At 37.8% G+C, this 142,492-nt stretch overlaps 13 protein-coding genes and 1 long non-coding RNA gene across 26 annotated transcripts in view; 7 read left to right on the top strand and 7 right to left on the bottom strand.

Moving 5' to 3' along the window:
• Nucleotides 1–587: 587 nt before the first annotated feature.
• LOC128867423 (uncharacterized) lies at nt 588–8,004 on the bottom strand. Its single transcript, XM_054108617.1, has 3 exons — nt 7,871–8,004; nt 969–1,139; nt 588–891 (listed from the first exon to the last, which is right to left on the bottom strand). The coding sequence occupies exons 1-3, from the start codon at nt 7,898–7,900 to the stop codon at nt 739–741; spliced, it is 354 nt and encodes a 117-aa protein (XP_053964592.1). The 5' UTR covers nt 7,901–8,004; the 3' UTR covers nt 588–738.
• An 11,428-nt stretch (nt 8,005–19,432) lies between these two features.
• On the top strand, nt 19,433–32,613 carry LOC128868850 (uncharacterized). Of its 2 annotated transcripts, XM_054111393.1 has the most exons (3): nt 19,433–19,630; nt 24,835–24,917; nt 32,304–32,613. In XM_054111393.1, exons 1-3 carry the CDS (start codon nt 19,601–19,603, stop codon nt 32,419–32,421), a joined length of 231 nt encoding a protein of 76 aa, XP_053967368.1. In that variant the 5' UTR covers nt 19,433–19,600; the 3' UTR covers nt 32,422–32,613. The 2 variants fall into 2 exon arrangements, 1 of the variants encoding a protein (XP_053967368.1); XR_008455166.1 differs by lacking the exons at nt 19,433–19,630; nt 24,835–24,917 and adding an exon at nt 27,488–30,737 and having other exon boundaries at nt 32,304–32,389.
• A 416-nt stretch (nt 32,614–33,029) lies between these two features.
• LOC128868854 (U6 snRNA-associated Sm-like protein LSm6) lies at nt 33,030–33,616 on the top strand. The gene is made up of 2 exons (XM_054111400.1): nt 33,030–33,252; nt 33,344–33,616. Exons 1-2 carry the CDS (start codon nt 33,162–33,164, stop codon nt 33,490–33,492), a joined length of 240 nt encoding a protein of 79 aa, XP_053967375.1. The 5' UTR covers nt 33,030–33,161; the 3' UTR covers nt 33,493–33,616.
• Nucleotides 33,550–34,454, bottom strand: LOC128868853 (uncharacterized). Its single transcript, XM_054111398.1, has 2 exons — nt 34,124–34,454; nt 33,550–34,052 (listed from the first exon to the last, which is right to left on the bottom strand). The coding sequence occupies exons 1-2, from the start codon at nt 34,163–34,165 to the stop codon at nt 33,639–33,641; spliced, it is 456 nt and encodes a 151-aa protein (XP_053967373.1). The 5' UTR covers nt 34,166–34,454; the 3' UTR covers nt 33,550–33,638.
• Nucleotides 34,455–38,238: 3,784 nt separating this feature from the next.
• Nucleotides 38,239–40,952, top strand: LOC128868851 ((Lyso)-N-acylphosphatidylethanolamine lipase). 4 transcript variants are annotated; one of them, XM_054111394.1, is made up of 2 exons: nt 38,239–38,993; nt 39,543–40,952. In XM_054111394.1, the coding sequence occupies exons 1-2, from the start codon at nt 38,913–38,915 to the stop codon at nt 40,731–40,733; spliced, it is 1,272 nt and encodes a 423-aa protein (XP_053967369.1). In that variant the 5' UTR covers nt 38,239–38,912; the 3' UTR covers nt 40,734–40,952. The 4 variants fall into 4 exon arrangements, with proteins under 4 accessions (XP_053967369.1, XP_053967370.1, XP_053967372.1 ...); XM_054111395.1 differs by lacking the exon at nt 38,239–38,993 and adding an exon at nt 39,000–39,186; XM_054111397.1 differs by lacking the exon at nt 38,239–38,993 and adding an exon at nt 39,074–39,090.
• A 6,685-nt stretch (nt 40,953–47,637) lies between these two features.
• Nucleotides 47,638–49,312, bottom strand: LOC128867456 (lysosomal aspartic protease). Of its 3 annotated transcripts, none has more exons than XM_054108659.1 (2): nt 49,213–49,312; nt 47,638–49,004 (listed from the first exon to the last, which is right to left on the bottom strand). In XM_054108659.1, the coding sequence occupies exon 2, from the start codon at nt 48,989–48,991 to the stop codon at nt 47,831–47,833; it is 1,161 nt and encodes a 386-aa protein (XP_053964634.1). In that variant the 5' UTR covers nt 48,992–49,004; nt 49,213–49,312; the 3' UTR covers nt 47,638–47,830. The 3 variants fall into 3 exon arrangements, with proteins under 3 accessions (XP_053964634.1, XP_053964633.1, XP_053964635.1); XM_054108658.1 differs by lacking the exon at nt 49,213–49,312 and adding an exon at nt 49,111–49,206; XM_054108660.1 differs by lacking the exon at nt 49,213–49,312 and adding an exon at nt 49,169–49,188.
• Nucleotides 49,313–51,050: 1,738 nt separating this feature from the next.
• LOC128866932 (uncharacterized) lies at nt 51,051–52,332 on the top strand. Its single transcript, XR_008454971.1, has 5 exons — nt 51,051–51,180; nt 51,364–51,476; nt 51,651–51,706; nt 51,899–52,087; nt 52,261–52,332. It is a non-coding gene; the product is annotated as an uncharacterized LOC128866932 (long non-coding RNA).
• Nucleotides 52,333–53,805: 1,473 nt separating this feature from the next.
• LOC128868432 (small RNA 2'-O-methyltransferase) lies at nt 53,806–85,393 on the top strand. The gene is made up of 4 exons (XM_054110517.1): nt 53,806–54,321; nt 54,396–54,473; nt 84,304–84,473; nt 84,550–85,393. The coding sequence occupies exons 1-4, from the start codon at nt 54,166–54,168 to the stop codon at nt 85,367–85,369; spliced, it is 1,224 nt and encodes a 407-aa protein (XP_053966492.1). The 5' UTR covers nt 53,806–54,165; the 3' UTR covers nt 85,370–85,393.
• On the bottom strand, nt 58,460–64,443 carry LOC128868430 (uncharacterized). Of its 4 annotated transcripts, none has more exons than XM_054110510.1 (6): nt 64,337–64,443; nt 62,187–63,023; nt 61,570–61,725; nt 60,832–61,505; nt 59,427–60,773; nt 58,460–59,363 (listed from the first exon to the last, which is right to left on the bottom strand). In XM_054110510.1, the coding sequence occupies exons 2-6, from the start codon at nt 62,560–62,562 to the stop codon at nt 58,764–58,766; spliced, it is 3,153 nt and encodes a 1,050-aa protein (XP_053966485.1). In that variant the 5' UTR covers nt 62,563–63,023; nt 64,337–64,443; the 3' UTR covers nt 58,460–58,763. The 4 variants fall into 4 exon arrangements, with proteins under 4 accessions (XP_053966485.1, XP_053966487.1, XP_053966486.1 ...); XM_054110512.1 differs by having other exon boundaries at nt 62,187–63,020; nt 64,337–64,432; XM_054110511.1 differs by lacking the exon at nt 64,337–64,443 and adding an exon at nt 63,919–64,080.
• Nucleotides 68,829–74,010, bottom strand: LOC128868431 (uncharacterized). Of its 2 annotated transcripts, none has more exons than XM_054110515.1 (2): nt 73,690–74,010; nt 68,829–71,692 (listed from the first exon to the last, which is right to left on the bottom strand). In XM_054110515.1, the coding sequence occupies exons 1-2, from the start codon at nt 73,913–73,915 to the stop codon at nt 69,060–69,062; spliced, it is 2,859 nt and encodes a 952-aa protein (XP_053966490.1). In that variant the 5' UTR covers nt 73,916–74,010; the 3' UTR covers nt 68,829–69,059. The 2 variants fall into 2 exon arrangements, with proteins under 2 accessions (XP_053966490.1, XP_053966491.1); XM_054110516.1 differs by lacking the exon at nt 73,690–74,010 and adding an exon at nt 72,043–72,420.
• Nucleotides 85,394–88,512: 3,119 nt separating the features above from the next.
• On the top strand, nt 88,513–98,467 carry LOC128866641 (dynein axonemal light chain 4). Its single transcript, XM_054107536.1, has 4 exons — nt 88,513–88,726; nt 88,837–88,953; nt 89,096–89,179; nt 97,971–98,467. Exons 2-4 carry the CDS (start codon nt 88,882–88,884, stop codon nt 98,133–98,135), a joined length of 321 nt encoding a protein of 106 aa, XP_053963511.1. The 5' UTR covers nt 88,513–88,726; nt 88,837–88,881; the 3' UTR covers nt 98,136–98,467.
• A 7,150-nt stretch (nt 98,468–105,617) lies between these two features.
• Nucleotides 105,618–119,050, bottom strand: LOC128868795 (pre-mRNA-processing-splicing factor 8). Its single transcript, XM_054111309.1, has 16 exons — nt 118,899–119,050; nt 118,045–118,724; nt 117,531–117,959; nt 117,323–117,448; nt 116,527–116,946; nt 116,228–116,445; nt 115,300–115,526; nt 114,391–115,215; nt 114,133–114,325; nt 113,245–113,818; nt 113,028–113,178; nt 112,796–112,972; nt 111,473–111,764; nt 109,796–111,411; nt 106,607–107,338; nt 105,618–106,521 (listed from the first exon to the last, which is right to left on the bottom strand). The coding sequence occupies exons 2-16, from the start codon at nt 118,683–118,685 to the stop codon at nt 105,925–105,927; spliced, it is 7,218 nt and encodes a 2,405-aa protein (XP_053967284.1). The 5' UTR covers nt 118,686–118,724; nt 118,899–119,050; the 3' UTR covers nt 105,618–105,924.
• Nucleotides 119,051–120,972: 1,922 nt separating this feature from the next.
• On the top strand, nt 120,973–135,504 carry LOC128865937 (golgin subfamily A member 4). Of its 2 annotated transcripts, none has more exons than XM_054106369.1 (8): nt 120,973–121,202; nt 121,485–121,581; nt 121,652–121,830; nt 121,913–122,116; nt 125,977–130,107; nt 130,179–130,250; nt 134,872–134,994; nt 135,063–135,504. In XM_054106369.1, exons 1-8 carry the CDS (start codon nt 121,131–121,133, stop codon nt 135,078–135,080), a joined length of 4,896 nt encoding a protein of 1,631 aa, XP_053962344.1. In that variant the 5' UTR covers nt 120,973–121,130; the 3' UTR covers nt 135,081–135,504. The 2 variants fall into 2 exon arrangements, with proteins under 2 accessions (XP_053962344.1, XP_053962343.1); XM_054106368.1 differs by having other exon boundaries at nt 121,637–121,830.
• Nucleotides 135,505–140,581: 5,077 nt separating this feature from the next.
• LOC128866634 (little elongation complex subunit 1) overlaps nt 140,582–142,492 on the bottom strand; it is a 5,553-nt gene continuing 3,642 nt past the window's right edge. For both annotated transcript variants that reach the window (XM_054107517.1, XM_054107518.1), the window contains exon 3: nt 140,582–142,492. This exon is cut by the window's right edge and continues 1,684 nt beyond it. In XM_054107517.1, the coding sequence (XP_053963492.1) occupies nt 140,803–142,492 (1,690 nt within the window). In that variant the 3' untranslated portion in view covers nt 140,582–140,802.

The following is a 142,492-nucleotide window of genomic DNA, read 5'->3' as shown; positions in this document are numbered from 1 at the left end:
GCGCACCCAACCCCCCTTCGCAGGCAAATGAGTACAATAAAAGCATGAATATGCACATATACCCCAATATATGTATGCATGTATGTATGTGCATAGCTGTGTATATGGTGACTTGTGTGTGAGAGTATGTGCCTACAAGAGAACAATCAGTCAACCAAAAGAAGAGCAACGCAAATAATGTAACTACGCGTCGAGTGGTTCTGTAGCACAGCAGAAGCTAGCAACCAACAACAAGCACAGCAAGAACAACAGCACAAACAGTTGACAGCAAAGTGGGCTTTACAATGCGCTAATAACGTTTATTAAATGCGTACGAGATTTTAATCATCTCCGCCGCAGCATACCGCACCTCCCCCCGTGCCGCACTAGAAAACACTTACACATTTTGCTATTTATCCACCGCCAATGACAAATTATGCAAATCCTTGTGAAGCGCATTATATGTAATGCCAACAAAAAGTACAACAGAAAATTAATCGCTGCAAATTAAAATGATGACAATGTCCCATATACCATAGCGCCCGGCACTCCTCCTCCCCCACATGCCATGTCTTCATATACATATGTACAAATATTCCATTCGCATTCAGACGCACTCAAGTGTCTTTTCAACCCATCTGAATGATTTACTGACTTCTTCACTTTTTATTTGCCTTAATGATTAATGTTAAATGAGTTGGTATTTAATATTAAAATTTGATATTACAATAAAAGTAGCTTCACTGCCACACGACGACCTTACGTTTGCGGTTCTGGTGGAAAGTTTATGTTATGTTCACCATTCAGACGCCCAACATCGCGCGCTTGCTGCTCTGCACGTCGTTCCTCTTCTTGGCCGTCAAGACCCAGGCCAATGCGCTCGATTAATTTGGCGGCTCGATAACCGTAGGTCTGCAAACAGAAAATTCAACATATAAATTGGTAGAATCAATTTTTTTTTTTGATAATTTTTGTTAAATATTTCCAACCTCATAGAAGAGTGCGCGTCGCTTCTGACTAATTTCCGGATCGAAGTCCCAATCGGTGCGCACGTGCGTTATCGGTTCGCCAGCCACATTATTCTGCAGCGTCTCCGTAATTAGGCGCACAATGAAGGCTTCACTGTGCGATAAGGCATTTAGAAAAATGGTCACGGCAAGCTAAGGTAGAAAATAAATAGAAGTGAAATTTTGATATCAGGCTTTGGTTTAATAAAATAAATATAATAATTCCAAAGTCTGACAATTTTACTCGACACTATACGAATCTCTAGAACTTCTTTTAAATACTCATTTCCCGGGATGTAGCGCTCATGACAGTGATGATAGGTGGGATCCGGCGGAGCCGATATGACCCACAACATCTTGTCGATGTAATAAATAGTTATGAAAGAGAAGGTTGCATGGGCAATCAAATTATTTTCACCTTTGAAATCTCCATACCCTGATGGGATCTTTCCTAAGATGTTACAGGAAACTGTCGATAGTATTCTACCATGGCTAATGGAAATTTTCAAAGCGTGTCTAAACTTAGGTTATATTCCAAATAGCTGGAAACTGTGTTAGAGCCGTCTTCATACCAAAGGCAGGCAGAAGAGGACATGAATCAGCGAAGGACTTTAGGCCAATCAGTCTTTCGTCCTTTCTTTTGAAAACTTTTGAACGGCTTTTAGATATGCACATTAGAAGTTCACTAGAGAGCTCTAGTACATCAACTGCACAATACGTTTTTTTTTTGTCGCGACAACTAGCAAGTGCAGTACTCAGACATTAATTAAGTCCATTGTACTACACTTAGATTCCCTTTAAATTTTCTTTAAATCTACCCGATCTCCGAAGAAATCTGAGTAGATCTTGTGGTGCCAAGGAGCCAAGGTGGTCACTTCTTAACACATCAGTGCCAAAGACCTCGACCTCAACACGCTTACCTCAAAGACAAATCTACGGAGACAGCGCTTCACGAGGTAAACTGAACAATAGAGGGATCCCTAGTAAACAAACAGTATATGGATGATTGTCATAATTTTTTTTAAATATGGTTTAGAATTTTTTTTCAGCATACTGAAGGGTAACTCTCGAAGAATACATGTTGGTGTTTTTATTTTTAAAAATGTTATTATATTTATTATTGTTGATTTCGCCCCTCCCCCGAAACGCCGTTTTTTAGAAGAGGCTTGCGGTGATCACGGTAGCGCATGAGCAGCTCAACTGAAATCAAAAAAATTGAATGATTATTGTAGAAAAATGTTTTTTAATGAATCCGAACGGTTTATTTACCCAAAAAAAAATTTTCTCGATATGAAAACCGCTTTGCTCCAAAAAAACGGTTTTTGAGGGGTTGAAAAATTAAAAAAATATCAATTCCAGCTATGCAAATATTTATGAAAAGTGAACCATTCAGATTCACGAAGTTGTGAGTGGATAATGCGACCATTAATGCCACCGCGTGACGAATCTGACTCTACCTGCTAAAATGGATGTAGAATCGAAAATACTGGGAATATCCTTCCGAAAAGTTGACAGTATATTCTTAAAGGCCTCTACTTTCGAAATATCGGAAAAACAAAAAAAAATGATTTTTTGTAATTTCTACACCACCGGGTCCTCTTAACAGAGGTGGGGTAAAAGCGGTAGCCTACGCTGATGATGTGATGCTAATGGCATCAGAACTGTGTCCAGATACGATCAGTGGGATCATTCAAAGGGCATTAGGCCACAGGCTGTGGCCTACGTTTAAGCCGGCGTAAAACCGAACTTATGCTTTTTACCACCAGATATAAGGTACCCTACCAAATAGTAACGGACAAACTCGCTCACTTTCGCCCAGTGCAAATACTTGGACTCCAAAACTGGACTACTTAGAAAAACTGGAAATTAAACGTCGAAGAACGGGTAAGGAAAGAATAAATTGCTTTATATGCCTGTAAACGTATGCTTGGAAGAAGATGGGGTGTTCAACCTAAGCATACATTTTGGTTGTACGATCTTATTGTATGGTTCGGTAGTCTGGTGGAAAGCTCTAAGGAGAGATTACAACACCAAATTACTCGGCAGAATACAAAGATCAACCAGTGCAATAACGGCCGGTGCAATCAGATTATGCCCTAGGGAGGTTCTCAACGCACTGACATATATTATTCCGGTAGATCTACATATTAAGAAGGCGGCAACCATGAGTGCATTTAGGTTAAATCAACCTAAAATTGAAAAATCTCTAATGCCTGCAGTGTCTTCCAGGCAAAAGTACTGACAATTGGGGAAGCTTTTAGGTTACTACTCGCAGATTTCTCTTTTAAGGGCAATATCGCTATTCTTTCGGATAGCCAAGCTGCAATCCAGGCACTGAATTCAGCTACAACCGTCTATGGTGGTGGAACAAAGTAGGAATAGCCTCACCACCTTGAATGTATATAGAGCGTTTTTCAGTAAGAGCGCTTCAACTTTTGAATAAAACACAAACGGTTTGACTTTTTTAACAAATTTTTTTTTTTATTATCGAGTTTGAATATATACATTTAAGTATGAAATTCGATTTCTTTTGCATGACCACCGCGTGCACGTTTTACGAAGTCCAATCGTTGAACCCAATTTTCGACCACTCTTTTGCATAAATCGGCCGAAATTCCAGCAATTTCGCGTTTAATATTGGCTCTGAGCTCACAAATCGTCGCCGCCTTGTTACTGTAGACCAATGACTTCACATAACCCCAAAGAAAATAGTCTAGAGGCGTCAAATCACACGAGCGCGGCGGCCATTCGACCGGTCCAGTTCTGGAAATAATGCGCTCATTGAACTTACTCTTCAACAAATCAATTGTAGCGTGTGCTGTGTGGCTTGTGGCCCCGTCCTGTTGAAAGCACATGTCGTCTAAGTCCATACCATTCAATTGCGGCCAAAAATAATCGTTTATCATGTCGCGGTATTGATTTCCATTCACAGTAACGTGGCGATCGTTCTCGTCAACGAAAAAATATTGGCCAATTACACCGCCGGCATATAAACCGCACCAAACAGTCACTCTTTGTGGGTGCATTGGTTTTTCGGCAATCTCTCTTGGATTATCTTTCACCCAAATGCGGAAATTCTGCTTATTGACGAATCCACTGAGGTGAAAATGTGCGTCCTCACTGAAGATGAAGTGCGCGATATGCATTTTGATTTGAACGCCCGTTTTCATAATAAGCCTGAATAACTTTAACGCGTTGCTCAAGTGTGTAGCGTTCCATGATGAAATGTATACTAATGAAGTTTACAAATGACAAGCGAACAATAAAAAATATTGCGTCGTTCGCCCTCCCTATCGGAAAAAAGTTGAAGCGCACCTATTGAAAAACGCCTTATATATATAATTGGCGCGTACATCCTTTTTGGGTGTTTGGCCGAGGACCTACAGTTTCAGATATTTTTACGAGGAGCTTTTTCATGGCAGAATTACACTCAGAGGTTCACACTAATGGGTTCATAAAATGATTCTCAATCACTTTCATTGAATGAGATTAGGAGCCTGGGTACTTCACGAACTCAGCGAAAAAAACACAAAGAAAGTCGCCTTCAAATTGCGCCTCAGCATATCGCCCGCCATCGAGTGGGTGGCTCCAAGAGATACGTCAAAGCCGAGAGTCGCCGCCGGATCTTCCCTCAAAGAAGATCATGATATGTGTTTGATGGGACTGGGAGGACATGGTGCATTGGGAAATGGTCGAAAAGGATGCCACGGTCAACAAGGAGCTCTACATTACCCTACTACACCGCGTCAATGAGCCCATTCAATTGAAAATACCTGATCGGCATAGTCAGACCATACAATTTCACCACAACGCCAGGCCCCATCTTGCACAAGTCGTCAAAGCCGCTCTCCAAGAGCTCGAATGGGCGATTCTTCAGCATCCACAGTATTCTCCGGATCTTGCACCGACCAATTATCATCTTTTCGCTCCCTGTCAAATCATTTGAAGGGCGTGACTTTCGATAGCAAAGAGACCCTTAAAAACTGGCTCAACAACTTCTTCGACACCAGATCAGGTGATATTTGGTGGAGCGGCATCAACAAATTGCTCGAGAGGTGGGAAGAAGTTGTAAACAGCAACGGCGAATATATATTGATTCACTTATTGATATAAGTATTGTTTTTTGTTTAAATAAAAGTCTTCGGTTTTTAGTTACCTGACCACACATACATACATGCATACATATGTGGTAATCTGTCATTAAAGTTTCCAAGCACTCGCTCAACCCGTTTTGAGAAAAAATCATTTAAAAGTTCAAACTCAACTTCACACTTAATAAAACTTGTTCGGAGTGATATTTTACTACTGTAACTTTTCAACTTTTTCTTGATGCATTGCGGCCTGAATTTTGTATGGGTGCGGGTGAAATTCACCAAGCTGAGTTTGCGAAAGGTCGAATTATTATGGATGGCAAGGAATTGACTGCCTCGAGTTCTTTTGCATACTCCTGCACTCCTAGCCTGCGATGCTGTTCTCAGCCGATTTGGCGTTGCTTTGGCATGCGGGAGTTGGCTGGTTGTTTAGCAAATCAATCGACTCGATTTCGGGCACAAACTTTGGAGAGTTGACTTTGAAGTGATGTTGCGTCCTACTGAGAGGAAAGAGTTACGCAACATTTTGAGTAACGAACATTGATTTTATTAGTAAAGTTTTTTGATTCACCCCTGGTCCGCAATTGTGCAGCTAACTGTATAAACAACAGATTTGACAGACACTGCCAAGACGTTCCCATTACAGTCGGTTTTTCGTATCCCGAACGACCCGAATTTATATCCGGTCAAGAACTGTCTCTTCAGCAGCATTCCCCGTTCATGTATGGGGAATGTTTATGCTGCTACAACAACAACAACAACACTGCCAAGGTAACATGACCCCCACAGTCTGTTAACATCGAACCGTCCCTTTTGGATGCGCCTTTATGTATATGTGAGAGATTTGATAAAAGCGAGGTGAGGGCGTATGAGTAATTTTATGTAAAAAATCGAGAAACCATATTTTTTGGCTCAACTTATTTGGCTCAAGCGATTTTTGGGGAGAAATGTTGATGGAAAAAATTAATATATGCATTCAACTTTTAAGAAAATGGATGCTAAAGCAGCAGTTATTAATGGTTAATCTACCAGGTGGCACAAAATTAATCATCCAATTTTGTTTTTGAATATTTTTTTTCAATAAATGCAAAGTGTTGGAAATTATTATTTGGGCCGTTACGCACTCCACTGCTTGTCTATTTGTATACTGCAGCAGTCTAGTTCACAAGTGTCAAATATGATTGACATACGACGCCATTTGAAAAAGTATAAATACTCCGATAGCGTGATTAATTTTGCGCCACCTTGTATGTGCTCGCTTCTTTTTTATATTTTATTTAAATATTTTCTTTTTAAAAAGAATCAGCGTTACAAAGTGTATGTACTACTGTGGGCAAAAGGTAAGGTGAATTTGGTTGTAAAATGAAAAATCTTTATTTATTCTTGTAAATCAATTTCATCCCCTTCAAAATAATTCCCGCTCGATGAAATACACTTATGCCAACGATTTTTCCAATCCCCGAAACGTGCCAAATAGTCCATTTCCGGTGTAGCCATCAGCACCTTCTTCGATTCAGCTTTTATCTCCTCAATCGACTCGAAACGCGTTCCCCGGAGTGGTCTCTTGAGTTTTGGGGATAGCCAGAAATCACACGGAGCCAAATAAGGCGAATACGGTGGCTGCGGAACGATATGCGTGGAATTTTTGGCGAAATGGTCACGAAGAACGAGTGCAGTGTGAGACGGTGCATTATCGTGATGCAAACACCAGCAGTTGTTGGCCCATAGTTCGGGTCTTTTTAGACGAATTGCTTCACGTAAACGACGCATAACGCTCAAATAATATTCCTCATTAACAGTTTGGCCAGGTGGAAGGAATTCATAGTGCACCACACCACGAAAATCGAAAAAAACTGTCATCATGACCTTTACTTTTGAACGACTTTGACGTGCTCTTTTCGGTCTGGCCTCGCCTTTAGCACGATATTCGCTTGATTGGTTGGTTGTTTCAGGGTCGTAAGCATAAATCCAAGTCTCATGTCCCCTAATGATGCATTTGAGCTTGTCCTGATAGTCTGAAAGCATTGTTTCACACACATCAACGCGACGACTTTTTTCCAAGAAATTGAGAGTTTTCGGTACCAAACGAGATTTGACTTTTCGTAGGTCCAAATGGTCTTTCAAAATGGTTTTCACAGATCCTTCTGATATTCCGATCATATCAGTAAGGTCTTTAACAGTCAACCGACGATTTTTGAGCACTAATTCCTTCACTTTATTGACGTGTTGGTCATCTGTTGACGTCGATGGTCGTCCGGAGCGCTCCAAGTCATCAACACGTTCTCGACCCTCTTTGAAGTCTTTGTACCACTTATAAACATTTTTCTGCGACATGTTCGAATCACCAAATGCCTTCTGCAACATGCTAAACGTTTCCGCAGCCGAAATTTCATTCAGCAAACAAAATTTTATGGCACTTCTCTGCTCAATCAAATCAGACATTGTAAAAATGGAAAAATGCACTCTTGGTCGTTTGGTAAACACAAGCGTAAATATATTACTGATAATGACATTCACATGAAAGTTGGCCCAGATGTTATTAACAGTGCTGCCAACACTAGAGCGAAATTTTATTCCCGCGAAGTTTGACAAATAAATTCACCTTACTTTTTGCCCACAGTAGTATATTATTTACCCATCCGTGATGTTCACCATAAATTCATTTATTTAGTTTATTCATTTATATTTATTTTCTCGTAAGTTTATATCAAAATATTCACTATTCCATTCACTATACTCGTATTTATTGGCTCTATGTATGTATGTGCGTATGTCGTAATCGGCAAAACTTACTAGTACAATTTTGATATGTTTTGATAACATTTTCACACAATATATCTTCACATATATTTTTTATAGGAAATTCAAACTCGAAATCCAAGCACTAATCGTTGTTTGAGCTCGTTAAACTGCATGCCCCACCAACACCAATCACCAACTAATATGTAAGCGAAACTGATTGCGGCAACTATTTAACAAACTTCAATTTCAGGAAATATTATATTTACACACACATACTTGTATGTATGTATGCGTGTATGTGTGTATGAAAGTAGATATGAATTGATAATAAGAAACAACATTGTAGACTATTTGTGCGAAAATCAAAAATTGAGCGAAAATGAGAAGATTAAGCACAAATAAGCAGAAAACGAAGTTTGGTGAGAAACACACATAACGCTTTTTATACCCAGCAGACAAGTGTGACGGTGTTTTTAGACTGAAAAAAGTTTGATAAAGAGTTTTGTACGTATATTTAAAAAAGGTTGAAAAAAGTGTGCATCGAGCTTGTTTGAATTGGAAGAAGTACATAACGCACGTTCAATAACACTGTGCAACATAATGAAAAAAAAATTTTTTTATTATTTTGTATGTGAATTAAAAAAAGGTTCGAAAAAATGTTCATCGAGCTTGTTTGAATTGGAAGAAGTACATAACGCACGTTCAATAACACTGTGCAACATAATGAAAAAAAAAATTTTTCATTACCTGGATTCTCATAGAAATTTTCTGATAGATTATGGAAAATAAGAAAACAAGTATTTTACTAAATATTTTTAACAGTAATTTTTTATTATTTTTTTTTTTTTTTGATTTTATGCCAACTCAAAGTTCACAGTTTCCCGTTTTATAAGAATTTCTGAGATGATAAGGTAAAAACCATAGCTGAAATCATCAAAATCTATTATAGTAGCAGTGAAGTGCCATTTTGATAACTTTTATAGTATAATATCTTAAAAATATTGTGTTAAAATTTGAAGTTAATCCGACAAAGACTTTTCAAGTTATTCAACAATTAACAAAGGGCGCTCGGTCGTTCCGAAACGTTCGTATGCTGAAAAAATGTATGCTTTACTTATGAAAGTGGCAGATAAGCGCGGTAACGATGACAGTCGAGAAGGTAGAATACTAGCAAATCGATATTTTGGAAGCTGCTATGAGGGCTGAAGAACTATTATGTGGGCCAGGAATAGATGACACAGGGTAAGTAATTAAATAATTCGTATAACTCTACATAAATCGATAGCAAAACTTTAAATGCGTTTTTCTCAAAACTATGGTTTTTGAACTGGTGATCACTGTTTGAAACCGATTAGTAGATTTCAATAAAATTTATACTGCTTTTGAAAAACATAAAAAACTCGTGACTGACCGAAAGATTTTTTTTTTTAATTTCGATTTTTTTTTTTTAATTTCGATTTTTTTTCAAAAATTTCAATTTTTTTGTTTAAAAAATTTCGGTTTTCTTGTTTCAAATATTTCGATTTTTTTTTCAAAAATTTTGAATTTTTTGTTTCAAATATTTCGATTTTTTTTCAAAAATTTTAATTTTTTATTTTTTCAAAAATGTCGATTTTTTTTTTTAAATTGTCGATTGTTTTCCCGAGAATCTGAAAAATATTTCCTGAGGCCGCCATATTATTAATTTTGAAAAAACAGCTTCGATCAGGCGCAAGATTATCTATTAATAAAACTAATTTCTCTTGCCCGATTGCTTTGACATGAATCTCCAAGGACTTGTGATGATCACCGCAAGCGACTTCTGGAGAAACGAGCTCCACACAAACAGCGATAACTTTTACAATTATTATTTTTTTGAAATTTTACTCAAGTCAAGTCGAAGCATGGTGTACTAATTTGAGCTATGGAACGTTAAAATTCGCTTAGTATTCTTGGTTTTATAATCAAAACTGTAAAAACTTTGCTATTCCTGTGGATAACTTGCTAATATATATGTTCCTGGGCAGCTTACTCCAAAGCGGTCTCGTTTTAAAGGACTGCAACGTCTAAACTACAACGAATTTAAACATAAAAATTTGCGAGTACAAATATTTTTGAAAGTATAAACTATCATAACATGAAAATAAATTAGTTTGAGGGTAAAAAATCCATTACTTTCGCGTAAAATTTTTGCGCGGTTTAAAACTGTGTTATGATCGATCTTTAGCCTGGGCGATGGCCCGTCAACTAACATAGCAGTCAACTTTGATCATTTCTATGACTTTATCGACATTATCGTCATTTTTTTTAGCTTCAAAAATGCCTGAACGGAATCGCCGAAATCAAAATTGCACGTAATTATTTCACAGCTGTTACAGTATCGGCACCATAAATACCATTCATAATTTCAGCAGCCTGGCTTGCATTTTCGTTTTTATCAAAGAAAAACTGTAAAACGTACCGAATTCGAATTTTCCCTTTGTTGACTTGAATTGTTAACACCCTGTAACTCACAACTCAATTGAACAAACAAAAAACGGGAAACGAATTTTTTTAGTGTGAAATGTCACCTTGACAACGCGCATAAACTTAAAATTGTTTGATCAATACTTTACGAGATATCGATCCCTACAGCAGTCTACCCAGAAAATGATGGATATATTTTTCACAAACTAATATATGTTATAGAGCCTCTTCCTTAATAGAACAATTATAACTTTTCCATTACCATAATTATAATTTTCTTATAATTTTAATAACAGTCACAACTTTAGTAGGTTATTTAATACCTATATTATTTTTTGATTCATTTACAAATCGGAATTTATTACATGAACTTTCTTCTATTATGTTCTTCTTCGTAAATTCTTGTTTTAACAGCAAATTTCAAAATTAATTATTTTATGATTTCTTTATATTTATTTTTATTAATCTGTTTCACGAAATATTAAAAGAGTATATTAGAAGAGGGTTTTGCCTTTTTCTTTTATGTTTATCATCAGTCGTTTTCCTTTGGAAACTTCAACTGCATTTTTGTATTATTTTTTCACCATATAACTGCATCAGCATTATGCCTTTGAGAAGCCTTTCGTCTTACTCATCACTAGCATTGCATAGATTTTCTAGAAACAAATTAAGATAGAAATGTATCATATTTCTTTATTTAAGTCAATGGTGACAACCCTACTGACTAGATTTACAGGGTAAAATAACATATTTCGAATAATTTCAATACAGCTTTATCAACTGTCTTGGTTTTTTTGTTTTGTAATATAAAGAATTACCTCAAAATTTAAATTTTTGGAGATTTTATCATAAACTAAAATAACCGGCTGATGAGATTATCCTTAGTCGTTCAGAATACGAATACTCAATATTGCAAAATTGCCGCAAAAAGATATATTTGCCTTTGTTATTTATAAAGACACGGCGTCTTAATGATATTTAAAAAAAATTATCTAATTAAGTAAGCCACGGGATCCACGTTGGTTGGATCCATAGAAGGTTGTTGCCTTTTAAAATTAAATTGCACCAACGTAAAATAAATCCAAATTTCAACAGAAAAATATTTTTTTTTTTTCTAGGCAGGAGTAATAAAATATTAATCTTCCAGGTGTAAATATTTTTTTGACAATACCGTAGAAAAAAAAGAATATTTCATAAAAATACAAACTATTTTTAAAACAAAAATGTAAACCTCCGTATGAAAATATTATAAGCTGAATGGTTTTTTAATAATAAAGTGAATTTACTCTGAACAAAAAAATTTAAACTAAAATAAAATTTCTTATGCTAATTAATCTAAATATTTTTTGCAATAGTTTACTAGCTTCAATTTTATATATTTCTATTTTTACCTTCCAAATTGACGCGACCTTTCGATTTTATTATAATTAGCGGTTAAATCAAATGAAAATGATTTGATCAAATTTTAAAATGATAAGATTTCACTTACATTTTTCCAAAAATTAATTATTTTCAAATATTTCTCTACATTTTTAAACGTGTGGTATTAAAACAGTAGTTTTTATCTAAAGCGCTAGTAGCAATGAAGAGTAAGAGTAAGTAATTAGTAATGTGAGAGTAAGCAGTTAGTCTAAATCAACCTACTGAGGTTTCGTATACTTACCTACCTACTTACTTACTGCTGTCCCAATCTACTCGTGAAGCATAGGGCCTAAAAGCTGGTGTGCTATAAGGTGTGCTAAAACCAAATCACTTGTCCAATTCTAGTATAATAGATATTTTAGATCCATACACTGGGTACAAAACTGCTCAATGAGTCGCGCCTATTGTCCACCCCGAATATATGCGAGTATCATAAAACGCACCTGCAGCACCTGTTACACATACACATAGCCGGCTCTCAATGCGACGGATCATCTCTTGGCTAAATGCTCAACGGCAATTGTTGTTTTACTGTTTATTGTTTTATTGTTGATTTATGCGATTTCTTACAACACTAATGCGCTCTCGATCAACGATCGACTCTTTCGATATAGAAAGTATTGGTGAGCACATAGTACAAGAGGAAAGTACCATTGACGAGTTACTTAATGTTGACATACGCATGTGTATATGAATGCATGTATGTGTGTGTGTGTATGCATGGACTGAAGTTAATTTTGAGAAGGAAATTATAAGTGATGCCGCGCTTCTTCTTACCTCTTATATTTTGATTTGGACTACACAGTTAATTGCTTAAATTTTTGGATTTCTGTAAGATTTTAGTCACTAAAATCAACGTACTTCTGTTACGCATATTATTATCTACTGTATTTTATGCCTATTTTTTCAAGATCAACATTGCGAGTTAACAAAGAAAAAATCAAAAAATAAGCCGTACACGCATACTTTTCACACGTTTGCATGTAAGTATCAAAGGTTGAGGCCTGTTTATGTACAACGTGCGACCTCGCATTGCACCAATTTACACGAGTCTAGTGTTAGCCAGAAGTGATTTTATTGCAGAGCTCTTTTCAAACTAATAAAAAATAATTTTTTTTTTTTATTAATTCAGAGAAGTATGTACATCGTATGTATGCGTACATTTGCAACTAACGTTTAAAATATGAAGTAGCGATTTTGCGTTTTGCTTTGACAGCTAAAGTAAGTAAGTAAGACGCGTAAGACGCGCAAGTTAGCGTTGTCTCAACAATTTAATTTATGGTTAGATATTTAAAAAAATGCATCTCCTTTTGCTTGAACAAATTTAGGAAAAAAGCGGTGATATTTGCTTCGATCGAAGATTGAAAATTGAATACCGAATAATCAACCGAAACTGTGATGTCAATTGGGCGCCTAAAAGCAGCGATTTGACTCAATTAGACAATTGTTTGTGTGGGCGCCATTAAAGATGAATGTTGCGTCAATCAGTCAACGAATATTCAAGAGTTAAAACATACATAAATCGAAGTTGTCATTGGTGCTAAAATATGACCAAATGAAGCTAAGGTGTGGAACAACATCAAGACGCACACCACAAATAGGAGGAGGAGCTCGGCCAAACACCTAACAGAAGTGTACGCGCCAATTATTTATTTATTTTTTTTTAAGCTAAGGTCTATTTTATCCGTTTCTTGTTAAAATCTATTTTCTATGTAAAGACATTTTCGTTTAATGAATATCGATGGGGAAGAGCTTTTCATATTCAAGTGCTCAAGGAAATTTTTAATTTAAAGAAGTATTATTTTGGATCAGCCTCTACGCATTCCTGCATCTTTTCTAAATGGACTACCTGCTTCGTATACGTGAAGTTGTCGCATATTTTTATTTTTTATTTTAATTTGCATCAATTTTACATTATAGATTGAGTCAACATTTTAGTAACCAGGGAATATACACCAATGGAACTTGTGGATTCTGTACGTGGGGAAATTGAAACCGCCAAAGATGTGCTGTGATTGTGCCAAGTACTGAAGCATAAGCGCGACAAACACCTGGATAAACATACAAGGTTTGATTGAAAAGCAATGGGCCTTATTTTTTTAAGCAGTTTTATTAAACCTTTTGGCTTATACAACTAATATTCTTTAAAATAGGAACCTTTAGCGTCAATACACCGCTGGTAGCGGTCCTTCCACTGCAGGAAACATTTTTTAAACTCATCCGCCGGCATCGCGTTCAATTCGGTTGACACAGTTTTTTGGATCGCCTCTCAGGAGTCGAAACGCCTCCCCTTCAGCTTTCTTTTTAAGCGCGGGAACAAGAAGAAGTCCGGAGGGAACAGGTCTGGGCTGTAGGGAGGGTAGGGAAGCACCGGATCCCCCATCTTGGCCAATGCAGAGGTGCAGAGGAAGGCGGTGTGCGCCGGCGCATTGTCGTGATGAAGGGTCCAATTGTTGACGAGGTCGGGCCGAACCCGGGCGACGCGGTATTTCAGCCGAAGGAGCACTTCTTTGTAAAATGCACGACTAGCACGGTCAATGTTCAAAAATTCACAAACCCCTTTCACATCTTCTTCTGTTTGCGTCGTCGAAGGCCTTCCAGATCGCTGTTCGCCTTCGACGTCCTCCCGGCCTTCCTTGAACGACTTGTGCCACCGTTTTACCTGAGCACTGAACAGAGATTGGTCCCCGTAAGCCTCCTTGAGTAGCCCAATGGTTTCAGTACTTGTTTTGTTTAGCTTTACGCAAAATTTGATCGAGTAACGTTGCTCCAACGATCGCTGCATTTTCGCCACTGCAAAATCCTAACACACTTTTAAAACAGCTTTCACGCGCGAAGCGATGTTGACTGCACCGCTGTTGCCAGCGAACTGGGACCGGTTTCTAGTGGAAGGGAAAGGTCCAACGATCATTTTCCCCCACCAGCCGATTCGGTTGATCGCTTGGCAGACGCTCCGCGCGGGAAGGCTCATTACTTTTCAATCAAACCCTGTATTTACCCTCACGAATACTCAAATTTATAGAGGAAGTTGGGCTCAGAGAAACGAGAGAGAGTGCCATGAGCTGGGCACAATAGATATTTCAGTTCGCAGTGCAAAATCCCCTCATAATAATAATATCTAATGTTAGCGGTCTGTAAAGCCGAATGTATTGGCGTATCGCACGTCAATCGATCGTCGAGAGCTGGTAGATTTGTTCAAATTTCGAAGACATGAATCATATAAAAAATTATAAAAATGGTCATTAGATGTCGCTTTCAATACTTTTCAAGCAATACAAGCATAAAAAAATGTATATTTTCTATTTACAAGAAAATAAAAGATTTAGTAAAACTAATTTTATAATAAAAAAGATTTTTTTAAATGTAAAAGAAAATTTTTTTTAAATTTAAATAGTAGGAAGATTTTTTTTTAATTTTATAATAAAACAAAAAAAATTGTTTAATGCAAACAATTTTTTTTTAATTTAAATAGTAGGAAGATTTTTTTCTAATTTTATTATAAAACAATTTTTTTTTTTTTTTGCTAGAAAAAAATCCTTTAAGCCATGCATGCATGCACATACCAGTCGCAAGTCACATCAAAAATTACACCAGAAGCAAAAATCATCAGCGTCACACTTGCTTGTGTAGAGCGCTATTTGCAACAGCAAATTAGTAATCGTCTTTTTTTTTAAATTGTCCACAAAGGAGAGTTTCTTTGCTGTCACGCAAACTTTAAAATATCACAAAAGCAAACAAAAACACATTTCATTACATCTGGTCACTTTGTATTGTCGATTGCATAATTTACCTTTGCGGATTCATGTAATATATTTACTTATACTATGTATGCATACAAGTATAATATATACTTGATTTTCGTGCTGTCTCTGCCCCTCAAATATGTTGTTCGCATTTTATTTTGCGGCTTATTTTATGCTTGTGTCTCAAGCTTTATAGTTTCTTCTTGGCCTGAATGCTCTTTCGCCAAAAATGGGCTTTCGCGTGAACGCTTGATCTCCGATACACTAACACACTTGATACTCTCTCGCTCACTTGCAAACAAATGCCACCAACAAACAAATGCCATTATTTTTTAGTATTACATTCAACTATGTTTTGCTTCCATTGTCTTATGACCTCGACTTGATTTAACAGCATGCATACGCTTCTCCTGGATGCTTTACAATCTGTACTTACCTAATACTCATACACTTACGAATATATTCGTACTTTGGAAATAAGAGAGAGCATCATTTTCACTTTCATTTAGCTTTAGCTCATGCGCTTGAGCACAAACTGTTAGAGAATTGTTGCTGCAGTTTCACTTGAGAGTTACACTTGCTTATACTAATAAATGATCGCGGAATAACTGTGCATGTGTACGAGTGTAAAATAGCAGCGATCTAACATGCATATGTAAAAATTGCAAGCCCTGATTTTTTCGAAAATTTTGGATAAAAATGTGGAAATTTTGATAAATATTTGGTGAATATTTACAAACTTTATGCCCTGCGATTTGACATAATCGGACTTCTTTCTCTAGAGCTATGTGAAAAATGTAGTACAAGGTGGCACAAAATTATTCATTTTTCAATCAATTTTGTTTTTAATAACTTTTTAATAATGCAATAAAAAAATTATTTTGAGTGACGGAAATCTTTATTTTAACCTTAACGCGCTCCAATGTTTGTTTGTATGCTGTAGCAGTCTAGTTCGCAAGTGTCAAATATGATTGACGTACGACGCCATTTGCTAAAATTATAAATCTTTCAATAGGGTAATTAATTTTGCGCCACCTTGTATATGCCAGTAAGCCCGACTGGTATACTTAGAAAATTCATCATCCTACTATTTAGCTTCTGACTTTTATCGCCATGCAACCAACAATGGCTCTATGATCCTTCGGTCATCAAAGTAACATGGATGTGAGATATCATAAAATTGGAAATGAGCTACGCTTATATTGAATTCAATGTCAAAAGGTCTAGCTAGACATCTGAAGTCAATGAGTGACACTTACTCTGCACGACTAAAGCTGCAATTTAGGAACCAGCATTAACAGCCTGGAACTAAAGGGTGTTTTTTTAGAGGTTAGGTTTTCAAGATGAAATAAAACGTATATAATTTAATGTTATGGCCAAGAATTTAGCTTTATTATAAAGATAAGGGTTTGCCATTATGTTTTAAAAATGATTTCGGGCAAGTGGCCGCCGCTGGCTCGAATAAATTCCAGCCGAGAGGCCCAATTTTCGACCACTTTTTGCAGCAATTGGGGCCATATGTCAGCAATAACGCGCCGAATATTCTCTTCCAAGACGTCAATCGTCTCGGGCTTATCTGCGTAGACAAGCGACTTCACATAGCCCCACAAGAGATAGTCCAGCGGTGTTATATCGCACGATCTTGGAGGCCACGCCACAGGTCCACGGCGCGAGATAATGCGCTCACCAAAAGTTTCCTTCAATAAATCGATTGTTGCGTTGGCTGTATGGCATGTAGCGCCGTCTTGTTGGAACCAAAGGTCGTCCACATCAGCATCGTCCAATTCAGGCACGAAAAAGTCATTAATCATGGCTCTATAGCGCTCTCCATTGACTGTAACATTATGGCCGGCTTCATTTTTAAAGAAATATGGACCAATGATTCCCTCTGCCCCTAGAGCACACCAAACAGTGACTTTTTGAGGATGTAACGGCATCTCAGCAATGGCTTGTGGATTATGTTCATTCCAAATGGGACAATTTTGCTTATTGACATACCCATTCAACCAAAAGTGAGCTTCATCGCTGAACAAAATTTTCTTCGATGCGTCGCGCGAACCGAACCATTATTTTCGTAATAAATTTACACGATTTGCAAACGTTGTTCAGGTGTAAGTCTATTCATTATGAAATGGCAAACCAAACTGAGCATAAATCAAGTGACAGCTGTCAAAAAGACCATCTACGAAAAAAGTAGTGCCAACTTGAAAACCTAACCTCTAAAAAAAAACTCCCTTTATAACGTAGAATCTCTCCCGTCCTAACGTATGGCGCAGAAGCGTGGACGATGACAACATCCGATGAAGCGACGCTTGGAGTGTTTGAGAGAAAGATTCTGCGCAAGATTTTTGGACCTTTGCACGTTGGCAACGGCGAATATCACAGGCGATGGAACGATGAGCTGTATGAGCTTTACGACGACATAGACATAGCGCAGCGAATAACGATCCAGCGACTACGCTACCTGGGTCATGTCGTCCGAATGGAGACAAACGCCCCTGCCCTGAAAGTATTGGATGCGGTACCAGCTGGTGGTAGCAGAGGAAGTGGAAGGCCTCCTTTGCGTTGGAAAAATCAGGTAGAGAGGGACTTGGTGTGAACAACTGACGACGGTTAGCACGAGAAAGAAAAGACTGTGTCGCTTTGTTAAACTCGGTCAAAATCACGTAAGCAGTTATCGCGCCAATTAAGAAGAAGAAGAAGACGGCATACAACATTGTAAGCCGAACTGCTCCTCCAATTAGTGAATTGCACCTCGATTTTGTGTACAAACCAAGAGGTCTACCGGCTTATGCGGCCTCCTACCGATACGTGGATGATTTTTATGAAAACATTTTTCTAGGAATAAGTGCAGCTATAAGCTTGAGATTGCCTGCCTGGGTGAAATTAGTTTAGTTTTTAGATTCTGTTAGTGCTCTGTAATCTCTGATTTTGGTCCGCTGATGAATTTGAGCATTTTGAGGATTGATGATTTTGTTTCATATCACCAATGGATCCAAAGCCACACCACCTAGGTGAGTGAGTCTCCATCTTGCAAGATACCGATTGGTACCGATTATTTTTCTTTCATTTTTAACGCCTTCAATTTTCACGTCGCTAGACCAGAAAGGTGCCTTAAGGGGGTTACATAGGTTTCGTCGGGTAAAAAAGGCCTATTTTCAATGTTTTTTTCTTCTATGTAAAAAATTATTTATTTAATTCAAACCTTTTTCTGTCTTATATATACATAAGACTATAAACCCGTGCTTCAACGAAGGAAATTTGCTTGACATTTTTTTTTTTTTAAATAGTTGTAATTGAAAAAAATCCTTCGTCCCAGCACGAGTGAATTGTATCTCGAACATCTGTGTAAAATTTCATCAAGATCGGTTGAGTAGTTTTCGAGAACATTTGACAACCGACTTTGAAAACATGGTTCCGAGAAAAACGCGTTTAAAGTTTTGAGTGACAATAAAAGTGGCTTGGAGGGCACACCTTCCAAAGACTGTATCTCCGAATTTGTTATTCGGATCGACCTGAAAATTTAGGATAATATTCCTGAAATGTTGTAGAAATTAATAAGCAAAAAAAAATCGATTTTTTGAACCCACGAAACCCATGTAACCCCTTAAGCAACTCTTGTTGAGAATCCGCAAAATTTAAAATTTTGTAATGCTGCTCAACCGATTTGTGGATGAGAGGGTGAGCGGTTCGTGGTATTTTTCGACATCATCATGGTTCTCACGCACACTTATACATACCTTTATTGCACTACTTATGCACAAAAAAACAAAAAGATGGGAAGTAAAACTTTCAAGTGCACTGATCGCTTCAAATCACACACACACACACACCTACATGCATACAAGTAAGTAGCTTTCAAAGAGTTATTAAGTGAATCGCGCTCTCACCTTAACCTTCTCTTCATTTGCAACGCATTTTCTGTGCAACTCTTTCCCAACCATATGAGCATGCAACTTTCAACCAGTTAACTTCTTGGCTCATACTACTAACCAACATAACAACAGCGACAAATTTAGTCACAAACGTAGCGTGCAGGAAGACACTTCCAACCAAGGAGGCAAGTTGTAGCCGCGACAACAGCTAAAGTGTGGAAAGAACGGACTTATACCAAATAAGGCGGAAGTACCGCACGATTTGCAAAATTGTTAACTAAAGGAAATTTTCAAAAATGGCGAAATTGGCAGCTATTTTGTTGCATGTAAGTGTTAAATGTGGCAATTAGCCATAAAACCAACTCAAACGTCAGCATGTGAACTCACGCAAGCAATACAATATTTATATACGTGCTTATGTATGTATGTGTGCATGTGTGTAAGTAGTGTTTACAAGTGCATAGCTTTATTGGGTTAAGTGTGGATGGAGAAGCGTTATGTAGGTCAGCGAGTAGCAGCGCTATTGCACATCCTCAGCTACGCATGCGTGTGCGTGTGTGCGTTGCCGAATTGCCGGTGTGTGTGTGGCCTAATGTTTATTTCAATTAACAAATCTTCCAAAAATCTCGCGCCTTTTACTTTGAGCGAAGTGTGTGTTTTCCTTTTTGACATAATTTCTACTTGCATACAAACAGCCAAACATCCAAATTGAAATGCCAATGCCAACCGTTGCCAGCAACAACACGCAAGCACGACAATAATATTAACTACTAAGCAAACCATAGTTCGCCGGGAAACGTGCGGTGGCTCAGTTGCCAATTGTCGCTTTCGAAAACTTTTTTTGTTTGGGGCGTTGCTTTGCAATGTGTTTGGAATTCCAATTGTTGCTAGAAAAAAAGTCATCACGAATCTTTGTATGTATTTCTCCGATTTCATGAAGCAACTCATAGGGGCCCGAGAAACACAAACTTTAAGTGCCAAATCACACTATTTAAATGACAGAAAAGACAACTGAGCTTGCAGGTGGTTGACAGTTTTTTAGGCCAACTTAAAGTAGATATGAAATTGTTTGTAACTAAGTACAGTGGCGAACATAAATTTCCGGACATTTACAGAATTAATTTTTTTTTTGATATTTTTTGGAATTTAATGTATGCTCTTCATAGTTTCTTTTTGCGCGCCGTGATGTCTTGTAATTTAAAGAAGTAGGTTTATGAAATATTGTAATACCTTCTGCTCAAATATGAACGAGACGTTATCAATAAAACGGTCCGCGGATGACATATGGCAAAAATAAATTTTTGGTTTTTTGATAGGACTGTTATAAGCTTACATTGCAAATTTCAACGTGATATGTCACATAGTTTGTTTTCTGTGCTACTGTAAACAAGTCAAGCTCGAGTGTGTTCTTCGAATTCTCTTTTATGACTTCAATTGTCGCAAAATGTTTTCCACGTAGCGGCAACTTGAGCTTGGGAAACAGGAAAAAGTCACATGGAGCCATATCAGGCGAATACGGTGCTTGCGGAACGATATTAACATTATTTTTGTTCAAATAATCGCGAACAAGATGTGATGTGTGAGCTGGTGCATTATCGTGATGCAAGAACCATGGCTTGTTGTCCCAGAATTCCTTCCTTTTAAGACGAATGTTCTCGCGCAAACGCTTTAAAACGTCTAAATAATATTCAGCGTTAACCGATCGGCCTTGCGGAAGGAACTCCGAGTGCACCACACCTTCGTAATCGAAAAAAAACAGTCAGCATAACCTTAATTTTTGAGCGACTTTGGCGTGGTTTTTTGGGTTGATGTACGGCCCTCTTTGAACGATTTGTACCACTGGAAAACACGTGCACGCGATAGAGCAGAGTCCCCATAGGTTGTCTGCAACATTTTTAAGGCGTCTGAAGCCGAAATTTTGTTGGAATAACAAAATTTCAAACAAATTCTTTGTTCAACTTGAATTTCCATCGTTAAATTCGAAGAACACACTCGAGCTTGACTTGTTTACAGTAGCACAGAAAACAAATGATGTGACATATCACGCTGAAATTTGCCATGTAAGCTTATAACAGTCCTACCATCCAACAAAAAATTTAATTTTGCCATATGTCATCCGCGGACCGTTTTATTGATAACGTCTCGTTCATATTTGAGTAGAAGGTATCACTATCATATTGGCTTGTTCGGAAAGTAATTGCCGAGTTTACATATAGATGGAGTTGATAATTGTTTTGAACAGCTCGTGACTATTTATTTTAATTTTTTCTTTTGACAGTTATTAGCTGTCACTTTTAGCTTGCTTTAGAAAAAAAAGTGCGCGTAATTTTGTTTATATTTGTTTGTTTTTTGTTTTAATATGGAGTCCACAAAAGTGTATTTTCATCATATTTTACTTCATTATTTCCATAAAGAAGGTTGCTAATAAGTTGCGTGATTTGTATGGTGATGAAGCCTTAAAAGAAACATAGTGTCGAAATTGGTTTTTCAAATTCCGTTTGAAGATTTTTCACTTAAAGATGAACCACGTTCAGGTTGGCCAAGTGATGTCGCTGAAGAAGTTATCAAGGCTTTAATCGAATTGGATCGTCATGTAACTTTGCGTGAGATTGATGATGAAAAATGGATTGTTTACAATAACGTCAATCGAAAACGATCATCACCACCAAAAGAAGATTATACTGTCAGTTTGATGGGACTGGAAGGGTGTGGTATATTTTTAATTGCTTCAGAGGAACCAAACGATTAATTCGGATGTCTACTGCCAACAATTGGACAAATTGAATACAGCCATCAACGAGAAGCGACCAGAGTTGATCAATCGTAAAGGTGTTATATTTCATCAGAACAACGCTAGACCGCATACATCTTTGGTCACTCGCCAAAAACTGAGATAGCTTGGCTGAGAACCTTTGATGCATCCACTATATAGCCCTGGCCGTGCACTGTCAGAGTACCCTTTGTTTCGGTCTTTGCAGAACTCCTTAAATGGTAAAACTTTCGGCAATGGCGAGGCTATAAAATCACACTTGGTTCAGATTTTTGCAAATAAAGGCCAGAAGTTCTATGAGCGCGGAATAATGAATTTGCCGGAAAGATGGCAAAAGGTTATCGATGAAAATGGAAAATATTAATTGATTAAAGTTCATTCTAAGTTTTAATGAAAATGTATTTACTTTCTTTTAAAAAATCGGCAAATTCTTTCCGGACAACCCAATAGCTTGGGGAAATGATTAGCTGTTATAAACAACATTAACATAAAAAAAAGCGCGCTATCTCACTACTTGTCTGAATTTTTATATCCACCACTGTACATACATATGATACATTGGTGCACTTGAGTGTGTACGTGTAGCAATGGCCAAAGATGATGGAATACAAGTTATGGCCATTCAAAGCAAAATTATGAGATTAAATTTGGCTATTACGTCACGGGGGTTTTGTCATAAAAATTTCTCTTATTGTTGTTGTTGTAGCAGCATAAACGTTCCCCATACATGGGCGAAGTATGCTGCTGGAGTGACATTCTTTCGCCGCATATAAATCCGGGTCGTTCCGGTCACGTAGAGCCGACTGTCATGGAAACGAAAAATTTCTCTTCGAATCAGTCGTTGTTCAGACTATCCATGAGCAACGACTGCGTTGATTTTTTTGCTTCAGCAACACAATCTCAGTTTTAGCCAACTTCTGTAAGTCGCTCTCATAACCTCTGTTACGTCGTTTGACGTATTTGATGATAGATTTTTTCAAATTCACTGAAAGCCGAGTAACGGTTTGATGTTGGTCACACCTTCTCATTCTGTGCATCGTGGAAATGGTAACATTTTTATTTTAAGCCTTGAAATTAACCTCATGGCTACACTTTTTCCAGATTAGGTTAGAAAGGATCTGTTAAAACAGATATGTCAGTTAGAGACTGCGAATTTTCACTATTGCAATATATCTGTCTTACCGAATTTTTCGGCATCACTATTGTTGTTGTTGTTGTACCAGCTTACTAAAACCGGTCAGTGCAATGCCGGTCGTCTTCGTCTAGCTAACGTCTTCGTCTAACGGTAGGCCCAGGAAACTTGCTGTTTCGACAGGTTGACTCTAGAGGGAGAGTGGTGTTAGGCGAGTAGGTTTGATGGGGCATATGAAAAGTTTGTTAGTGTCGTGCCGGGTGCCTTCACGTGTTGGACATGTAGGATAAGTAGAAGTTTGCAGGTGTCTGCAGGTGTGAAACCTACGGGGCTCCTTTACTGGAAGCATCTGTGTTTCGTTATGTAGGTGTTGTAGGGAGAACATCATCAGGCATCCCGTGGCTTTGTTCACTGCGAATCACTAGTTCCAGGCGAGCAGACAGGGCAGCATAATTTAGAATCGGCCGGCTAATTGCTTTAAATGTCGCCAGATATATTTCTTTGTTTTTGCCCCAAGTACTCCCGGCTAGCGATTTAGAAAAAAACTTTTTCTTAATTTTGGTATTTCAGCGAGATTTGAACCTACGTTCTCGCTGAATTCCGCATGGTAGTCATGCACTAATCCATTCGGCTACTATCGAAATTAACTCTCAAAATTTTGGGGTTGTTTTTTGTCGCTATTGGTTTGTCATCGACTTTAACCTTAAGCTGTAATTTTACCTCCTTTGTCCGGGTGGTAAAAAGGCTTGCCCTGGATTTAGTGGGGGAAAGTTGTAAATTCCTCGCAGTGAAAAAGCGAGAAAGACTGATGAGGTAATCGTTTGCTTTGCCGCACAGGCCATCGATATCATCGCCCGATGGCATTATCGAACTATCGTAAGCACAGCAGACCAAAGAGACCCCTTGAAAAGCAAAGGACACGCCCATCACTTTCTTAAGATCAGCTGTCATATCGTAGTTTGATAACTCAATTCTCATTTTACTGCCTTATGGGCGATTGCAGCGATCTGCTTTGCTTGATCCCATTTTGAAAATGAAATGTTAAGACTTAAATGTTAAGTTGCTCACGCATGGGGTACAGATGTAGATGTGGGGTAACAGTGAGTTAAGTTTAAAGTTAAAAATTTCCCAAAATCGCTCTCTGTGTGTGCAGCTGCAGAGTACAGCTACTCATATTTACGAATATGTATGAAAGTGCCGTAACCGAATGGGTTGGTGCGTGAATACCATTCGGAATTCAGAGAAAAGGTAGGTTGCCTAAGCTCCATTAACTACCGCACACCGCATTTCGAATCGTCTTCACTTTCTTACACTTTATAGCACTCTGTATAGTGATATTCGATGTTTAAGCTTAATAAATTTCAGCTTTTAATATTTATATCAAATGCCAACATGCATACATCCATGCGTCTGTTATACCATGCATGCACATTCACACACATACATACTTATATTAAATAATTGTGTAGCTTTTGCAATTGCTGCAGTTAAAATCGTTAAATAAGCGAATCTTATCTATAAAAACTTTACAAATTAGTTATAAGCAGCCATAAAAATATTTTTATGGACAATTAAATTTTGTAATCACTTGTTATTTAATTTTTGTATATTTTATTTCTATTTCTCAGTTGTTGCTGTTCATTGCGTGTGCGTGGAAATTCGGATACGCTACAGTACAGCCACGGGCACCCAATTTCCAATATTTCGAGAGGTAGGTTGAATTATAAAATTTGGGGAAATCCCCATTTGTTCTCCCGCCCCTTTTAAAAAAAGGGGTATAAGGGGGGGTAGAGGGGGTATTCTACTATCCAAAAGTGAAAACCTCACTGGCCGGAGGCTTATAGTTTTTAAGTTATTTGAGTTTAAAAATTGTAAAATTGACCAAGAATCCTCCTATTTTGGTTACTACAACCAGCCGAAGTGCTGCCAGACATCGTATAAATAAACAATTTTAGAAGATAATAAATGACTAGAAATACAAAATTTTACAAATTATTTCTATATGATATACGTCTATTCATATATATATATATATATATGATATATATATTTTTAATTCCACATTTTCACTATATTATGAATATATGATATATATATATACATATATATATTTAAAAAAAAAGAAAAAAAAGCGCCGCAGGCGAAAATCGCGCGATTTTTAATTCCAAATTTTCACTATATTATACATATATATATTTAAAAAAAAAGAAAAAAAAGCGCCGCAGGCGAAAATTTGGAATAAAAAATCGCGCGATTTTTAATTCCAAATTTTCCCTATATTATGAATATATGATATATATATATACATATATATATTTAAAAAAAAGAAAAAAAAGCGCCGCAGGCGAAAATTTGGAATAAAAAATCGCGCGATTTTTAATTCCAAATTTTCCCTATATTATGAATATATTTAAAAAAAAAGAAAAAAAAGCGCCGCAGGCGAAAATTTGGAATAAAAAATCGCGCGATTTTTAATTCAAAATTTTCCCTATATTATACATATATATATTTAAAAAAAAAAGAAAAAAAAGCGCCGCAGGCGAAAATTTGGAATAAAAAATCGCGCGATTTTTAATTCCAAATTTTCCCTATATTATGAATATATTATATATGTGGCGAACCCACAAATTATTAATTTTGTTATGGCAACGCCGTACTACTGGCATGAGCTATGGCAACGCCGTGCTACTGGCTGAAACCGCCATTTTGACTTACTTCTTTTTCAATGTACTTTTTCTAATTGGATCGAGCGCGTGTTAATAAAACGTAAATTTAATATTCTTAAAATAAAACACAGCAAAATCTAAATTGGTGACCCCGAACGTTTTAAAAAAGCTATCGTACACATTTTTGTACATTATATTGAATTTTCGCCGTTTACTTGGAATTGCTGCCGCTCGTTTGCAAGTGCGCACATCGAAAATCCACATAACCACACTTTTCGTGGGACTTCGTGGAATATTTGCACACCATGTCTCTGAACGACAGCATGGCAATTAGCAATAGCGGCGCGGATGCTGCGCACAACGAAAATTATACCACAGCACCAAGAAACCCTCATGGTAATAGCGGTCCGGATGCTGTGCATACCGAGAATTACAGCACAGTACCACGAATTCCACTGCCGCAAATGAGTGAAGAGAACATTGAGGCCTACTTTTACGCCTTAGAATTCTGGTTTCAAGCTTCGCTCATATATTCAGACTCCAGAAAATTCCATATCGTTTTAGCAAACCTTTCGCCGCCTAAACTACTTGAGCTTAGGTCGATCATCGAGACAGCGCCGGCAACCGGAAAATATCGGTACATTAAGCAGAAGGTAACGGATCATTTCACTGATAGTCAGCAACGGCGCCTGCAGAAGGTGCTCAAAGACATGCCGCTTGGCGACCGTAAACCAAGCGAACTTTTCAGCGAGATGAAGCGCGTTGCTGGCACCACGCTCAACGACAGCCTATTGCACGACTTGTGGGTAACGCGTCTTCCACCGTATGTGCAAGCAGCTGTGATAGTAGCAAAAGTGCCCCTCGACGAAAAGGCTAAAATTGCTGATTCCATCGTGGAATCCATTGATTGGCAAAACGGTCATGTGGATGTTGTGTCTACACACAACGAAATTTCTAACCTCAAAAGCGAGATCGCAGAATTAACTCGAAACATGCAAAAGTATTTAACCTTGAAGGACCGTCCTCTTCGATCAAGGTCACCTTCTCGAGCAAGGAGCGTACGGCGCGACAACCAACATGCCACTTCGGGACTTTATTGTTGGTATCATCGGACATTTACCGACAAAGCAACGAAGTGTCGCAAGCCATGTGCGTTTTCCCAAAAACAATCATCTCAATAATGCTGCTCAGCTGCAGCGATTTCAGGTACCAGCAAACAACCTGAGATCGTTAAAAATTACCGGCTTCGTATCTTTGACTCTTCGTCGAAAATTAATTTTCTTATTGATACGGGCGCTGATGTGTCAGTAATACCGTCACATACGAGGGCAGCTAGAGCTAATTCAACCGGGTTAAAATTGTTTGCCGCGAATGGTTCACCTATTAGAGTGTATGGTGAAGTCATTTTAAAATTAAATTTAAATTTACGCCGCGAATTCGTTTGGAATTTTTTGATTGCCGACGTTTCTCATGCTATCATCGGCGCTGATTTTTTAAGTAATTTTGGAATTTTGGTCGACCTCAAGCGGAAATGCTTACGAGATAGTAAAACCGAATTAAAATCTGTTTGCGCAATTCATACGACACCTTCGGTGAGTGTAAAGACTGTCAACGCGGAATCAAATTTCGCTGACATTCTGCAAGAATTTGTTGATATCACCCGTCCACTACCAATGGGTACAACGACGAATTCCAATGTAGTTCATCGAATTATAACGCAAGGTCAGCCTGTCTTTTCGCGCCCACGACGACTTTCGCCCGAAAAATTAGCAGCTGCCCGCGCTGAATTCGACTCACTTTTGAAATTAGGAATCTGCCGGCCATCAAGCAGCAGTTGGGCGAGTCCGCTACATATGGTGCGCAAAGCTGACGGATCGTGGAGACCCTGCGGGGATTATCGCTCGCTCAATGCGCAAACCGTGCCGGATCGTTACCCACTCCCGTTTCTGCAGGATTTCGCAAATGTCTTGGCAGGTAACACAATTTTTTCGAAAATTGATTTGCAGAAGGCGTTCCATCAAGTCCCTGTACATCCCGACGACGTCTGTAAAACGGCCATCACTACGCCCTTCGGGCTATACGAATTCACAAAGATGACTTTCGGTCTACGAAATGCAGCCCAGACGTTTCAACGCATAATAAACGAAGTTTTTCGTGGTCTTGATTTTGTTTTTACGTACCTCGACGACGTATGTGTTGCATCGAAATCATTCGAAGAGCATCGAAAACCTCTTCAGCAGGTATTTAAACGATTGCGAGATCATAATTTAACTATCAACGCAGCGAAATCCGAGCTTGGGGTTACGAAACTTGAGTTTTTGGGACACTCTATTACCAAGGATGGCATTCGACCCCTAGAAAGTCGCGTAGAAGCCCTTCGTAACTTTAAACGACCCACCGTCGCAAAGGAGTTGAAGCGGTTTCTAGCAATGCTAAACTTCTATCGAAGGTTCCTGCCGCATGCAATGGAAACTCAAAGGTTTCTCTTCGACATGATAGGCGCAAACAAGCGCAACGATTCTACTCCTCTATCCTGGTCCGACGAAACTTCAAGTTATTTTGAAGCCTGCAAGGAACAGCTGGCGAAGTGTGCAATGCTGGCACACCCCGTATCCAATGCGGAATTATCTTTATGGGTCGACGCCTCAAATTTCGCCGCGGGTGCCGTGCTGAATCAAGTGGTGGATGGTGATATTCAGCCGCTGGGTTTTTTCTCGAGGAGATTCACGAAGGCTGAGACGCGATACAGCACATACGACCGTGAGCTGACAGCTTTGTACATGTCACTACGCCATTTTCGCTACATGGTAGAAGGCAGAATGTGCCACATCTACACCGACCACAAGCCGTTGGTGTACGCATTTCATCAGCGTCTGGATAAGGCATCGGACCGGCAAGTAAGACAGCTCGACTTCATTTCACAAATAACGACAGATATTCGTCACGTTGAGGGTGAAAATAACGCCGCCGCTGATTTGATGTCGCGAATCAATTCGATCGACTACTCACCAATTGACTATAACCGTCTAGCTGAAGACCAGATTACGGATGATGAGCTTCTGTCCCTGCTGTCAGGTAATAAGACTCATTCTCTTAAACTAACGAAATTTGCTGTCCCTTCTAGTTTGCGGAAAGTATACTGCGATTCGTCCACCAACAAAATACGTCCATTCATCACAAGCAAGTTCAGATCAAACGTTTTACATGCTATACACGATTTGGCACATCCAGGCATAAGAGCTACTGCACGTCTTATGTCTGAACGTTTCGTGTGGCCTTCCATCCAGCGCGACAGCAGACAATTTGCCAGAAATTGCATTCAGTGTCAACGATCGAAGGTTATTCGTCACAACAGAGCAGCACTACAACGCATTACAACACCAACACAACGTTTTTCACATTTGCACATCGATATTGTTGGACCCTTTCCTCTATCCAATGGCAATCGTTATTGCCTTACGATAATCGACAGATTCACGAGGTGGCCAGAAGCCATTCCCATGCCTGACATCTCAGCATCGACGGTGACAAAAGCCTTGCTAAACGTATGGATCTCGCGCTTTGGTATTCCTGTGAATATAACATCTGACTTGGGTAGACAGTTTGAAAGCGCTCTTTTTCAAGAACTTCTAAAACGCCTGGGAGTTAACCACCTGCGAACAACGCCGTACCATCCTCAAGCAAACGGTATGGTTGAGAGATGGCACCGTACTCTGAAATCAGCGATTTTATGCCATAATCATGAGAGATGGACGGCGTACCTGCCCTTAATCTTACTAGGACTACGATCAGTTTTCAAGGATGACATAGAGGCTACCCCTGCCGAGCTTGTTTACGGAACGACACTTCGGCTACCTTCGGAATTTTGGGTAGACAGCAAACCTTCGAATAACGAACACGAGATGCTGTCTGAGCTTCGCCTAGTCATGCAGAATTTGAAACCTGTTGACTCCGCATGGCACTCCACACCCAAAGTCTTCATCCATCCATCACTGAAGTCCTGCGAGCAAGTCTTTATCAGAGATGATTCAATTCGACCATCACTTTCATCGCCGTACAAGGGCCCCTATAAAGTCCTACGTCGAACGCCGAAATATTATACAATTCAAATAGGAAGCAAACACGTCAAAACTACCATCGATCGTCTTAAGCCTGCTTTTGTTGCTGCGATGCTTCTAAGGGGGGAGTAATGTGGCGAACCCACAAATTATTAATTTTGTTATGGCAACGCCGTACTACTGGCATGAGCTATGGCAACGCCGTGCTACTGGCTGAAACCGCCATTTTGACTTACTTCTTTTTCAATGTACTTTTTCTTATTGGATCGAGCGCGTGTTAATAAAACGTAAATTTAATATTCTTAAAATAAAACACAGCAAAATCTAAATATATATTCTTTTTTATATATTAAATATCTATATATAAAAAAGAATAATTAAAACATTTTGCGTAAAACTTTTTTCTGCGTAGGCGGCCTACGGCCGCACTTCAAAAAAATAACCCTTAATAGTGCAACACCGTCTCCGCTGCACATAGGAGTTTTACGTGAAGCGGAACTGTATTTCGAAAATCATATCGATATTGTATTTATATATATTTATGAACTCAATATATACACCTTAGAGGTTGTAAACCCCCATTCCTTCATTATTCTAACAGAAAAGAGTGTGTGGAAATTATGTTCCTATGTTGCTTCGTTTTCAATGGCATTCTATTATTTTTTTTATTTTTTGCTTCTGGCAGCACTCCATTCAGCCATGCTTTTCAGTTATTGTAAATTTAGCTGGCATATTTGGAGTTAGCAACTTAAAAATGCAATATAAATGGTTAATTTGTGGTATAAATAAATAAAAAGAGTTAAAAACGTATGTGTATGTTAATATAGTTTCAATATTTATTAAAATAAATATGATAAATGCACTTATTCTATCAAAATTTGGTGAAGATAAAAGACAAACTTTATCAACAAATAACTTAAAAACTATTATTAACAGAATAGTGTTGGTGCTAGTTTTAGCAAAATAAGCACGAAGTGAACATCTCCTGTGAATTTCATTGAAAAATTCGTAATATTTCTCTCAAAAGAAGTGATGGGAGAACACATGGGGTCGGAGCCTAAAATTTTTATACCGGAGCACTCTACTGCTTCGAATTATATAACAGTTATTTGCAATAACAAACGAAACCGTTATAGACATCAAAAAGTACCCTTCTCATTTAATTGAGATGCGCTGAATATCTCAACCTCATCGTGAGTTTCACACGGAAAAAAATTCGTCCGATTTTTTTTTCAATGGTCGGTTTTGTTACCATTTTTCAGTAATTCATAGCTGCAGCCATCAGAGCTATTTACAGGGTTACCAAGAAATCTCAAATATAAAGGAAAACAAATTGCTGCTATACTTGAATCTCACGAAATGGATCTGGATCAAAAAAAGAGATACCACACGAGAACAGTGGTAGTAAAACGGCGCATATAGCTGATTAGGATTATTTCAATAGAAACACTTCAACAACAACAACAATAACCAAGGACCAGTGTTTTCAAAAATGCACAAATTTAAATCTAAAGGGTTTAAATCAGATGATCTTGCATGTCGTAGTACAAATTATGTTTCGGATGGTGGCAAGAAGGCTTGAAGATCGCTTAGAACTCCTGAGTGGTACGTCTATTGCTCTCGATGGTTCGGGAAAATCTCTATACAAAGTTGGCAAAGGAAATTTTTTTCCTCGAATTCAAGCCAAATAACATCACAAAACTTCAGCCAACTAAGATAAAAATATCCAATTAAAAAATTAGCTTAAGAAACCCGTTAGATTGCGGATCCATATGAATTTTTTGCATACTTTGTTCCATACTATTTTTTTTTTTTTTTTTGTTTTCCTTGTTCACTCCGGTCGGGAGCATCGGTCATCGACAAGATTCTTCCATCGTACACGGTTCTGGGCTGTTGTTTCTGCGTCATCCCATGTGATATCGGCATCTGCTAGCTCGCGCAACATCGACCTTCTCCAAGTAATCTTTGGCCGACCGCCACCTTTGCTCGCTTGTGGGGGTTCCAGTCCAGTAGCATTCTCGTGATTCTATCTGTTGATTTTCTAAGCGTGTGACCTATCCATCGCCACTTTCTGCGTTTGATTTGCCACAGATGGGTTCTTCATTCGTTGATCTCCACAGCGCGTCGTTGCTGATGGTGTTCGGCCAGAATATTCTACATATGATGAGGAGACATTTGTTGACGAAAGATTGTAGCCCTATAGGATCTGGTTAGAAACCAGCCATGTTTCGTTTCCGCATAGCAATACTGACTTCGCACGCGAGCTAAATATTCGCAGTTTAATATTTTACATTAAATATTTTACATTATTATTTTTACAACCTACATTTTTTCCACTTTAAAAATTAACTCAATATGTCTTGAATTTTTCAGACCCAAGTACCGTTACCCTTACTATGATGAGAATGGTCGCGGAAAGCTGCTCTATGGCTACGGTGGCCCGGATTTGTATCAATACAAAACATATACCCCACTGGAGGGTATACATTAGAAAATTCTCCTTATGGCAGTAAACCCCATACAGGCGTATACGTACAGACATACCTAAAAATGTTAGTACTTAAAAATATTCTAATTTATTTTAAATGTCTTATTAAGTTAATTCCATTTTCATTTAATCGAAATTTTTATCATACCTACTAAAGTAAATACATAAATGTTAATAAAGGAATAGTAAAAGGATCCAAATTTTTCACCTCCTCTAATGTTTTCTTCCTTGACATAATGTGTCAAAGTTTCAGGCCAATCAGAGCAGAATTGAAGGAGTTACAGACATTTTTCCGAGGAGATTTCACAGTTTTGTTGTTTCCCAACCGGATGAGCTAGACGAAGACGACCAGTGATTACACTACACTGACAATGCAAAGTTACTGCTGCAACAACAACGACGGTGGCCTCCCTACAGTTACACTATAATTATCCTTATCTCTTCAAATCCTCACAATTCAAATAAATCATAAATTCGTACCATTGAAAATTTAAAAAATCTAATTAAAAATATAAATTTACTGCATCATCGTGAGCACTCCCAAAGCAAAAGGCTTCTGGCAACGCTACCAAACTAAATTCACCACTGTTGTAACTTGGCCACACTTAATGTTACTACCCACCACCTTTCATGTCGAAAAACGATAGAAAGATTAGTGGCAGCCGGTGAATTTGATAATTATTGTAAACGCAACTTGTAAACAAGAAAGCAAATTTTGCAATATTAAAAATACATAATTAAAAATGTCACGCAAAGAGGCACTATCACAGTTCATAAATCAAATACATGGACGGCCAGTGGTGGTTAAACTAAATAGTGGCGTAGATTATCGTGGTAAGTAGCGGTTATGTGCCTTCCCATTGCTCTACTAGCATTATTTGCGACCAAAAACCAATATGATTTCCAATTTAATTACATTTTTTAGGTGTTCTGGCGTGTCTGGATGGTTACATGAATATCGCACTCGATCAAACCGAAGAGTATGTCAATGGTCAGCTGAAAAACAAATACGGTGATGCATTCATACGTGGTAACAATGTGCTTTATATATCCACACAGAAACGGCGTATATGAGGCTAAATTAAAAAACAACAACATTTTTGCAAAATGGCCAGTAAAATTAGTTTTGCACTTTGATAATACTTAGTTTAACATAAATAATTTAATTAATATTAAATAACAACATTTGCTTTTAGTATTTATGGCGCTTTAAATTCCATTTATCGCGTTGGATAGTATATGGTGCCGAAGTCCTTTGGGATTGCACCTTGTTGCCTCAACTGTTGCAGTGAGTATCCTTTGCCCAGCATATCTACTAAGTTTGCGCCGCGTTTTCCATAGCGACGTTCGAAATATGGGCGCCATGCACTTCCAAAATGCGGATTAAAGGGTATTTCGCTCTTTTGTGTAAATGGTGAGGTACCAAAAAATAAATGTTCTACATAGTCGAGTACTGCCTTCTTCTTTTGGAAGTGTTCAAAGAAGAGGTTCGCCTGTGGTGCAAGTTTTGGGTTCTGCGATGGTAAATTGCGGAAATACTCATAATTGGCTAAATCCAAGTTCTGTAGATCGATGACATCAATAATGTCATGAAGTAAGGCCTGTGCGCTTTGTTGTTGCAGGAGTAAGAAGCACTAAATTAAAAAAGATTATTGAAATAACTTCATTCCTATGTAAACTTTATTAATTATTAGTTTGCTTATACCGTTGCAAGTATGACAAAACCAATGTGTACTATTTTTTGCATATTGCTTGTGTGTTAAACTGCTTCTTGTTGAGTATCGAATTAAACTGACTTTAATAAAAAGCAATCAATTGCGCGTAACCCTTACATTTCAGGCCGCGGTGTGTCTTGTTTCAAAATATTGATTGCAAAATTTGTTACGCGGTCACTACATTGCGCGTGCAAGCACACTTGTCCACATTATTTGCAGTATACATACATACATACATATATTGGCCGGTCATACTATTGTAATTAATTAGTATTCTATGCACAATATGAATGACGTTCAATGGTGTGGTAAGCAAAAACAGTAAAACTTAGTTATGATTACTGTTTATGTTATTACATGGTATGCCAATTTTTTGTTGATTGTTGTAACAGCAAGTTGAATTTGGAGATAACAGAGTATGAAAACGAGTACGGCTCCGCTGAGAACTCATTTAGAAGCAACCCTACATCATAGCATAAAGTGATCCGATCTTACTGATTTTTTAGAAATAACTGAGTATACAGTTCTGCGCAAAATTTTAGCTGAATAGCTTTAAAAATGAGAGTGATCCACATCAAAATGTAAAATAAAGACAATGCCCCCCGTCATACAATTTAAGTGACCTCAATTGAGTAAGTTCACCTTTTAAAACCTTTGCCCAAATTTTGAATTTGCATTAGCGTTGTTTGTCATCCTATGCACATATTTTTGTGTATGTGTATGCATATTTCATTTTCGTTTAATTTGGTTTTGTATTGTATAATAATAATAATAACTGTTTTAAGAAAGTTTAATTGAAAAAACGTACTAAAGGGTGCGTACGGTATTTAAGAACAACTCGAGATGCTAAAACTAATTAACTTTTATTTTGAACAAAATTTAATGAAACTTCACGAATTAACTTGTTCTGTATCTATAAAATCATTCTGAACCTTATGAACAAATGAACGGGCGCACTTAAGAAAATTAAAGCTTTATAAATCTTTGTGATTTGCTCATATAGCGACGATAAGTGCATGTCTCTTCATTTTTTAAGTTAAGTTGTAGTCCTCCATGTCTTATCTGAAAAGGAGCAAAACGAGAAATAACGGTTTCGGGATGCTCCATATATACATGTACTTGTTTGCACCCAGTATATAAAGTAAGAAATAGTAGCAGATTGTGTGTAATCACGCAATCACCCAAACGATTGGCAATAAATAGCACACCACCATCTATCATATTCAAGCCTAATGGTGCTCATACTCACCAAAGTAAAGGTACACTCGTATCAGCTGACACGATGAAAATAATGAGAGCCCCATGTACGATTTTCAATAGTGGCTACGCCAATAAGCAAAATTGCCGTTTTTGGGCTGAGGAGCAACCCGAAGCCATTCAAGAACAGCAATTACATCCATGGAAAACTATCGTTTGGTGCGGCCTATAGGCTGAAAGAATCATCGGCCCATATTCAATGTAACAGTGAATGGCGAACGCTCTCGCGCTATGATGAACGACTTTTTGATGCTGGAAATTGAAGCCCGTAGTCTCCACAACATTTGGTTCCAAGAAGACGACGCAACTTGCCATACAGCCCGTGAAACAATGAATTTACTGCGTCGTCGTTTCGGTGCGCAATTTATCTCTCGTCTCGGACCAGCGGATTGGCCACCAAGATCGTGTGATATCACACCTTTGAGCTTTTATTTGTGGGGGTAAGTAAAGTTTAAATGCTTTGTGGATAAACCGGCGTCGATTGAAGAATTGGGCGCCAACATTACTACAGCTATTCACGAGATAGCGACCACAGTCCTCCAGTGAGTCATTCAAAATTCGTGTTTTCGGATGGCCAAATTGTGGCGTAGTTGCGGCCAATATTTGAAAGTGATTATCTTTAAAAAATAAATATCATGAATGGTATAAATGTGGATATAAGTGAAGAATACTTTCCGTTCTTCTGGGAAAAACCAACAGTAAGGTTCGATACAGTTTTTTATGCCTATTGCAAAGGAATTTGAAAATGGAGTAGATATCGCAGAACAATGCCGAATTTTACGAATTTTCAAAACGTTTTAACTACATAAATCCATGACCGTTGACAAAACTAAGTATATTATTGGAAGAATAATCTAAATACATTGATGATATTAACGTTTTGAAAATACTAAAAATATATGCAATATATCCTCCATTTTTAATTTTTAATCAGCATAAAGATCTATCGAACCTTAATTTTAGTTTTTTAACGAAACGGTACGCATTTACTTGTTCCGTGGTCTGGTCTGGTATTCGGCCAAGGTCTGTTACTCCAATTCATTTCAATCCTCAAACATTCGTTGGGAGGATTACAACAACAAATTCACCAGTGAGGGAGTCCCGTTAGCCTAGAGGTCGATTTAGGCTATTTTGAGGAATTTTTTTACAGTAAAAAAATTAAAAACGACATTTAACTTTTTTAGGTTTTTTATTTAACTTCTTTTACATACAAAAATTAAAAAAAAAATAATAATTTAAAAAACGGCGCTGAAATTCACCCTTCCGAAAAATTGCACCTGGACCGCGTGGTCCATTTTGGCTCGGACAACAAAAAAACCAAAAAAATTATTAATCCGTATGACTGTAGCTATGTACCGCTACCAGTTTAAAAAAAAAGATTGATAAAATGGCGCGGTTTTGAATTTGAGTCTCCAAAAATCGGGTATTTCTTAGTTTTTTAATCCAAAAAATACGAAATAATAATATAAAAACAAAAAGCCTATCATTCCTGTCGCACTATAGTAGTAGCTGAAACAAAACCAAATAATATTAGTACTAGAACTATAAAACTTACATAGCAGCTACTCACCGACTTAAAGCTGTGTTAGCCAAAACTAAGATTTAACTATTCAACTTGGTATGCGTAGAAACTTAGAGATTGTTACTCAGTACGTCATCATGATTGCAGCAGCCATATAAGTTTTTCATCGTACAGGTTTACATCGTAAAATGTTTTGTTTTGCTTGTTTAATTTGTTTTTACATTTGAAAGTTCCAGTAAAACACTTCTTTGAATAAAATTGAAAGTAGAACTCCAGCTCTAAATTGCAACTCTGCTCACAATACATTTGCTTATACCGCGCAGTCAACTGTATAGCACAGTTTTGTACCGCATCGGTAGTACCACTTGTGTTTGGGTGCTCTAATATACTGGTATTTAATGCCGGATATCGTGCCTGGTTATACTGCCTAGCTACGTTCACATACCAACGCGTTAAAAAGCTTAAATTTAAGCGTTTCGTAAATTAAATGAGAAAATCCACAAACTAGCAAGAAATTCCAGTGAAAATTTTCAATTACTTGGGATTTGTGCTCGCACTTCACCATACACGATGGATTTTCTCCGAACTGCAAGAAATCGCTAGAAGTTGTACTCTGTTTGTATCCAGATTTAGTGACTGTTATAAGAATAAACTTAAATTTGTAAATTAATAAAATGGATCTGGAGGAAATTCTCTCCGAAGACGTACGCCAACGCCATATTATTTTCGATTTAAGCCCAGACGATTATAAAAATATGAAAAAAAACGACTTTGGCTGGTGGGAGGCGATTTAAGTTCTTGGCTGCATGTCAAATAAAATCTTTCCTCTCTCTAGACATATTTATTAGACGTACCCGAGGTTATTCAATAAGAAAGTGGCCGTAGACCAACTAATTTAATTTTTTTCAATTTTATGTGTTCTCTAAATTGGCAAACTTAGTTAACCTTTGCGTTTGTTGCTGTCTAAAGAATCCATGCAAATACAAAATACACGACACTAATAAATTTGACTATACGACTTTAGCATTCTAGAGAATTTAGGCAATAAAAAGTATCATCAAATTATAGAATGGAGTTGGTATATTTAATAAATGCATATATATTATATACAAATGTTCTTAACTGCTTATTTTATGAAAATATTTACAAAAGTTTCTTTACAAAAATTCAAATTAACTAACTCTTAGTCGCCGTAGTGTACAACATTAACGTCGTGTCGCTTGGTTTTGTTGCTTTCGATGTGTTCAGACCAATATGCGTCATTAGTTTTTATTGTAAGCAATGACAAAAACATGATTAGAACGAAAACAGAAGTAAAAACACAAAGTGTAATAGGTATCCGTATAAATACCAACCATTTCACAAGATAGCTTCAAATAATTTGCTGGTTATTGGTTTAAAAAGCTGAATATATGAATACAAATTTTACTCTTAAATGCCTGTTAGAAGTGCAGTATTTATATACAATAACATAAAAAATAAAGTTCTCATTTAGTTTCTAATGCGCCCATTATAACATTCACAAGTGCCGACAAAAATTATTCGTGGTGGAATCAATTACGCTGGACATTATTTTTATTGCACCATCAAGTTCAAAGTCATTATTGCATATTCTATAATTTCGTTAGCAAGTCACTATTGAGTTATTGGACGCGAAACAAGGCAGTAGGTAGTGAAGTTACGCCAATAAAGCATCAAAATTTCTTAAAATTCCAAGTCAATAAAATTTGTTTAGTCAATTTGTGTTGGCTGAACATACACATAAATACGTTTTTCTACTCTTAATTCTGGGACAGCAATTAAGATTTTGTGCATTTTTTTCTAACACACTCGAGAAGCAATTAGAGTGTGCCGAGGTATTCCCCATGCGCTTCACGCCCTTCACCTCATACATACAAATAGTAAAATAAAAATAAAACAGGAAACGTAAATTAATTGATGTCAGCTGCATTTCTTTTAAAAATTTGCGAAAGGGAGAATTGAAAAAAGAACGATTGAAAATGTCATTGGCTACGTCAATTTTGCATCAGTCGCAGAGCGACAGCGATTATACTTTGGGCCAAAAAGCAATGGACATAGAGGTGAGTGGGGATAGTTGATAGGCAAGTGGGAGGCTTGATACCAGCTGGACATGTGTATTTTTAAAGGAAGTGTTTCAAATTAAAAAAAGTGCAATAAGTAAGGGCATAGTACAAAACTCGAGCAAATACATTGTTAGCTCATTTGCGTTAAAGTGAATCAATTTGCGTATTTGTTTTAAGTGGAGAGGATTGTGTAAGTGCGAATGTGACGTTAAGAACTATTATTGCTATGCAAATTCGAGTATATCGGAAGCTTACTTCAATAAAAACTACGCATTCCCTAATGTATATGCTGAAATAGTTACATAGGACAAGGTGTTATGATTGTTTAAGAGTTTAAAATAACTGCTCCTCTAACTATTATCCTCTGATTTACTCTATATTGTATATTGCGTTCGTTAACGAAATTTAATTTATCATGACGTTCTGACGTGATATAAAAATAGTTTCAACACCTTTGCCTAGGTACTTATTTTCGGCATTCGTATCTATCAATTTATTTTTTAATTAATATTCGGCAAATCTTTTTAAATTATCGATTTCTTTTAGGAACGCAAGTCAGAGAGCTTCTGGCTTTGGAAATGGGTGTTTAATTGGACCTCTAGTTCTCCCATCATGCTACGTGCAGTTGAAAAGAAAATTTTGTCTTTCCTAAAAACGCCATATCGCGGCTTCTTTGTGGACATCGGGCCGGCAATCGGCGAAGCGGATAAAATATGGACTGTCAGCCTAAATACAGATTCAAAAGAAGTGCCTTTGGTTATGCTACACGGATTGGGTGCTGGAGTAGCTTTGTGGGTTATGAATTTGGATGCGCTTGCTAAAGATCGTCCTGTTTACGCTATGGATGTGTTGGGCTTTGGCCGTAGTTCACGTCCAAACTTCTCCAACGATGCTCTCGTTTGTGAAAAACAATTTGTCAAGTCTGTGGAAGAGTGGCGACGAGAAATGAATATAAACAGCATGATCTTATTGGGCCATTCGATGGGCGGGTTTGTCGCCTCCAGTTATGCTTTGTCTTATCCCGATAGAGTTAATCATCTCATATTAGCCGATCCATGGGGTTTTCCGGAAAAGCCAGCCGATGGAACCAATACCCGCCAACTACCACTTTGGGTACGTGCCATAGCGTACGCACTAACACCACTGAATCCACTATGGGCATTACGTGCTGCTGGACCGCTTGGTCAGTGGGTTGTGGAAAAAACGCGACCGGATATAATGCGTAAATTTTCTGCTGCTGTTGAAGAGGACAACAACCTATTGCCACATTATATACATCAATGCAATGCACAAACACCAAGTGGTGAGTCGGCTTTTCACACGATGATGACGTCGTTCGGATGGGCAAAACATCCGATGGTACATCGCGCGAAAGATGTGCGTGAAGGTATTCCCATAACTTTCATATATGGTTCGCGTTCGTGGATTGATTCGTCTTCGGGGGAAAAGATTAAAGCCCAGAGGCCGGATTCGAGGGTAGATATTAAAATGGTGAGCGGTGCGGGACATCATGTGTATGCAGATAAACCAGACGTTTTTAATAGATACGTTAACGAAGCCTGCAAAATATTTAGCAAAGACTCTGATCTACGAGATTCAACAGAATCCGATGAAGAACAGAAGAGTACATCAGCACATGTTGAAGCGCGCCAACAGCAGGAACTAAATTCGGAGAATACGGTGCCCGGGAACCAACAACAAACAGACGAAGTGGTGACAAACATTAAACCGCAATAGTACTCTAATTAATTGACAATTAGTCACACGGCACACACTTTATACCTGCAGTCAGTTTAATTTTTAACCTATCTGTTTTAGTCAATAAATAGAACATAGTATTAGCCCAAATATTTTAACGAAATGTTTAATGTGCTCAGCAGGAAACTTTTACTGCTGTTCTACGTAACAATAATATTTTGACCAAGAATAAAAAGTATTCATTGGAGGCAATGTAAAGCAACTGGTGTTTATTTTGTTAAGAAAAGAAAACAACAAAAGAAGGTAAAAAATATAAATAACCTTCAAATTTTTTAGTATAATGTCATTGTCAACCAAGTCATATTTATGTAGATATGCTATCAGCGTCAAAAGAAAGGGTACACCACGTATTGATAAGTTACGGCTATTTATTTTGTAGGCTCAATTATTATTATTATTTTTTTTTGTTTGTATAAAAATATAGTTCATACAACAACAAAAACCATATAAAGCCAAGTTTGGAACTTTGTATGTATAAAATTCGTAAAAATTCTTCAAAATTTCATACTTTTTGCTCAGAATTTTTAGAGAAGCGTGTATGCAGTGTTATAGATCATTGAATTTTGGTACAATAAAGTGCAAATTTCAAGTAGCTGAAAAATCGCACTGATTTTTGACAATTTCTTCTACTGACATTGTTGATAGTTTTCTTGCATATAAAAAAAATGTGGCATAGATGTTAAAAAAGCAGTGAAGGATGGACGTTTCTAATTAGAGAAGTGAGGCGAGAGAGAGACTGAATTGGAAGAGGATTGTTGATGAAGCTATGGTCCACCACAGACTGTGAAGCTAAGAGAGAGAGGGAGAGAGAAAGAAACTTGCACTTTACTATACCAAATTTTATTGAGCTATAAAATTGCATACTTGAAATTTTTCCAGAAATTCTGTTTAAAAAGTTTGACATTTTGATGAAAATTTGCCGTACAAATCTTGTACAAAGTTTCAAACTGTTATATGGTTTTTGTTGTAGAATGAACTGTGTTTTATAAAATAATAATTGAAATTTTAGTCGCTAATGATTTTTAATTCATTGTGATTGTAATTCATTACTTTTCCAATTTTCAAATAAAAAAAAAAATTGAAATTAAAAAGCAAATAAATTAGTAATCAAAACTTCTCAATATATGGTGTACACTTTTTTGTTGTTGTTGTAGTGTCATAAACATTCCCCATAAATTAACGAAGAATGCTGCTGGAGTGACAGTCCTTGGCCGGATATAAATCTGGGACGTTCCGGTAACGTAGAACCGACTGTCATGCGAACGTCCACTTTCTTTTGACGTTAAATCATTTCATTTTAATTTGAAGAATGGCGGAGACATGACCGCCTGCTTTCGATATGTAAAGTTTGTTTGAATACTAACGAATTGCTTTTGATTTTCCCACTCTTATGCACCAAAATTTTTTAAGGTCGTCTCCATCCAAATTAGCCCGATTCTTCTGCTCTAGAGTTAGTTAAATTTCACACTTTTTTAGCATTTGAATATTAGCCTTTTATGGATGGTTACATGGTTACTAACCGATCTGCCAATTAAATACGTCAACCTAACTTGCACCAATTATAATATTTTTAATTTTATTCATTTTCAATATCATGCCGTTTAACTTGTCAAGTTTGGTGAAGCTTCATAAAAAATTTAAAGGTATTTTTTACTTGAAAGTGAGCCGCAAGACGCTCATTTTAACGTTTCCACGACAGTCGGTTTCACGTAACCGGAACGACCCGGATTTATATCCGGCCAGCGATTCTCACTTCAGCAGCATTCCCCGTATGTAAGTATGAGGAATGTTTATGCTAATACAACAGCAACAACACTGATTTTAGAAAAATTTCAAATTATCGTACATCTTTCTTTCTGCTCATTCCTTATACAAAATTTAACCAATTTTTCTTTATTAATTACGGAGCTTTATTTTGTTCGCGTGAATTTTTAAGCTTATTTTACAAGTGTTCGGTGTATGCATGTAAATATCGCCAGAGCAAATGAGCCTATAGTATAAGCAGTTGTGTAACTTATTCGTAATTGCCGGATTCCATCCATTATTTTATTGTTGTCACATTCACATACATACATCTGCGTACACACATACGTTAAAAATCAATTCACGATCAAAGTTCTTTATGGCGTGTATGAGTAATTTTAATTGCTATCTTATCTACGTATGTGCTGATATAAAGGGTGTGGTGTTGCAGTCCCGAGGTGGAAAAGCTTATGTAAATGCAAAAATATATACAGTGACGGGCATAAGTATAGGCACAATAACGACAATGGAATAAATTTCAAGTTTTTCAAATCAACAATAACAAAAACGGGTTATTCCACATATATTCCAAGCATACTCATGCATTTTAGCTAAAAAATCAAGTTTTAATTTTTGAAAATTCACAGTGCTCAAACCTTAAATTAAAAGAAAAGTAAAAGTATGTTCTTTTATGTGTCGAAAATTTAAAGGTACACTTAAAAGTTAGTACTGCGTTGGAATGCCTTTTTGTTTTAATACGGTTTTCAATCTATTCGGCATTGAGTGCACTAATTTTTTCGTAAATTCTTCGCCAATATTAAGCCATTCTTTTAATGCTGCTTTCAATTCAGGCTTCGTGGAAATCGCACATTCTCTGACTCGTCGTTCCAATTCCTCCAACAAGTGCTCAATAAGATTGAGGTCCGGAGACTGTGACGGATGCGGCAAAACATGTGCCGTGTGATAAGCAAGCCACATCTTTACATCATGCGCCACGTGCTTAGGATCATTGTCATGCTGAATGGATGTGAAGGCGCTTGGTAGACTCAACTGATCTGCATTTTTTTTATATTTTCTTTCAATATATTTTAGCAAACTGATTTATCAATTAGACCTTCAATTAATACGAAAAATATTAAATTTGCTTTCATCTGAAAACAATACATTGTCTCAGTAGCTAAGAGGCTGGTTTTCAAATTGTTTTGCATATGTCACCCTTTTCTTTTAGTTGCTACACATGCTTTGTACCCAGCCTGATGCAGTACTTGTCTAACTGTTTTGGCATGGACTTCTTTGCAAAAATCTTATTTTAGCTCCGGCGCCATTTGGGTAGATGTAATTTTCAAATAATTTTTCACTTTTCGCTCAATTTGCGATCGCTCTCGGCTTGTTAATTTGCGCGGACGAACACATTGCTGCGAACTTGTGAAATTCGTTGCCCTTTTAAGCGTTGAAACGGCTTCCATCCATCATTTCTGCGATCTCCGCACCCACTTCCCTTTTTTATGTAAATCCATTATTATTTTATGCTGTTATTCTGTGGTTTCCAACGCTCTAATTTCCACCGATCTTCCACACAAAACTCGTAAAATTTAAGTAACGGTATATTAGAACATATGTTTTGTAAAAAAGAGCTGCCCGCTATACACAAAGTGTTAGAAATTGAAAAAGAATGAAAAAGTGTGCCTATATTTTTGTCCCCCTGAAAATTCACATTTTTTACATTTTAGATTCTATCACCTTTCTCCTAGGTTAGGATAGGTTGATATGGTTGCCCAGGGAATGGGCACACTTGGACGAAGAAGGATTCGTCCTTTGTGATGCCATTATGGAGGGGTGAGGCGGAAGAGAAAGACCGATTGGAAACAGGGAGAGGGCGGGAAGAGGTGGTGCTGGGATAGTTGGGAGCGTGCGGATTACTAACAATGACTATGTTTGCGTCAACCGCTTTATGCTGCTGATGAAATTCATCAGATTTTTAATGTCAGCGCCAGCTATATCAGCAGGCGTGACAAAGAAGTAGGAGCCAAGACGCCTAGATCTTAGCCCCGCCAGAGCAGGGCAGCTAAGGAGAAGGTGCTGAGATGATTCCACCTCATCCTCCATACATCCAGCGCAAAAGGGGCTCGAGGTGATTCCAAGTCTCACAGCATGCATTCCTCGCGCATTGTGTCTCCTAACAAATATAATAAATATAAAACTAGGTCTAAAAATTTAATTAAAGTATGAATAACATGCAATTGAAACGAAAACGGAGAATATTACGCAAGTGTTTTAAAAAATGAGAAATGTTTAAAATATAAGAGAAATACAATTTAGGTGAGAAAGAATGCGAATGTGAGAGTAATGAGAACAAACAAAAATAAGAGGATGAATGATATTTACTGCTCGGCCGTACTTTTCGTCGCTAATACAAAAGTTTATCAGCAACAGAAATTCAGAAAAATGATGAAAATTTTACTAGCATCTGCTACTTAATTTTCAAATGGGCATCGGTGAATTTTAGTGTTGAAACGTGATCGTACATGAGTTGAAGATGAAGACATCCCCAAGGTACAGCAGCACTAGAATTCGAAGCAACCGACCAAGTTTGATTAAGCGTGAAATTAATGATACCACAGGCATCTCAGATGGAATAGTTGTTCGCAATGTAAGAGACGCAATCGTTAGCAATTCAAGAAAAACTATATATGTATCATTACAGAGAGAAAATTATTGGAATATTGTTGGAATAAGTGTATAGAATTTGGGCGAGATTATTTTGCGCAAAAAAACTGTTTTATTTAAAAATTTATTATATTTTTCATTCCTACTTTTCAAACAATCTGTAATAAGTGTTGCAGAGAACGTTAATATATTATTTGTATACCATTAATGTTCTCTGAATGTTCGCTCCGAATTATTGCACTAAGATGAGTTGATTTTCGTGCTTAAGCGCATTGAGCAACTTAAATTGAAGCCAAAAAATATGCAACATTTAAATACTTCTCATGCAAGGAAATAAGATACAAAACGCCTTCAAGTCAAATATGAGAACAACAAATATTGCTCTGCTTCCGATCTATTGAAAATCTTTTACATTAGGTCCGCTCATGAAGCAAATAATTATTAATAAATAATAACAAACTATCAAAATTTTGGTGTTCATATATCCAAAAAACTTGCAAAGTAGGTGAAAGTGTGAGAGCAAAATGACATTTCATTTTGAGATGGAATTGCAAGTTTTTACTGAACACAATTAAAAATAAATATGAATGAAAATTTGCGAATTGCAATTGCTAATAGAATGTTCTTCATCTGACAGCGAAGATGAAATGGAACAAATTATGGTGGAGAAAGTAAAATCGTGCGATGCCGAGACTTATAACTTTGCATTTTATTTGCTTTATTTTTTTTTTAATTTAATACTAAAAAAAAATTATTTTTTATGATTTTTCTGTCAACAATTAATCAGCTGTTCGTAAAACTTGCAAATTGTTACTGGTTTTGCGTTCATGTGTTATCTATGGTTCATGTACTTTCTTTGATAGAGAGTAATTCTCTGAAAGCGAATTCTCGGAAATTAAGTTACTGGCAAGTAACTGGATAATATTTACATGAACAGACCTAAACATAGGTACACCTACCTGTGTTCATAATAAAAATAGCGCGACATATTGTAAACTTTCGACTATTTGCTTATATCTTTAAAAAAATATATAGCGTATACTACAACAAAAACCATGCAATACGTTTCAAACTTAAGGATATTTTCTAAAAATTATGCATATGCCAGTGACATTCTGCATTAAAGTGGTTTAAAGCGGCAAAGGGGAATAAATCCAAAAAACGTCAGCAAAAAGACATCGTCAAAAATCAACGCAAGTTTTTAGTCATTTCAAAATTGCACTTACACCAAAATTCAGTGGGTTATAAAACTGAATGGGGCCGCCGTAGCCCCGAATGGGTTGGTGCCTGACTACCATTCGGAATTCAGAGAGGACGTAGGTTCGAATCTCCGTGCATGAAACACTAAAATGAAAGAAAAACATTTTTCTAATAGCGGTCGCCCCTCGGCAGGTAATGGTTAACCTCCGAGTGTAATTCTGCCATGAAAAATGTCCTCATAAAAAAACCATTTGCCGTGCAGAGTTAGCTTAAAACTGTAGGTCCCTCCATTTGTGGAACAACATCAAGACGCGCAGCACAAGTTGGAGGAGGAGCTTGACTAAACACCTAAAAGAAGTGTACGCGCCAATTATTTTTTAATTTTTTTATTTATAAAGCTTTTTTCCCAGAAAGTCTAAAAATTCCAACCAAAAAATTTAAAATTTTTATGAAAATTTATTGAAATTGTTTAAATTTTAGACAAAAATGTCGGCTTTCATTAATATGGACGCTGCTATAGTAGGAACTGTATAACAAAAATTTAATAAAAGAAAAACAAATACTCGAAACTGTTATTATAAAGCCAGGTGTGCATGCCTGGCATAAATAAAAGTATAATTTGGAGCAAGGAGCTGCTTTCGGAAACTAATATTTTTAAATCTTGCCATATAACAAATTAATTATTTTCATTAAAAATTTCTGTAAAAATAAACTACAATGAAAGCTCTGGTTGGAGTGAATAGTTGTTTGTATAATTGCAAATTAGTTTATTAGTTGGCACTATTTATAAATGTATGTAAACATTTTTCTGAAAGTAAAGACCTGCGGGTGTAAAAGGTTATCATTTTTGCTATTCGGTATACCGCTGCAAATACGAAGCCATATAAAAACAAAAGTGTACGATCACATACACATGCGGGTGGAGGTACATATACGATGAAGAGGTACATATACGACGTTAATGTATTATTGTAGTGTGTTAACGGTCTCTGTACGATGCATGAATATACATACATACGTGCATGCATGCTTGTAAACAATAAGCAACAACACACAAATAAGCACCAACAATGTGCACGCGTATGTATGTGCATATAAATAAATTGTACGGGTATAACCCAATATAAAAAACGAGGTATTTCAATTTAATCTCTGTAAAAACATTTAGGAAAAAAAGAAAGCAAACGTTAATCTCCTTCACTTAGGTCAATTAGGCGCAATATTCGTTATCTTCATATAAGCAGAAAATATAAATGGAAAGAAACATTAAAAATGTGGTTTAATTTAATGTAGCACTTTTCTTTATTTAAAGTCTGAAAATACATTCAATGCGCACAACATTATCACTTTTAATATAACAGTTAAAATAGTGATTTACAATATTACATATGTATTTTTAATCAATTTGCTGTCTTCATATTATTCTCCCTCCTCTCAGACTGTGATTTTTTTTTATATTAATAAATTTACTTTGCTGTAGCAAAACCCACCCGATCATTGCCCATGTCGAATTCTGTATAGTACTTGCCGATAAATACATCACCCAAAATCCATAGTGGACCATTCGGTGGTGGTATATCCAGGCCCATAAAACCAGAGAGGCATATTGTTTTGCCCATTTGAGCAATACGCAATATATAGTCCTTGCCTTCCAATTCGAATGTTTTTCCACCCAATACAAATTTAATAACCGGCAATTTTGGTATCATATCGCACGAAACTATATACTGTCCGCCCATAATGGGAGTACCACCTATGGCTTGATTAATAGCTGTAGTTTCTGAGGTGGGTCCAGCAATTAAAGAGGTGCCTGTATCGGCAATCACTTGACAGCCTCCTTTGCAAAGTTGCAAATCGCCAACCGCAGCAGAGTCCATTTTAATTTGCCAATATGCTTTGCGTGTTACAGGCAGATAGGTGAAATCGCCAACATAATGATCTGGATCCGATCCACCGAAAATGATTTCACCACCTTCAGGAGCAGCTGGATCACGATTGAGGTAAAACGAAAATATTGGTGCTGGAATCAGACCCTGTTCGTACATATTGTAAAATGGTGGTTTAACACCATCCACAGATATCGAACTAAATGCCAAACCAAGAATACCATCGAATTTTGCTGCAACAAATACGAGACCAGGTTCACTCATAGCTTCAGCAAAAATTTGCTTTTTAATATCCAGTCCACCAATATTCACTGTGTCGGCTGACAAATAGCCCGAGAGGCTGCCAGAACCGTAATGTATGGCAAATTCGGTGCCATTCTTTTCGTATGTTTTCGATTTAGTTGCATCGTACTTGTTGTGCATGAGACAGGCGATGTTGGTTAAGTGGCATTTCTTTGAGGGCACCCAGAGGTTTGATGAGCCCGTATCAAAAACTACTTTGAAACTTTGCGGTGGACTTCCAATAGAAATTGGGCCATAATATTGCGCATCTAAATAATTGGATAGCGGCTCAGGTGCAACGCCATCATTCGCATATTTAATACGTAATTGTTGTAATTCCGTGCCGACATCGGAAAAATGGTGTCTAGCGGTTTTGATTTTCGTGAGGGGAACACGCAGCAATTCAGAATTAGAGCCACTAAGGACAGCGGCCACAATTAAAAGTATTTTAAACATCATATGCAATTCTGATCTAAAATATATACACAAAAATACTATAAATTAGTATGCAAGCTTAGAATGGTAATTCAATTATAAAAGTATAATATCCGAGATTATTAAATTCTTTGTCTACTAACCACAGTTAGCTGTTTATCTTTTTTTAAATATTGTATTTAAATGAAGTCAACAACGCACCCGGTTAAAAATAACTAATTCGAAAAATATTGTCAATTACAAACCTCTTGTGAAAAACTGATAATGACGAAGCAGCAGCGAACAAAGGCGATATACAAACAACAACACCAAATAAATTCAGCTGAGTAAGTTCAGTGTTGTATAAATGACGAAGTGTGACTCTGAAGCGCATATACGGTATAAGCAGCTACGTAGATCGGTATTCGTTATACGTTCCCACGACGGTTCTACGTAACCGGAACGACCCGGATTTATATCCGGTCAAGGACTGTCACTTCAGCAGCATTCCCAGCAATAGTTTTAAGATCCGATTACTGAAACTTTATTGTAATAAAATATACAACTTTTCCCCCTCTTTTTCTGCCTCTCTGTTACAACAACCAAAAGTTGACGTAAACTGACAAACACTCCAACATTTTGAAGTTATGATAATAAATCCACAAAATTAATCTACCCCTTCACATATGGCAGATTACCTGCAAAATTGACAATCAGCTGTCCATACTTGAATGGTTTTTCTTCATAGAAATTGCTTTGGTGGAATATTTTGGAGTTCTTGGTTTGTTTAATTATTATTAACGATATGCAGAAAAGACAAGGAGAAGAAGTTGCTAATTTAATTGCGCAATTGGCTGCTAATAGTAAACAGTTGGAGGAAATCCGTATGCAAAAAATTATGGCAGCAATGTACATGGGATATTCTATATTACATTTTATAATAAGTAAGAAGAGGGCAAACTTTTATGGACACACGCTTTGTTCTGTAAAATGAGTCCATAATTAATAATATTTAACAAACATTTTATTAGAATTATGTTACAGACCTGTTTTCTTTGCCCCCCTTCATTTCATTTAGTTTTTTTTTTTTATGTTTCTCCTTACATTCGTAATAATAATTATCGATAACACAGGGTTGTATGTCAAAAAGTATGGTTATTATCTAGGATTATTTTATAATCTCAGATTTTGAAAGAGAAATTTTGTGTGCGAAATCTCGCTTTTTAATTCCGGATTGGGAATTAAGCACGAAAGCACGAAAAATTGTGAACGTTTTGGGGAAGAAAAAATATTTTCTCCTTAATCCCGAATAATAATTGTTGTAATTGATCTTCTCTTGATAAACATTTTTTCACTTTGTGGTTCAACCGACTTAAGTTGATTCTTTATTAAAACCACTTAGGCATTGCCTAAAGCATTTTACCTGTCTCGATTAAGAGGATTGATGCGCCCATCTGTTTTGACTTTGAATGTAATAATTCACCTAGCAATCGAACAAAGCAAACCCGAAAGTTTTTATTGGGTTCGCCGTCTTGAGTTTTGAGAACTTGACGTCAGATTCAATATCAGCGCCCAAAAAAATATAAGAATAAATTTTCTCCAAACATATATCATTATTTCCAGAAAGTCACCGTTTTGAGTTTGCAATTTTGTCTCGTCTTCATTCAATCGCTATAAGGTGTGAGTGATAATACTCGCACGTAAATTTTGATATTTTACAATTTAATTTGAAATCTCTCACATTTTCTTTTAATTATTTGATATTTTTGTATATAGTGTCTCAATAACTGTATAACTATGTAAGCCATTTTAATTGTATTTCGCCCATTAATGACCTCACATATAGATGTCGCCGAACTAGTTTTGATTTCTGAAAGAGTTGGCATTACTGTTCGATAATACTCGCACATAAATTTTCATATTTTACAATTTAATGTGAAATCTCTCACATTTTCTTTTAATTATTTGATATATTTGTATTTAGTGTCTCAATAACTGTTTAACTATGTAAACCATTTTAATTGTATTTCACCCATTAATGACCTCACATATAGATGTCGCCGAACTAGTTTTGATTTCTGAAAAAGTTGGCATTACTGTTCGATAAAGGCTATCCACGAGGCACATTGGGCCATCTTTGGAAAATTTCGTTAGTGATTCGTTCATTCAATTTTAACTTTCTGTGGTGCAATGATGTACGCCTTGTCTTATATTAAACATAAAGGAAATAAAATGTAAGTACTAATAGGAAATTGTGGATACAAGTTTATTTAAATACCACTATTTGTGATGTTTATGAATACCGCCCCAGTCGGACAGAAAATGACGATTGGTTTTATTTTACTGATGTGTAGCATAAGTGAAAAATTTTTTTTATTTTTATTGAATGGGTCAATAAAAGCATATTCTTGTTTTAGCTTCACAGGATGACCTGAAAACAAACTTGAATAGAATTATCCAAGAAGTGGATTTTTCTGAGATGCACATAGCCGTAAGGAAGTAGTAGATCTGATTTAACGCTCGCAAAAAGGTAATTTTTGGAGAAAATATTGCATTTATGAAATGCTTTAAAATGATGTTTGTAATACCGCCCCAGTCGGATAAATTGTGACGATTGGTTAAAATTTGCTGATACTAGCTTTAGAAAAGTATGTAGTTACAATAGTTGTACTTTTTTTGATCTAGAGTATTTTTAAATTTTCAGATGCACTGATCTAACCACGTGGCTGCGTTCAAAGATGGCGTAAACGATTTGTCAAGGTTAGTTCACAATCATTTGTTTCGAAATACATACAGATGTTATACACGCGAACTTGAATATGATGATAATTAAAGTAGACAAGCATATAACCGAATTTTTTTATGTTGATTACTTTCGTCTGATCCTAAATTATATTTGAACTTTTTTCAAATACATTTATCAGTCATTAATGAGACCTATTTTGTATTTAGACAGATGACAACGAGGACAGCATTCCCATGGCAGTCAGTTCTAAGTTACCGGAATGACTCGGGGGGGGGGGGTTTTTCCCGCCCCAGTAAACTAGCGCTGTCTAGTAACCCGTCTATCAAAGCATTGAAATTAATTGGGTGGATGGAGAATATTTGTTGATCAGTCTTATCGTGAGATTATAAAATGAGGTAAGACTAAATTTCTCTTCAAACTACGATAATGCTATTGGCAATGATGATTCTTAGTTATCCCTGTCATAAAGACAAGCTTGATGATAAATGTGTGCTGACAAATAAATAGTATTCTACTAAAATTACAAGAAAGTCGAATGCAACTAACAGGTTTTTTTCTTTTGTTGCAGATGATTCTCGTGGCTATTGAAATAATAATGTAGTAAATTGTATTGTCAATAAAGCAGTTAATAAAATTAAAATTGTTTTTTACTTGTCGGAATAAGGTGAATAATTTTGCTCAAAGTGTTCATACATACATATTTCGTTGTGTGCTGTTTTTGAGCCGATTTGTAAGTGTAGGCACGCAAATATGGTAATACTTCTCGTTTAGATATCAATTAGCACGTGTTCAAACTACAATTTTGATTAACGTGAAGTAAGTTTGGAATTGTTCCTTGCTACTTATGTTGCTCCTTACATTTTCTATGTTGGAATAATAATTGATTTTATTTATAAATGCTGTAAGAAAATTATTTAAAGTATGTTTGTGAAGTCATAGCTGAATGGGCTTATTTTGACTAACTATTCAAAACTAAAAAAAACTATTAATTCAAAGACCAACTGCACTGAAAATAAAGTTTTATCGCATAAATGTTCTTTCAAACAGTTATGGTACTACCGGTGCGGTATAAGATCGTATTTGATGCGGTAACACTAAAAAGCGGAGCGCCCGAAATTGCTCCAGTACGGTATTAAGGCGAATTTATTAAAGATGGTGGCACTACACCAACAACAATATTTTGTACGTTTGATTGTCACGGCACAGTATTTGAAAAGGAGAAAACAAAAAACTAATTCGCCTTGTTTTATTCTATGCTGACACAAAGAACGTTAACGTTAACGTTCTCTGGCTGACAGCTACATGGACACAGCGAAAGAAAAAAAAACACATCAGCTGATTTACCAATATCACCTTGTACCCACTACGGTTTCATCAAAAAAATTATGCAGGGTTGCAAAACAAGATCAATAGGTTATAGGTTGGTAATTATTTTGATAAAAGTTAATAAATTTTTTAAAACAAAGAAAATTCTTTTATTTCTTACAATTCAAATTTAAGAATTTTGTGACCACGTCATGAAGCTCAGATGACGAGTTGACAAACGTTCCCACGACAGTCGATTCTACATTACCGGAACGGCCCGGGCTTATATTCGGTGAAGCACAGTCACTTCTGATGTGTGCTGATGGCTCAACAACAACTACGAATTGATAAAAGTGTTTCTAAGCAGATGCACTCTACAAATCACTCCAACCCAAGGCGAATTGAGTACCCTCTATCATCCTTGACTCAAACCGGGCCAATTCGTATCTATCCTAGGTTGTATTTTTTCATCAGCTGATTGGTGCTAAATTGTCAAGGTTCTTCCCCTCTTCCTTCAGCTGAAATTTGACAATAGGCTAGACGAGTCTACACAAGGTAGTTGCACTAGACAACCAACAACGTTTCATTCCTTAGAATGTGACAATAAGAGAAATAAGAGTGGTAGTACAATAGAATGGCTTTTCCGCCTTTTATCTTTGCGAGTATCCTAATGGTCAAAAAAAAAATAATAATAACTGCTGTACTGGTATCATCTCAATAATGATATAATACGAGATTGCGCCTTCCGAATTCGCTGCAACGAGAATATAGAAACAAAAGGAAGGATAATTACTTGTTTTTGCAGCGGAGGAGGAAGCGAAACCAATAGAAAGAAGCACAAGAAATTATAACACATATAGCTTCTTGCCGTGGCGTCATCCGCATAAAAACGCAAAAAATCGGATCTGCCGTATCTGCTTGATGATACCTTAAAAATAACAGCATTTTTTCTAAGTGAATGAAATATAAATTGTGAATGTCACTTTACCAGCGAACTAGAGCGAAATGCGGTGAAATCGGTACGAAAGAAGAACAAAGACCTACAAACATATGACTTCGCTTGCTGCTTCTCGTTCTTGTATATATGTAGTTAGCGGCATCGTAAACATACAATCATTTATAAACAAAGCGGCGAACTTTTGATTTTTCACCGGTAAAGTTATCAAAAATGTTTTCCTATAAATTGCCGGATGGAGGTCTGCGTACTTGTTGTTATATAAATGCCGAAGGTGGTATCAAGTTCGATCCTCCTGTGTATGAACAGCGTTACACTACAGCAGTTCGCATACTGGAAGACTCACGTTGGGGACAGAAATTTAAAAAAGTCAGTATTTAATTTAATTTTAGTTTTACTGGATTAATAATATAATACTCGTATATGTATATGGTATTATGTAGGTGGTGGATTTTGGATGTGCGGATATGCGTTTGTTGCCATTACTGAGACGTGTTAAGGGCATTGAGCATATCCTGGAGGTAAGTCAGTTCTTTCTAAATCTTAAATTAAAACTAAGAAGTGTCATTTACCATGGATCCCGAGAACTCATTCAAATGGGTAAAAAGATTGCATTTTCAAATTAAGCTTAGAGAAAGGAAGGTATTTTCTGAAAATTAAATCATATTATTCAATGCGTACTGCATTACGAAAGCGATCCATGCATTGATTTGGCTGATGCCAACAATAATAGAATGACGGTCGATGTGGCTCTCAGATAATTGACGCCCCACAACAAACAAGCCAGTACTTACTTAAGATATGATAAGGAGATTAACCTTCTTAAAAATAAAAAATGGGGAATTGTAATGAACTAATGGGATGTGACTGTCAAATAAACCTATTACTATGAGGTTTCTTGTTGTTGTTGTTGTAGCAAGTTATTAAAGTTTTATTACTATGGGATTTTTCCCCTGGTATGCTTCTGGAAATGGTTCACAGACGGAACAGGGAAGATAGGTTGTTAAATTTTGGACACTTGGAACTAAGATGGGCAGGCAAAAGCTGAAGCAATTGGCTCGTATGCACGGTATGTCACTTTCTAAGCGGCTAATGATTGTTCGAAATCCTGTTTAGTTGAGATTACCACTAGACAATAGAGAAAACATGCATAAAAGTACGTGTAATTCTATAATTTTAAAGTGGATAAGCAGTAGAATTTCATCGACTGAGTTTTTCATAAAGTTTTCGCTGAAAACACGACTCATCAAAGTAGATATTTTGCAGATAAAGATTTGCAATGAAAACCTTGATTGCCCGTAAAAATGTTTCAATGCACAAATACTCGTGTATATATTTTTTATATGAGTATACAAGTTCCAGTCACGTGGCAAAAAGGTTTCCTTATCAGTTTCGGTTTTTACCGTTATGTATATATATATTCGTATTTGCGTTTAAATTATAGCGAAGTGTTTCCTTCACTTTGATCTAAATATTATTTCCTTTACGAAAAATAAAATGTAAAAGATTTCAGCAACCCAAAGCACAAAATGCTATGTAAACCTATACAAAGTAAGTTAAATAAAAAATGTTAGGTAAATCGAAAATAATAAATTACATACTTTGCTCTTCTCGCAGCAAGCATATGAAGAATGTAAAAGCCGTTAGAGAACGACCACGAGCAACAAATAGTGACACTCACACAAGGTTTAGTAAGAGTGCTACAATAACGCGTGTGTTGATTGGTGCCGAGTATGCAAAAGGAAAAGACATTTTAAATAAGCTGTCAATGCGCCGAAATTTCATGGCGCGACGGAAGCAAAGTTGGGGTAGTTCATAAATGCAGTATTTCCGATTTTACAGTATTTCCGATGCTGCTGTACAGTCGGCAGCTTAGTTACATGGTTTCACCTATCTAACTTAAAATTAGGTCTTTTCCGCTGCCTCTCTACACTCTTACAACTGATAATAACGGCAGCCTACGTTCCCACAACAGTCTGTACTACGCTACCGGAACGACCCGGATTTATATCCGACCAACGACTCTCACTCCAACAGCATTCCGCGCCTATGTATGGGCAATGTTTACGCTGCTACAACAACAATGGTCAGTTCTATGCTACCGGAATGAAACATATTTATAACTAGCGAAGAGGGATTATCCCAACAGCATTCCAAAAAAATTATGGTGAATGTTTTATGCTCTCACAACAACAGCAAATCAAATATATTCGTATATAGGATCAAGGGCTATTGGTAAAGTATTCTTAGGGTGAAGTTTAGACAACTCATAACCCCCCCGCCAAAGGATAAACTGGTAAATAGGCTATTGCAGATTACAAAGTCATCATCAGTATGTATATATATATAAATATGGCGCGTACATCCTTTCTGGGTGTGCTTGGCCGAACTCCTCCTCCTCGTTTGTGGCGTGCGTCTTGATGTTGTTCCACGAATGAAGGGACCTACAGTTGCAAGTGGCCGACTCCGAACGGCAGATATTTTTTATGAGAACTTTTTCATGGCAGAAATATACTTAGAGGTTTGCCATTGCCTGCCGAGGGGCGACCGCTATTAGAAAAAAGTTATTCTTCATTTTGGTGTTTCACCGAGATTCGAACCTACCAACCATTCGGCTACGGCGGGCGCTGGACAGTATATAGACAGACGCTAAATGACATTCATGGGGAGACACTACACTTACCACCTACCAAAACTCCTGACACCCGAATGCTATTATCGGAGGCCAACTACCATCTATTGCAGATAAAGCGCTTCAGCTACCCCGAGATACCCGTTTAACTTTGGAACAATTACGTTCTGGATACTGTAGCAGACTAAACTTCTACCTGTCCAGAATCGACCCCGACATACCCAACATATGTCCAACATGTGAAGGCACTCCACACCTTTCCACATGCCCCATCAAACCTACTCACCTAACACCCTTCTCCCTCTGGAGCCAACCTGCCGAAACAGCACGTTTCCTGGACCTACCGTTAGATGAGCTAGACGAAGACAACCGGTAACTACAATAGATTGCAGTGACAGGGTTTAGTAGGCTGCTACAACAACAATAACATCATTTATGAGACCTTTCAGGACGTAAGATTCCCACGGCAGCCGGTTCTACGTTACCGGAATGACTCGGGTTTTCCCCGACCAAGGACTGCCGTCCCAGTAAACTAGCCCTGCCTAGTGTACCATACCCCACAGGGGTTAGTAAGCTGCTGCAACAACAGCATTTATGAGACTTTTCAGGTTGTGAGATTGTGAGAGAGACGTAGGTATTAAATTCAAAATATTAGATAAATTATCGGAATTAGCCCATAGAAATAAAATAAATAAAAAGCATTTTTCTTTCATCTGTTTATTTTTTGAATGTTTTTATAATTCTATGAATTTTAATGGTTTTTATTATGAATTCCTTTAATTATTTAGTTGCTTATGTGTAGGTAATTTACTTAGTAGTATAGTAATAATAATAATAATAAAAAAAAAATTTAGAAGTTGCTCCAAATTGTTCATGTATACAATTAATCGATTAGGCTTGTGTATGCGTATGTAGGTGTGTACTTTCCCACGCCATGTGTGGGCAATTACAGTAGGATATGGACATGGTAACGGAACGGTCTTCTTAATAACCAGGATAAATGTGTCTGATGCAAAAAAAACTAATCAAAAAAACAAAAATATTTAACATTTACGTTAACAGTAACTTACAAGCTAACTATGCATTATAATTCATAGAGTAATTCATTGGAGTAATCGTGAATAAAGTAGTGCCATTGGTGATGCTAGCAAAGTGCACAGAAATGTAGCATACTCGTACAGTACAAAATGAAATTGAATGTTGTAACCTAACACAGTTGATGAAATAGACGGTTGATCATTTATTAACGTTTCTTGTTGTACGATGCATGAAAATATTCAACACTTGGAAGCAAACAATTCCATTTGTTCGATATTAAATCTTTAATACAGTAGATTGTGTGCGCGTTGTGTGTATTTTCCGCCCAAATTTGACTGTTCATAAACCACCACGGCACGTTTTCCATTTCCATTTCATTTTCATTATTTAATTTGTGTTTTTGTTTGTTAATCTTATCTAAAACTAGCTGCTAGTGTTTTTTTAAGTGTAATATGCTTGCTGAATATCTATACAAAATGTACAGCAGAGGTTCACGCCATTATAGCTTTACTTTTTACGAACGAAGTGTTTAATTATGAAGTACTTAATTAGCATCAACTTGGAAGTTCTTTTATAAAATAAATTTGTTTGCAGTGTGGCAATAACAAGTATACGTAGATGACTTGTTTCAATAACTCTCATTACTTACGTTGTTTAATGAATTAACGCATAACAATGAAACATAGTTTGATTTGACCTTCGTTTCGTGAGTGATGACCAATTTTTATTTAGCCAATTGCCATAATAGCGTGACCCATTACTATTAATGTTTGCTATTATGAATATTTTTTTTTCGCATTTTGCACTTGTGGTTTTAATAAAATGAACTATTATGCATTAAAATTTTGTATAATGCTATTCACATATTTTATTTGTATTACGAGTTTTTTTTACGTTTTTTTACATTTTTAATTTTGCTCACTCTGGATTTTGGTGTTTTTGCAAATTGTGACAAACCAAAAATATAAAGATTTTTCATTCTCAATATTCCAATGAGGTTTCTGCACTACTCTATTTTAATCTACGTTATCCAACAAGCCTTTCAAAATTTTTCATTAAATTATACTATCATAGTTGAAAACAGTGTAAAATTTAGAAATATTACGAAGTTTCCATGGAACCGCTTTAAGTGTTTATTCTTTCACTTCTTACAGTGTCGGGTTGATGCTGCCGTTGCGGCATTACTGCCTCGATAATAGATGTTTTCGTTATTGATTTTGCTCCATACGTTAAATAAACTACAAACATCCGGGCTGAAATTTGAATTACTTTCCTGTTGATCCATTAGATCTTCCACCTCTGTCTCAGTCTTAATTAGGCAACGACGCGTACGTCGTTCCGGCCTTCCACTTACACTGCTGCTATTACCAGTGGCATGACCGTTATTTTGCATTCTATCATTAGTGCAACCCTTTCGATTGCTACGCTTTGCATTGGCACTAGCACGTTTACTACTAGATTTCGTGGCAGGCTTACTTGCTGTTATTGTGCTATTATTACTTGTTCTTAATTTGGACGCAGTCACTGTTGTTTTGATTGTACATTTGGAACGTTGCTTTCCACTACTTCGAATGCGACATTCCAATTCTGACGCTTTAGACACTTTAACTCTAGTCGACCTGGTGTTGTGTGCGCGCGTATTATGTCCACCGTTAAGCATAGGGTCCGTGGCATCTGTGTCTACGTCATCATCATCGTTTTCATCATCACAATCTTCTTCGGCGTCTATCTCCATTACTTCCTGTGTGGGCATAGATTATGATTTGTATGTGGTAGCATTAAGAAAAATGTAATATTAATTTACCTCCTCCTCATCATCCTCCTCCTGCTCCTGGTCATCATTGTCTTCGTCTTCATCTTCATCGGTCTGGTTTTCATTATCTTCTTGTTGTGAATTACCATTCTCCTCTACCAACCTGCCGCTCGACCTGAGACGCTGTTGTATTTCAAGTATAGCATATGTTGGTTTTCCCTCATAACGACGGACTACTGCTTGTTGAACTTCACTCAGTTCCTCTTCGCGATCGAATTCTTTCTCTGCACGCTCACGTGCGATCTGATCGGGATCTTGTGACAAAATCTCAGCCCATGAGAACTTTTTCTTTTTCAAAGATTTCTTGTCAGATTTAGACCTCAAATTTTTTGGCGACACCCGATTGGACAGAGTGCGCTCATGGAATGGTGTGCCTACTGACAAGTTCTTCATAATACTCCATGCTGCATTACCGTTAAGCTTATTCATTTCAAATATGTCGTTTTTGTTCTCGATTTCCTCTTTTACTCGCACACAACTGCGAGCAATTTCGTCGCTGTCCAAGCGCAGTTCAGCTAGTGAATATCCGAGCTGTTGAAATTCACGTTCGAACAAGCGACGATATCGTGCATAATCCGGTCGGTCGTGGTAGGCTAACTGGCCTACTTGATGTAGAAATTCCCCCAAATATTTAGGAACCTGTTTGCCATAGATTTGTTTCAACATTTCACGCACATCGGTCATCAGGTACTCCTTGGCCCGATGCACCTTTTCCTGCTGATGCTGTGTTGCAGCATCTTTCCATGGCAAGTAACCTTGAGACCAGAATATCAAGTTGTATCCCAAACATTCTAGGTCGCTACGGCGTGAATGTGCGCCCATATGTGCATCACGGGATGTAAATTCCAAAGTGCCATCATGTGCTCGGCGCTGATCCATTACAAAAGGACGGTGTACACCGTTATCCATAAATTTGGAGGCTAAACCGAAATCAATAAGGAAGATACGTTCTTCTTCGACGGCTACAAGCGATTCTGCGACGGCAGTTGTCGTTAAGTTGGAGTTGCTGGTGTCGCTATGCAAATGCTTGCTGGCATTCAAACTATTAATGAGTTTCTCTTGACGTCGCGTCAAACGTTTTGTTGTTGTAGATACGTAGGTAATTGAAGAATGACTGGACTTTTTAATAGCCGCCAAACGACGAGCGGAACGTGGTATAAATTCTTCGGAATCATCATCAGATGTTATAGACTTTGAGTCAGCTGTGTCATCCTTTATTGAAATACCATCCTCGGTAAAGAACTCTGAATAACTAATACGTTTTGTGGGGCGTAAATAATGTGACTTCACCATCTCCTCATAGATGGAATTTCGTTTCTGTCGACGACATGAGCGTACCTAAAATCAGTTTAAAATTATTATATTACATCAATAGAAAACTTATATTTTTAAGTACCGGATTCGATCCACTATATTCCACCACGGAAGTGCGTGGACGACGTTTGCGATTACGACTGACAGGTGTTACATAATTGTCGACACTGTTGCTATTGTTGCTATTGGTAGTTTCGCCATCATCAAAGTCTTCATCCTCATCCTCGTCTGCAAACATATTCCGCTTTACAACGAAATCAGCATCATCGTCATCGTCCTCATCATCATCGTTTACTTCTTGCTCTGAACTATTGCCACTGTCGGTAGTCTGTTGCTTTTCCTCGTAGTGTTCATCGTATTTTGAAGACTTTAGATTAGAACGTGACGATTTGCCATTGCCCGTAGTTACCGGAGCAGTTGCAGTTTGTTTTTTATAATACTTGCATTTGGAAATCATAAGGTTTTGCGCTTTGACGTCATTGTGACAATAACCTTTGCCATGTAGATTTTCCAAAACATTAACAATCTGTATAGCTAGCGTTAGCACAGACTTCTGGTGCACACGACAATTTTTTATTATGGAGTGTAAGTCGCGATCAAATCGCTGCAGTACTAGAAAACGGTAACGAGCGTCTCCAAAATAATGTGAGCCTGATGCAATGTATTTTGGTATACCCGATGGCGGATTTTGCGGCAATGATGCTGCAATATCTTGCTGCCTATTCATATTATCGTTTTCCTCTTTCAAATGGTTAGCTGTACGGAAAAAAACGGAGGAATGAACAACTGCGAGTTTTTTAAAATAATGAAATACGCTTACAGTTATCTTTGGCAGTATTCATCAAGCAATGAATTTCAACAAACAATGGTCCATTTGAATGCGGTTCGATTTTTACTACGAATTTTGCATTCTCATTATTTACCGGCATGGTGATGTTATCTGAAGCCAAAAAAATCTCACCAAAATTTCCCTTACCTATGTAGAGAAAGATAAATATTTAAATAGATGAATTATATTATTTCGACATATAACCTACCATATTAAATAGTAAATGTGTTTAAAAAATATTACATCGTTATAAATGTAATATACCCAATTTTACAATAAAATGCATAATTACACTAAACGGTATTAACGCGTTTCTATGACGATTCTTATGTGAAAAATTTTACGCTCGAATGTTAAATGGCGGCTATAGAGCATTAAAGCCTGTTTAATTTGAATATACATATGTACATTACAAATATGCATATGTATACAAAAAATTAGGTATGAAGTAAAAATTAAAGAAAAAAAAAGTATACAATTGAAGATTGGTATAACCCATTTTTTTTTGTCTTTACTTCTGAGATCAGCGCGCCAATCTTAACACAGCCGCAAACAAAAGATTTAACATACGTTGATATATATGTAAATATGAAAGATTAATTACTCACCAATAGGTTTGCCAAGACGCCAAGGCTTCTGCATCAGGTCATACATAATAGTACCATTAACTACGGATGGCAATAGAGTATACACTGGCTTTGGGGATTCATTTACTGACGTGTTTGCGCTAAGTAGAATCGACGAGTTGTTTGCTTGTTTCGTAGACTGATTTCTCATCAGTGGTGTAACATTTGTGGCATCATTTGAAGACGAGTCCTCATCATCGCTTTCGTGCCAGTAGTTACCTCTGCGTTGAGCTTTGACACTTTCTGCGATCACCTCGGACCCAGCTGTTACTCCTGCGGAGTTTCTCTTACGTTTGCGTATAATACGTGTAACTGGCGTTACATGCTTCGCCTCAATGACCGCCATGCGTTTGCCCATTTTTAGCTCTCAAATAGCCACTTCCAATTTGATAAGAAGAGATTATGGAAGGTTTATTTTAGCCGCCCTCACAAACATTTGGTGAAGATTTTCTATTTATATATTGTTTTGCGTTTAAACTTTTTCAGAGATCGTTGAGTCGGTATTAAGTATGTTCACGGTGTTTGTTTTTTACTTATGACCTTGTATGACGATCAGATATTTTATAATGTATCCAAACTTTGTAATTTCGTACTTTTTTGATAATACAAAATCAGTCTCTATGCTCTACTGTTGTCTTCTTCTGCTATATTTTTTATTGTTTTACTTAAAGGAACGTTCAACGTTTTCTCTTAATCCGCTTCACTTGTATTCTGTTTTATTTGGCAATGAGATACGCGCTCATGACATTTGAATAATTTTTAGTTCCACTTTTTGACACTTGGCTGATCGTTTTCGGTTTTTGCTGATTGTTGTTGCTGCTATATTATAAATTATTAATTGTTTTTCATTTCATCATACTTTATTTCTTTTCTGTTGTGATTCTACTTTTGGCTTTTAATTTATCTTTTCACGAAAATACATGCAATGAGGAAATTTAAAATATGCTACATCTTGTTAGGAGCCTGAGCTAAATTCGAAAATACCTTAACTTCAAGTAAACCTAGTAACTAAATGTAAGCTAAATACATATAGTATGTACATATATAGCAGCAAACAAAGCCGACTTTGCACACACATGGAATGCATACGTGCAGTTATTGGCAGGAATAGGTATACGTATTTTTCAATGTTAAAAGCATTAACAGAAAACTCGTTTATAAGTTCTTTTAATCAATATCTAATACTGAAATCCCCTATCTTGAAAGAAATATCCGATTAATTTGGAAAACGGACATTTCCGCTGTTTCACTTTTCGGGTTAGGCATTGACTGAAAAGACAGCTCTTGATTTGTTTTTTTTTTATTTTCTTTCTATATCTCCATTGACAGTTTTCTACATACAAATTCGTTGTGTATAGCGAAGTTGATGTGTACTATCGCAAATACATTTTACGTTTGATCGTTATCGGGAAAATTTTAATATTTTATTAACGGCTTACTAAAGCTTATTTTTTAACTGTCTATAAATTTGCCGAAATCTTTCCTCTCCCCCTCACAGTTTTCACATTATTAACACAAACTTCAAACAGCACCAGACACAATTGACAGGTATACGTAAAATTAAAAACAGTGGTGGCAGCGGCAACGGTTACGACGACGAAGTCGGTATCACGACTGCTGCTCGTTTGCAGTAGCAGCGCAGCAAAAATTTTCCTTCAAACATTTTTAAATCGATGCAACGCGACAGTTACGAATGAAATAAGTCTTTGCATACCTTTTTCGCAAGATATTTGTGGGAATTTTATATGAATCAACTACACAAAATATAGGAATATTATTATTTTTCATTTGAAAACTTATTTAACAGCGATTTTCTTAAACTACACAATACAAAAAATTTGGCTGCAAGTTTGCTCCGCTACTAGTTGGCCGACTAACATGTTCACTTTTGTCTCTTTCCCGTTTCTTTCGTTTCGATTTCAATACAGAAAGGCAGAAAGACCTCGTTCATCGATAAAAAAAATTTCACTGACTTTGGTGCATACAATTTTTATACGAGTTCCTCTACGTTAACCAGACATTTATTGATTTCCTTTCATATCTCATGCATTAAGCAAATACTTAACTACATTTTGTTACTATTTTAGTGCAAATATCTGGGAAATATCCAAGGAATTTTGTATAAAACTTACGGATTTAGAGCCTCTCGTATTCAGTCGCTTCACACACTCAACACTTAAATTACAAACACTAACAGATAACATACGTTCTCTGCTAACACAGAGAACTTCTCTGCATGCAGCCGTTGTGTTTCATTTCCATATCATCGGGTATTCGCTGTAGTCCGGCATATGATATTTCTTCTTCTTCAATCGTTTGTATTCAAAATGAAGGCTGTATGATGCGAATCTCTCTGGTGAAACGTCGATAAAACAGAGCAGTTTATTGGTACAAGTCGCTTTGACTATTTATTTTGTCCTGATATAAAAAATAATTAATTAATTTTGATTATATTAACACTTAAATTTACTCCTTTGTATATCTTGACATTTCACTATCAGATTTTAACGCCCTTTACTTTTATAAACATATTTTATTTAAAAAAAATATTAAAATAGAGATTTCAGGTAGAGACTCTGAGTTCTAATTGTTAAGACATCCTTATCTTTCCAAATATCGTAACATTCATGTCTATCGTAACAGGAAATGTAATCTCTTAATTTAACTGAATGATTGCTTAAAATGACAATTTCATTTTCGTCAGGGACTGGATTGGTTAGACCCGATTTACACGAGGAGACATCTGGAAGGGAAACATTTTGTTCGGTGGCGAAGGACGGTCGGGGAAGAGAGAAAGGATTTTGTCTCCCGTACTCGGCGACACGCTTTGCTCTTCTTATTCGTATTTCCAATCTTTCCAATTTTTGACAGTTACTTCATTCGTTTTTTTCTTTTGTGGGAGAAGGTTCTGAGTTATGTGTTGGTTTTCAAGCAAACGGAAGATAACAAAGATGACAAACATCCGAACACTGCTTGGGAAATGCACGATTATTTTTGCTAGTAAAGTAGGTATAATTTAAAATATATTATGGGGCATGTTTATGTTGAATTCTAATTTTCCTCGCATTTCTAGTTACTCAAGTTAATTTTAAGTTAATTATTTACATATGATGTATTTTTAATTTAATTTTTTTTATTCAAGTATAAGAATTTATAAATATATTTCAATAAAAAAACATCAAATTATTTATTATTTAACCAGTTTGCATTTTTCATTAATATATTTAAGAAACTGTTGTCGAACGCTCTCTGCTTTACATGTAAGCGCGTGCTAGAATACATCCGAACCAGACGATGCTAAAGTGTTAAATGTCAAAATGTCGCGGAAACAGTTTTGCCCGTGTGAACGAGAATGAAACTTCAAAAGAGAATTTCCATTGTCTCCCTTCCAGATGTCTCCTCGTGTAAATCGGGTCTTAGCTGACGAAGTTTTACAAAAAATACACAAACAACCCTAGCGGATCTGCACAAGCTGGGTTGCATTAGAGCAACAAAATATTTTTGAAATTTGGAATGACAAAGAAAAGAGAATGGAAGAATGAAATGTGTAACAAATAGATGAAATGAAGGCGAATTGAAAAAGAAGAAATAAGCCGTTCTAATTGGCCCATTACGAATGCACGAAAATTTCTCGTCAGCTGAGTTTTGTTTACAATTATTGTTGTCATTTATCTTACCAGCAAAAATTTGTAAGCAAGAGAAACAGTTGACATATGGTTGAGTTTTTGTCAACAAAACATCTTAGTCTGACAAATTTTTAAATTTGCGCGCAAATAAGGATGAGCGAATTAACTAAAGAACAAGTAAATAAAAAATTTTAATAAGATAGCCCCAAAAAATCGGTGAAACCCTTGATTTCGGTCATGGATCACAATGTCGAAATAAGAGAATCCGAACAGCGATTCTAAAAATTTCGAGACGCTCGATAACGTTGCATTCACGTATATTACTAGAAAGCGCTGGCGAAGAGTCGAGCCTCCACATGTGCTCCACCAAAAAATTGACCTTTGAAGCGAAGTTTTTTGTTTGTAGTATTACTTGTTTTTTTTTTTTTTATTTGACATTTTTTCTTACTTCCAGCGGCAACTCAATTACTTTGGCAATCAAAAGCTTTGTTATCACTTATTCTCTGCTGCAGTCAGCGGCGAAATTAATTGGCTCCGAATCGCTTCCTCCATCCATTCCACTTAGGTATTCTTTACTGGTAGCTCCAGGGGGAGGTTAATCATAAAGGCAGCAATTGCCTCAGTTAAAGCTCCATTGGTATCAACATGAGTGTTAATTGACAATATTTCGTCACCGGGAACGTAGAAACTGAACTTATCTTGTATATCATTCATCTTAATTTATATTACCTTTTGCTCATTTGTTGAAAGCATTCGCCAAACATGATATTTATTGACTGCATAGTAAGAAAAAATTGATAGATCACGATTCGCAGATAATGCGATACATATTGAAAGCGTAGGTTTTATGCATATTAAGGAACCATGTTTATTCAGCATGCCGGACGTAGAAATCGAATTTCTTCAGCCGTCACTATTGAGGATAACAAACAACCAAAACTACGTTCAAGATATTCTAATATTTTTTATTGGGTTGTCGCTTGCCGAATTTTGTCACTAAATTATACAAGTAGCCGTTTCTGGTTTTATCTTCTATTATTGTCAAGGCATCTTGTACAAGTGGTAGCAGTAAAGCAAAAACAATAAGACCAATGTATTTTGTTTTTGCTTTTGATCCCTAGAGTGTAAAAATCTATTAACAAAGATTCACAGTTTAGAGTAATTTAAACAAAAAGTTACAATTTAGAGACAGAACCAAAAAAAAAAAAATCAAATCAGCTACTCTACTCCTATTACCTTACAATGCGTCTTTATTATTATTAAATATATTATATTAAGAAATATAAATAAAAATACAAATAGCTTACAAAAAGGTAGAATAAATGACATACAATACTTGTAAACAAAACTCAGCTGATATAAGTGTTCACGTATTCGCGATGGGTTTTCGTGGATTCATTTGTAAAATATTCGCAATGATAGAACGAACCAATCAAATCCAAAGCGAATTGGGTATCTAAGGTGGCGCCACTAAAAACAATTACTTTATTTTTCGCGATTTCGATAAGTCTGACGTGAGCAATACAAAAAAAAAACAAAAGGAGGAGAAATTATATGCTTATGAAAGTTCAGGGAATGGCTTGTAAATTCTTAATTTACTAAAATTTTTTCACTATATTAAAGAATTAAATAATCACCCTAACATCTTCAATGTTATGCTCTATAATATTGTGATTTGTGAGATTTAAACTAATCAAACTATTGCAAGCGAGGTGCCGTGTGTTAAATTGTGAAAGCACAATTTAATATAAAGTCTGCAAATGCAGTTTATTTATGTTTTTATGCGGAAGACGCCGTGGCAAGAAAGTGTATGTATGTGCGTATAATTTCTTGTGTTTAGTTGTTTCCAAGGTGGATTTATTATAGGTGACAGCATTCACCCAGCTGAATTTTTCGCCGTAGATATGACTTACGTCAAAATGATATGCTTTGTTTGTATGTATTGGTATGTTTACATTCGTATTGTATTGTATTTTGACTTGATGCTTGTACCAAAGACAACAACAAACACATGTAGGGTTTTACTTATATGTGGTTGCTGTCACCTATAATAAATTCGCCTTGGTTGTTTCCATTACTCCCGCCTACTCTTCTTCTTCACAAACAAGTAATTTCGCTTTCTTTTGTTTGTTTATTCATTCGCTCTTACGACACGGCGAATTCGGAAAGTGTAATCTGTATTCTGTAATTTTTGGGTGCCACCTCAGATACTCAATTCGCCTTAATTTAAACCCATTCATCTAACACCTCTTTCCCTCTGATTCTATCCTGTTTTCTGGGCATACAATTAGATGATATCGAAAATGGCGATTGATAACTTCACCACATTAGGCAGGATTTTTTAAACTGCTACAACAACAAATACACGCTCACAACAGTCGGTTCTACGTTACCGGAACAACCCGGCCAAGAACTGCGACTCCAGCAGTAGCCCAAAACATGTATGGGGAAGGTTTATGTTAATACAAGACCAACAACTATACAAATAATGGATACATTTACTTCGTTTATTACAGAAAATATAAATTATATTTAATTTATGTTAAAAACAAAAAAAAAATATTTTTATATCTATTATTTCTCATTGTTATTGCTCTACTGCACCTACATATATATGTATATATTTGTAATAATGCTATCGTTATCAATATCAATCCCCATTCGACCAGCAAAGTTGAGTTATGAATTTGAGCCCACTCTGAAAGTTTACATACTTTGATCCATAATCCAGCAGCAATCGCAAGGGAATTTCGCCATTTAAAAGTGATGCTTAACTGTAATTAAGAGCAAAGTACAGTTAAGTACCTTGACAGTCGGTTCTACGTAACCGAAACGACCCGGATTTCTATCCGGCCAAGGGCTGTCACTTCAGCAGCATTTCCCGTATATGTGTGGGGAATGTTTGTGCAGTTGGAACAAACAACAACAGGGCTCGGAGAAAGAGAGTATTCGTCTATATATGCATTTTAACTTGATTAAGAAACAATTTAGATCTGTATTAAAGTTTTTTTTATTAAATACCGAGGGACTACAAACATAACTTACCAATCAAATAATATTCCAAGGGGTTTATCTTAGTACATGTATAGCTTGTAATACTTCTTTACATGTTGTTGACTTAAAATATAATATAATAAAAGTGACACTTATGTACATGAATTTTCGAAACAAAAACTTTGTTTAGGATTAAGCTTTAAATGCAGTTATTTGCTGAAAAGTGTTCCACACATTATTCGCCCACTTCTTCTATAAAATCTTCAATTTGTAGTGCTGGCTGTTCTAAGTTATCGTAGCGATTTGGTATAGTAGCAAATTCATGACTTTTGTATAATTGCTCAAATTCTCTTCGTGAACTCATTACAAGTGTTTGAACCTCATTTTCTGTAGGACTCACTTTACGTAGATCACACAAAAATGTATTTAGCGCATCTTGATTTAAATTGCCGAGAAGATTAATGTCTAAAGATTTGTGTTTTCTGAAGAGATCTTGGTAAAAGTTGATCATTGATTTGGTTGTTAAAATTAAATCAGATTTAAATGGCAGATTTATCATATCGCGTTGTTCCAATGAATATATATATTTTAAATGATCTTTTAAATTATTAATTTTTTCTATGTAGTTTTGGCTCGTTCGGTCCTCACTTGTTATCTCATATTGGCTTCTATGGTTGAACTCATCAAACAGGTCATTCATACGTTGAATAAAGTTTTGAGTTGCCTTGACACATTTTAAAGCACTTGGATGTGGGTCAGTTCCAAATAGTTTGTGGTTGATGGCCTTTTCGATGCCAACAGCGACTGAGTGACTCAGCAATTGTGTCGCCAAAGTAACGTTCATTTTGTCAACACCATACGGGTTTATATGGGCAAAGGTGAGTTTAGGAAATAGATTCAGATTGGGAGTAACCTGATCAATTGCGTATAACTTCTTGATCAATTTAAAGCTAACCACACCATCGACGGTTTGTATATCGTATTTCAGTAAACTATTTCGAATAGACTTAATTAAACAAAAATAGTCGAAGAAACCATGAATTTTTTCTTCATCTTGTAAAATGTAGGGTTTTTTTTCAGTCACCCCTAGAACTTTATATATCTCAGCGTTATAAAGTGTTTCGGCACACACAATTGCCTTAACTTTGAGGCCTACTGATTTAGCGAAATCAAGATTTTGATTCAAGGAACGTAGTAAACTGAAAGCACTAAAGCCCTTTTTTCCTATGTAATATGGTAGCATATATTTCCAATCGCTAAATAATCCTTTAACCATGAAGAAGCAACATTTAGAGTGTTTGCTTGCTTTAGAACCGTAGGTCTTTTTACTGCTTGGTGACTCTGCTTTCACGATATCGATTTCATCGAACATAATTTGACATAAACGCTCGCTTTCGGACATGCGACTAACAATTGTTTTCAAAGTTTCAGAGGCATCATCATCAATTCCAGATATAATCGAGCTGGCATTCGGGCGCCATCGCTGAAGAATTGATTTGTGTGGCATATTGAATCCTAAGTCCTCACGCATATAATCATAGGACTTGGACGAAATGTAAGTTAAATTCTGTGCCAAGTATTTCTCTTTTTCGTCATAACATTTTTTTGCGGGATCAACAATCATTTTGGCAAAAGTGATTGCATCTTCACTTGCATCAGTTGGGATTATTGCCCGATGCACTAAACTGTGGTATTTCGATTTTAAAGATACGATTTGACTCGTTAAGTCAGAGATTTTCTTTTCAAAATATTCATCATCGCCTCTTTGTGGGTGTTTTAATTGGAATTCAAGTCGCGCCTCTAACGCGGTGATTTTCTTTTCGAAATGTTCATGATCGCATTTCTGCGTAATTTGCGATTGAAATTTGATTTGAGCCTCTAACTCAGCGATTCTCTTTTCAAAATGTTCATGATTACATTTGTGTGACTGGAACTCTATGCGAGCTTCTAATTCTGCTAGTCTCTTTTCAAAATGTTCTTGATCATTTTTGTATGATATTTGCATTTTAGACAATTCCAAATTATTACTTAGAGAAGCATGATTCGAACAAATAGGACTATTTATTTTAGGAGCATCGCTTGCAACTACTGTATCATTTATGTCTCTAGTAATTTGCTCATCATCACATTCAACTGATGCTGCATCTAAACTTTTTCCGGATTTCTGAATATTGTAAATTAATTCCTCATGTTCGCTTATAAACGAAGCCACATCGGTGTCTTGTGAACCCCGACGTTGTCTTTTGCTTTCTAAGAAATAATGCTGTTCAAATTCTAATGGCAATTTGGTTCTTGAGGGCATACTGTTTTGCAATGTAGGAAGGCGTCCTGTAGGTTGTGAATCTAATTTCAATGAAGGTACTGCTCCGGGTCCTAATGTTTTGTTGTTATTTGTAAGAAAACTTGAATGAAAATGACGAGCACAAATATACAGTTCACTATTTTCCGACGGAGTTATCCCGCAGGTTTTCATCCATCTCATGCGGACATCCTTCATTTTAGGGAATGAGAACAACGCTAAACTTCCATCCGTAACGCAGTTTTCGATGCAGCAGTTCCGCTTAATGTCCATGTTTTCATTGGGTTTGCTGGGCGGAGTACTTGTTGGTTGTGGAAATAAGTTCAACGTAGGAAAAGCTTCAGGTCGTAATCTATTTTTTGTTATAAAGCTTTTGTCGAAATGACGTCCGCAAATGTAAAGTGCATGATTTGTTCGGGTTATGTTGCAAGCCTTGTACCAACTATCGTCATAGCGGCGAAAAGCAAACAAAGTCGGGTTTTCGTCTCCAGGACAATTTTTAATGCAGCAGTAACGGCCGCCTCCTTTCCTTTCGAGTTGGAAGCTATGTGGGGGAGGGCCGTCGTAGCCTGTAAACAAATAATTTGTTTATAAACTCGTTAATACATATGTACATATATGAATAATGATATTTATTTATTCATGTGTGTGCGTGTTTATCTTGATGAATTATTACCAATGAAGATTGAATTTCCTGAAAAATTTAACTGCTTAGGAAAAGTTTCTCACCAAAATTTTGGTATTGATATTGCCAGACCAATTAAAGGCTGCATAGTGATTTGTACAAATCACACACAGAGGTTTGCATTCTTTTTCGAGGCGAGAACTTACTACCTGTATGTCATACATAAAGTGCTAGGACATGGCGATCGCCTACATAAATACATGCAACTGCATGTATAAAAATTGGACAACTCACCTAGGTTAAGAGTGGGAATCCCACCATTTCTTAATACTCTTGAAGTCATAGCTTTATCCTCAAAATGCCGAGTGCATACATAAGTATTGTAGGGTGGCAGGTAATCCGTTTTTGAGAATCGCATATTTTCTCTCCACTTCTCGGCTTCTACTGGATTCTGTGGTAAAGAAAACAAACGCACACCTTGATTTTTAGAACCACACCCGGAAACACGGCATTTGCGCATTTTTGTACTCAAAAAGAACAGCACGGCAAATAAGTTGTAAAGCTTGTACAAGTTAGTACAATATTTTGTAATTTGTTTACTAGAAAAATTTGCAAAGAGATCGCAATTTGACGCTTCACTTTTAGGGGAAGTAGCAAGGCGAATTGCGAAAGTAGCGCTGGGACAAGAATGATAGAATACACAATTCGCCTTGGTGCTGGGAGAATTTTAGTCTGCAAGCACTAGCAAATACGAAAACAGCTGATTGTGACAATATGACTGACAACAAAACAATTACATATTTATATAGTTATAAAAATGGAAAGCATGAAATTCACAACAAATGTGGTTGCTACCGCTATTATGACGATACTATAATGGACTTTGACGAAAATTTAATAGCTCTGGTACAGGGTGGAATAAATGCGACATTATTGCTATAACTATCCAAGAATGATAGAATACACGATTGTGCCTTGCAAATTCGCCGTGTCGTAAGAGCGGATGAATAGACAAGCAAAAGGAGGGGGATTCTTATTCGTCTTACCACGGCGTCTTTCGCATGAAAACGGAAACAAACTGAATATGGAGGTTTTATATTAATTTGTGCTTTCACAATTTAACACACGGCACTTCGTTTTCATTATTTTAAATCTCACAAATCACAATATTACCAAGTCATTCACTGAATTTTCACAAACATGTAATTTTTTCTACTTTTGTTTGTTTTGTATTGCGAACTGAGCTATACGCCTTGATAAGTGTCAGCCTTTGGCGTTTGCGTACGTAAATCTTCAGCAAAGTAAGAGAAATAGAGTGGGAAAAATTACATTTAATTTGACTGGAAGCTCAAAGTTTCTGATGGGAAACATACGTTCTTCATACAAAAGGGGAAAAATAGGTACGTTCCCATAACTCTGACTCGAAACTCGGTCAGCTGTGTTTTCGGCTGGTACAAATTTTTCCATCAGAAACTTTGAGCTTCCCGTCAAATTAAATACAATTTTACCCACTCTATTTCTCTTACTTGGCTGAAGATTTACGGACGCAAACGCTAAAAGCTGATAGTACTTCTACTTATGTTCGGTCACCGTAGCCGAATGGGTGCTGCGTGACTACCATTTGGAATTCAGAGAGAACGTAGGTTCGAACTCGGTGAGAAACCAAAATGAAGAAAAATATTTTTCTAATAGCGGTCGCCCCTTGGCAGTCAATGGCAAACCTGCGAGTGTATGTATTTCTGCCACGAAAAAGCTCCTCATAAAAAAATATCTGCCATTCGGAGTCGGCTTGAAACTGTAGATCCCTCCAATTGTGGAGCAACATCAAGACGCACACCACAAATAGGAGGAGCTCGGCCAAACACCCAAAAAGGGTGTACATGCCAATTATATATATGTATATACATATATGTTCATAGAAGCACTAAAATGGCTACTCACCCAGTTTTAAGGTAGGAATCGCACCACGTTTTAATAATTTTGAACCCACAGCGTATTCTTCGAAATGCTGAATGCATACAAATGAATTTTGTTCTGGAAGGTTTTGGCCTGGTTGGATTCCTAAATTTTCCCTCCAGATCTTAACCATTACTGGATTCTTCGGAAAAGCAAAGAAACGTGCGTCATTTTTGCAGTTTCGGACACGACATTTCTTCTTCTTAGGCATAGTTTCTTTGATGAATTTAGTATTTCGTCAGGAAATATTAAACAACTGTCAAAAATTTAATAATTGTAAAGCATTTACAAACGAAAATGCTGAATTTCGTGAGAGAACTGTCAACAATAAATATAAACAACATTTTCCAATACTGCCACTCAGGCGGTAAATACAGGTACGAGCATTCATTGAGGAATTTCGGCGATTTTTCTGAATAAATTTAAAACGCAAAATATAGGCCTGTATCACAGAATTTTTATGATATGAGAAAGCGCAAATGTTGTCACATCTATACTAATATTATAAAGAGGAAAACTTTGTTTGTTTGTTTGTAACGAATAGGCTCAAAAACTACTGGACCGATTTTAAAAATTCTTTCACCATTAGAAAACTACATTATCCAAGAGTAACATGGATTACATTTTATTTTGGAAAAATATAGGGTTCCTATACCCTATACCTATTGGTGGATAGGGCTCGAGATATAGGTCAAAACGTGGACCCGGGTAACCTTCGGATGTGTATGTACAATATGGGTATCAAATTGAAGCTGTTGGTGAATGCTTTAGTACAGAGTATTTTTCATGCCGCTCCGTGACTGGGGTCTCGAGATATAGGTCAAAACGTGGACCCGGGTAACCTTTGGTTGTGTATGTACAATATGGGTATCAAATGAAAGCTGTTGATAAGTGCTTTAATACGGGGTAATTTTCATACCTATTGATGACTAGGGTCTGGAAATATATGCCAAAACGTGGACCCGCCGTGTCTTTGCACCGAATTAAACCAAACTTACGCACATTGTTAAGTAAGTATTGAAAATGGGTTTCGTAAAGTTTGGTTGTAATTCGGCACACTGGCAACGGGTACAGCGTTCTTTTGAACCAGCCATAATGTCGCTTACTTTTTTAACGCTTGGGGCGGAACTGAACTCTCAAATTGACAGTGTGAGTTACAATGGGTCTATATTTCTTTCTGATTTGGATGCCATAAGGAAAAAACGTAAGTGCAACATGTAAAAATTGTTTGTGAATTTTTTTGGAGTGGATTTTGGAACAGTGAATAATTTCTTACGAAATTTGAGAATTTAATGTGAAATCCGAATGAAATTATGTGTTCGTGGAAAAAAATTTTTTTTTCGTTTTTTTTTTTTGAAAAATATAAATGGATAATGGTTAAAAAAGCTCCAATGCTTAATAAAACATATAAATTGAAACGAAAAATTCATGGATGATCAGGAAAAAAGACGATTGTTTATTCATATGCGTTGATTTGAAATTTAAAAACAATCTTCCTTTTTCCTGATTTTCAATTTATATTTTATATTTACTCAAAAACAAATAGAAAAACAAAAAATATTGTTTATGCCAAAGCGCTTGAATAAAGAAATAAATAATATGAAAATCATATATTTTCTGTTCTAAACCATATCTATTCTATTTTAGTGTGCCCAGCGAAGGGGGCCGGGTTTGCTCTTCTTCTTCTTAATTGGCGCTATAACCGCTTACGCGATTTTGGCCGAGTTTAACAAAGCGCGCCAGTCGTTTCTTTCTCGTGCTAACCGGCGCCAGTTGGACACACCAAGTGAAGCCAAGTCCTTCTCCACCTGATCTTTCCAACGCAGAGGAGGCCGCCCTCTTCCTCTGCTACCACCAGCTGGTACCGCATCGAATACTTTCAAAGCCGGAGCGTTTGTATCCATTCGGACGACATGACCCAGCCAACGTAGCCGCTGGATCTTTATTCGCTGCGCTATGTCTATGTCGTCGTAAAGCTCATACAGCTCATCGTTCCATCGTCTGCGATATTCGCTGTTGCCAACGTGCAAAGGTCCAAAAATCTTACGCAGAATCTTTCTCTCGAACACTCCAAGCGTCGCTTCATCGGATGTTGTCATCGTCCAAGCTTCTGCGCCATACGTTAGGACGGGCATGATGAGAGTCTTGTAGAGTGTTAGTTTTGTTCGTCGAGAGAGGACTTTACTACTCAATTGCCTACTTAGTCCAAAGTAGCACTTGTTGGCAAGAGAGATTCTACGTTGGATTTCAAGGCTGACATTGTTATCGGTGTTAATGCTGGTTCCTAAATAGACGAAGTCTTTTACAACCTCAAAATTATAACTGTCAACAGTGACGTGGGTGCCGATACGCGAGTGCGCCGACTGTTTGTTTGAAGACAGGAGGTACTTCGTTTTGTCCTCGTTCACCACCAGACCCATTCGCTTTGCCTCTTTATCCAGTTTGGAGAAGGTAGAACTAACAGCGCGGTTGTTAAGGCCGATGATGTCAATATCATCGGCATACGCCAGCAATTGTACGCTCTTATAAAAAATTGTGCCTGAGCGATTAAGTTCTGCTTCTCGCACGATGCTCTCCAACATCAGGTTAAAGAAGTCACACGACAGGGAGTCACCCTGTCTGAAACCTCGTTTGGTATCAAACGGCTCGGAGAGGTCCTTTCCAATTCTGACGGCGCTGTTGGTGTTGAGCAACGTCATCTTACATAGCCGTATTAGTTTTGCGGGGATACCAAATTCAGACATCGCGGCATACAGGTAACTCCTTTCCGTACTGTCGAATGCAGCTTTGAAGTCGACGAAAAGATGGTGTGTGTCGATTCTCCTTTCATGGGTCTTTTCCAAGATTTGGCGTATTGAGAATATTTGGTCGATGGTAGACTTTCCAGGTCTGAAGCCACACTGATAAGGTCCAATCAGTTGGTTGACGGTGGGCTTCAGCCTTTCACACAATACGCTCGCTAGAACCTTATAGGCGATATTTAGAAGACTAATCCCGCGGTAATTGGCACAAATTGCAGGATCGCCCTTCTTATGGATTGGGCAGAGCACACTTAAATTCCAATCGGCAGGCATGCTTTCATCCGACCATATTTTGCATAGGAGCTGATGCATGCACCTTACCAGCTCCTCGCCGCCATGTTTGAATAGCTCAGCCGGCAGTCCGTCGGCGCCCGCGGCTTTGTTGTTCTTTAGCCGCGTTATCGCTATTCTCACCTCGTTATGATCGGGTAGCGGAACGACAATTCCGTCGTCAACGATTGGGGTATCGGGATCTTCACTTTCTCGGTGACATGCGCAGCTGTCACTGTTTAATAGGTTCGAGAAGTGTTCCCTCCATAATTTAAGATTGCTCTGTACGTCGGTCACCAGTTCGCCGTCTTTGTTCTTACAGGAAAACGCCCCGGTCTTAAAACCTTCTGTAAGCCGCCGAACTTTCTGGTAGAATTTTCGGGCGTTGTTCCTATTGGCCAGCATCTCAAGCTCTTCGCACTCACGTATTTCGGCCTCTCGTTTCTTCTGTCGGATAATACGTCTCTCTTCCTTTTTCAGCTCTCTGTAGCGATCCCACATGGCTCGCGTTGCGCCCGATCGCAGCGTGGCTCTATAGGCGGCATCCTTTCTTTCTGCGGCAGCATGACATTCCTCGTCGTACCAATTGTTTTTTCGGGCTCGCCGGAATCCGATTTCTTCTTCGGCGGCGGTACGTAGAGAACGAGAAATGTTGCTCCATTGTTCGTGGATGCCGGTTTGTTGGGCAGTACTCTCTGAGAGCAGGAGTGAGAGTCGAGTGGCGAATCTTCTGGCTGTCTGTTGTGATTGCAGCTTTTCGAGGTCGAACATTCTTTGCGTAGGTAGATGCACGTTTTTTGCTGCACAGAGGCGCGTGCGCAGTTTGGCTGCAACAAGGTAGTGATCCGAGTCAATGTTGGGTCCTCGGATCGTACGTACATCTAATACACTAGAAGCGTGTCTTCCATCTATCACAACATGATCGATCTGGTTTCGCGTTTTTCGATCAGGGGACAGCCAGGTAGCTTGGTGTATCTTTTTATGCTGGAATCTGGTGCTGCAGACTACCATGTTTCGGGCCCCGGCGAAGTCGATCAGCCTCTGTCCGTTACCGGAAGTTTCGTTGTGTAGGCTGAATTTTCCGACTGTGGGACCAAAAATTCCCTCCTTCCCCACCCTGGCGTTGAAGTCGCCAAGCACGATTTTTATGTCGTGGCGGGGGCAGCGCTCATAGGAACGTTCCAAGCGCTCATAGAAAGAATCCTTGGTCGCATCGTCCTTCTCTTCCGTCGGGGCGTGGGCGCAAATTAGCGAGATGTTAAAAAATCGCGCTTTGAAGCGGATTATTGCGAGACGCTCGTCCACCGGAGTGAACGACAGTACTTGGCGACGAAGTCTCTCTCCCACAACAAATCCGACACCGAATTTGCGCTCCTTTACATGGCAGCTGTAGTAGACGTCGCAAGGTCCTATGGTTTTCTTTCCTTGCCCCGTCCATCGCATCTCTTGGATGGCAGTGATGTCAGCCTTTACTCTCACGACGACATCAACCAGCCGGGCAGAGGCACCCTCCCCATTAAGGGACCGGACATTCCAGGTGCATGCCCTCAAATCATAGTCCTTAGTTCGTTTGCAGGGGTCGTCATCAGTATAGGGAGGTCTCATCCGAGGCTTTTTTAAAGTTTTCATTGGGGGCGATTTTTAAGTGGCGGGTCCCAAACCCAACGCACAACCAGCTATCCTGGAATGTTTCGCCTTCTCACTTTAGCTCACTCCCGAACGGGTGTTCGGAAGCTACCCAGAGGATACGTGGGCTAATCCCGGCCGTTGTGAGCTGCTTGAACCATATGCAGAAGAATCGTCCTGGCCACTCCCAAGTGAATGGCGATCAGTAACTTTCCCCACTTGCGTGGACTTCTACACATGGAACCATCCTCCGGGTTTGCTAGTTCACATATAAAGGGTTGGGGTTAGTGTAATGCCGCCCGAGCAATTTTAGGTAAAGTATAAGGATTTATAATATTTAATGAAACTTAGTGAAAATGTTAGAGAAGGGTTTCTGAACAATTTTTATAAGTCCTAACATTCGGGAAATAATATTTTACAATTGTTTCCGGAATGTCTTCAGGAATTTCATTATACTTTGGCATGATTCAATCATTAAAGGTTTGCTCACTAGTGACATTCGATTTTTGACACTCCCTTACAAAAGGTTGTATTTAAGAAGGTAAATAAAGTGGAAAATATTAAATCCTTTTTTGTAAAAATGGTAGCAAAAAAGTATTTTCTTACTTAAATGGAAACAAACTGCGAATGATTTAAAAAATTAATTTTAAGTAATATTTGAATGTAAATAATAGCGCAAATAGAATTAATTAGTGGAAATTGCCAAGTCTAATATTAAAACAAGAAATTATTTCACTTAATCCAAGATTTTATATTGTGAATTGAATCATGATTCTTTGGTACATCCTTCTATATTTTCTTTAAAACAGCATTTGAATTCTTAAAATGCAATACAATCGTTTTAACTCGTTTTTATATATGTATACAAAATATTTCAATGATTTTTTTTTTACTTTTAATTAAAACGGCGGGATGAAAATCCACAAAACTCCAGAGTATTCCACCGTTTGTGAAATCAAACTGTATTTTGACGTAAAACTGTACTATGTAGACTACCAATATTACGGCAGCTTCTAATTTTTTATGATTTCTATCGTCTTATTTTTTTAATTGTGTTGAATCATTTTTGTTTTGAATCGATGGTTTTATATTTCTTCTGTGTATTTTGTGTGAGTATTCAGTGTGGAACAAGTTGTCTTAGAAGTATATGAATTTCAGCTGAATTTTCTCGTTTTTTTTTGTTTAATTCATTGCAGTTTCTTTAGATAGACTTGCTTGAATGTTATGCAGTTTTTTTTTATTGTAACCGATAGGTCTACACCAAGAATGATAGTACTCTTCGAATCGGGGATGCATTTTGTGACAGACAACGAAAATTAAATGCAAGTGTATTTATCAATATTGTGACGAATCTGAACATTAGCAAATCGTCTGACAACAATACAGAACGAATGAGGAATTTAAAAGACCGCGTTCACACAGAGTAACTTTTATTGAAGCAACTCGGGCAACGAGCACAACGATTTAAAATGTTTCAGCTGTAACGGTATTGGACATATTGCAGCGCAAGGTTAAGTGCAGTAGCAGTGAAAATACGGGCATGGACTAAGGCCTGTTGAAATGAAAAAAAAAAAAAAACGGTTCGTAAAGTCACTGAGAAAACGGCATCTGCGATGCGTCATACAGTCATAGCAGGATGAAATACTCAGCGTTTCTAGACACGGGCATTGACTTATCATTGATATTTGACATGACAATGCCGGAAGGCGTGCCGAGGCATCCAAGTGAGAAACTACTTCGTGGCTTTCGGTGTGCAGCGGTAAAAATTCATGAGATGGTAGAAGTCAAATTGGGATTAGACGGAAGAAATATTGGAGTACAACTTCAAGTAATGCCTGATGAGTTTGTGCCGCTTGTGGTACTTTTAGGCGGAGACGTGCTATGTCATGAGGATACGAAGGTGATCACAGAGTCATGTGTCATGAAGGTTCAAGAGGTCAACTCCAAAACGAAGATCGATGACCTGCTTCACGAGAGTGACGCGAAGGAACTCCAACAATTATTTAAACAATACGACAACTGATTTTCGCTAGATTTATTAGCCCGGGAAAGGTGCAACACCACGGACACGGAGATTAAGGTCACTACAGATAAGCCAGTTATATCGAGCGGTGTCAAGTTTCGTTCTTACAGGAGGGAGTTCTAAGAACCATCACGAATAACTTTCTCAAACACTATATTGTACGACCGAGTTCATTACCGCATGCAGGGCCAGTTGTACTGGTTGAAAAAGTAAAAGGGTTCGATATAATATGACGGTTTATACGAGCACAACGCCATGCCATTTGGATTGGTCCAATGGTATTTCAGCAGATGCTGGTCCTTCTTATTGAAGGTCTTGAACGACTCAACCGAATTATCAGCTACATAGATGAGGTAATCATCACGACAACAACAGTTACAGGAGGCATTCAGGCATTGGAGGAGTTCTTGAGGGAAGTCGAGCGGGCCGGGCTGACTTCACGCCCGTCGAAATGTAGATTCATGGCGACTACGGTGAATTTTTTAGGGCATATAGTTAGCGAAGATGGTATTCGTCTAAGTGGTGCAAAGGTTAACAGGGTTAAGGAGTTCCCAACACCTAGGTAGGACATGTACGCCAGTTCTTAGGACTGACGGGGGTTTTCCAGAAGCTCATCAGCAACTATAGCAGTATAGTGAAATCTCTAATACAACTGTTGAAGAAAGAGCAAAATTTTCAATGGGGTCAGGAGCAGGACGCACCATTTAGTTGATTAGAAGAAGCTTCGGTCAGCGCACCTGTAATTGCAATGTACGACGCCTCAAAGGCTCAAGAGATGCACACCGATGCGAGTACATATGGGGTGTCCGGAGTTTTGTTGCAGCTGGAGGAAAAGGGATTGAAACCGATTCATTACTACATTAATTAGTATGCTAGCCATGAGCTGGAGGTGTTGGCCATCGTTTAATTGTTGGGTACACAGTTCACAGTTTATATCGATTGCAATGCTGTGCTTGGCGGCCGCCGTAGCCGAATGGGTTGGTGCGTGATTACCATTCGGAATTCACAGAGAGGTCGTTGGTTCGAATCTCGGTGAAAGCAAAATTAATAAAAAAAAAAAACATTTTTCTAATAGCGGTCGCCCCTCGGCAGGCAATGGCAAACCTCCGAGTGTATTTCTGCCATGAAAAAGCTCCTCATAAAAATATCTGCCGTTCGGAGTCGGCTTGAAACTGTAGGTCCCTCCATTTGTGGAACAACATCAAGACGCACACCACAAATAGGAGGAGGAGCTCGGCCAAACACCTAACAGAAGTGTACGCGTCAATTATTTATTTTTTTTTTATTTTAATGCTGTGGTTACGACTAAAACTACGACACTGTTACAACATTGTAGAGCAGAATGGTGGCTGCACCTCCGGGAACTCGAATTCCCGTGCAAACATCGAGAGAATACAGAAATGGTCCATGTTGACTCGCAGAAAGGACGTCTGGTGGAAGAAGCCACCAAGCCACAGACAATCGCAGAAGAGATCATGCAGGTCAGTAGCATATCAGAGAATTCAGACTGAGCTTATCGAATCCAGATCCGAAGCTACAGCCGATAATCCAAATTTTACAAGACAAGCACCAGGCAGAGGAGTCTGTCTTAAAAGCAGCTAAAACGGACTACGCGGTGGAAAAGGATGTACTAATGCGTAAAATTGAGGGACAGTCCAAATTAGTCATTAGAAGATTTTTGGACCTTCGCAGGCGATGGAACAATGAGCAGTATAAGCTTTACTACGACATAGACATGGTTGGTTGGTTGGTTTAAGTGGTGATTCATCCAGAATCCAACTAGCGCTTCCGCACCATTTTGTTGTCACATCCTCGTTACCAACTTGTTTAACAGTTATTTACAGTATGATTATATCCAGTCTGTGCGGTTCAGGAACCTTATCAGGTTGCTGACATCTAAGCCATACAGTTGTTCAAGACTCTCGAACATCGGTTTGCCCAGGGTTAACATTCTGTCTTTCATAAGGCAGGGCAATCGCAGAGGAAATGGAAGGTTGTTTCCTTTTTCTCTGGTTGTTTATAATTGTGATAGTATGTGTTGTGAGGGATGCCTATTTTGCCTGCTTGTTCTTCGACACACCAAAAGCCAGTTATAACTGCCGTGAGTCTCCACGCGTCCCGTCGTTTCATGCTTATTAATGTAGACGATTGTTTGAGGTTGTAGGTGGGCCATAACGTTCTGCTAATTTTGCATTTCGTCTGGTCGCTCCATTTGCAATTCGCGATTCGGAGGTATTTTAGGGAAATTGCACTCTTGACTGCACCCAGTGGTGTGAACCGATTCTGCAAGAACGTTATTCATGGCAGATCCCCCTCTTGCCAGTTATCTGCTTTTTCGTTGCCTTTAATATTCCAATGTCGCGTCAAACAAGAAAAAGAAGAAGTTGGGACCTGATCATTCTAAGTTTGCATACTGTTCGTAAGTTCTTTGCTAAGTGTAACAAATAATAATAGAACGTAATAGCAATAAGAGAACGAATGAACTTCGGCTTTGGCATTGAAGAGCTTAGTCTTATCTAGACGACGACAGTCAAGGGAAAGTTAATGAATGGTCATTACCACATTACCATTATGTGAACAAACAGGGTCCGCCACTCGAAGTGTAACCAACTTCAGACCGCTCGCGCAGCTGATGCCCGTGTCTGTTAGTTGGCTAAATGACAATACAGAGTATTGTTTACAAGCGCGCGGAAGCATTTGGCCGAGAAAGAAGCGCGAAAAAGAAAATCAGTAATGAATTTCAAACGTAATAGCACGTCGAGCACCTTAAAGTAAATAAAGTTTTTGTTTACCGCACCATTACTGGTTACAATGATACGGATAGCATTCCGAAACGTCGTGGAGGCGGTCATCAAAAGACTGCAACGTTACGTGAAATGGTTAAAAAAGTGAAGAAGCGAAATTCCCAACGAAGTGCTAATCAAATTACGAAACAATTAACAATATTTCATCGTAGCATCCGCCGCATACTGAAAAATGATCTCAAAGTCAAGCCTTACAAGATCCGAGAGGCGTATGATGTAACACCAAAGCAGCAACAAGTCAGACTTGAGATAGCGAAGAAGTTGCTGGGCTTGGCCGAAAGCGTTCAGTTTCCGAACATTGTGTTTTCTGACGAGAAAATTTTACAAATTGAGCAATTCGTAAACTCCCAAAACGAAAGGGTTTCTTTGACCGACCGTTCATACGAGAATTTGAGTCATTGACAGGTAATGGCTTGGGCCACAGGTTACAGTGACGGGCGCTCTCCAATCGTTTTCAGCGAGCCTGGCGTTAAGGTAAATGCGAAATATTATCGGGAAAGTATTCTGGAGGTTGCTTTGAAACCGTGCGCAGGCAAACATTTCGGTGGCAGACCATGGACGTTTCAATAGGACCCGGCACTGTCTCACAAAACTTGAGTGAACAAAGAATGGCTAAATAACAATGTTCCGAACTTCATAACGTCCGCACAATGACTCTCAAATTCATCAGACGCGAATCCGATGGATTATTTTCTTTTTCCCATTTTGGAGAGCAAAGTCCAAACGAAAAGATTCACCAGCCTCGAGGTGCTGAAAAACACCATTGTCCGCTTGCAAGTCTCATTCGGGCAGCTTGCGATTCGTTTATGAACCGTCTTAAGGCCATAGTCAAGGCGAAAGGTGGTCATATCGACCAAAAGTAAATTTATTCTTAATTTTGTATTACTTTCACAAATTTTTTACTTTGAATTCAATAAAAGTAATTTTCCAAACTAAATTTATGGCCCTTTCAATTGGTTACACTTCGAGTGCCGGACCCTGTTTTAAAAGTTATTTTACCGTTTTAAAGTTATTTTTCATTTATATTTGTATATTTTGTATATTTATTAACACATACAAACGTGCTTGTTTTCAGGTTGATGTTGACGAAAATATTTTACGAAGCAATAAATTGAGAGCAGAACCACTCGTATCGGATTATTTAATGAGGCGTGAAAATCCTTTGCGTGTGGAATTACTAAAAGGAAGTATCGATGCATCGGTCGAACAGTTGCTTAATGTAGATGCAGTTGTCGCCTTGGAAATGTAAGTTATACGTTCATAATTTTTAATTATTAATTGATTATATTAATTAATTTAATTTAATTTTTAAACAACATAGAATTGAACATTTGTACCCCAAAACATTGGAGAATGTCCCAAAGAACATTTTCGGATTTATGCAACCTAAAATCGCAATATTTTCAACACCAAACTCTGAATTCAATGTACTTTTTCAACCATTATTGGCCAATGGTTTCCGCCATGATGATCACAAATTCGAATGGACGCGCGCCGAATTCCGCGATTGGGCGCGAACAATTTGCCAGCAATATCCAAATTATAGTGTTGCCTTTTTGGGTGTTGGCGATGCACCACCGGATAACAAGAGTATTGGTAACGTGTCTCAAATTGCAATTTTTGCACGTCACGATCTGCTTGGTCGTCGCCTAGTTGAACCGTTGCGCTCCGAAGTACCAGTCGATTGTAATACTGATGCAGATGTGCAGTATAAGGAAATATTTGCTGTCGATTTCCCATTTAATGTCGACGAACGCAGTAAGGAAAAGAAAATTTTGGACGAGGCGCGTTATCAAATCGACCGATGCCGTCGCATAGATAGATACTTCAATCGAGATTTAGGGGTATATCAAGTGCCACTTACAGTTATGGACACATATATTGAAACTCTTGGGGCCTCAACGGAAGAGTTACTGGATGTCTTAAAGGACAATGATATAGAGGTAAAGGGCGACTATATCATATTGCCTGAATATGATGAAGACGATTTGAGCTATCGTCATTATGATGATTGTTATGATGATGAATACGGCTTGTGGAACGATGTTGGATGTGATAATGACGACGAATTGGGCGCATGCGGTGGACATTCACTCGCCAATGATGATGTCACTTACGAATCTGAGGAAAATTGGGATTAAATATAAGCAAGTAGTATTACAGTACAGCATTTTTTTCATTTGGAAATCGTGAATTCATATACATATTTACATAAGTACATACACTAAGCATGCATACTTGTTTCTAACTACGCGTAAAATAAAAAGAATTGTTGTTAAAGTCTGGTAAATTTTCACTATAAAATATATTTAACGAAGGTTTTGCAAGAATTCTAATGCACTTCCAGGGGAGTTATCAGCTTTTCTGGTGCAGAATTGCAAAAAAATGGTGTTTAAGGGAAAGTAATAGTTCGGGGAAAATGAAATCAATTATTGTTGAGTAAAGTTTTTGCGCAAATGGTTTAACCTTTTGAGGGCGAGTGTCGGGATATATAGGCGCCCAAGCCGCTTTACCGTTCCGGACGCGTGTCGGCATATAGCCGCCCAAATTAGTTCGTGGCTGCAAGGCTCGTGATGTCGCGATAAGTTACGCATAGGTATAGGAAAACAGTCACGTTTTCATTCAAAGACATTAGGGACCATTAGCGATGAAGTCTTGTCTGCCTTATAATGAAAAGTTACGATATGAGACGACGGTAGAGTCAGAACGAATTTCATTGCCAGAGGAACACGCAGGCTTTTTATATGTATATTTTATATTTTATCCTACGCACGATGACTAAGCGATCTAGAGATGATACGTTAGATAGTGACAGTTCTGACGAATATTACTTTGAATCTGATATGGCAGAAGATGAAGGCATTTCGAACTGAAATCCATTTTTGATTTCATGAAAATTTTTTCTTGTGTTAAATAAAGCCTTAGTTTTTATAACGTTCAACGTATTTATTTTCTTTGCAGCGCACTCCAATATCTCTCGTCCTCAGCAACGCTCGCCCGTCGAGCGGCACCGTCCCCAAAGGGTTAATACTATTTTATGGTCGATCTTTATCTCTTGGGCATTGCTACGACTACTAACATGCCGGTGAACTTCGAGTATTTCTGCGATTTTATCGACACTTCCTTTAACATCAAAAATGCCTGAACGGAATCGATGGAACCAAAATTGCACGTAATTAGCCGTTGCAGTATCGGCACCATAAACACCATTCACAATTTCAGCGGCCTGGCTTGCATTTTCGCCTCTATCAAAGAAAAGCTGTAAAATGTGCCGAATTTTCTCATTATTGACCTCCATTGTTAACACCCTGTGAAAAAAAAACAGAAAATGATTTTTTTTAGTGTGAAATGTCACCTTGACAACGAAATTTTAAATTGTTTGATCGATACTTTACGAGATATTGACGTTGCAGTACCAATTCCTGTTAAACTAGTTTTCCAAGACCTCGTGACGGTTTCCGCCTCTATCTCACGCATGGCTTGCTCGAAATTTGCCTTTGTGGCCTGGATCGTTAATACTTGTAGATTGTTCGCATGGTATCGGTGCTTCCCGGCATGTGACAAAAAAGTTTAACGGCGTTAAATCGCAATTTCGAGATGGTCAATTGATATCGCCGAGCCGGCTTATAACGCGATTACCGAATTGGGTGCACAAAAGGACGATTGTGGTATGGCGCACAATTCTTCTGAAACGTCCAAAACTCGTCCAAGTCCACGTCTTCAATTTGCGGACGCAAAATATTATGTATAATGCCACTGTACTGCTCACCGTTGACCGAAATGATGTCACAGCAGCAAACTGTCACTTTCTGAGAGTGCATTGATTTCACGACGATCACGTGCGGATTTTCCGATGTTGTTGTTGTTATTGTAGCAGTAACTTTGCACTGTCAGTGTAGTGTAGTCACCGGCCGTCTTCGTTTAGCTCATCTAACGGTAGGCCCAGGAAACTTACTATTTCGACTGGTTGGGTCCAGAGGGAGAGGGGTGTTAGATGAGTGGGTTTGATGGGGCACGTGAAAAGGTGGTGTGCAGAGTGCCTTCACATGTTGGACATGTAGGAGTTTAACCTACTGCAGTATCTAGAACGTAATTGTGTAAAGGTTACGCGGCACTCTCGGGGAAGTTGGAGCTCTTCGTCTGCAATGGGTGGTGGTTGGACTCCGATGACGGCATTCGGGGGTCGGGAGCTTAAGAAGGTGGTAAGAGTCCCCGATGAACGTCGTTAATTGTCTGTCTGTACACTGTCCGATCAAGTAATTGTCGGTATGTTTTGTCCTGGACCTCTTCCGCGTAGTTGAGGATTTTCCGATCCCCAGATGCGGCAGTTTTGCTTGTTAACTTAGCCGCCGAGATGAAATTGCGTTCGTAGAAATAGATGATTTTTGAAACAAAATCGTTACACACCTCCATTGCAATATTTTCCAAGCTTAAAGCGATTAATTTCGTTTTGTGGAGATATGATACTGACATTCTGTTCAGACTTCCAGCTGGAAACAGCTGTCACTGTCATATGAACATAATTAAACCAAATACCACCATATGGACCACCCTGTATATGGAGTCAACAAATAGCTAAACCATAAAATGTTGTCCACTCCAAAGCGGAGCAAATACAAACATACATGCATACATACGTAGATACATACATACGCACATCCACACATGTACACACAGCTACTTCATGTCCTCATACTATAGCAACATTACGTGTTTTTTGTATCTTCGTATGAACTGAAATCAAGCGCAGTGAATAACTTATAACAACTCATCCAACTCCCAACTCAACTCTACTCATTTAACTCTCAATGCATACAATGTAAATGAAGGGAAGGGGAAAGATTAGTAAACTTGCAAATGCATCCCTATTACTCTGTCAAAAATTTGTTTTTGTTCTGTTATACATTTGCAAATCTCTACTACTCCACATGATTGCGCTTTCCTCCCTTAAATCTTATGGTAACCGGAAGAAAGACGTTCTGCAAATTTGACTTGATGGTCGGCGGGTTGGTTGTAAGTGCACCAGAGTTGTGTGTGATCTGCCGACCCCACTTCATGGTGCAAATTTTTGCTAACCTAAACATATCTGCAGCAGAATGGGCAAGGGAAAGTCAACGCATGCGCCGAAGTGCGAGAGAAGAAACCAAGTTGAAAATTAGTGAAGTTTGGTTACTAATAAAAAACAGAGAGTCAATAAATCTGCAGTAAGGCATCCAAACAAGCAGTCAGTTGGCTTTATGAACTGCTGAAAGAAGACTAAGAGCTGGCCATTACTCGTATAAGCGCGATGCATACAACAGTTTTCACGAAATTTTGCCAATCGAAAAAACCGGGTATTCAAAAAGTTTATTAGAATCAATATTTTGCTCTATGCTGGCGCAATAATTTCGGATACAAGTGTTTTTTTGTTTGTTTTTCGAGTATAATTTAAAAGTGACTTTCTTTTCAAACGGCCCGATAGACAGGTTTCGAAACAACATTTGTTACATTTTGAAACGGTATGGTGTAGAAGAATTCATCGCTTTGAGTTGACATGTTCTAACCGTTAACTGTTTGTTTGCTATCGAAATTGAATTCTTTTGTTTGATTCTTTTTTTGAAAAAAAAAGAAAAAACTTTCACAAAGTGCTGCTGTTGGTATCTCCTTTACCGTCATGGCTGATGAGGGAGCAAATCCGGAAAAAGAGTCGGAAAAGAAAATCGTACACACGTATCCGCTTGTCAAGGTATACACACATACAAACATATGCGCACATAAGTGTCAAACATAAGAGAAAAAAAAAAAAAAATAGAAAATATTTAAATATTTTCAGTCATAAGCGAAGAATATAAGAAATAGTATACATAGTTGATACGCATTATTTTCAGCATTCTGATATGAACGAGGAAATGCGCACCGAAGCAATCGAAATGAGCATTACCGCTTGTGAAAAATACTCGAGCAACTACGAGGTATGTAATTTTCAAAAGTGCGAATATTTAATGCAGTATAGATTGGGCATCAACAAAAAAAACAACAAAAAAAAAACAAAAAAAAAGCAAAAAACAAAAAAGTTTACAGTCAGCGCACATGCAACCGCTGTAACTTTTTCGATTAGAAGTGGTTGGGGAGAGAACTGTCTAAAACTGTTGTGCCTAAATGTTGCCACAGCCTGTTTTAATTTTCATGTAAGTGTGAGCCAGTCTGTTTTTTATACTTCAATGTGTCGCTCTAACCAGTCTGCGTACCAAATCACGGCATTGAGCTGAAGTCATTGTTTGCCGCCTTTTTGTCGGTTCGTTGTTAAACCATACAATAATATTATACTATGTAATTCCTTAAGCGGCCGTCGAGGCCGATTGGACTTATGCATGACTACCATTCGGTGGGTCGATTTCGAAGTGTATTGTGGGCATGAAATATCAATTTATAAAAAAATAAAAAGAATTTTAACATCGGCCACCCCTCAGCAGGCAATAATGACAAATCTGTGAGTGCATTTCTGTCATGAAAAGCTTCTCATAGAAAAACCATCTGCCGTTCGGGAGAAACATCGAGCTGTAGGTCCCTGTATACTTATAGATAGGGTATATTCAGAAACGCATTATAAATGCGCAGTAATTGCAGGGCTGACAACACTGCCAATGTGACAAGTGATGCAATTGATAGATTTGTTGACGATTTGCAAAAAGATTTGTTGCATTTATGAACGCGTTTTACACTAAAATGGAAGTATTATTGAGTTTAGTTGTTGACGATATATTTGAAGTAAAAAGTGATAGTTTTTTGCTAAATTTAAGAAAAATAAAGACGTGTAAAGCTAAAAAGAAGATCACATATAGTAAGATGTTCATTAAAACGAAAAATTCCCAAAAATAAATCTTTTTTTCCTAGTCGCTAATGCTTTTTAATTTATTGTGATTGTAATTCATTACTTTTCCAATTTTCAAAAAAAAAAAAAAATCTTTTGAAACAATTAGAAAATTTTCGCTGCGCGATTTGCCCGTCTATTTTCAAATCTTTATTCACTTTTTTTATTTCTTCCGCCACCTTATTCCACAAAACACTCTTTTTCCTCCTCCCTGAAGCAAATTCACTTTCCATGCTCAGTCGGACTCTGAGAAGCAACTTTACTTCCGATGTACCTAGATAATCGCTAAAATCAAGAAAAATGTAATAAAATATTGTTTTAATAACGTATATTTAATATATCTTTACATTAAAAGCTAAAAAAATTAGTTTATACTCACTTTTCATCAGAAATCATATTAGCGTAATCAGCGGCAGTATTAAAATTTTTCCTGCAAATAATGCGTGACGTTTGATACAAAAATGGCGTTTTGGAACGCGATGCATTTGCAGTACTGCCATATTTGCATTTCTGAACGCACTGCCAACACTGCAAAAGTACGTTGCGCATTATAATGCGTTTCTGAATATACCCATTTACACATACAATCTGTCTAATAGCAGGGTGACCGGCAAAATTACAACTTAGAGTTTCGTTATAAAAAAATTTTAATTCTGCTAAATAGGTGTATCCTTTTCACAATACCTGCTACGTAATTTGTAATTTAGTTTTTTGAGAAATTTAGAAAGCGAAAGTGGTGTGTACAAAATAAGTTCCGCATATGAGAAATCAATCTCTATTTACGCTCGCGAATCTCAATTTCAACGGTTCTTTTCCTACCTCGGTGAGGAGCTCATCATTTGACACCCAGTTATCGGATCACCATATGCGCAGGCAGCCATTTATGAAGGTCTGAAGTTTTTTTTTTTGTTGCAACGACCACATTTTACGGATTTTATCTACTATGGAGTTAAAAATCCTTAACTTTGTTTTAAATAAGTTCCGCGCATGAGAAACGATTTGAAGCAGTGTTCCTATGTACACACTCTAAAGGTTCAAAAAAGTCACGTGCATCTGCAGCCAAATATTTGAAGTAGTCGTAGTCATAAATAAATGAATGCAACGATATATACATATATATAGTATATTTATATACAGATACATGTATGCTATATAAAAAGAATGGACACGAAAAAAACGAGTCGATTCTGTTTACTCACCACTTGCGTAAAACTAACTGTAATAAGTATACATATTCACATTGTTGTGGACCAACCAACCACACGCGGTGTTCTCAAGCGGTCCCCCATCTAAGTACTAACCGCGCCCGGCGCTGCTTAATTTCGTTGATCGGACGAGAACCGATGTTTCAGCGTTGTATGGAACAACATCAAGACGCACGCCACAAGTAGGAGGAGGAGATCGGTCAAACACCCAAGGAGGGTGTAAGGGCCAAATATATATATAGATATCTATATATATAAAAAGAAGCTACATTTCCTTTCTTATAACTCAAGAACGGGCTCACCTATCCAAACCAAATGTTTAGGCTTTGTTTGGACTATTCAGTAGTTGGTTTGTGTTTTGAAATTTTAAGAATCGGATACCAGGGTCTCGAGAAATAGGCCAAAACGTGAACCCGGGTAACCCTAGGATGTGTTTGTACAATATGGGTAGCAAATGGAAGCTGCTGATTATTCTATAGTATAGAGTATTTTTGATGCCGCTCCGTGACTAGGGTCTCGAGATATCGGCCAAAATGTGGACCCCGATAACTTAAGGATGTGTTTGAACTACATGAGTATCCATTGTAAGTTGTTGATAAATGCTAATGAAAGAGGACTTTTCTTTTCGCTGGGTAACTAAGGACTCCAGATATAGACCAATTGGGAACTCGGCTTCAGGTTAAGAGATTGCATTCTTATGTACTACAACCAGTTAAAATGTTTTTAAAAATTCAGATCCGTTATCTACATATATTTCTCGAACTTTACGGATTCAAGGTCAAATATACCATAGAGCTGGGATTTTGCTGCCATTCCCAGATGGTGACCATCAATTTTTGCAAATATATTTTATTGGTGATGAGAATCGTGAATTAGATCAGCGCTGTGCAATTTCGACGAATACGAGAAGATCAATCGTGAATGAATTACAAACAATGTTCCATCAGCACAATGAATTGGTGAAATTGTTCAAAGTGGCACTCGATCTGATGCCCACCGATGGCCGCAAAATCATAATAAAAGCCGATAAAACACCAATTGGGAGCACGCCAGACAATTCAATGTACCAACGATTGATGAAGTAGCTATTGTTGTGGTTGGTGAACAGTTTCAGCAACGAGATATTGTTTTGTATCGTAGAAATGAGCAATTACAACGTATTTCAGAACTCCATCGCTGTTATGATGCATTGCAATACCCCATTTTGTTTTGGAGAGGGGACGATGGCTATCATATCAACATACCAATGGTAAATCCAACAACTGGTACATACACATTTTATTTTTGTTTAAATATGATTTTTAAATAATTTTCATACGCTAATTAATTTTTGCATCGCAGGTCAAAAATCAACGAAAACCGTCAGTGCGATGATTTTTTATTCGTATCGATTAATGATTCGCCCTCAAGAAAACAATTTTATTTTGCGATGCAATCAACTTTCGCATCAATTTTTTATCGAATTGCAAGTCATTTTGGACGCAAATATAATAAAAAATTGAATGCTCCAGGAGGAACTGGAAAAACATTTTTAACTTTATTTATTTTAGCATAATTTATTAGCGTAAAAAATTGAAATGGAAATTAAAGAATCAAAGTTTAATTACAAGTTTTTATCGGCTCTTTCACCTTGCCTGTATATATGTAGGTGACCACCAAAATCAAATTTTAAAAAAGTACAGAAAAGGCTATTGTGACATCTTTAGAAAGTATGTTGAATGAAAAAAATCAACTAATTCAACTGTTTAAACATTTTACGAGTTCTATAAAGAAAACTTAATATGAAAAATTTCTTGCGATATAAAACAATATTTTACGTATGGTGGTGCGAAGCCCACTGGGTAATGCTAGTATTATATACATATATGTAAATATATCATATTCATTGGTTGCCATTATTATTTTGGCGTATTCACTTTGTGTAACTTCTAAGTAACATATTCTTCAAAATGCATTTGGTTAAGGGGGTAGTATGGTATTTTTTTTTTTTAATTATTCTATAACATCTTAAGATTATTGTGTGAAAGTTTGAAGTGCATTAGAGTAAAATTGACAAAGACACAAAGGATTAAGTATCTACCTCTCCAACCGGATTTCACGCTGCCGAAAATCTTTAAACGCGTTTTTCTCACACTTGCCTTTTTTACGGTCGGTGTCCACTGTAGATTCATATCTACTGCACCGATTATTTTCAAATTTGGTTTTTTTGTTTCTTTACTTTATTCACGAGGTAATGACGTCGAGTTTTTTTTTTTTTTTAATTTTGTCATATTTTAAAACAACAAAGTTTTCAAGTTTTTTTTATGAAAAATCGGTGTTTTGACTTCAAAGCGCTTTAAAAAATTAAAAAAAAAAAAAAAAAAAAATTCGACGTTGTTACCTGCGAAACTTTATTAGCTGATGAAATCAATTTGGTTTTTTGATTTTAGTTGATCCAGTAATGAGTTCTGAGGGACACCGCAATAAAACTTTTTTATGAGACGTCCGCGAAGATTCGCTGCCACCAACTCATTTCTTCATAAAAATCGATGAAAATTTCACACAATATTCTTTAAATATGACTTTATAATGAAGTAATTTTAAAATTTTGAATAAATCAACTGTGTCGACAAAAAAAATTTCGAAAAATATGCTTGTTTTACACCGAATTAACCATACTACCCCCTTAAGTGTAGGCTTGCGGAGAAAATTGTTCGCAAACAGCAAAAAAAAGATCATTTGTCGCACAATGCTGAAGCGAAAACTTTAAATTGTCCGAAAAGTACGGTAACTTGTAAAAAAAGTTTTATGAAACCTTGTCGATGGAACGAAGGTCTGGTAGTGGAAGGGTAAAACGATTTGCGAGGGAAACAAAAGCCAAAGAATGGTATCATTACTTCGAAAAAAGCTGAGATTTCACTTCAAGATGCTGCAAAACAGGCCCGAAGTAATAAACAAAATAAGAGTAATAAAATACGTGCGGAAAAATTGTTATTATTTTTTCCTTGTTCACTCCTCTCGGGAGCATAGGGCCTCAACGAGACATTTGTCTTGCTTTGGTTACATTAATCTATATGATTTCTGAAAATTATACAGTCAAGACATTTATAAATATGGCTGGTTGATTATATACTATGAAACATATGTACGTCAAAGCAGACTTTAAATATGTAGATTCAGGACGTTGAGTTTTATACTGCAACGAAGAGTTGACTTTAAACTAAAAATATTGAGCAAGGGTCCTAAAAAATGTTTCGTTTGCCGAGTCGTCTGCTAGTGTGGCATACAAAGCAAAACGGACATTACCACGGACATTATAAAACAAGAAATTTATTTGAAGGACTATTTGCAAAAACGTGTGGTGACATTCATAAGACAACATAAAGCCTGAATTCTGTTCTGGCCCGATTTATCAACGTGTCATTACAGTCGTCTTGCTATGAAATGGTATGAAAATCACGGGGTAAATATTGTTTAAAAAGGACCACTACCCACCAAACTGTCCACAATTGCGACTAATTGGAAAATATGAGGAAATTGCTAAAAATGAAAAAAGGAAAAATGCACAGCAGTTTAAAATTAATTGGCGGAGAGTAGCAGACACCGTAACAAAAACTGAAGTCCATCGCCTAATGAGAGGAGCCAAAAGTAAATTGCGCCATTTTGTTTATAACAAAGGGAATTAGTATGCGTTTTTTGTTTAACACAGTTCGCTTAATGAAGAAACAAATAAAATAAAAATAAAATTTACACATTTCTAAAGGGCACCGACCTACACCGTCGTATCTGATCCAACACACTTCACCAGCCAACCGAAAGCCCATACTGCTAGCGCTGCGTTTGCTTGAGCTTACTACTAATTTTATTATCATGTAAGCTTTAAAAAAAAATTAAAAATAAAATAGAAATTGTTTTGATAGCTTATATAAGTTTGATGTTATGACGCTTTTCGCTCAACCAATATTTTTCGAGTCCATTCTTTATATATAATATAATTGGCGCTTGCACTGTTTCTTGGGTGCTTGGCCGAGTGACCTATAGTTTTTTTAAGCAACCTCCGAACGGCAGATGCAATTTTTTTGAGAAGCTTTTTCATGGCAGAAATGCAATCTGAGGTTTACCATTACCTGCCGAGGAGCGACGGCCAATTGAAGCAACTTTGAGCCTGAACTACAGTTGTGAAAATTTGAAAATATAAATATTGCACTAAAATCCAGCTATTTGGTGTTTGACAGGTAGAAAGTTTGTAGCTGATATATAATAAAAGGGTCCAGAATTAATTTGTTATCACAAATAAAATTTTCCATGTACATATCGCCTTCACCTTAATATAGAAATGCCGCTACTCATATTTTAATTTGAATTTTACAGGAGAAGGGAGAAATTGAATGCAAATTTAACCAGAATAGGAATACGTTTTTTTTAAGGAATCCCGGTGGTCTATAAATTTCAAAAATCGATTTTGGGGTTTTTTGATATTTCGAAAGTATAGGCCTTTAGAAATATACTGTGAAATTTTCAGGCGGAAATCCCCAAAATTATAGCTTCTACAGCTCATTAACTAGGTAGGGAGCGGTTCGCGTGCTTCTGTACCTCAAACTTTAAACTTACCTATTTATCTCGAAATAACTTTTTGCGGCCTGGTGTTGTCAAAAAACAAAAAAAAAACTCTTCAACCGAATCGTCTGAAATTGAAATATGTGGTTGTTGTTCACAACATCAATGGCTATAGCCCATACTAGAATCATATTATTATTTCAATTATTTCGTTTTTTTTTTTATTAAAAAACTCAAAAAAAAAAAGAGATTTTTAGAGTGTTCAATCCAAAACCGCGCAATTTTGTCATTTTTTTTTTTCTAGTACGAGATTAATCAGTCGTACTGATTAATAATTTTTTTGGTTTTTGTGTTTCATACAATTAGATGAGCCGAAATGGTCCACACCGTCTAGGTCGAATTTTTCGTGAGGGTCAATTTCAGAGCCATTTTTTAAATTATTGAGATTAAAAAATATGTATATTTTTTTTTAGTCTTGTATGTAAAAGAAGTTAAATAAAAGGCCTAAAAATTTTAAATATCGTTTTTAATTTTTTTTATTGTAAAAAAAATTCCTGATAAACAGAAGAGCCAAAATGGCCAACACCATCCAGGTCTAATTTTTCGGGAGAGTTAACTTCAGCGCCATTTTTTAAATTACTAAAATAAAAAATTTTTTTTTTACATTTTTGTATCTAAAAAAAGTTTAACAAAAAACTTAAAAAATTTAAATATCGTTTTTCATTTTTTTATTGTAAAAAAAAAATTCCTCAAAATTTTTTAAAAATCGATTTGGTAAAAATGTTTGGTTTGCCAATAAATACTTTTAGGAGTTAGAGCCTTTGTATATCAAGGAGATGATATGTACATTCTGTCAAAAAAGTACCGGGAACTTTTCAATAAAACGCAAAATAATTTTTTAATCATCAAAACTTATTTTGTCGCCTTCAAAATAGGCTCCACTCGAAGCAACACACATAAGCCACCAATTAGTCCAGTCATCAAAGAACCTTTTAAACGCGTTTGAAGAGATCTTATTCAGCGAATTCTCCTTAATGGTCTCTATCGACTCAAACCGGCGGCCGGCAATTGAAGTTTTGAGAAAAGGAAAAAGTAACGAGCTAAATCCGGTGAATACGGCGGTTGTTCGATGATATTTGTCGAGTTTTTGGTCAAAAAAGTGTTCACAGTATGAGAGGGTGCGTTGCCATTGTGCAAGATCCATGAGTTTTCTTTTCACAAATTGGGCCGTTTCCTACGTGCATTCTCTCTCTCTCTCTCAAATGTCGCATAGCTTCCAAATAATATTTCTCATTTACTTGAACGAATTCCGAGTGTACAACACCATGAAGAAACGAGTACCTCTACTTTCACTTTTGACCAACTTTAACGTGGTTTTTTGGGTTTCGGCTCATGTGGATAGCGGCATTCTGTCGCCTGTTGACTGATTTGCATGTCAAACTCATATACCCACGTCTCATCACATGCGCTGGATAAACGTTGGGTCCGAATTCACTTGCTCAAGCATGTCTTCAGCCACCTTCTTCCGATGCATTCTTTGAAAGAAATTCAACTCTCTTGGAACCAGTCGAGCAGCCACGCGCCTCATGCCCAAATGATGGTGTAAAATGTTGTGAATTGATTCGTGAGACACGCTAAGGTCACGAGCTACGTCCATCGAACTTAACTTATGGTTTTCCAGCACCATTTCCTTGACTTTGTGGACGACTTTGTTTGCATCCGTTGAAGACGTTGATGGGCGACCAGTTCGGGGCAAATCTTCCACGACTTCTCGGCCCACTGCAAAAGCCTTATGCCACTTATGCCACTCGTTGACATTTTCAACAATTCGGCACACGAAATCCCGCTCAAAACACAAAATTTAAGACAAGTTCTTTCTTCGATATTTTTATCCATAATGAAAATCGCAGAGCACATCTGCGGTTGACTGCCATAATTAAATGCCAAAAAACAAGCTAATTGATAGATCTCTCACAAACTCTGCGACGCTATAGAGGACAGTTGTACCAACATTCCAGCTAAAGAAATTTAGACATACGCGCTTTTTAAATGAACAATTTCCGATATTTTTTTGACAGAATGTATGTACATATGTATACTCGTATAGTAATTTGTCTAACTTGCAAAATTTTTCTTCCACTTGTTTACCAGCAAGCAGCACGAGTCATCAAGGAAACCATGGATAAAAAATTCGGCATCTATTGGCATGTCGTTGTTGGTGAAGGTTTTGGCTTTGAGGTATCCTACGAAACGAAGAATATTTTGTATCTCTTCTTCGGTGGAAATCTAGCCATTCTACTATGGAAATGTTCATAGTACCAATACACATGCAAATGTATGTACGTAACTATGCAGCGGCTATAAGAATCGGGACACAATACAATACGAAAAAGCAACAACACAAACAGCACAAGAATTATTGTGCAAGCAAAAACAAATATAGCAGCAAGCCGGAAGTTAATCAGCGACTATTTAGGGAAGATGTAGCGAAAGTGTATTAAATATACAATAGTAGATTACCGAAATAAATGGTTTACATACCCGCGTACCTAAATTGTATTAAAAGAAGTAAATAAGAAAATTATTAAAAAAAAAAAAAATACACACGCAAACACCTATAATTAATAGATGGTATTTAAACCGAAATTTAGTGAATACTGAAAATAACTGCAATAATTGTAAATATTTTTTATACAAAAATGTACTGTAAATGATTTAAAAACTGATCAATAAATTGCCATACCATATACATACATACATACACACACACAGGGCAATGAGCAGTAAATATACTTAAGTGTTTATTTTTTATTTTTCAACTGTTTATGTTGTGGTTATGCGGTTATACGAGGGTCGTTTGAAAAGTACGCGGAAAGTCTGAGAGATGGCACTACCGCATTGGGGAATGTATAAATTTTTTTTTCGCAAAATTTTCTTAATTTACGGGAAGTTTCAATTTTCTGCTTCCATTCGAAAAAAAACTGCGTTGGAGGCGCTTCGAGTGCTTTTAAATACTTACGGCAAGATTGTGATTAATGAAATAATGTATGGTGAGTTGAATGACCGTCACTGCCACTGGAAAGGATTTAGCGACTCGCAGCTCTGTGCATAGCAGGAGCGATGAAAACCACTCCAAAGGCAGCCCTGGAAATGATACTCAGCATACCATCTATTAACCTTATGGCGGAAAATCTGGCAGCGAAATCCGCGTGGAGGTTAGTGGTTGCTGGAGTATTCACTTGAAGAACCCTCTGACATAGCTCAATAGGAAAGAGGAGTTCAGGTTGCACAGACTACATACATGACTCCGTACTTTAATTGGGAAAGAAGGTTTCGTACTTCAATTGCAGAGGAGGGATGGCTCAAAGGCATGAAGCCTGGCCGTAGGACATTTCACATCTACACAGACGGCTCTTAAACTTTGAATGGAGTGGCAGTGGGCATTTACTGCTCAAAACTAAGGATAAGCCAGCTTATCAAACTGCCAGACCAGAGCAGTTTTTGCTGTTAATGTTGTGGTTATGCGGTTGTTCGAGGGTCGTATGAAAAGTACGCGGAAAGTCTGAGAGATGACAATACTGGCGCGTATCGAGGTTATGTTAAGTTAGTAGCATCACTTGGAAGAACGCGCATCAAGTTTCAGCCAGATTGGTCTATGGCTTTGTGTTTGACATTCGTTGAATCAAGGAAGTCGAGTGATTTTCCATAGCAGTTTGGTCGCAATATTAATTGAAATAGAACTCCAACGAATTTCATATCCTCGCTATTTTCCAGACTTGAAGAAATCCTATTAATCGGAAGGGATCAACAAACTAGAACAGCAATGGACGAAGTGTATAAGCCTAAGAGGATATTCACTTATTTATTTCGATGGCAGTACAACCGTATGTTGGTTTTGACTGAATCTAAAACATTGCGTTGTTGTTGTTGTCGCAGCATACATGCACGGGGAATGCTGCTGAAGTGACAGTCCTTGGCCGGATTTAAATCCGGGTCGTTCCTGTAGTGTAGAACCGACTGCCATGGGAACCGAACATTGCGTCATTTAGCTCGGTACGATATTTGCTTGCGCGACACCGGCTATGGACGATGAAACATGCGTCAAAGCAGACTTTAAATAGTTTCAGGACCCCTGCCAGGTTATACCTCACTTCGTCTCCCCAACGTAGATAAGGAGTTCCTCTTTATCGTCGTCCATCATAGTCGTGGGTTCCCTCTCGAAGAATTGCCGTGCCGGAGCACTTTCGTTAAGCCTCCCTTGAGGCATGGCCAAGCCAGCGCAGTCGCTGTATTTTAATACACCTCGCTATGTCCACATCTCGGTATAGCTCTTACAGCTCGTTGTTTCAACGGATATGGAACTCTTTCTCGCCTACGTGAAGTGGACCAAGGATTTCTCGGAGAATTTTCCTCTCGAACGCTGCCAGTGTTCGAGAGAGAGCTCTACTCCTCAATTGCCTACTGAGCCCAAGGATTTTTCATTGGCGGAGTTTTTCTGTGGTGGTTTCCAAGCCCAACGCACAACTAGTTATCCCGGGTTGCCTCGCCTTATCACATTAGCTCGCTCCGAATGGATGTTCGGAAACTACCCAGAGGATAGTTGAGCGAAGCCCGGAAGTAGTGAGTTGCTTGAACCGTGTGCAGAAGAATGGTCCTGGCCACTTCCAAGTGAATGGCGATCATGAACTTTCACCACTTGCGTGGACTTCTTGCCACACATGGCATCATCCTCCCTAAAAGGAGGCTACGAAAAACAAAAAATAAAATTAAGTAGTTTTTATTTTTGCACGAACTTTTCAAACGACCCTCGTATGATACAAGTTCTTGTTGTGACTACTAAAGAAAAAAGATGTGCCGACTTGTTACATCAATAATTATTGATTGCACTTAGGTTGCGACCTATTTTGATTACACTGTAAAAAATATCTCATACCTCAGTGTTGCTCTGACTTGAGGTTAGAGCTTTTAATATTATATAATTAAAAAAATTTAGAATGAAGGCTAGTAAAAGTACGTGGGAGGTCCTACAAGCGAAACATGAATAATACGAACAACCTGCACTCGAATGCGACGCCTCTCGATAAGATGAAGAAAGAACAACCCAATGTCGTCTTCTTAGTGTAAATAGAAGCAATGGGTTTTTGTTGAAGTATTGTTGAGAGGCAGTAATAAAATAGCGATTTGGATTGTTTTTGTGCAGCAGCAGCACAAAACCTAATACAATTTTTGTGAAATTCCGCTTAAGTGACAGTATTTGCTGGATAAATGCGACCCGTTCCGGTAGCATGGACCTGTGACTGCGCTAAACTATTACACAGTTAGCTTGGATATCTGTGAAAGTCATCACAGCACCGCATTAGTGAATGTGTAAATTTATTCTAGGTCAAGGTAAATTTTTTCGGCAAATTTTCTTAATTTACGAGAAGTTTTGATTTTCTGTTTCCATTCGGAAAAAAGTGCGTTTGAGGCGCTTCGAGTGCTTTTAAATACCTACGGCAAGATTGTGATTATTGAAAGAATGTATCGTGAGTTTAATGATCCTTCAAGACCGGTAAGTGGTTTAGCGTTGGAAGACATACCAACTTGGTGAGATATATTACGGTCTATTAAAGTGAAAACAAGTCAAACTATCAAAGGGGGTCGGTAGCGAAGGCAATTAACTTATTTAAGGTAGTAGTCTGGTGTAAGGACCGAAATTTCGACGTTTTTTCATGAATCATGAGTCGAGCACTGAAGACAAAATGACTATAGTAATAACAGAGACATGACAAAGTTGTCCTCCAGCATTGCGAAGCTCGGAGTCGGAGAGATACTTAACACCCATGAAATCGCTAAAACGTTTACCGAAGCATTTGAATTGATGAAAAAAGTTTATGGCGATGATTGTCTGTCTCGTGACAGAGTTCATGAGTGATTTACAAGTTTCAGAGATGGTTGTGAGAACATAAATGACAATGAACATACCGGCCGCTCAAAATCAGTAATCACCGACAACTCCATTGAAATTATTCGTAAATTTATCATAAATGAACCGAGTTCATCGTTGAAATTCATGGAATCGGAGTGGAATATCTCCCAAACATTGATTTATCGCATTTTAACTGATCATTTGGGCTTGCGAAAGGTCTGTGCACGTTTCATTCCGCACAAGCTAACTGAGGACCAAAAATTGCTCAGAATTCAACATTCGAGAGACCTCATTAAAGAGGCGAGAAAAGACGAGAACTTCCTTTACAACATTGTAACTGGTGATGAAACGTGGTGTGACCAACATGAACCTGAAACTAAGCGTCAAAGTGCCGACTGGAAGGCACCAGACGAGCCACCACCCGAAAAATCGCGTTTGGGTTTGGAGAAGTCAAAAATCAAGTCGATGCTCATTTGCTTTTACAATTCCAAGGGAATTATCCACAAGGAGTTTGTGCCAATGGGCCAAACCGTTAATGCATTTTTCTATCTTGGCGTTTTGAAGCGTTTGTTGCATCGCATTCGCCCTGAATACCGCGAAGGAGGAAGCTGGCGTTTATTGCATGATAATGAACCATCTCATAGATCCATTCTTGTGACTGATTTTTTGACTAGAAATCGCATTTTAACCTTCAATCACTCACTGTATTCGCCTGATGTAGCTCCCTGTGACTTCTTCCTATTCGAAAAATTACATTTGGCCATAAAAGGGAAACGTTTTGCGTCCGTAGAGACCATCCAAAAGACTTGTACCGACATCCTGAAGGACATTCCGGTCAATAACCTGAAACACTCTTTCGAAAAGCTTTTAGATCGCGCAAAACAGTGTAACAAGGCCAGAGGGGACTATTTGGAATAAATAAACTCGAAGTTATCAGAACAAAGTTCCTGTCGCTTGTATTTTAGCTCAGTATTGTTTATTTTGGACTTCACCTTGTGTTGATAATAAATTCTCGAAAGACATAAGCTATCAACCTTTAACTCCAAACTCCATTTATGACTTGGCAAAGGACTATCCGCAATGAAACTGGAAAATCGTTTAATGAACTGATATGTATGTCTAGAAATAGAAATGTTTGGAAAACTTTTGTTGAATCCTTAAGCTCCTAAAGAAGTATGGAAACAATAATGACAGCGAGTCGTCAGCCGTTGTGAATTCATCGTACAGGTTACGTCTCCAAGATCCGTTGGGTCGACCTCTACGGCGTGAGGCTTGTGCATCCCAGTCTAAGGACAATCTACTAATGTCAGTCGCAAAGTATGAAAAATCCATCTCCATTTACGCTCGCGAATCTTAACTCCAACTCTCCTTTACCTACCTCGATGAGGAGCTCATCATTTGACACCCAGATATTGGGTCACCATATGCGCTGGCAGCGATTTATGAAGGTCTGAAATTTTTTTGTTGTTTCAATGGACACAGACCACATTTTACTGATTTTACTTTGAAGTTAAAAGTCCTTAACTTTATTTTCCGGGTTAGCAATAGATGGGTAATACTTCGAAATTAAAAAGTGTAAAACGGCAGAAGCAAAGTTATACATCTAATATCTATCATAGAAAGCAAAAATGTATACACATTTACTGAGAAAACCAAAATGATTGATAATTGAAAACTTTCTCATTAAATTTTTGCAGTTCGGTCCAATACCAAGAAACTTCGGCAGTTATCGAGTACCGAATTAGAGAGTACAGACAAACCTTTCGGCATTCAATGCTCCTCCCGTGTTCGAGGGAGTCCGCTAGGTGGCCCCTTTCGAAGTCTATTTTAGGCCATATGTACGACATATTCAAAACACACACATACGAGGTGTGTTCAAAAAGTATCGCGAATTCTGAATTTTCGAGGGTTACATATAGTCGAATTTCGATTTTTTTGTGGCGATATGTTGGTACTCATGTCTCTCACTCATGCCGACGAGTTCGGCCATTTAGGTAATTGTTGACACCTGCTTTGCTTGCACGTATTTTGGCTCGTCTTTGATTTTTACCTATTCAAAAAGATGGATCAAAGAACCTGCACTTGTGGAGACGCTACTTTGGACCAAAGCAACGTTTATCGGTGGTACAAAATGTAAATGTTCTCAGAAGGCCGAGAAGATGTAAACGACGAAAAGTGTGCCGACGCCCGAGCATTTCAACAGCAGACGAAAAAATTGATGAAGTGAAGAAAATGGTATTGGCCAATCGTCGAATCACCGTTAGAGAAGTTGCTGAGAAGTCGCTTCTGCCATTCGATTTTTTTCAATGATTTGGGCATGAGACGGGTCGCCGCAAAATTCATACCAAAACTGTTCAATTTCGACTAAAAGCAGCATCGCATGAACATTGCTAGTGAGATGTTGGACTCTGTCCGCGAGGACCCAAATTTGCTCCAGAGGGTCATAACGGGTGACGAATCGTGGGTTTATGGTTATGACGTGGAAACCAAAGCTCAATCATCTCAATGGAAGCTGCCGCACGAACCGAAACCGAAAAAAGCGCGCCAAGTTCGGTCGAATGTAAAAGTTTTGCTTACCGCTTTCTTCGATTGCAGGGGCGTTGTGCATCAAGAGTTCTTGCCACAGGTTAAAACGGCAAATAAGGAATATTACCTGCAAGTTATGCGGAATTTGCGCGACGCAATCCGCCAGAAACGCCCGGATTTGTGGAATAACAAAAATTGGCTCTTGCATCACGATAACGCCCCTGCTCACACATCGTTGCTTGTGCGCGACTTTTTGGCCAAAAACAACACACTAATGATGACACAGCCACCGTATTCCTCAGATCTGGCCCCCTGTGACTTTTTCTTGTTCCCGAAACTGAAGAGGCCCATGAAAGAGGAGCTGAACAACATAAAAAAATGATTTTTTGAAGTGCTTCGAAGATTGGAAAAAACGTTGACGCAAGTGCATAATATCTCTTTGAAGCGGACAAAATAGATATTAATGAATAAATAAATAATTTTTGAAAAAAAAAACACAAAATTCGCGATACTTTTTGAACACATACATATACATATAGTATATGTATGTTACGTAGAACAGTTCTCTTGAGTAGTTTCTCCCATTGCAAATTGCGCATTCCTGTCGTTCTTGCGACCAGTCCCCGGGGACTCGAGCACACCTTCTTCTCGAATGTGACTCTATAGCGTGAAGAAGGTTGAGAGATCTTTGTCAAATGCAGCCAGCAGTAAGGCATAAAGGCTCAGCCCAATCCAGCTCTATCTTAAGTTTATAAAGGGAACTGTGCTTGGATGAGGTATGAGAGGTCGAAGAGTAAACTTAAATTTCATTCATTATGTTGATTCTTATTCGAGACAAAATTCACAACCTGTAAGAAGTATTTTTTTTTATTTTCTTTTTTGCCGCTCCTTACCTCATTATAGGGTCTAGCTGGTAGCATCGTATATTTGTATTTGATGTAGCCTAACTGTGCTTGAATGGTCAGTTTAATAATTGAAAATTTCTGGATCGAAAACGGTTTCAGCATTTCTTCATAAATTTAAACATATTTATATCCACTACAGGTGACCACCGTAGCCATATGGATTGGTGCGTGACTAGCATTCGAGCCTCCGTGCACGAAATTGCAAATTATAGTTTTTTCTAATAGCGGTCGCCCCTCAGCAGGCAATGGTAAACCTCCGAGTGTATTTCTGCCATGAAAAAGCTCCTCATAAAAAAAACCATTTTCCGTTCAGAATCGGCTTAAAATTGTAGGTCCCTCCATCAAGACGCACACCACAAATTGGAGGAGGAGCTCGGGCAAACACCGAAAAAGGTTGTATGCGCCAATCATATAACAGAGCGCAAAATATATAAGAACAGATGAAAACAATGCAGCAAATGTCTTTGTAAAATTTGTAATTTATTTGTTATCTATAGTCCGCTTTAAATTTATTTATGTATGTCTGAAAATATTGACCGTTTTCCGTTCCATACTAAATGCTACAAACGTACTAATTGTGACCTGAATGGTGTAAACACAGCTCGATCGTCGTCACAAACTGACTCAACGCTCAGCGCTCAAAAACAAAGCCATATTTTGTTTCGACTTCTTTTACAATAAACAAACATAAGTAGCTAACTAAAATCAAGATACATAAAACGTATAATATTAAACATAGCATTAATTATACTCCTCGTAAACCAAACTACGCATACACATCCTCGCGATCTGCACCTGAACCATCGCCTGCATCCTCCAAATTAGAGAATAATAAAAAGTGTGAAGGTCGATGTATTTCGTGGTAGAATTCTTTAGGGTTCGACAATTGCAACTCATATTTCATGTTCGCATCGTGACGCACACCCATAAAGTTATAATTCCAACTACCCTGCGCTGGCACCATGAAGAAGCCAAGGAATTTGTTGGACAGCAACATCTGGACGCGCTCATAGTGGGACGGTAAGTAACCCTTGGGATTATTGCCTTTATCTGTATTTTTGGAACCCCACTCAAAACCGGATGGTGTCAGCTTATAAGCGGTCAACGAACATGAGCCGGGCGTGAAGGAGCAGGTTATAACTATGGTCTTCTCCCCATCCCACGTTGTATTCTCTTGCATTATCTTGGCGTGGGTGGTGATATCTTGCGGCGATAGTTGCGGCAACTCGTTGGGCTGTGTATGTATCCAGCCGAGTGGTTCCATATCCTTCAGATACTGATGCGTTGGCAGCGCATTGGGCAGGTTTATGGTCTGATGTGTGCCCCATTGTGGTGGCATAACAATGCAGCGTATTTCTTTCACCTAAAACGAAAAAATGTACATCAAAATAAAAATCAAAATGCATAAATTCTTCATTGTCAATCGTTTAGGGCTTGCGACAAATTACCTGCGGGTTGTCGGGCGGACTCACGCCATACAGGTAGCCAGCAATTTGCGCGCGCAAATCGGAAATTGTCACAAATTTCTTCAGTATGTTCTTGGGTAATATATAGGTGTAACCAGTCTCTTTGATATCGTCCGAACTGACGTAAATATGATTCGTACGCAGATGCAAATTTGTCGCTGATATGGCACGCACGCGCCACTCTGTTTTCGAACTAAACGTTTGCGTCTCGTAGTTCGACGTGGTTGAGGTAATAATTTCATCGCCATGTTTGTTGGTTGTACGTGTTGTTGTGGCCGTCAATTGATTTTGTTCCTTGGTCTGCTTTTCAATTTCGGCAATTTGTTGACGTTGCGCAGATGGTGCACTAATTTCCATGCCCAAAATAATGTCTCGAATTTCAGACTGCGTTAGCGAGGCCACATTCACGTTGTTCTTTTTACCATAATCGGCCAGAATCAGATCCTTAAGTTGCACCTCAACCTTAATCCACTCCTCGTCGGTGAGAGTTGGCCAGATGTGATGTGCCTCGGTTATAGTTGTCTTATCCGGCTTCAATATGATCTTTGTACGTTCGGTATTCACATGGAGTGCACGCAAAATCAAGATCAAACGGCTGAATGCTGTGTATGACGAGATGGTCTTCAGCCAATCATCGTAGAGATTGAAGAGCACCATCTGTGGTTCAGTGGCTTTCAAAATTAAATCACCGAATTTCTCAACCTTAAGGCAAGCCTGTTTCAGAAGAGGAAATTTTAAACTGTTTATTAGCAACGGAGTTACAATCTTATTAAAATTAATATTAGAAATTATGAAATACCGTTATGACAAAAAAGCAATGGCCCTATGCTCCTCCGCGAAACAATAGGAATTAATATATGTATGAATTTGTATGAACCCCCCAGTATTTGATGGAAGATTACGTTGACTGGAATACCTAAATATGTTTGGCAAAAGGGTTCGGCGAAGCATGCAAAAAGCATGTTTATGTTTATGTCTCCGTTAAGGAATTTTTGATGTTAAAGGAAATGTCGATAAAATCACAGAAATACTCGAAGTTGACCGGCATGTTAGTAGTCATAGCAACGCCCAGGAGGCAAAAGTCGCCCATAAAACAGTTTTAAACCATGCGCAAAGATTTTACGCAAAAATAATGGATTTATTTTTCCCCAAATTAATATTGGGTAGTCGAAAAAGTCTTTTCGTATTTTTAATCAAACTTCAACTCATTTTGTTTTATATTTATAATGAACTTTATTAAACCAAATATGTACCATTTTGGTCGACCACCTTTTGCCATTTTTCTTCTAGAGACATTATTCCATCAGTGTAAAACTTTTGTGGTCTCTCGGCGAAAAACTGCGACAAGTCATTTTCACAGGCTTCTCTTGAAGCCAACTTTACTCCATTAAGGGAGTTCTGCATTGACCGCAACAAATGGTAGTCCGATGGTGCAAGGTCAGGGCTATATGGTGGATGCATCAAAACTTCCCAGCCAAGCTCTCCCAGTTTTTGCCGAGTCATCAAAGATGTGTGTGGCCTAGCGCTGTCCTGATGGAAGACGACGCCCTTTCTGCTGATCAGTTCTGGCCGTTTTTTTCGATTGCTTGCTTCAATCTCATCAGTTGTTGACAGTAAAGTGTAGAATCAATCGTTCGAGCAGGCTGGAGCAGCTCACAGTGGAAGATTCCTTTCCAATCCCACCAAAGACACAGCATAACCTTTCGAGGCGTCAATCCTGGCCTTGCGACCATTTGTTGAGCTTCACCACCCTTGTACCATGATCTTTTTCGCACATTATTGTCGTATTTGATCCACTTTTCGTCTCCTGTTACCATTCGCTTCAGAAATGGTTCGATTTCATTTCGTTTCAGCAAAGAATCGCAGATGTTAATTCGGTCCATTAAATTTTTCACAGACAATTCATGTGGTACCCAAACATCCGAGCTTCTTTTTGTAACCAGTTTTTTTTAAATGGTTCAAAACCGTTTGCTGATGAATGTTTAGTACCTTGGCGATGTCATGGCAGCTTATGTGACGGTCCTGGTCAATCTTTTCCATAATTTAATCGACTTTTTCAACGATAGGTCGACCAGAGCGAGGTGCATCTTTCACATCGAAATTTCCAGAACGGAAGCGAGCGAACCATTGTTGTGCTACACGAACTGATACAGCATCGTTTTCACTTCACAAATTTCATTGGTGGCTTGCGTGGCATTCTTTTTTATTCCCTTTTTATACAAAAATTTCAAAATATAGAGAATTTCTTCATTATTTTCACTCATTTTTGAACAGCTATAACTTTTTTTCAACTTCTCCGAATTTAATTTTTTTTTTGGTTAAATGAAGCTTAAAATATCACCTTTCTAACACCATATGATATGACACAATGTGATTAGTAGCACTGGAGATAGATGACTCCAACGTCATCTATTGACAAAATACGAAAAGACTTTTTCGACTACCCAATATATGACATTTTACTGATCAATATGTACCGAAAAGTTCTATTTTTATGATTATATTTGAAAAAAAATATTTCCAACTCTTATAATAGCCTCTCTTCTATAGTCACCGAATTTCAAAGATATTTTGGCTCAAGCAGAGGAAAATAATTTGATTTCAATAAATAAGTTAAATGTGTTTTTTGGAATATTAAATGTGATGGTTGGATTAAGGGATTAGGGGTAGTCAGAATTTTCAATGTATGTATGTTTGTATTGTAGCATCGGTTATGGAAAATTTCATGTAAAGAGTATTGTCCTGTAAGCGTGGTCGTGGTGGTCATTTGCCTGATGTTATTTTCCACAATTAACGGCATACCTTCCTCGTTATAATGAAATAAACATTCGATCATTTATATTGAAAGTAGCATTTTTCTTTGAAGCAGCGTAAAGTTTTACAATTATTTTTTTTTTTTTTGAAATTTTGCTAAAGTCAAGTCGAAACATGATGTATTAATTCTATGTTTTTATTTTTGTAAAATAAAGCAATTGACTAGCAAAAAAAATTTTTTGAAAATTATAATTTTTTCGGGCCTTTGACTATCCCTAACCCCTTAATGAATTGATCAAGTATAAATAAATAAATATAAAAAATAAAAATAATTATATTAATATAAAAAATAGATCTTAGGTTTTTAGACGAATCAGCAGCAAACACGTGCTTTGAATCAAGCACTTCTTTACTCACCTGGAATGGTAGCTGCAACTCAGAGCCTTTGATCACAATATTCGGAAAATCTAGCAAATGCACTTCCAATGGATCCAACATACCCTTACGTGTCACGATAATCTGTTTGGGCTGTTCTTCTACTGGCAACGAACGAATCAAAGCCGCCACTTCTTCGGCTGTCTTCCATTTGGCCAGCTGACCCAAACGTTTTTGACCAGCCCACACCGACGTATGAATGATTTTCAAGAACAATTGACCAGTACGTGGATTGAAAATGAAAATTGCACCGTTAATGGGTTTCGTTGTTAGATTGCCTTCGAATGTCTTGTGTATGGTGACACGATACACATTCGTGTCGTCCACAAACCAAATAATTTGATTCGAAAACAATTCACCGTAATTTTGTGAGCTCAAATAAGGTTCAGTCGGCTCGGATGAGTACAGTTGCAACGCTTTGCGTATACGTTCACGTAATACGTACAACGCGGGATTGGCCTTCATTATTTTAGCCATAGCTTGTTGTATGAGTGTCTTGCAGCCCGGGAACCAATTACCATATGCCGAGTGTAAGTTATAGGCCAAATCAATAGCGATGAGCACACCAGTCGGCGAGGGATAGATGGACATGTTATCTGTGGTGTAATCGAGGAATTTCGCACGCGCATAACGTTCCACATCATGTGAATCGTAATCACCCCAACGCAACTGTATATCCAACCAATACTTTTGTGTTGTTGTATTGTCCATTGTGTCTTTTGTGTCCGCAAGCAAAGATGGACGCGATACATTCCACTTATAGGCAGGGAATAGCAAAATATCAGCACAAGACGAATTCATTTTATACGATTTACGCGGATGTATAGTTTCTTTTTGTACTGTCTCAATTTCGAGTGCATCCAATTCCTGATCGAACACCTGACACAAATCCATAACAATCGATTCGTGAATTTTTTGCCACAAGTGAGCACGGAATATTTGAATCAACGAAATTTTCAAAGTGGGTATTTTGCCGTGCATGAAAATACCGGTCAAGTCGAGTTGCACCTGGAAACCAACATACACATTGGCACGATTAATAGTTGGTGACCACCAAAGCGTAAAACGACGATTCGGAATCTGATTTAAACCGGAACGTTGAGCATTTGTCAACTTTTTGTACTTCATTGACTCTTCAAAACCAGACGCTTTCTCCCAGAAAAGACCCTCCCACGTGGGGAAGTATGTGCCCTTAAAGAGTGTATGCTCTAGAATACCTTCAACACCGCCCAAAGCCTGTATCATATCTGTACGATAGTTATTGAGGTTCCATAATTTACCATCGTGACGTTGATGCGTCCACCAGAAGGGATTTTGTTTCAACACTTGATATTGTTTAAATTCTGTACGTATGCGCCAACCCTTATCATAGGCAAGTGTGTGACGATCCTTTTGGAAGAGTGTGTTTATACGTGGTATACCACGATCCCAACTATCCTCGAGATCTTCCAAAGTAAGACGACGATTCTGCGCATTAGCCTCTTGACGTTTTAGTGCATACTCAGCCCATACACGTTGCGAGTCAATAAATTCACTCTCCCATGGTTGAATGTAGCGATACAAATTGGGAATTAATTGATCCTCATCATGTGACATACCTATAAAGCGAGTATTTTTTATTATTTGGCAGATGAGATGGTGTTGCTTGTCCATATTTACCTGAGCGAAAATGTGTTATGCCCACATCAGTTTGCTTGGACCAACGCAAATCTGATTGCGGTATAAGCACGTGACCCATGCTCAACATGCCCAAGCCACCCAATTCTTTGGGCGTATAAAAGACCACTGGCGGAAAACGAGAAGGCATTTTCGAGTTGAGACCAATTTTAATACGAGTCTGTATTTTGTTTTCACACTTCACCAACAAATCGAGCAGTTCCTGTGTATTTACGACCGCCTCGCGGAAATATGTCATAAGACCAATAAGTGCAGTATTCCATTTATTAACAATCTGAAGATTTAAAAAATAGGTGAAATTAAAAATTTAAGCGCTGCTAAGAAGCATAAACTTGTGTAAACGCCAGAACACTAAGTGGTTATATTTAATAAAAGTATTTAATGAAAATGAATATGAAGTGATGCGGTTCTTCTATATCTCCCGTATACGTGCGTACGCTTCGCGGTCTCTTTCATACTACTCTTTCTGTATCGTTTGTTTGTTAACAGTAATAGTAGCCCCGCCAGTGTAGGGTATATCACCTGTCAACTTCGTCTAGCTCATCTAGGGGTTGGCCCAGGAAACATGCTGTTTCGACGGGATGGGTCCAGAGAGAGAGGGGTGTTAGATGAGTCGGTTTTAGGGGGCATGTGAAAAGGTGGTTAGTGTCGTGCGGGGTGCCTTCACATGCCGGACATTTGTTTGGCATGTCGGGGTCGATTCTGCATAGGTAGGAGTTTAAACTGCTACAATATCCAGAACGTAATTGTGCCAGTGTTACACGTGTCTCACGAGGAAGCTGGAGTTCTTCATCTGCTGTAGGTGGTGGTTGGACTCCGATTACGGCATTCACAAACATGCTGAGCAGTTTGTTATGCTCCATTACTGGGAGCATTTGTGCCGCGTTGTGTAGGTGTTGAACCGGGGACATCAGGAGGCAACCGGTCGCTGACCGAATGGCAGTATTTTGGCATGTCTGAAGCTTTGTCCACTGCGTGTCACTAGTTCCAGGCGACCAGACAGGCGCTGCATCGTTTAGAACCGGCCGACCAATTGCCTTAAATGTCGATAGCAACAGGTCTTTGTCTTTACCCCAAGTGCTGCCGGCAAGCGATTTGAGGACCTTGTTGCGGTTTTGGACTTTAGTGGCAATTGCGGTTGTGTGCGCTGAGAAGGAGAGCAAACTGTCAAAGGTTACACCCAAAATTTTGGGGTTATTTACTGTCGGTATTGGTGTGTCATCGACTTTTACCTTAAGGGACAGTTTGACCTCCTTTGTTCTGTGTCATTGACACTTGTTTATAATAATACAATAACAAATTTACCTTAGTAAACGTCGTTGAACCAGAGGCCATTAGAATCTGGCGCACACGATTATGGAAACGGCCGAGCGACTCGTCGTCAACACGTAGGAAACATTGCGCTGTGCGCTCTTTGGTCACCTCATTTTGCAAATTCCAAACACCATCTCGATGTGTGAACTCCTCAGTTTGTGTGCGACACTGAAAATTTACGCTGCTGTATAGAAAATTTTATTTAATTCAAATTGCGTTTTACCTTTGGCAGAATACGACACTCAAAGCCACACATATTGAACAAAAGATTTGGATTATCTTTCGAGTATACCGAAACAAAAGTGTTCTCCCAATTGATTGTCGTCACGGAGCGTGGCAAGCGATTCTTAATGTCCCAGAAAACAGCGCGACCCCTTATTACATAAAACGCAAGTCAATCAAATTTGGGTTTGCAAAAATGTTCAAAGCAAATAACTCACAGATTAACATCATGCTTCATCAAACGCATGCGCGCATCTCTGGGCCAGCACTTTTTGTTATTGTAACCAACAATATTCTCATTATTTGGATCTGGATGTTCGGTAAGGTAGCGCTGAATCAAATCACGCGCCTCTTCGGCCGAAAAGCGGAAGAACAAATGAATGCGATCCACATAGCGACAATATAAACGTATTGGATGTGCAGTCTCGGTGACAGTGTCTTGGAACGTCAGAAAATCATTTGGCATTTGTGGTGGTCCGGCCATCTCGCTGGCACGATGCAGGCCAAGCACCAATAGATCCAAAACCAATCCGTAGTATTGCGTTATGAACGAAGAGAACTGGAGACCGCGTATGATGCCATAACTGTTGGTGTGATTCATGTCCTTATAGTTGATGACGACGTTGTTTTTGGCTGTCATGTAATCGGCAATATTATGATCAACGATGAGACGCAGCAAACGATTTAAAAGCGTCAAATCGATTTTCTCGTATAGTTTTTCGAAACGCGATTCCAGCAGCACATTGCATTCACCCTCGCCTACATCCCAAACGTCCTGCAGATTGTTGATGCCTTGACAATGAAAAGTGAGCAAATACGAATTAACTGGCAAATACTTTCGAGTAGTGGCTGTTGTTGAAATATTTTATTATTAAATATATAAATATTTAAAATAAAATTACTTACAATTTTCAATAGCAATAACGTAGCTCGTTGTATGGTAGAAACGCGCACGCGTGAGGTTTGCAACAAGGGGATTTCAAATGCAAATCACTTTGCTACAAATCACACACACACACGTCTACAAAGGCACACTCCCTATATAACTCGTTGTACTACAGAATTTCATTGCTGCTAGGCACTTTTTCATATTAAATTCAACCTACCTTGACACCACTTATACGCCAACAATGGCGGTGGCTCAGTATCACTTGGTTTGATCCATGGCGGAAATAGGCGCCGCTTGTCTGCTTCATACCACAAATATTGATCCAAATAGGCATCGGTTATTTTCTCTAGCGGTTCAACATCGTAAACTGGTATCAAATGACTGTACAAGTCCATAAATTCAATACCAACCTAAGCAAAAAAAAAGTATAACAAATTAATTTTAAAACATTCCGTTTTATATGCAGTTTGCATACCTCCTTGAACGCACGCTGTGTTAGCAAATGACGTTTTATACGCGATAATGCCTCATGTGGATTATCGTATGCTTGTTCGATGAGCCCCAACTCCTCGCGTTGACTCTGATTCAAGCGCGACTTAACGCTGTAAGCTTCCTTCAAACGCTCCAATGCCAATATCAGCAGTTTGGTGTCGTGTTTATAGGAAAGCGGTGGGAAAGGTATGGGACCGAAGCGCCGTGACTCCAACCAATGCACTGTTGTGGTATAAATGGCTACAGCCTCTTCGGGCGATATGTACGGACCATCTTTTAGATAATTATGTTGGCGCTCCTGTTCTGCTTTCAGATAGAGACGTGTTAGACGACCTAAATTTTTCTTACAAACAGTTTTGTCCACCGTAGCGCCACGTCGTATACGTTCTCGATTGTAGTGGGCTGTGTTAGTCCACCAGTCGGCCTTCATTTTAACATAACGTAGAATCATATTCTCTATGGGTATCGGCAATCCAGGCACTTTCCATGGTATATTCGCCTTCCAACAACGCCACGCTTCCGACAAGTGCTGCAATATGGTGCGCGCCTTGTTTTGCTTAATACCTTCGGGCATCATATCAACTATGTCGTGCATGACCGAAGCACGCAACTCCAAATCGAAATGTGATTCTACACGTTGTTTGGTTACAGTTTTCGCAACGCCCTTCGAGTGACGACCCTCAAATTGACGAGACAGCAAATTGCCCAGCCAGCGTTCTAGCAATGGAGTTATGCCACGCATAAAGAACAACCAAACACGCCAACCTGGTGCCCAGAAACCACATCCTGGACCTTTGCCCACCGGACCCTAGCATGAGAGATAAATCGCACAATGCGCATTAAATAGTTATAAAAAGTTAAGGTACAAGCGATTTTACAAATATTCACTTACGGTGTTAAAGCGATAGTAGATGAGATGCTTCAAGTCTTTGCACATTCGTATCTGTCGCATTAACTTGTACTTGTAACGGTACATGCCAGTTAGCTGGCCAACATGTGCAAAAATGTACTGTAGTCCATCGGCCAGCTGAAAAGCGTCCACGTTGTTAAGACGATATTGCACGTGTGAGTCGATGATCAGCTTAGTTAGACGCAGAATTTCACGGCACAAATGGAATGCTTAAAAAAAATATGGATTAATAAAATATTAGTTAGATTACAATAAAGAAGAATCATTTAAATAGTGAGAAGCCGCATTTGATATTTCGTTCTTCAAATAATCTATTGGGTTGTTCGGCAAGCAATTTCGTTTTTTATGTGGATATATCGAGCTTCGAGGTTAAACCTAGGGCTTTCAGGTGGTCATAAACAATTGAATTCGATACATTTAACCTCTCAAGTGTTGTTATTCGCCTGTTTGCACCAACTAATGCCTTTATCGCGTTTTTATCAGTTTCAACCGGCCTTCCAGAACGTGGTGCGTCTTCGACATCAAAATTGCTGGATCGTAATTTTGCAAACCAGTTCTGGCACTGGCGTATTGTCAACACATCTTCTTCATACACATCGGTTAATTTATTTCTGGCTTGAACAGCGTTTTTACCTTTTCTATAGCAAAAAAGTAAAATATGACGAAAATGCTGCTTTTTGGCGCTCCATATTTAAAATGGATGCGACCAAAAACTACTACGTAAAATCAATTGAACTTATTCATACACAAGTCTTGCTATAACAGTTATCAAAACATCTAATGACAATGCGACTTAAGTGTGAAGTTAGCTGTGAAAAAATACATTTAAATCCTTGTCGGGGAAAAACGAAATTACTTTCCGAACAACCCAATATAATAAATTAATTAAATTTCAATTAAAAATGCCAACCATTGCCGAAACGTGACTTTTTACGCTCCTTCGTTGTCAATGTCTTTACAGGCTTCAAATTAAAGTTATAATCCAAATGCAGATAATTCAGATTTTTGCGATGTATCAATAAATTCAGCATATTGTAGCCCTGTCGACAAACTTGCAAGCCAGCTTCTACCCAGTCTAAAGTGGTGGTTTGGAAAAATTTCGTTGCTTTAAATGAACGAAATAGATACCTTAAGTAAAAAAAAAAAAAAAATAAAGAATAAAAATTAAAAACTACTCAAATTCATATCAAAATCATGTTTTTGGCTGACCTCTTTTTTTGCGGTTTAGGTTTGCGATGTTTGAGTGCATTCAATACGTAATATTTCAATAACTTCTGATAACTCACACGCACTTTAACGGGATGACCAGGTGGGCAGTGCTCTTTATACCAACTTTTCACGAGTGGCACATCTATGGCGCGTCGTGAACGACCCGAACGTAGATTGAAAGGCCGTGGTGCCCACAGCAATGCTATACCATTAGCTGTGTTATCAGTGTAAAGCGGTGTGTCCTGCAAGAAGGGTTGTACTTCATCGGGCAATGAGAAGTCCTCATCATCGTCTGGCATGGGCTCTGCTATCTTGGTATGAGCATGACGATGCGAAATAGGATTAATCAGTGGATCAAAGTAAAAGGCTGGCAAATCAGGATCTTCAGTTTTAATATAAACTACATTGGGCGTGTGATACCTAAGAAAATTGTAAAAAAGCTTTGAAAAAAATTGACGATTTCTTTTTCACATTACAGTTTTATTTTGTAATGCTAATGTAATGTAATTACAATAAAATGTAATCTATGTAATGCCTTGTGTTGTAAGCATAAAGTTTCAAAAGGAAATGTATGCAATTTTCAGCAGCTGTAGTGTATGCTTTCTTGTACAGCTTAAACGCAAATTGCACCTCTAATAAACTTATTTGAATTAAGTCGCTTGAAAGTAGTAATTTTCTTATGAGTTTGTTTTTTTCTACCACCCACATATAAAAATATACAGAAAATCAAACTTTCGAATTTCTGCGTCTTACGAATGGATATCAATAGGCAAAGTATATTAAGGGCGCTACTTACCAGGACAGGTGCACGAAATGCGGCATATTGTTGTAAAGGTAAGGAAAAGCGATACGATATTCGGTTCGAATTGGCTGGCGTATGATAACTTTATTAATGTCATTGAACTCATTCCAATCTTCATCACTATATGAATATAAATACATAATAAACATAGATTTTTGTAAATTTTCGGGTTTAAAAAATATTGATATGCAGTTTAACTCACCCAACATTATGGTCCTTAATGAGAGGCTCAAATTTCGGACCACCTGGTATGGCCATATTCAGCGCTTTAGCCGTAAAGAAACTTTTCGGATCGAAAAGATAGAAAAAATTGTCGTCTACCAAATCTGTTAGCAACTGATTGGCCAAACGATACAACGTAGCCAATTGTGGTAAAGTCAAATTCCATTTACGATATGTGGAACCATTCACGTAAGGTGTTCCAACTAATGGCCTATGCTCGTAGAACCACTTATAAACGGCGCCATCTTCTTCGTGGTCTAAATCAATTTGTATGGCTTCTAATGGCTCAACATCTAAAACGTTGTCTGCATAGTCTAGTGGCGGTTCCTCATCATCGAAAGGTGGAAATCGCATGCGCTTAAAGTGGCGTCGGTCACGTTTTTCGCGACGCATCATAATCCACATGGTACTATAATTTCCGAAAAATACCTTTTAGCAACGAATTGGACCGTATAAAATACAAAAAATAATTTGCTTGGATATGTATATCTTACCCCCATTGCGCAATATAAACCGGCTCAATAACCCATGGTATTTCATTGACGAATGTGATGGCACCTGTAATGTGATACAACACCTGCACATCTCGTATCTGCTCCCAGGGCATTGGCATGTTTTCAAGTAATTTTAACACAGCATGAGGCATATACTTTAATGCTCCTAAGTAAACTCGCTTATCATGGCGATACTTCCGTGATGTCATGTCACCGTGATCGCGTATAATTTTGCGAATGTGCTCTGGCGGCATGTCTTCCTTTTGGGCATCTACAAAACCGAATTTTCGTTTCTCTGCAAATCGCTTCGATTGCAGTTGTTGCCACTTTTGTGCTTTTTCTTGCAGTTTTTCTTCAGTAATGATGTCTGGTTTGGGTGTTGGTATTTGACCGAGCTGTGCTTGACTTATACCACCACCACCCCCTATACCACCAGGTGGCATACCAACATTGCCATTTGTTATCGGCCCTGGTAGTGGTGCTCCCGGTGGAGGGATTTGTTGTATTTGATTAGCCATTTGATGTGCATGCATTTGTGCCTGCTGTACTTGAGCGGCGGCTGCATATGCCTGAGCCTGCTGTTGCGCCATGATTTGTGCCGCCCAGGCATTCGGCGGTATCATGTATGGCGGCAACGACATTTTGTTGTCCCTTTGTTATAAATAACTGTGGCCGCAAATCTGAAAGTGGAATTTTTCGCAAATGAAAATGTGTGAAAACCCAGTCGACGGATACACAAAACCGTGTGCCGAGACAGCTGCGAGCCCTCGCTAGACAACGACGCTCGGTATGTAAAATTTTTCTCATCGCTTTGGACATAAAGTACATAATCTAATAACAAGTAATATACTCACCGTATTTATTGTATGTTATATTTTAGTTTTCTTCACAATTTTAAAGTCAAAGATTGGGTATATTTTTGTAATTTATGAAAATTTGCGGAAAAAATAGCGAGAACGTTTTCTAATCGAATCGCGGTCATAGAATTGCCAACAACGCTGAAAATATGCATAATCTGGAGGTACAAGGTGTAACACAGGAAATAAAAAAATTAATTAACATGGATAAAACATGGTGTGAAAAAGTCAAAGGTGGCGCTTTTCGAAAACAGATACTTTATTTTTCGCGATTTTGACAACCGAATGACGTCATGAGCGTGAATAACACAAAACAAATAAACAAAAGGAAGAGGAATTATTTGTGTGTGTTTGTAAATATTCATTCAATGGATTGTTAATATTGTAATATGAAGTCTCGAAACTTTTAAATTAAGCAAACTATTGAAAACGGCGTGCGCTGAATGTGAATACCATATTTATTTTAAAGATTAAATCATTGAAGAAACGAGAAACCACTTTCATTATTGTCAGAAGGAAAATTAAAGGGGCAATATATCGATATCAAAAACTTGCGAAAACTGGTTTACCTAAAAACGAAATCTTGAGATTTTATGAAATACGAAATCGGAAAAGTAGGTGGAAATGAGAGTAAGGCTAAGAGAGGCAGTAATACAATGTAATTGCTGATTTATTAATAGACTATTCCTATGCGAGAATGGCGGCCGCCGTAGCCGAATGTGTTGGTGTGTGACAACCATTCGGATTTTACAGAGAAAACGTAAGTTCGAATCTCGGTGAAACGCCAAAATTAAGTAAAACATTTTTCTAACAGCGGTCGCCCTTCGGCAGGCAAATGCAAACCTTCGAGTGTATTTCTGCCATGAAAAAGCTCCTCATAAAAATATCTGCCGTTTAGAGTGGGCTTGAAACTGTAGGTCCCTACATTTGTGGAACAACATCAAGATGCACACAACAAATAGGAGGAGGAGCTCGGGCAAACACCCAAAAAGGGTGTACGCGTCAATTATATATAATTATATATGCGAGACTAACCATAGGGGGCAAAACAATAGAGTTAAAAGTCCCAGATATCGAAGAATATGGCTGAATGACCAATGAGACCATGATCATGAGATAAGAGGCAGAATAGAAATGGCTAGAGCAGCTTTCATAAAGAGATAGAAGAAATTGATACGCCAGGACATACCAATTGGGTTAAAGACGAGATTTTTAAAATGCTATGTATGGTCAACACTCTTGTATGGATACGAGGCCTGGACGTTGAAAACCATAAGCATATACCGACTAAAATCTTTCGAAATGTGGTGCTATAGAAAAATATTGAGAATAAGCTGGAATGACAAAATTTCGTAGTGCTAAATAGAATGAAAACCTCTTATTTCGGGCACATAACAAGAGGTCACAAATACGATATTTTAAAATTGCTGGTACAAGGAAAAATTGAAGGAGAAAGAGGAATTGGTAGGAAGAAAACGACGTGGCTAGACAACATCAAGGAGTGGAAAGGTCTCAAAACAATCGGTGAACTAACAGGAGCAGCGAAAAACAGACAAAAATATAATGACATCATTAATAATATGACCTGACAACCGTCCGACTAAGATTAGAATAACGTTTTTATGTAATCGCGAACATCCAGCATGGATACGCCGATTAAGAAGAAGATTAATAATTATAATATAGATGTTAATTATATTTGTTTTTAATAGTTAATAGATAACAAAAATCATTATTTCCATTAAAAAAAAATGAAAAAGTATTTATTTCACGGCCCAATTGTTTTTGGGATATTTTGAATTTTAAAATGTTAAAATTACCTTTTAAATTTGATATCATCTTAACTAATTATCGTAAAAAACTTTTAGTCCCTTGTAATCAGCATAAAAAGTTCTATTGAACCACATTAATATCATTTTTTTAGTTAAACGGCGCGCATTCATTACTTTTTCCCCATAATCCGTAAACTCTCAATTTTTAAATATGGGGCTCTGTGCTTTGTTTTGAAAATTCTGATCAATTGTCTTTTGATTTTCTCGTTTTTAAATTGCCGATTAGCAACGTTGCTAATTTCAGTAGTTATTTTTCCCGTATTTTGGCAGTTTACACGTAGTATTTTAATGGATTGCGCAGTGTGGTAGAATTTCTGAAAATATCTTAAAAAAATTGTAAAATTTATGGTGTAATTAGTGTTATTTGGAATTAAGTGTATGCGAATAAAGATACAATATGTTTGCTAATTTGAAAAACAAACTAATAGAGGAGGTGAAGGCGTCGCCTTCCAAATTCCAGCAATTCGCGGTAATTGAAAAACAAAGTAGAGAAGGTGGAATTACAAGACGACAAAGCACTCATCTCAATGTCCACTGCAGCAATTGAAATGATGTCAAATCCAATAAATATGTTACAAACATATTTTTAAGCTCTTAAGAAGGGCGGGGGAGGGGTGCTTCGTGTTTTTTGTCATATTCGCCTGTGCGCTTTTGACTATCTTGGAACTAATGTTTTTTTTTTTATTTTTCATCACTTTCTCTTATTTGTTTGTTTTGCTTTCGCTTGCTTGTGGCCAAAAATGGAAAATAGGCTGCTGTCTCGTCGTCGGCAAGCACAACGCCTAGTGGTTCCGAGTCTACTACGACAACGACAACCAATGAAAATTTTTTTAGTATTACAGAGGAAGGTGAGCGTTTTAGCTGAATTTACATTGTAATATTCCAATACATAACACAATATAGGCATTCAATTTGCAGATACACCACAAAATTCACCGTACAAACCTTTGAAATTACCACCGGGTGCAGTAGGCGGGCGGACACACCATAATGGACCTAGCGTAACTGGTGGTGCTATATCCCGTACCAGAAAACTATCGAACTCATCAATGGCCAGTGATGTGTCTTTTCGTCTGCCCTCCTACGAATCACCCCCTGTTAGTATAATATAGTACATTTTGTGTATTAAAGATTTAAATAAGGGTTATTAAAAAATTTCTCGCCTACATATGCACTTAGATGTATCATATACAATCGGACTTGGAGTCTAATTGCAGTGAGCTGGAAGATACAGCCTCCACGGCAAAACTGGATATCATCACTAAAGAACAGCTATTCGATGCGTATAAAAAATCATTGGATCGCTATCACAAATATCGCAGCCGATACACGGATTTGGCTAAGAAATATAAAGACCTAGAGTGCGACAGTACTAAGGCGCGGGTAAGAACTTATATATGGTTTCAGGCAATATAATTAATAACTGTTAAAGTGTTCATAGTAATTTTATACGTGTGTGTGTATTATGTGACTGTTCATTATCAGTTTTTTGAATAGGGTTCAGATAAGATATTACAAAAAGTGCACGTTTTAATTTTTTTTACTTTACTAAATTGAACTTCCTTGTTGCTGAATTATATTTGAGTCCATTAACATCTTATTATCAGATTAATTAGCAGGTTTAATTAATAACTTCTAGAAGAGGTCGCTCTGCGTTAAGGGGTTAGGGGTAGTCAAAGGCCCGAAAAAATGATGATTTTCAATAATAAATTTTTTTGCTAGTCAATTGCTTTATTTTACAAAAATAAAAACATAGCATTAATATATCATGTTTCGGCTTGATTTTAGCGAAATTTCAAAAAAAAAATTAATAATAATTGTTGTTGTTGTTGTAGCAGTAACTTTACCCTGTCAGTGTAGTGCAATCACTGGTCGTCTTCACCTAGCTCATCTAACGGTAGGCCCAGGAAACTTGTTGTTTCGATGGGTTGGGTCCAGAGGGAGAGGGGTGTAAGATGAGTGGGTTTGATGGGGCATGTGAAAAGGTTATCGCTGTTTGTGTGGAGCCCGTTTCTCCAGAAGTCCCTTGCGGTGATCATCACAAGTCCTTGGAGATTCATCTAAAATCAATCGGACAGGAGAAATTAGTCTTACTAATTAATAATCTTGTGCCTGCTGATCGAAGCTTTTTTTTCCAAAACTAACAATATGGCGCCCTCAGGAAATATTCTGCAGGTTTTCGAGAAAAAAACCGACAGTTAATTGTTAAAAAAATTGAAATTATTGAAAAAAAATGCATGTAGCGTAGTACACATAACAGAAGTGAAACTTTCAAGGCCGTCAAAGAAAGAGGAAGAGACCCGAGAGAGAATGAGAGATAGAGAGAGAGAGAAAAAGAGTATATATCTAAATAGATTTACAACATTTGCAGAGAATACAAATAGACAAAATTTACAAAAAATGCAGAAGAGTCTCCCGGTGCAGGTAAACGCCGGACACAAACCGTGGCAACAACGCGCACTACTCCGAGCGTTTATCACCCGCACAAACGCATCGATTCCAGGACCGCAGCAAGGGCACAAATTACCGCAAGGCAATACCAATAAATCCGACACCGGGATGGATAGCACTTTATAGTACGCACAAGCACTAGCCAGGAAACGGAAATAAGCACCAAAAAATTGGGATCAAAAAACGCCTCAAACAGTAGGCACCAAAAATATATTTCCTACAAATTTGCACCAACAAACAATCGCCAAAAAGTAGGCAGTGTTATTTCTCACTAGAAATTAGCAACCCCAAAGGAAAACTCAGGAAAAATAGCCTAAAGTGTATCTAAGATATATATAAGGAAAAGCTCTCTCTCTCCTTTTCCTCTATGCTATACCTTTTTTCTCTCTCGCGGAGCGAAAAATCGCTGCATGGCCTTGAAATTTTACTCTCCATTCTCGCTCGTCCATCGACGCCTAAGAAGTTTTACTAAAAAAAAATCGAAATTTTTGAAAAAAAAAATCGAAATTTTTGAAAAAAAAATCGAGATTTTGAAAAAAAATCTTCGATCAGGCACGAGTTTTTTATGTTTTTCAAAAGCAGTATTGCAGCAGTATTTTATTGAAATCTACCAAGCGGTTTTTAAGTTACACGGGTCACCAGTTCAAAAAACCTAGTTTTGATAAAAACGCATTTAAAGTTTTGCTGCTGCCAGCTACTTGCTCTCGATAGCTCCGAAGCGCCCGAGCGCCCTTTGTTAATTGTTGAATAATTCGAAGAGTATTTGTGGGATTCACTTCAAATTTTCACACAATATTTTTAAGATACACACAAATACTTTAAGAAAATGAAAAAAAAAAAAAAAAAAAAATTATGGAAATTCTGACTACCTCTAACCCCTTAATGTCCCAACAAAAATTGTCAGCAGATAATACTTTGTTTCCTTTCTGGTTCATTCCTGGGCTGTTCCTATTCTTTCCCTGTTCAGCAACTAGGCTTCAAGAGCTACTCACTTCTAGGAAAAATAGGGCAATCAGAAGATGTTACTCTACTTGGCTGGTCTGTTCTTACTTTATGCGCTTTTACATTTAAGGTGCAAATGGAGAGACGAGCGTCAGTTCGATGACTTTGCTGAGGTGGTTTTCTCACCTTGAGTTTTAGATATATTAGTTTCGGGGCTCATTTGTTGGCATACTGGAGTTTGATATACAAATTTTTGACTAAATGTAATTATTAACTCTCGGTTTTATATAAAATTTAAACTTTAACTTAATTTGCTATGCAGTTAGGTGAATTAGGTGCTGTGTGTTGAGGTGAATTAACAATTTATAATTATTTATTACTAAGGGGTGGTCTAGAGCTCGAAAATTTGGGGTATTTTCAAGAATTTTTACAATAAAAAAATGAAAAACGGTATTTAAATTTTTAGGCTTTTTTAAACTTCTTTCACATACAAAAATGAAAAAAAAAATTATAATTTTTTTTTAATTTTAATAATTTTAAAAATGGCGCTGAAGTTGACCCTCCCGAAAAAATGGATCTGAACGGTGTTGTTCATTTTCTCTCTTCCATTTATCTGAAACACAAAAACCAAAAAAATTATTAATCAGTATGACTGTAGCTATGTATGGCTCGTGCTGGAATAAAAAAAAAATTGACAAAATGGTGCGGTTTTGAATTTGAAGCTCTAAAAATCGGGGTTTTTCCGGGCGATAGCCATTGATGTTGTGAACAACATATTAAAATTTCAGGCGATTCGGTTGAATAGTTTTTTTTTTTGACAACACCAGGCCGAAAAAAGTAGTTTTGAAATAATTGAGATTAAAGCTTTGAGAGAGATTTATTTTCCATTGATGCCGCCGCGTGACGAATCTGACTCTACCTGCTAAAACCTAAAATGAATATCCTTCCAAAAATTTGACAGTATATTCTTAAAAACCTACTTTCGAAATATAAAAAAAACGCCTTTTTGAAAATTCTTGACCCCTTAAGGGGGTAGCCTGCTTTAGAGGCTTCAAAAAATCGATTTTTTCGTGGATTTTTTTTTGGGAAGGAAAGAAATATTCGATTGAAACGAAACTTTCTGGTTTTATTGTTAGATATTTCAACAGTTTTTTCAAATTTTTAAATTAAGATATATGTCATATTAGGCCTGGTACAAGCATTTTGCCGAGGCGCCTCGAGTGTGCATGTGTCGTGCGGCGGGAAAGATGCAGGTCGCAATTTTAATCTGAAACCAAAAACCCAAAAAAAAAAATTTATTTTAGTATAGTATAACTTCTAGCTAAACCAAGAAAATTAAACAAAAAGTGAGAAATTCAACGATTTTTCGCTATTAAAAAAAAAATTATGTTTTTGGAAAAACAAATTCACTTGTTTGTCACCAGATTGTTTAAAAAGTGGGTTAATCATAACTTTCTTAAGGTTTTTTAGGTTCAACTATAAGAGAATTTAATTCCGAATGCAATCAATGTTATCTCGTTTTGATAGGACGTTTAATTTTTTCCCTATCTTTCCCGCTAATTAGGAAAAATCGTAAAAATAAAAAACCGAGAAATCGCACTTCGAGCGATCCGGTCGCTCGTATACCTGCTCGACGCTTGCTCACAATTTCTTCTGTAACCCCGAAAATATTTTGAATTTGCTTCTGAAATTTTGAGGACACCTTCTTGAATAGTTTGGGAAGACATTTATGCAAAAAAAAAAAAAATCTATTTTTTGAAGCCTCTAAAGCAGGCTTCCCCCTTAATAATAACTATTTTAATCCATATTAATTAATTAATAATTGATTACTTTTTGTTGTTGCCTTATAGTCGGTACTTGTGGAGACGCAGGAGAAGGCTATTCGTCGTATCAGTGAATTGCGTGAGCAGTGCTCTTTAGAGCAGCAAGCGAAAGCGCATCTCGAAGAAGCATTGCGCATGGAAATGGATGACATGCAGTGCAAAATGCAAGCATATCAAACAAAATTAAAGTTACTTGGTGAAAATCCGGACAATGTGACAACCATTCTCTCATTATCTGCCTCCAACGATGTTAGTGGTGGAACCTCACTTATAGACCTGGACGATAGTAATAATAGTAACAACTTCACTAATCAGGAGGAGTTAATTGAGAAAAATTCTACAAATAATCTTTTAAATGCTAGCATTGAAAAAGACACATCGCAATTTTCTCAACTAAAAAAGGAATTAGAAGAACGCCAACTTCAAATAGAGGAACTTACAGCGAACATGCTCAATGCCGAAGAGACTATTGCACAATTGCGCAAGCAAGAGGAAGAGAATGCATTGCTTTTGGCTCAAACCAAACAAAACATCCATTCAGAGCTCGAAAACAAAGAAAGTGAAGTTAAAAAACTTACTGAGAAAATTACTGAAATGCAAAAAGATTTGCAGGAGGCCACAAAAAAAGCTATGCAAATAAGTGAGCAGTCAGATGAGCTCAAGGAATTGCGTGAGAAATTCAAAAATTTGCAAACGGCCAAACAGGAAAGTGATGCAAAACTCATTGCTGCAGAACATTTGCTCGGCCAGTTAAAGGATCAGCAAACAACAAAAGATAATGCGTTGAAAGCCACTGAAGAGAAACTAACAAAAGCGGTCAAGGATAGTGAACAGAAATTGGATGAGTTGCGACAGCAGAATGCACAGCTAAATGAGATGGTGCAGCGCTATCAGCAAAACGAAGTGTCGTTGGCGGAGATAGATAACGAATTAAACAGAACGAAAAACGAGAATGATATTCTTAAGTCAACTATTGCGGAAAGTGAACGAAAACTACTAGAACTGGCAACAGAACTGCACACAGAAAAGGAACAACTAGAGCGTCATAAGCGAGAAAAAACCACGGAGGACGAACGTTGGAAAGCGATGCAGGCTCGGGAGGAGGAATTGAGTAGGACATTGCAAGAGGCACAAGTTGCGAACGAAGTGCAGGTACAAAGGATCAATCAGTTAGAGTCAGAGTTAAGGATATCTAACGAACGAAATGCTTGCAATGAAAGTGACGCGCTTGCTGCACTCCAAGCAGAATTGCAAAAGGTCAATGAAGAAATGGTTGCTAAAGTGACGGGCATGAAAGAGCAGCTCGCTAGTAAGGAAAAAGAATTAAAATCCCTTACAAATAAGCTGGCAAAACAGAAGAAGCAATTCGAAAACCAACATAATTGTGTTCGTGAGCAAAGCGACGAAATCGAAATGCTCCGATCAGAGTTGAAAAAACATGAACAACATCTTAAAAATTTACAGAGTGAGTCGTATGCGCGCGAGGAGAGGGACGAGGCGGAGAAAGCTAAACTAAAGGCACAGTCCCAAAGTATACTTCAAGATATAGCGCAAATACAAGAAGAAATGCGCATTGTGCGGGAATCACATGGTGAGCTGGAAGCGGAGAAACTAAAGCTGGAGCAAAGGATCGAAAATATGCAACGGAAAGCGCTAAACGCCAGTGATGATTCTCAACATTGGCACGAGCAATTGATCGAAGCCGAAAACAAACTGCATCAGGTGGAGGCAAAATTACAGAATGTCGAGACCGAGAATTCTCAATTGGCAGAGCGGAATTGTCTACTAGAAGAGCAAAATAACCGGTTTGAGAAGCAACTTGTGGAACGCGAACGACAGAAGGACTCGGAAGAGGCGAATGCCAATGAGTTGCGTTTGAAATTGGATGCAACGGAAATGGCAATGCATAAACTAAACGAGAAAATGTCGCAAGTGCTAGACGAAAACATGCAAATGCACAATACACAGGAATTGATGGACCACGATTACCGTGCATTGCAAAAAAAAATTGATGCATTGGAGAAGCAGAAGTTGATGGCAGAGGATGGGCAAACGTGTTTACAAGAAGAGTTGGATGAGATAAGGGAACGTAAGTTGGTATTAGAAACGAGGTTACGGGAAACCGTCGAACAGCTACAGCAGGCGGAGGAAAAATGTACCGAGGAAAAGAAAAATGCTGAATCAGATTTTAAGGAGATTGCAATGGCCAGAGAGCGTTTGGAGTTGGAGAATCAGACGCTGAGTGCGGAATTGAATGAGCTTAGAGCAGTAAAGTCGGATGATGAAAAGCTGCAGAGCTTAATGAGGGAACAAAAAAGTCGTATTGAAGTGTTGGAACACGAATTATTTGAGGCGAAGGAAGAGGGCAGAGCAAGCCTTGCATTTGCAAGGGAAGAGAACTTGCAACTGAGAGAGGAATTAGTTAAACTGAAAGCAGCATTTGCAGAATTGGAGCACACGAAGGAGGAATGCGAAATTCTAAAAGACGAAACTACCAAACTTAACCAAGAATTGAGCATTTTAAACACAGAACTGAATCAGAGTCGTCAAACTTGCCTAGAACTTGAGGCACAAGTGGCAAATTTGAATTTATTGGCCCAAGAAAAAGAAGCCAATGAACGAGAACTAAAATTATTGAGAGATCAAATTGATAAATTACAAGACGAATCGAAATCATATAGAGCCGAGGCGCAAAACAATGCCGCGGCGTTGGAAACATTAAAGCACCAATTGGATAGTGCTAGCGACATAAGCGAAAAGTTGGGGAACACTGAGGCGGAATTGCAGCAGCTAAAAGAAAAGGAAAGAAATTTACGAGTCGAAACTGAAGCCAGTGCTGAGTCGGCTGTTAAGCGGATTCTTGAACTGGAGGACCAGTTAGGAATTGCTAACAAAGATGTGGAGCGATTGCATGAAAGCAATGATGCTATCCAAGTGGAAATGGATAAGTTGCAGAACAAGAATGAGTTGCAAGTGCAAAGTTTGGAGGGGACATTGAAACAATTGCGTGAAGATAACGAAAAACTTGAGAAACTGGTTGCGAGCCAAAAGAATGATGCTGAAAAACTTGAAAATTACGAGCAATTGCAGATTGAAAACGAGTACTTGAATAAACATCTGAAACAACTGGAAATCGAAATGACGGAACAACGTGCAGAAACGTCGACCCAGCTAAAGGACGCAGAAGATTTGCGCGAGAAATTGAAGTCACTGCAATGTGAACTCTATGTGTTGCGTGAGAATGCCGAGAAGCACGACGACCAGTTGGCGGAGAAACAAAGAGCTATTGATGATGCTAATAGTGAAAGCAAAGAGATACGCGAAAAGCTGGCGAACGAACAAGCCGAGTTGGAACGTCAGGTGGTGCATGCCAAGTACATTACCGAACAAAACGATGCGATACAAAGCGACCTGTTACACAAACAACACAAATTGACCGAAGTAGAGCAGCAATTGCATGACGTCAGGGTGGAGCTTGACGACGTAAAATCGACGTACGAATCAGATATTGCCACTAAAACAGAGGAAGCAGATCAATTGCGCGCTAAATTGCAGCAAGTCGCGAGTGAACTTGATACGAAAGCGCGACTGCAAGAGGAGTTGGATGCGTTGCGCATTGAACTTGCCGAGCGTAGCAGTTTTCACGAAGTCTCACTGGCGACAGCAGCAGTGGAAAGCGGACAAAAGCCAGCTATAGCGAGTGATGCTGAGCATTTGCGCCGTATCAACGAATCGTTGCAACGAGAATTGGAAGATCTCAAACACAAATCTACCTCCGAGATCACAGAGCTTCAACAAGAAATCGAAGACATGCAAAGCAATGCGAAACATATGGCTGAACGTTTGATGGAAGTTGAACGATCGCGCGCTACCTTGCAAGCGCAAGCGCTATTTTCTACGCCGAATGCAAACGTTAACGAACGGTCGGTGACGTCGTCAGCTGAAGAGCTGACTGGCTCGAAACAGGAAGAGATGTTGCAACGCGAAAGAGACGAATTAGCGGCAAAATTGCGTGAAATCATGAATGAAGTGCGTGATGTTTCCGAGCGCAATATTTTCCTTGAACAACAGTGCGAAAACTATCTTATATTAGAGCAGTCCAACGAACGTTTGAAGCTGCAGAATGCCAAACTCTCACGCCAATTGGACGAAACATTGGTGTGTAGTTCAGAAGTATTATTTGATGGAATGATTAATTTATTTTTTTTTTTCGTTTTATATGTACATAGGTGTCAATGCAGCACAACGAAGGGATTACAGCGAATACGGAATTTGAATACTTAAGAAATATTATGTTCCAGGTAAGAATTTCATTTTTCTTAATTATGCAACAAGCTTTTGGCTTCATTCATAGACGCAGCCGTAGCGGCCATGATTCTTTTAGTCACCGAGCGCTGAGCAGTTTCAAATATTGAGAAGCCCAACAAAAACAAATTCATTCATAAGTTCGAGCTCATATTTCTAAGAGCAAAGTACTTTCATTCATAAAACGAGCCGCCCATATGCCGATGTCCGACATTTACATCTAAGATTCAAGAAATCAAAACAAAATAGTCAATACTGGAATATTTGTAATAGAACTATTTGAAAATATTTGGTGAGCCGTGAATTTTTGTCATGTCGACTGGTCGCGGCTTACTGTTAACTTTTGGTGAAAAATGTGTCTGTGGTGATTCCTTTTCGTGGGACGAGAACCCTTTAAAATTCCATGCGTTCCTGGCATTGAGACTTTGAGACATTGAGGATGGTTCCATGTGTAGAAGTCCACGCAAGTGGGGAAAGTTACTGATCGCCATTCACTTGGGAGTGGCCAGGACGATTCTTCTACATATGGTTCAAGCAGCTCACAACGTCCGGGATTAGCCCACGTATCCTCTGGTTAGCTTCCGAACACCCGTTCGGGAGTGAGCTAACGTGAGAAGGCGAAGCATCCCAGCATAGCTGGTTGTGCGCTGGGTTTGGGACCCGCCACTTAAAAAGCCCCCCCAATGAAAACAGCAACAAAGCCTCGGATGAGAACTTCCAACACTGATGACGACCCCTGCAAACGAAATAAGGAATACGACTTGAGGGCATGCACCTGGAATGTCCGGTCCCTTAATGGGGAAGGTGCCTCTGCCCGGCTGGTTGATGTCCTCGTGAGAGTAAAGGCTGACATCACTGCCATCCAAGAGATGCGATGGACGGGGCAAGGTAAGAAAACCATAGGACCTTGCGACGTCTACTACAGCTGCCATGTAAAGGAGCGCAAATTCGGTGTCGGATTTGTTGTGGGAGAGAGACTTCGTCGCCAAGTACTGTCGTTCACTCCGGTGGACGAGCGTCTCGCAATAATCCGCTTCAAAGCGCGATTTTTTAACATCTCGCTAATTTGCGCCCACGCCCCGACGGAAGAGAAGGACGATGCGACCAAGGATTCTTTCTATGAGCGCTTGGAACGTTCCTATGAGCGCTGCCCCCGCCACGACATAAAAATCGTGCTTGGCGACTTCAACGCCAGGGTGGGCAAGGAGGGAATTTTTGGTACCACAGTCGGAAAATTCAGCCTGCACAACGAAACATCCGGCAACGGACAGAGGCTGATCGGCTTCGCCGGGGCCCGAAACATGGTAGTCTGCAGCACCAGATTCCAGCATAAAAAGATACACCAAGCTACCTGGCTGTCCCCTGATCAAAAAACGCGAAACCAGATCGATCATGTTGTGATAGATGGAAGACACGCTTCTAGTGTATTAGATGTACGTACGATCCGAGGAGCCAACATCGACTCGGATCATTACCTTGTTGCAGCCAAATTGCGCACACGCCTCTGTGCAGCAAAAAACGTACATCTACCTACGCAAAGAATGTTCAACATCGAAAAGCTGCAATCACAACAGACAGCCAGAAGATTCGCCACTCGACTCTCACTCCTGCTCTCGGAGAGCACTGCCCAACACACCGGCATGCGCGAGCAATGGAGCAACATTCCTCGTTCCCTACGTACCGCCGCCGAAGAAGAAATCGGATTTCGGCGAGCCCGAAAAAACAATTGGTACGACGAGGAATGTCATGCTGCCGCCGAAAGAAAAGATGCCGCCTATAGAGCCACGCTGCGATCGGGCGCAACGCGAGCCATGTGGGATCGCTACAGACAGCTGAAAAAGGAAGAGAGACGTATTATCCGACAGAAGAAACGAGAGGCCGAAATACGTGAGTGCGAGGAGCTTGAGATGCTGGCCAATAGGAACAACGCCCGAAAATTCTACCAGAAAGTTCGGCGGCTTACAGAAGGTTTTAAGACCGGGGCGTTTTCCTGTAAGAACAAAGACGGTGATCTGGTGACTGACGTACAGAGCAATCTTAAATTGTGGAGGGAACACTTCTCGAACCTGTTAAACAGTGACAGCTGCGCATGTCATAGAGAAAGTGAAGATCCTGATACCCCAATCGTTGACGACGGAATTATCGTTCCGTTACCCGACCATGACGAGGTGAGAATAGCAATATCACGGCTAAAGAACAACAAAGCCGCGGGCGCCGACGGACTGTCGGCTGAGCTATTCAAACATGGCGGCGAGGAGCTGGTAAGGTGCATGCATCAGCTCCTATGCAAAATATGGTCGGATGAAAGCATGCCTGCCGATTGGAATTTAAGTGTGCTCTGCCCAATCCATAAGAAGGGCGATCCTGCAATTTGTGCCAATTACCGCGGGATTAGTCTTCTAAATATCGCCTATAAGGTTCTAGCGAGCGTATTGTGTGAAAGGCTGAAGCCCACCGTCAACCAACTGATTGGACCTTATCAGTGCGGCATCAGACCTGGAAAGTCTACCATCGACCAAATATTCACAATACGCCAAATCTTGGAAAAGACCCATGAAAGGAGAATCGACACACACCATCTTTTCGTCGACTTCAAAGTACCTCCTGTCTTCAAACAAACAGTCGGCGCACTCGCGTATCGGCACTCACGTCACTGTAGACAGTTATAATTTCGAGGTTGTAAAAGACTTCGTTTATTTAGGAACCAGCATTAACACCGATAACAATGTCAGCCTTGAAATCCAACGTAGAATCTCTCTTGCCAACAAGTGCTACTTTGGACTAAGTAGGCAACTGAGCAGTAAAGTCCTCTCTCGACGAACAAAACTAACACTCTACAATACTCTCATCATGCCCGTCCTAACGTATGGCGCAGAAGCTTGGACGATGACAACATCCGATGAAGCGACACTTGGAGTGTTTGAGAGAAAGATTCTGCGTAAGATTTTTGGACCTTTGCACGTTGGCAACAGCGAATATCGCAGGCGATGGAACGATGAGCTGTATGAGCTTTACGGCGACATAGACATAGCGCAGCGAATAAAGATCCAGCGGCTTCGTTGGCTGGGTCATGTCGTCCGAATGGATACAAACGCTCCGGCTTTGAAAGTATTCGATGCGGTACCAGCTGGTGGTAGCAGAGGAAGAGGAAGGTCTCCTCTGCGTTGGAAAGATCAGGTGGAGAAGGACTTGGCTTCACTTGGTGTGTCCAACTGGCGCCGGTTAGCACGAGAAAGAAACGACTGGCGCTTAACGGCCAAAATCGCGTAAGCGGTTATCGCGCCAATTAAGAGAAGAAGAGCTAAACAAGAAACAAAAGGATCTTTGTTCTGATAACTTCGAGTTTATTTATTCAAAATAGTCCCCTCTGGCCTCGATACACTGTTTTGCGTGATCTAAAAACTTTTCGAAAGAGTGTTTCAGGCCATTGACCGGAATGTCCTTCAGGATGTCGGTACAAGCCTTTCGGACGCAAAACGTTTTCATTTCATAGCCAAACGCAATTTTTCGAATAGGTAGAAGTCACAGGGAGCCATATCAGGCGAATGCGGTGAGCGATTGATGGTTAAAATGCGATTTCTAGTCACAAAAGTGGATTGATGAGATGGTGCGTTATCATACAATAAGCCCCAGCTTCCTTTTTCGCGGTATTCAGGCAACAAACGCTTTAAAACCCCAAGATAGAAAATTGCATTGACGGTTTGGCCTGCTGGCACGAACTACTTTTGGGCAATTCCCTTGGAATCGTAAAAACGAATGACCATCGACTTGATTTTTGACTTCTCCAACCGAGATTTTTTTGGTGGTGGGTCGTCTGGGGCCTTTGAGACTTAGTTTCAGGTACATGTTGGAGACACCACGTTTCATCACCAGTTACAATGTTGTAAAGGAAGTTCTCATCTTTTTTCGCCTCTTTAATGAGGTCTTTCGAATATTGAATTCCGAGCAATTTTTGGTCCTCGGTTAATTTGTGTGGAATGAAACGTGCACAGATCTTTCGTAAGCCCAAATGATCAGTTAAAATGCGATAAGTCGTTGTTTTAGAGATATTCAACTCTGATTTCATGAGATTCAATGATGATTTCGGTTCATTTTTGATATATTTACGAAACATTTCGATGGAGTTTTCGGTGATTACTGATTTTGGGCGGCCCGCATATTCATTTTCATTTATGTCCTTTCATTTCACAACCTTCTCTGAAACGCAAACCACTCATGAACTCTGGCACGAGATAGACAATCATCGCCTCAAACTTTTTTCATCAATTCAAATGTAAGTTTTACCGATTTTAAAACAAAATTTGATGTTAGCTCTTTGTTCGAAACTCATTTTTGTACCGATGACACAAACAGACTGACGCTTAAGACTCAATAACTTCGCTTCCACTGAACCGAATGTCACCAAACTTTGACTGGAAGTCAACTAGGGATGTAACTTCCAACGCACTAACTCATTAAAAAGATGGCGCCATCAAAAACATTTTTATGACGCCAGTCTTGTTTTTTTCGGACTTCACCCTGTACTTATATATATATTACATTCTATTCATCTATTTCTATTTATTTAATTCTACTATTTTCCACCACTAATTTTCGTATACAAATTTCTCATTTCAGTATTTAACGGGGTCCGCTAATGGCAACAACGAAACCCTTGTCAAAGTGATATCGGCTGTTTTGAAGTTCTCGCCGCAGCAAACACAAGTAGCGCTTGAAAAAGAACACCAGCGACGTTCACTCGTAAGTTTAATCCTCATTTAAATCATAAATGGCTTAATTTTTATTCTTTTTTATTTGTAAAATTGCAGATAAACAAAATCTTGTAGCAAGAATTAGAACAAGTCTACTCAGCCACATGGTGGTAGCACCACGAACATTGCTTTGCGGATATTATTGATTGAGCAATTTGTGTAAAGTAAACGGAATTGAAAATACTAGAAGGCAATTAGTACTATATCCACTGAAGGAGTTATCGCTCGAACTGACAGCGCTTTGCTTATGACCCGTTTTAAGCACTAGACATAAATATGTAGATGTACGAAAACTCATGCTAATTAAAAATTATTATTTACCTTTACTTGTAGATCCAAATGACGCATTTTAAATGTAAACAAATATTCTTAAATGAATGATTTACACGATAACATTTATTGAAGGCTAGCAAAAGCGCTGTGACAAACCGGCGCAATGCAGCAGAAATTAGTGTAGATTGTAAAAAAAAAAACAGACAAATTATAAACTGCACGTTCGCAGTCAACGCCTGTATAGTCACATATGTATGTATAACGGATTATAATGAAATTGCTTAAGATGTAATTTTATACAATATTTAATCAAATGTAATTTCATTACTTTGTTTTTTGTTGGTTTGCTTGCGCTTGCATATATATGTATTTAAAAAAATTGTAACACATAAAAATTGTGCAATCATTTAATGAAATTTTGTATGTGCTTTCGTAAATCACATACAACTGGAAAATATTTAAGTATTATGTAAGACAAAATATATCAAATATTGTTGTAATGTAAGTTTTGCAAATAACCTACGTATGTTTTTAGTTTGAAGTAAAACAAAAAAAATTAAATTTATTAATACAAAGAAATAGTTATTAATAAAATTATAAAAATAATAATTGTAACAGTAGTGTACGCGCTGTTAGCTGTTTGGCCGAGCTTCTCCTCTAGCGCCTTGATGTTGTTTCACAAATCGAAGGACTTACAATATTAAGCTGACTCCGCACGGCATATGGTTTTTTATGAGGAGTTTCTGCATGGCAGAAATACACTCGGAGGTTTGCCATTGCCAGCAGCGAAGGGGCGACCGCTAATAGAAAACAAATTTCCTATGATTTTGCTGTTTCATGCAAATAAATTGCGGAACACTTCGGAAATGTATGCTAAGAATAGTCGAAACATTGATTTCAAATGCAAACCTTACAATTAAAGGCTTACGACTCGATCTAGAAAATATTTTGGGTGAGTTCATAAGCGCATCCATTTTTTTTTTTTTTCACTAGACTAAAGCTCCGTAGGTTACGACTGGTCTGATGATTGCAGTGTAGTTGGTGTGCGGTATGGTGCTAAGCCTTTAAAGGATCTTCCCTCGGAGTTTTTTTTTTCAACTCAACTTATTGTAAAACCTTGCTTCCGTTGAGAGATTCAAAGTAGGAGTATTAAGGGGGACCGCCACTGTGAAAATTAAAAAAAAAAAAATAGATTTTTTTGCATAAATTGTTAGTATAGCTACTCAAGAAAATATGGTAAAAATTTTAAAGCGAAATTCGCTTTATTCCCGATTCTATGGGCACTTAAGTGAGCGCCCGTCGGTTCGGCCCCGTAGCGCTTACGATACGATGATTTATTTCAAACGCGTTTTTCTCGAAACGACTGTTTTGATACGGTGGCAACAATTTCTCGAAAACTAATTAACCGATTTTAATTTTTTTTTTTTTCAAAATTTTTGTTAGCTGATTTTCAAAATTTTGAAAATAATTATTTTTTTGGGCCTGTTGAAAATCAAAAAAATGGTGAAAACACACATCGAAATTCAAATCACCACCATTCTGTCAAAAACAAAAAAAAAAAAAAAAACGGCTATGTACAACGATAGCCACTTTTGTGTAGATTAATAAAATTTTTGGGTTTTTGATTTCAGATGATTATTCATTGCTGTATCGTCTCCACCAGATGACCTCATTTTTTTAACTCGTTACGTTTATTTACATGAATTTGTCAATTTTCAATATTTTTAAATAAAAATTTACATCAACATAGTTTAATACATATATGATAAATTGCCTTTTGTCCGATCCTCGAATAATCATTCCTACTTACAAAAAAAATTCCCAAAAATCGGCTATTTTTTGACCCCCCACAGTGGCGTTCCCCCTTAAAGTACTTGTATTTATGTATATCTATGTATATCACACATTTGGAAAAGTATCATGATGGATTTTTTTTTAGATAAGTACGCTAAAATTATAATCAATATAAAATCAAAGGGTAATAGTAACGATCTTAAGGGGTTATATACAGTTAGAATTTTCAAAAAATCGATTTTTCTTATTTTCTATTTCTTCTTCTTATTCTATTTTCTTCTTTTTTTTATTTTCTTTATATTTTTCTTAATGTACATATATTTAAGAATACAGACAAAATTAAATATCGTTCCGGTGAATATTTTTGAAGTTACACACAAATTTGAAAAGGGAATACTTGAAAGTGCAAGGCCGGAGCCGAAACGTGTTTTTCTCAAAATGGTGTTTTCAAAGTCGGTGACCAACATTACTCGAAAACGGCTAAACCGATTAGTCTCAAATTTTAATACGAGCTTCTCAAATATATTTTTTAGTAATTAATCGAAGATTTTTTTTTCGATACATTTTTTTTTATAAACAATTTAAGGCCGCAATTTTGGTTAAAAACCGTTTTTTTTTTTTTGAGAAACCGCCATTTTATGTATTTATTTTGCTAATTCCTTAGATTAATTACTAGTTTTAACATTACTTTAACGAAATATGTTTGGTTTTTTACTTTCAGAGGATCCAGTTCAGAGATATAGTGGTCACCGCAAAACGTCTTTTTTGAGAGGAGCTCCCGGAGATGAGCTGTAGCTCCTTTCCAAATAAATATTTTTACTAATACGAAGTTTTAAAATACACTTCAAAGATAACATAAAATGTGTTCAAATTTTTGGATCAATAAATTTAAAAGTTTTCTCAGAAAAAAATCTGGAAAATTCGCTTTTTTCCGGCCTTCTAACTGTATATGACCCCTTAACTTTCGATATCCGTCAGAAATTATCGCTTCTGTAACAAAAAAAATGCACCGGTCAGAGGTTTATAGCAAATCATATATAACCAGGCTCTATGCTGTATTGGGTGATAAAGAAAACTATGATGATATATAATCAGTGTTAGATCAATCGCTTTCTTCCTAGCTCTTGGGTAGCGCGTTTTCCATCTCTTTCCTGCAGTGAAATATGCATGAAGAGGAACAAAGTTCGCGTTGCGGACAACGGCTGAATAGCATGAAGCGTTGTTAGAAATAGAGGATGGGTGTATATTCAAGGTGATAGATAATTAGTAAAATAAATAACACAGCACAACAATTTTCAGGTCATCGGCTCGGGCCCAAAATCAAACCAATTGCAAATGAAAGTACTCATACATGTAGAATAGTAAAACCCCAACTGTGTTTTGGCCTACCGACTCCATATTAAATAATACGGTAAATCCAGTACAAATATTGAATTTTCTTAAATTTCGTCTTAGAAGACTTAGTAAAATTCATTGATACATTTTTTTGTACAACATTTTAACCCGTTGAATCCCACAGTTATGTGGCTATTTAACCCATTTTTCAAGAGATGTTCAAAAGTCTTCTTAATCTGTGCATTAAAGGGTTAATATGCTCTACAAAAAGATTCCTTGGAAAATTTCACTAGGGGTTGTCAAAGACATTGAGCACCTATGGGTTAAATGTACTTGAAAAAAATGTAACAAAAAAATCCATATAAATACGAGTATTGCATGCTTTTACTACATGAGTACTTTCCTTTGCAATTGGTTTGGTTTTGGGACCGAAAATTGCTGTCACACAGTGTAATTGGTGGGTACACTTCTGGCCGAGCTTCTTGTCCTGTTGGCGGTGCGCGTCTTTATGTTCGTTCCACAAATGGAGGGACCTACGGTTTTAAGCCGACTCCGAACCGCAAATGGTTTTTTATGAGGAGTTTTTTCATGACAGAAATACACTCGGAGGTTGGCCATTGCCAGCCGAGGGGCGCCCGGTGTTAGAAAAAAAATTTGTAAATTTTAGAAATTTATCAAAAAAAAAATTTCTAAAAAATTTAGTAAACTTTAGAAAAAAAAATTTAGTAAGTGTAGTAAAAAAACAAATTGACAAGATTTTTTTTTAAGGGTTTCCAAAATTTACTAATTTTTTTTTCTAGCTAATTACTAATTTTTACTAAATTTTTGAGAAAAAAATTTTTTTTAAAAATTTTTTTTTTCTAATATAAATGTAATAGTAGATATGATAGTAATAGTAAATATGTATGAAAAATTAGTAAATTTTTAGAAACCCCTTTTAGGAAAAAAAATTAATAAATTTATTAAAAAAAAAACTTCTAAAAAATTTAGTAAACTTTAGAAAAAAAAATTTAGTAAGTGTAGTAAAAAAACAAATTGATAAGATTTTTTTTAAGGGTTTCCAAAATTTACTAATTTTTTTTCTAGCTAATTACTAATTTTTACTAAATTTTTGAGAAAAAAATTTTTTTTACAAATTTTTTTTTTCTAAATGTAATAGTAGATATGATAGTAATTGTAAATATGTATGAAAAATTAGTAAATTTTTAGAAACCCCTTTTAGAAAAAAAAAATTAATAAATTTAAACCTCTAAAAAATTTAGTAAACTTTAGAAAAAAATGTAGTAAATGTTAAAAAAAAAAATTTAGTAAATGTAGTAAAAAAACAAATTTTTACTACATTTTTTTTTAAGGGTTTCTAAAATTTACTAATTATTTTTTTCTAACTAATTAATTATTAATTTTTACTAAATTTTTGAGAAAAAAATTTTTTTTTCTGATAGTAATAGTAAATATGTATGAAAAATTAGTAAATTTAGAAAAACAAATTTAGTAAATTTTTAGAAAAAAAATTTAGTTAATTTAAAGAAAAAGAAAAAAATTTAGTATATTAAATTAAGTAAAAAAAGAATTCTAAAAGATTTAATTAGTAAATTTTTAGAAAAAAAAATTTAGTAAATTTCTTGAAAAAAAAAAAATTTAGTAAATTTCTAGAAAAAAAAAATTTAGTTAATTTTTAGAAAAAAAATTTAGTAAAAAACAAAAATTTCTAAAAAATTTAGTAAATTTTTAGAAAAAAAAATTTATTTAGTAAATTTTAAAAAAAAAAATTTAGGAAATTTTCCGGAAAAAAATTAGTAAATTTAGTAAAAATTTTTTTTTCTAAAAATTTACTATGTACATTTTTATAAAAAAGGGTTTCTAAAAATTTACTAATTTTTTTTCTAACTAATTACAAATTACTTGAATTTTTTTTTTTACAAAATGTTTTTTCTAATAGTAATATTTAGTAAATATGTATGAAATAAAAACAAAATGATTATTAGTTTCGTTATTTCATACACTCCGCGCAGCGCTCATATACCTTACCCATGCCGTTTACAGGACCCATCCGATGATCTTTCGCATATTTCGTCATTTCTCGTCTTTACGCAGAGTTTTTAAACAATAATTTTTTTCTATCTGTTATTGAAACTTCATAGTTTTCTTAAAAGCCAAATATTAACGTTTAAATTTCACAATATTTTTTTACAAATTTTATTATGTGCTACACTTTTTCATGGAAAAATATACATTTTGTTTCTCTGATTTTCTTTTATCTAATTCAAGTACATCAACAATTAAAAATAAATATTTAAGGTCCATATTTTAAATTACAAACGTGGTAACTTAGCGTAACAAATAATTCAAAACTAAAGTACAAAACTAAAATTCCTCTTTACAAGCTTTCCAATTTTTAGCGTTCATTGCTGAGCGTTTGCATTAACAAGCCTTTCCAGTACTTTAATGGTTTCTTATGTATAAAAGTCTTCAACGCATTGGTTGTGAGCATTTGGAGGCGATAATTGGGCTTGAAGTGCACGAGTGCATGAAAGCAGCGATTAACACCGAATCGCTGAAGTCGCAATATGGCCAAGACAGCCGCCTCTTGTACGACAGGACGCTGCACGGTACCTAGGAATCGTTCGAATATCGACAGGTAAAACGAAACATCCGTATCTAGTGCTAGTGGCTTCACCACCACCGATATACATTCGAGTAGGGCAGCAGCACGTTCATCATATTCACTTGAAAGCGCCACCTGCTTGTAGTACTCATCGGCGAGTGGCAGCAGTTGTTGCTGTAATAAAATCTCTACCAATTTAGGTTGGCGTTTGCAGAAGACGGCGAAGGCGTATTTGAGATTTGTTAAGTTGCCGGTCTTTAGTTTGGTCACCAGCAGCGACAACACTTCGAGCGACTTGGGTTGAAAGGGTTCAAAGTGATATTCGAAACGTAATAGCGATAGTAGTTCCCTATGACGCAAATCTTTGCTGTCCATATTGTAAGTCGTACACATTAACAAATGCTGAATGACTATGATCAGCGCATCGGAACGATCGTAATTGGGTTCGTCGCGATGCGGCAGTGTGGTAGGATACCAACAGAGCACTTCGTAGATCATCGGCGATGCTTGAATATTGTAATAATAGAGGCACTTGGCGAGGAACAGACGCGCTGGATTGAATTGATTATTGTGTAAGGGAATTACAAGTAGGTATAACTGTGTGAGATTTAAAGCGCCGCTTAACGCAATCGTTTCGCTGTTCTGATAATTAAAGAGTCTGTTCTCGATTTTCGTTAGTAGTGCAGCGGCAATCTCTGGTCGTTTGTGATGCAGGTGACGCAATACGATGGATGTCAGACGCAAATGGGTACCCAGACATTTGGGTGGGACGCGTGCTACCTCACATGCGAGCTCAATTTCAGGGCGCGGAGCTTTGATTACTTGGTCAATTATCAAGTTGGCGACTACTTCGCAATCGTCGAACTGCTCATGCAAAGAGCTGGCGAGCGTTGAAGCCAATACATCAACTCTATCGCGTGTGGTGTTTAGAAACTTCTCAAGCTGTAGTGCCGTTTTACCAGCTAATTCATGCGGTTTCTTTTTCCCCGTGACGATTGCATAAATATTAGCCGAGTAATAGTTAATTGAGTGTTGCAAAATACTCCTGCGTGCGATGGGATAAGCGGAATTGTTTAATTCTAGTGGTATTTTTTTACAACATGGTTGCGCACTGTCAAAGGTGTTGTCTATGCATGGCGCGGGTGGAGGAGAGCAAGGTGAGTCATCATAGTCTGTCTGATTAGTTGGCGCGCAATGCGTAGGCATTTGCTCACAGCTTTCTGGACATGAATATACGCTGGACGTGTTTGATGCGCCAAATGTAGAGATGCCTTCGTTAATCCCAGGACATGAAAGTGTGCTTTCAGAGTAACTTTCTTTGGTTATTACTGCAGACAAGTTTTCGCAAACGCCGCTACCTGCGCCCTTTTCGAGTGCTTCATTTTGCGTTGCAGTAATACTTTGGCTATCCACAACTTTGCTTATATTTGTTCTTTGCCTAAATTCAGTGATCCATTGAAACTCTTTTTTGTCAATTTGT

This window comes from Anastrepha ludens, chromosome 6, assembly GCF_028408465.1.
Source record: "Anastrepha ludens isolate Willacy chromosome 6, idAnaLude1.1, whole genome shotgun sequence".
Lineage (NCBI taxonomy): Eukaryota > Metazoa > Arthropoda > Insecta > Diptera > Tephritidae > Anastrepha > Anastrepha ludens.
Note: the sequence above shows the minus strand (reverse complement) of the source record. Positions and strands in the feature narration are given on the sequence as shown.

Coding starts and splice junctions, on each gene's coding strand:
- LOC128867423 (XM_054108617.1), bottom strand. CDS start 7,900: ATGTTATCAAAACATATCAAAATTGTACTA. Junction 1,140..7,870: donor AACATATCAAAATTGTACTA/GTAAGTTTTGCC, acceptor TTTCTACCTTAG/CTTGCCGTGACCATTTTTCT. Junction 892..968: donor GACGCGCACTCTTCTATGAG/GTTGGAAATATT, acceptor TTCTGTTTGCAG/ACCTACGGTTATCGAGCCGC.
- LOC128868850 (XM_054111393.1), top strand. CDS start 19,601: ATGGCGAAATTGGCAGCTATTTTGTTGCAT. Junction 19,631..24,834: donor TGGCAGCTATTTTGTTGCAT/GTAAGTGTTAAA, acceptor TCTATTTCTCAG/TTGTTGCTGTTCATTGCGTG. Junction 24,918..32,303: donor AATTTCCAATATTTCGAGAG/GTAGGTTGAATT, acceptor TGAATTTTTCAG/ACCCAAGTACCGTTACCCTT.
- LOC128868854 (XM_054111400.1), top strand. CDS start 33,162: ATGTCACGCAAAGAGGCACTATCACAGTTCATAAATCAAATACATGGA. Junction 33,253..33,343: donor TAGTGGCGTAGATTATCGTG/GTAAGTAGCGGT, acceptor TACATTTTTTAG/GTGTTCTGGCGTGTCTGGAT.
- LOC128868853 (XM_054111398.1), bottom strand. CDS start 34,165: ATGCAAAAAATAGTACACATTGGTTTTGTCATACTTGCAACG. Junction 34,053..34,123: donor GTTTTGTCATACTTGCAACG/GTATAAGCAAAC, acceptor TTTTTAATTTAG/TGCTTCTTACTCCTGCAACA.
- LOC128868851 (XM_054111394.1), top strand. CDS start 38,913: ATGTCATTGGCTACGTCAATTTTGCATCAGTCGCAGAGCGACAGCGAT. Junction 38,994..39,542: donor AAAAAGCAATGGACATAGAG/GTGAGTGGGGAT, acceptor GATTTCTTTTAG/GAACGCAAGTCAGAGAGCTT.
- LOC128867456 (XM_054108659.1), bottom strand. CDS start 48,991: ATGATGTTTAAAATACTTTTAATTGTGGCCGCTGTCCTTAGTGGCTCT.
- LOC128868432 (XM_054110517.1), top strand. CDS start 54,166: ATGTTTTCCTATAAATTGCCGGATGGAGGTCTGCGTACTTGTTGTTAT. Junction 54,322..54,395: donor GGGGACAGAAATTTAAAAAA/GTCAGTATTTAA, acceptor GGTATTATGTAG/GTGGTGGATTTTGGATGTGC. Junction 84,474..84,549: donor GCAGTTGTCGCCTTGGAAAT/GTAAGTTATACG, acceptor TAAACAACATAG/AATTGAACATTTGTACCCCA.
- LOC128868430 (XM_054110510.1), bottom strand. CDS start 62,562: ATGGGCAAACGCATGGCGGTCATTGAGGCGAAGCATGTAACGCCAGTT. Junction 61,726..62,186: donor GCGTCTTGGCAAACCTATTG/GTGAGTAATTAA, acceptor TTCTCTACATAG/GTAAGGGAAATTTTGGTGAG. Junction 59,364..59,426: donor AGGAGGATGATGAGGAGGAG/GTAAATTAATAT, acceptor ATGCCCACACAG/GAAGTAATGGAGATAGACGC.
- LOC128868431 (XM_054110515.1), bottom strand. CDS start 73,915: ATGCCTAAGAAGAAGAAATGTCGTGTCCGAAACTGCAAAAATGACGCA. Junction 71,693..73,689: donor GATTCCTACCTTAAAACTGG/GTGAGTAGCCAT, acceptor ATTTGTTTACAG/GCTACGACGGCCCTCCCCCA.
- LOC128866641 (XM_054107536.1), top strand. CDS start 88,882: ATGGCTGATGAGGGAGCAAATCCGGAAAAAGAGTCGGAAAAGAAAATC. Junction 88,954..89,095: donor ACACGTATCCGCTTGTCAAG/GTATACACACAT, acceptor CATTATTTTCAG/CATTCTGATATGAACGAGGA. Junction 89,180..97,970: donor AATACTCGAGCAACTACGAG/GTATGTAATTTT, acceptor CTTGTTTACCAG/CAAGCAGCACGAGTCATCAA.
- LOC128868795 (XM_054111309.1), bottom strand. CDS start 118,685: ATGTCGTTGCCGCCATACATGATACCGCCGAATGCCTGGGCGGCACAA. Junction 115,527..116,227: donor AAAGTCACGTTTCGGCAATG/GTTGGCATTTTT, acceptor ATTTTTTTTAAG/CATTCCATTTGTGCCGTGAA. Junction 106,522..106,606: donor GTCCGCCCGACAACCCGCAG/GTAATTTGTCGC, acceptor TTTTCGTTTTAG/GTGAAAGAAATACGCTGCAT.
- LOC128865937 (XM_054106368.1), top strand. CDS start 121,131: ATGTTTGCTAATTTGAAAAACAAACTAATAGAGGAGGTGAAGGCGTCG. Junction 121,203..121,484: donor CCAAATTCCAGCAATTCGCG/GTAATTGAAAAA, acceptor AATGGAAAATAG/GCTGCTGTCTCGTCGTCGGC. Junction 121,831..121,912: donor CCTCCTACGAATCACCCCCT/GTTAGTATAATA, acceptor ATATGCACTTAG/ATGTATCATATACAATCGGA.